Below are 138,857 nucleotides of genomic sequence, written 5' to 3'. Positions count from 1 at the left end.
CGAGCAAGGGCAAGGGAGGAACAGCTTCTTGCCTTCCCATCAGCAGCAGATGCTCCCCATGCTTTAGCAGTGATCTTTGTAAGTGAAGTTACAGGTGATTTAGACACCAGGAGACAAAAATAAATCACCCGCCCCTTCGTTTTTTAAATAGAAGCTACAATGGTTGCAACAAGTGATGAGACTGTTCTCCTGTGAACATCTCATTACATCCCAACTCGGGTGCTGAGGCACCTTTTGGGATGGCTGCAAATTATATAAAAGCCCAGCCTGAGTCACACCAATTAATCTCTGCATCAGCAGCACCACTCACTGCTTTTCCTGCCTCTTCTGCACGTGGTTTTCTAATCAACCCGCTCAGCCTGTTCCCATAGAAACCAAGCAGCACATCACTACAGAGTCACGGCTTCTGGGTTTTTTTAAGTTATCATCAGACCTTTATTCTACCCCTAAGAAAGCCATGCTGATAGCTGGAACTGGGGACGGCCACTCCGCCAGCAGAAAATGAGACTCAGCTGTGAGTGCTCCCATGCACGGCACCTGGGGAGCTCGGGAGGCTGCAAAAAGTTTGCTGTCAATATTTGCATCTCATGAATCTATTCCAGCTGCAGCTTTGTCTTTTGCATCTACTGCCCACAAGCATCCGTTTCTTCTCTGGTTGATGCGTGCTTCTAAATGGGATGTTTTCCTGGCACTGAAACTCACTGCAGCAGCGAGCCCTCACTTTCCTCTGGGGAAGGAGCAGAAACAGTGTTGTGCACTTTGCTGGGCCAGATCTGATGGAAAACAAGGAGCAACTCCAGACCCAACTCTGGCCGTGGGCAGTTGCACAAGGGCTGTGCCTGCGCCCAGCAGTGGGGCTGCACGGCCGTGTCCCATCGCTGCATGGCCGTGTCCCATTGCTGCACAGCTGTGTCCCATCACTGCGTGGCCGTGTCCCATCATTGCATGGCCGTGTCCCATTGCAGCACGGCCATGTCCCATCGCTGCATGGCCGTGTCCCATCATTGCATGGCCGTGTCCCATTGCAGCACGGCTGTGTCCCATCGCTGCATGGCCGTGTCCCATCGCTGCACGGCCATGTCCCATCGTTGCATGGCTGTGTCCCATCACTGCACGGCCATGTCCCATTGCTGCACGGCCATGACCCATCACTGCACGGCTGTGTCCCATCGCTGCATGGCTGTGTCCCATCACTGCACGGCTGTGTCCCATTGCTGCACAGCCATGTCCCATCGCTGCATGTCCGTGTCCCATCGCTGCACGGCCGTGTTCTGTCGCTGCACGGCCATGACCCATCGCTGCACAGCCATGTCCCATCACTGCATGGCCATGTCCCATTGCTGCACGGCCATGTCCCGTCGCAGCATGTCCGTGTCCCATCGCTGCACGGCCGTGTTCTGTCGCTGCATGGCCGTGTCCCATCGCTGTGCGGGCTGGGTGCCAGCAGCACACCAGCATGGCACGGGCTGAGCACCTGCTCCCAGAGCAAGGGAGAGATTGGGGTAATTCAGCTGCTCTGCTGCCCGCCGGGGTGACCCCTCTCCAAAGCCCACCGCTGCTGGGAGTGTCCCTGGGAGGAGGGCTTGGACCAGGTCGCCAGCAGCAGCAGATGCAGTGTCTCCAGTGCTCTACAGCTGCGGGTTTCAAAGGGCTTTGGAGAAAGGAGGCAGTTACCCTTCGCCAAGCCCTTTAGGCAGGGGAAATTGAGTTTAAGGCCTCCGGTTTGGGTGCACGTCCCAGGGCAGGAGCTCTTAGGAGTGAACGTTTTTGAAGATGCTTCTGGAAAAGCTCTCTCCCTGGGTGCCTCGGGCTGGGGTGCCGAGACCCAGGGGGGTCCCAGGGGTCCCAGGGGGGTCCCACCGCAAGGAGCCGGGCAGAGCTGCCTGAGGATCCCACTCCGCTGGGGAGAGCAGCAAGGATAAAGCGAATCTCAGAGCCGCATCCAATGGGAAATCTTAGATGTTTTGCCTGGAGTTTTGTTTTTCCATCAGAAGCTGCTAATGTAAATATTTACTGGCAACTGTTCCTATTCTATTAGGGACAGGGCTTTGTGCAGGCTGTGTTTCTTAGGGAAATACTTTAAAAATGTGCTTGATGTATTCAAATCATCTCCAATGTATTCATTTAATTTGCCTTTTTTTGCAAGAGTGAAACTCCTGCACATATGGCTATGCTTATGCAACTAGTTGATTAGATTTTACATTTCCATGTGTAATTTATGGTAAATTGCCCACAGATTCATTAAAAACCCCCATCCTTTAAATATGTCCTGAATAATCTCTTCCGTGCATTTTATATAGAACAAAAATAGGGTGATTCCGTATTCTAAAGGGACACCTACTGATAAGAACATGTTGCATTTGTAGCAGTTTAAACGCAGAATATAGAAAATGTCTGTCTTGCTGGGATTTTAAAGCCCCACTAAAATGTATTTGGAGGAATCAATCAGTACTGAGTCAATGTACATGAATTGCTTTAATAAATCTAAATAGATGTGTCAGGCTCTAAGTGAATTGCACATTAAATAAAATCCGATTCTTCATCGAATGTATTGATTGTTATCATTAAGAGCATATTTGTTACACTTTCTGAGCAGGGGGCTGATACAAATAACGGCAGCAGACAGCACTGCTGAGCTCGCGGGCTGCAGCAGGCTCTGCGGGGTGGGCCCGCGTGTCCCTGCGAGCCCTGGCAGCTCCTGAAAGCCTTCGTCCCACACCGGAGAAACCTCAGCCCTTAGTGTTTCTGTCGTACGTGCCTTAAATGAGCACAAAGCAGAGAAAGGATATATTTTGTGTGCAACCCTGAGAAATATAAAGGTCATCTCCAAACGCATCTTCCCAGCTCTGGAAGAGAGCGCTGGGGTGCGGCTGAGCGCTCGTCCCCAGGGGTGGGAACGGCTCACGCCTGGGCTCGGGACACACCGCCTTGCCCCGCACCGACCCGAACCGCTCAGACGTGGCCGTGGTGAGTCTTTAGTTCATCGCTTGCACACAGATAACGATCCTGAAAGTTCAGCGGGTTGAACACTGCACTTGGATTCCCATTCTTGATAAATGTTCTTCCATCAACTTCTCTGCTGGGGAACGCACTTGGCTGCTAGCAGCGCGGAGCGGGATGAGAGGCGTAACCGCATGTGTCATGCACCAGCCCTGACCGGAGCGTAACGCTGCTGCGGTCCTACCCGACGGTGCCCAGCAGCAGCACAGCCCAGCAGCATGGCTCCACCGCCGCCGTCCCGGCCGCAGCATCAGAGGTGGTGTGACAGCGCAGAGGTGCTCCCTGCATTGCGAGCGTCCAGCGTCGGCGCGCAAGGTCGTGTTGCGGTGCACAGATCCCAGCCAGCTCCGTGCACAGGCGCTGCAGGGCAATGCCGGCTCCATCAGCAGAAACGCTGCAGCATGGCACAGCGACGCATGCTTTTCCTTCACACCTTTCACTTTCACTTGCCCTTATGTTTTCTTTAACTCTGTTAACCAGTTTGGGACAGATACTCCATAAATATATATTCTCCCCAAAAAGCTGCTTTCCAAGTGTGGATTTGATGTACAATAAGCTGTTCCAATATCTGATTTATAAGGCGTATGAAGTTTCTGACTGAAGAAAAACATGATGAATTTCTCAGGTGTCTCACTGATTTATTGACCATGTGGCAATTTATAAGTCATGTCAACAACTTCATAAGTAACACAATTAATTCTGAAGTTATCCCCGAGTTATCCAAGTCCTGTGTCACTGATGAATACGTGCTGGGTCTGAGTTATGGGTTGGCTCTGAACTATGACTGAATCTGAAATAAGTCACAAAGTTGAGTCATAAATTGCAAGAGATGGATCTGGGTACACTGCTGAGTTGCAAGAGCATCATCGGATCACACACCTCGATTTATGGACCGGTGAGGCGGTGTCTGCATTATCTCATGGTTTGTGAGTAAACGCCGGGGTGTAAATCTGGGATCGTGCTGCCGTCGGGGGCAAGGAGCTAGCGGGCACTGGGAGCCCTTCGCACCCGGCCACGCTGCCCAGGAAAGGACAAATGGAGAAAAAACCACCAGAGAAAGAGATAATACTTGAAGGGGCGACATGCCACTGCTCTGTAAGTCAGCCCGAAGGCAGGCTCCTCCATCGCTGGAGCAGCTCCAGCACAGATTGAGCAGGGCACGAAGCTGCCCAGACGCTGCCCTGACCCAGCGACCGGTGCTGCAAGCGCCTCCGAGACACCCCGCGCTCCCGGAGTTCCCGCTCGCTGCCTGACCTCCGAACGCCAGCAGATTGAATTAATCCGTCATTATCGAAGCTGCTCCGTCAGCCCCGCCAGGAGCGGGCAGGCAGGGGTGACATCAGGCAGGGAGGGCACGAGCACCGCGACGGATACAGCGCTGCCGAGGGGATAGCGCCGGGGTGGGACGGGGACCCCGCCGGCAGGTCTCAAAGGGAGGGATGCGAGTGGAAGGTGACGCCAAGGACAGGCAGTGGCTTGCTCTTCCGCTCAATTAGCAGAAGTGGCTGCTGCACCCACTCCTGCATCCCTCCCGCTTGCCCTTTTGGGGTGGAAAGACGTCTTTGGTCTTTTGTCTGTTATTTATAGGAACTAATCCCAGGCAGCACCGGGCGCTAACAATAAAACCCACCTCTATAGCAGTTGTTCTCAGGAAATCAGCCTGGACATGCAAATGCACCGAGCTTATGACTTTCACTGGGACTTAGTGTTTGCCTAAACAAGAGAGGGTGGCTGGCTGTGTCCTCGGCCGTCACCAGCGGGTGACATCCACGTTTGCCACCAGCGTACGTGCATTTGCTGCTGGCAGCCCCGGCAGCACTCTGCCCTCCCGCAGCAGCATGCACAGGCGCAGCGAGAGCAGCAGCGCAGCCGTGCTGGCCCCATCGCTGGTCTTAATGACACCAGTTAGCAGGAGGGGACGGGAAGGGGGTGCACCCTCCCACCAGCCTGCCCCGCTGCACCTCGCCTGCAGACAGGCAGCACCCGCAGGCAAGAGCTCGGCCCCTCGCCGCGCCGTGCGCGTGTACCAAGGTGTTTGCCATCGTGCTGCTCGTGTTTGCACACACGTGCCCGCAGGGTAGTGCAGGGTAAGTACAGACAGTCTTTTTCTTGCAGATTAATAACTGCAGGTGTGCCTCGTTGCTGTTCTCTCTCTCTCTTCCTGGGGTACTGACTCTATAGCAAGCCTGGCTGGCACTGGCAGATATCGTAGGCTATTAATTAAGATGTCATTTACAGGCCCACTGGGTGACCTTAATTAAACTATAAAATGGCAAACACTAATAAGAAAGATGATATCCCTGTGGGTAGTGAATCAAGTACATTAACCTCCTAGTGGGGAAGCTTTCCTTCATCTGACGGAGACGAGAGATCTCCCAGCTTGCTGCAAGGGCCAAGCCTGGTGGCCCCGGCGTCACCGTTGGCGGCAGTGGCGGGCGGCTCCCCTGCCCGCGGGACACCTTCCCCCTGCACCCGCAGCGTGGTGCGGCCACCATTCCTCCTCCTGAGCCTGACAAGGCGGATAACTCCTGCAGGCTTCACGCTGCCAAAGAGACGGTCCTTGCACCTTTCCTCAGAGCATCAGACACTTCGAAGGACCATCAAGATGGGTTTCCCTTCTCCTTTTGAGGATCTTCTCCCCTTTCTGTTTAGCTGGCGCTTACCACAGGCTGAGATGGAGATCACCAGCAGCGGCACCGGTCCCGAGGACGTATATGGAGCTTTTCTGTTTTTTTTCCTTCCTGTGCATAACTCGGAGGCTGTTACACTAAACACTCATTTCATATTCCCAGGAGGTGAGGGAGATGCCACGGGAGACACATTTACATTTGTAAACTGCAATCAAAACTAATTAAACCCAACACAAATAAATACTGATTAATAGAAGCGGGGACCTGATGCCAAGTCCCATGGCCCCACCCCAAATAACAGTGGCTTATTTTTTAAGAGGCAGATTTGCTTGTTCTCTTTCATTCCCAACATCTGGTGGCACATCGCCAGGCCCTGGCTCCGAGGCAGCCGGGCTGCGTTTGGAAGCGATGCCGGGGAGACCATCTGACAGCCAGAGCTCATTCTGCCTGAAACGCAGCTTTTCTTTAAAAACTCACTGCTGGGACATTACGGTCTGAGGCAAGCTCCATCCCTGGTCTCGTTTTGCACTAGGCCGCTGGTTTCAGTTTATTTCATTAAAGCTGAATTTATTCCAGCAAAGCAGTTAAAATATTCATTACTAGTCCTGCCACCTTTAAGACTCCCCGTTCCCTGCGCACCGTCCCTAATTGCCCGCTCCAGGCGGAGCGCTGGGATGTCAGCTCTCCAGGCGAGGCCTCGAATGGAAAAGGCGCTAACAGAAGGGAGTGAGAGGCGCAGAAATAGCTCACACCAGAGCGAGCTGCCACACCAGCACGTTGTCAGCAACCCAGCGATGAGCGCAAGCAGCAAGAAAAACCTTTTGCATGTGGACTCGGTGAGAAAAACACAAAGCACGTAGCTTGCTAAAGACGTAACTTTGTAAACGGAGCGCTGAGCGGAACCAGAGGGAAATGGTTCTAAGCGGAACAGAAAGCCAGTTTGTTTAAAAAGCAAATTATTGATTACTGTGGAGAGGAAACAAGCAGAACCACTGGATGGGGTATGAGTGATGGACGTTTCTAGGAATATAGATTTGCAAGTGGTAACTGTGGCATCAACCATCAGTTCTGTCCTGGAAGAAATGGACCCACCTGCCTGAGCATCCGCCTGCCTGCGCCAGCACACGGGCACCGGCGACGGGGGCCTCACCCTTCCCACCTAAGGGTGGAAACCAGGGAGCAGCAAACGCAGGGCAGGAGGGGCCGGGCTGGGCGCCGGGAGGCCGTGGGCAGGGGAGCGCAGCGGGGACGGGGTGCAGGAACGGTCCTCAGCGCTCCCCTCCCCATCCCAGGCTGCCGCCACAGACCCTCGGCTCGGTCTGTGCCCACAGGCAGATTTTTCTGCTGTGGCTTCTTATTGCACCCAGATCAGTCAGCACGAGAGGATATTTGGCTGGGATGGACTGCGGACAAGTAATTAATGTCCATGAAGCGACCATTATTACACCAGCTCATCTGGCTTTTCCCTTTGCAATGAGCCTTTACTGGGATGGTGCCTGGCAGTCACTATTTTCAAATCACAGTTTTTTCACAGTAAAAGGCTATTTTCCCCAGGCAGCCAGCAGGGATTTTATTGTTTAAATAGTGTGAAATCCTTCTTTATGAGGCCACTTGCCTTCTGGTCTACAAGAATGGCCTTTTGCAGCATCTAATGTTCCATGTTATCCCAGATGTTATTTGTTAGAGAGACAGCCTGTCCACTCCGGGCCCCGCTGTCCTGCTCTTCAGTTGCTAACCGTTGAGGATTTAAAGCTAAAACGACCGATGCTGCAGGTGAGGACTGCCAGGCACCGCATCCACAGGTGGTTAATCTTCCACTTTCCTGGAAAGGATTTTAACAGCGTTTCCTTGTGGAAATGGGAGGTTTGCTCTGCTTATGCCTCCTGTGCGCTGCTGGGCAAGGTCTCCGATTCAAAGGGAAGGTGGGGGAGCCAAAACCAAATATTAATCAGACACCACAGAGCCGCAATGCCCACGTGCCTTTTCCCGGGAGCACTATCAGCCTGGAGAGAGCCAGAGACAGGGGCTGAAGCGCGAGGGGGGTCTGCCCGGGGTCCCCCCGTGCCAGGGCACTGCAGGGCAAACGCTTGCGTGGGGAAAGCCCCGAGTGCTTCCTCGGCCCCAGCAAACGTCGACCTCTTGAGCGGGGACTAAATTGATGTCGGTCGGGTTCAGGCAAACCGCGTGGCGATGGCACCGGCTCACTTGTCAGTATGACTACACAATGTTGATATTCCACCTTCAGCTCAACTTATTAACCCAATGTTCCTTTCAAACAAAATATCACACTGCTTAATTATTTTTTGGCTAACCGCTTGCAAATGCCATCAATTACTGAAAACATGACACCGTTGCCTTTTGCAAGGCACTGGAATCAGACTCCATGTCACCCTCTGACAGGAGCATCGTAAAACTGCATTAATCAAATTGCATATCAGTCAGAAAAATTGAGGGGTAATTTGTCAAAGTCACAGCCATGCTCAATAACCGTTCGGAGATGACTAAGTAATTAATCAATAATGCATTCTCACCTTTTCATTTCCCTAGGTTTCTGTGACCTGCACAGTGGAATCACTGGAAAATAACAGAGCAAGTTGTCCGGTGACTTTAGAAACAGCGGCTGGCGTTTACCGGGGAGTTAATTCAGCCCAGCCAGGCACCTTCCCTCCTCTCCTACACGCTGGCAGCGTGTTTGCACGGCTCGTGCCTCCGGGCAGCCCAGGCCCGCGGGGCCGCTGCGCTCCCAGCAGTAGCCACGAACGCTCAGAAGCCCGTTTCAGGCCAGGCAGAGCCTGGCAGACGCAGGGAGCTGCACATGAGCAGAGGCACCGTCGAAGGGACGGACAGCATTGCTGAGGGCTTGCGTTCCTCACCAGACACCCGGACGGATCCTGCCCGAACCCTCCGGTGCGGTGGATCACTGTGGATCTGGACGCAAGCTCCAATTCCACTGACCAAAACCAGGCTTTGAGCCTCACCCTGTAATCTAAATAACTGTTTATCAGAGACACTGTTAATTTAGTCTAAATTCTTCTTTCTTAATGTTCTTGAAATAACATCCTCTCTAATGCAATCCAAGAATAACCCATCAGTGTAATGAAAAAATTCCCTGCGAGACCAAGCTGCTACTTCTTGAATGCCCTAAAAGTGATAATTTGATTAATAAAATGGTCAGATTTGCAGTACCGAAGGGCTTTTCAACTGAGAATCAATCACTTTACATCTATTACTCAATGCCGGATTCACTGAACGCATTGTTGAACTCACTGAAAACTGTGTTAGTAATATTAAGTAATTAGTAAGATTAATGCTGTTGCAGAGCTATAACCTGAGCAGAATCCAGATTGATTAGAGTTAATTATCTTCTGCCCGCTTAAATAATTTATACACTGTTTTCCCCACTGTGTAAGAGCAGAAAACACAGAAGAAAGATTCCCTTCCTCCGCATGGTACACGCAGGGCCGAGCCACCAGCGCCGCAAGCGCCCGCCGGCGGATGCTTCAGAAAGACATCCCTAACCGGGGGGTTGCCTCCTCCGCCTCCTCCTCCTCCGCCAGGTCAGTTCATTTTGCACATCCAAACCCCCCGCCAGCACGGGCTGCTCAGCCCAGCACCCATCCCGCTTCCCGGCCGCTCGGGCACCCCCGCGCCTGCTCCTCCTGCAAAGCCAGAACGTTTCCACTGAATTCACCGATTCCGCACGCTGTTTGGCCTGGAGGGCTGATGCAATAACTTATGCATGATCCTGCCTTTCTAATCAAAATTTCATTATTATAAATGATTGCAAAAGTTTTCATATTCTACATTTTGTCTTTGCAGAGAATTTTAAACACTCTCTAATTTTGTCCCTTGGTGCTGCTATGTGTAATAATCCCGCCGATCCATATTCATATCCTCCCAGCCTTGCAGCTCCTGCAAAGATTTCACAACTCATAGAATAATTTTCTTAAAGATCTGAGCATCCACAATAGTTATTGTTATTAATGCAACATGATTTCAGCCCCTTTAATAATCACAGGACATGATTCGCAGTGTATTTAAATAATTGATTGACTTAGAGCTCACTAATATGAACGCATCCACAAGTATTTAATTGGATCGTTACTTGATCCTGGCTCCGTGCAGTGTATCATGGTACCAATAAATCAATTTTGCATCTCTCTGCTCGTGGAATCTCCCTCCTGGTGGCTCAGCAGGAGCAGCCCCGGCCGGGCAGGCTGGGCAGCAGCGTGGAGGGGAGGTGGAGAAGGGGACGGCGAGGACGGTGGCCAGTCCTGCTCCACGGGACTCAAGACGCAGCCGGCTCCCGACACGCGTAGGGAAGCTGGCACCAGAGAAAAGCACATCATTAGAAGGCAATGGAGCATGTTCTAATTTGTCCATGTTTTCAGTTAGCAGGCATTTATTAGGGATGTCTGACTTATTCATATTCAGGTCAACCTGCTAATATTATATTAACCTCTGTTGCCACTGACGTGCACAGGAAAAATTCAAACCACGTTTCGCAGTGATTTTACAAGGCATCTGCTGACCACGCTGGGTGCGTGCCGGCCGGAGGCACCGCTGGCTGCCCGCCGCCGTGCCCGTCAGCCCGGCCGTTGAACGATGCTGAAGCTTCTCCCAGGGCCTGCAGCCCCAGCACGAGGCGCCGTGCGGCCGGAGCGCCCTGGGTGCCCTGCTCAGGTGGGGGGGAACAGCGTTTCCCCAGGACTGCGGCTGCAGCAAGCGGCCAGCGTGAACCAGAGCCTGGCGGCAGAGGATCGGGACCCCAGTGGGACAGGCGGCAGGGGATGCTGAACAGGCCAGGAGAGCAAGTATTAGATCATAGATTGAATGTTCCTGCAAATGTCAACAAAATCATACGCATATTTTCATTTTTACCTATTCGACCTGTTAACTAACTACAAAATTTCTGAGTAATCCCCAGCAGATGAGCATCAAAGAGAAGACCTATGGTCCTAGCTAATCCCTTTATGATGAAGTAATGCTACAGAAATCAAATACCAGCAGTAAATCGGGAGATTAACAACAAGCTGGGAAATGCACAAATTAAATTGCGATCTCCCTTGCTGCTTTGCCCAAGCCAACGGCTCCGTTTCTGCTCTGGCCACTGCAGCCCCCTCAGCAGGAAAACAAGGTTAGAAATCACTTTATAAAAATGAGACTCTACTTTAATCCCTGATGCAGTCAGTAAGCAGAGCCTGCCCAGAACAAGCTGATGCCGGTGCAGCCCTCCCCATCTCTGCGTGCCTGGGGAGGGGAGAGCATCTAGCTTTTCCAAACACGCAGGGATCCAAACCTGGAGATAAAGCTGTGCCAGGGAGAAGAGACGAGGGACAAGTGCTGCCAAGCTGGCGGCATCAGCCATGGCCACGTCTGGGGCTCGGGACTCCTGATTTTCCTGCCAGCCTGGGAGGGGAGTCAGGGACGGGGCTTTGCCTGCAGCGAGGTGGGGCATGGGCATGGCTCACCGGTGCGGTGCCACCTCTGCAGTGGTCCCCAGGCTGTCCCACGTCACCTGCCTAGATACAGGACAAAGGGACAGGCCTTGGGCTGATATCTGGAGCAACCACGGCCTCTGACAAGCCAAAGCCTCCTGCGGGTCTCCCAAAGCCAAGTGCCAAGGACACGCTGGCCACGCTGTGCTGCCAGTGCTCTCCTGGCTCTCACACCTCCAGCCTCTCCTGCTGCCGGCTCCTGCCCGGACCCACCGGGCTGCTACAACAGTCCCGGACCGGGCAGTTGCTCCTGGGGGAGAGCGACCCGATCACAGCTAAAACCACAGGGGCAGATGAGAGATGATGCAAGGAAAACGGGCAGCAGCCCTGTTCAGCACCGATTGCTCCAGGGCCAGACAGAGCAAGGGGCTTCCGCAGGGAGGGCTGTGCCAGAGCCACCGGACACGGCTGGGGTCTCCCGAGCAGGTGGCATCGAGGGCCACCGTCCCCAGGACCCTCCTGGGGCACAGCAGGAGCCAGGCTGCCTGCAGCGGGGCCAGGTCCACAGGTGATCCCCAGCAGCCTGTTTTGTGCCCTGACTCTGCTTTTATCGCACAGTAACATCTGAATGAATATTTTATTCACTCTCTTACGAACATCTCCACAAATGCACATTTTAATAAAACATGAGGACGCATTTTTGAAAGAGCCATCTAATGCTTCAAACAGCCCCATCATAGCTTATTAACCAGAGCAAACACTGTGCAGTTGTATTTTTATCTTGGTGACTCTAATGGAGTCCCACTGCGTGCGAGGCAATGGGGAAGGTGCCCACAGCCCCGTGTCCCCACGGCCCGGCAGCGGGGCCCGACAGCAGCCAGGGCTGCGGCTGCCTCCTGCTTCTGGCCCCCGGTGCCAGTGGGACAGGGCAGCGTGTGTGAACACCGGAGCCATTAACTTCACCCCTGCAGCCCCCTCGGTCAGACAGGGATGTATCTACTTACAAGCATGACACAGGAAAAAAAAAAAAATGTATAGAGTTTCTTAGTGAAAGGTCTTCGCAAACTAGAAAAATACTGAACCACATGCTCATGTGCACACACACACGATTACCAGACCTGCTGCATGCACCTTCCCCCCGTTGGAATCACGTAACCTGAACGAGATGGACTCTGCTTCTCATCTGAGATGCCAGTCTGGGTTTTCTGCATTCCTAAATATGGCACGGGAGCTACATCGTAATTTTTTCCCATAACTGAGGTGATTCTAGCAAAAATCTTGTGGCTTCTGGAAAAGATAACATTTTCTTGTCCTTGTTTGAATTTGTTATAAAAGCAGCAATAAACTAAATGGCCAGAGAGGAGCAAGCCGAGCAACAGCAGTAGGATGGAGGTGGCAGAGGTTACTTCTGCCTCGTCCTGCTACAGGGAAAGGGAGGCAATTAAGTCTGAGAGGAGGAAATTTAAAGCCAGTAAAAGAAAACGTTCCTCCAGCCCTAAACTAGGGCTGTGAGAGGCCACCGAAGGCAAGTCCTCGGCAAGATGACATCAGAGCGACACTGGCAGAAGTCACTAGGGTGGCACTGGTTATAGCAGCAAAACACCAGGGAAAGCAAACCGGAGTTTGGGGAAGGGCACAGACCAGCCCCGGCCAGCAACGCACCGCAGGCCAGGCCGGGAAAGCGGCACCAAGGACTTGGCTCCTGGAGGCATCAGCTTCTTCCAGGGTGACACGCGGCTCACGGTGCGGGTGTGCGCACAGCAGCCCTGGCCCGGCCGGGGCGCGGTCCCCGCCAGCAGCATCCCCCTGAAAGCTCCTGCTCCGGAACAGCTTTGCATTACTGCTGACAGGTAGCACCGATTTATGAAGCAGAAATAAATGAGCCCGCTCTGCAATTTCACCTAATTTTGTCTCCCATTTCAATTTGCCATCTTTCAGCATAATGCTGGGTGGTTAATTATGTTTCCATCTAACTTCTCAGATAATACCCACCTTGTACTGCACATCGTAGCCGCTCAAAGGGTTTCATTTTACCTCCTAGCACAGCTCTAAATTTAGTCAGCTTGTAATTTTTGGGTATTTTATACATTATGTCTTTATTATTGTGAAGTAAAATGGAATTCTTGTCTTTTAATTCAGTCTCTAATAATTCTCCACCAAGACTTAATACAAAAGGCTTTTTTTCTGAAGACTAATTGAATGGGGTGTAATTATAATACCCAGGGAAATGATATTCAAAGTACCTTAACTGTGACAGTTTCCTCTGACTAATCACCCCTTCGGCGACTTACAAATCTTGGCTGTGCAAGCTCCCCATGAGTTACCGCACTGATGTGCCAAGGCTGAGCTTGGGGGGATTTGGGCACGGTGCCGCTCCTGGGCCGGGATCTCGAGGTCCCCAGGCCGCCGATGCGGCTGCAGGGGCTCCTCTGCCCTCCAGGGACCAGCAGCGTGGTCCCACATGGAGAGAAGGGGACGGAGCATCCGAGGCAGCCGGGGGCTGCAGGGGTGGCACCGTCCCGCCAAGGGACCAAAGACACAGGGCATCGCACAAAGTCTTTGCCATGGGAGCAGGCATCCGGCAGCCACAGCGCAGGGACGTTCCCATCTCCATCACCCTCTTCCTTGGCTTAATGCTCCTGCTGGAGATGTTCTGCCTCTTTGGCCAAAGGAAAGCGTTGAAAATACAGAAAGAGAGCGCAAGGGAGGAGTATCAGGAGCCACGGCAGGAGCATCCTTCCCCGGCTCCCTCCGAGAAACGGGAGGTAAAACCAGCACTACCTCAGGCTGCAGCGCTTTCCTCTGAAAAACATTTACCTGCCAGGAGGGGAGCAGCGATTTTCCATATTTGTATACTTTACTGTGATAGTGGTATACAACAGGCGAGGTCAGCACTCAGCAGAGACACCAAGGGGCTATTTCCTCACTAAACCATGTATCGCTGTAAGTGAAAAATAAGCGTTAAGGGTGGCTATTATGCAGACAATAAAATGTTTTTATATCAGCGTAGGTGTCAAGCTCAACACTTCTGCAGAGTGGATCCTTCACATTATGAGCCGTCTACGAATATGCTTAGCCAAGCAGGGATGCTCCCAGCAGCAGCCCAGTGTTTGTTATTAGAAATAACAGACTTCCACTCTGCATTCGACAGCTAGGGCTCTTGGTGGGGACGGTACAAACACAGGCTGGCCCTGGCCCCTGGGGAGGGGTGGCATCTGGGGGGACATCATGCTAGAGCAGCGGGAGCCACCGTGCAAAGGAGAAGGAGCCGGACAGGGGAAGCTCTCAGCAAAGCGTCCTGGAGAAATTAATGCATGTTGCTCTAGGATCACTAGCAGCTAATTAGCCTTTGCTGGCCAGAACAGGCTCTCAGCTCTCCTCCAGAGCCAGGCATTTTCCTTTCTCTCAAGTACACACTCACACAGGCTGCAGTCAATATCAGAGGGAAAGAAGGTATTAAGCCAGAGCTCGCCAGCCTCCAGCCCAGCAATCACTCGAACTGACAGGGATCAGGTCTGCTGGGGCGCACAGATATTTGGGCATTCCCAGGTGCAGCTTATTTGTGGTTAAGCTTCTGTCACCAAAACCGAGTGGATGCAGCAGGGATCTGCTCCTAAAGTGGCATAGCTCAAGCGCCTCTTGCCACCACGCCTGCTGCAGCAGACGCCCACCAGCACGGGTAGCCCCGCACAGCCCCGGGCTGCTCGCCTTCCCACGGCCCGTGCCCCAGGGAGAGGGGTGCTGGCACCCGCACTTTGCACCGGGGCCTAACGAGGAGCTCTGCAGCCTTGACAAGCCCTCGCTGCCACTTTCTAGGTCTGCTCCGGGATCACCCATTTCTGGCATTCTGGTGGTTAAACTTCCCTGGCCAGAATTCACTCACGTACAGACTTGAGAGCAGGAACCGCAGCAAGGAATAACACCAAGGAATAACACCACCAGAGCCCTGGGAGCAGACGGAGGGACGAGAGGCTCTCCCCACGCTGGTGCAGACGGTGAAGTCAGCACCCAACCCGAGGAGCACAATCAATTAAAGCTCCCAGCCCGTTAGCAGTTGTAAAGGGCAGAGCAGGAGCAGAGAGAAGCAGCCCTTGCACACCCCTATGGAGACAGAGGGGAGCAACAGAGTGCCACCTTCCAGCAGCTGTGCTGAGCCCAGGGGCACGGAGAACCCCAACAGGCACACACACCAGTGGGTGTAGGCAGCAGGGAGCCGCTCTCCCCTCTCCTGCAGGAGAGCAGCATGTCCAAGGCACTGAGATACCTCCACTGCCCGGGACACCAGAGAAGGGCACTGCAGAACCCCCCAACAGCCCAGTAAAGGCCAGAACTGGGAAAAGAGAGACACAGGAAAGTTGCTAAGAAAGCACAAAGCAGGAGCATATTCTCAGAGCCATATTGCTCCACCCCAGCCCCAAGAGCAGAAGAACCAGCAGCTGAAGTGCCTGCTGCTCCCCAGCCCAGCACACAGCTGGCAGGAGGGGGGAGCCTCACCCCAGCCCCAGATCGATGCCGGGGACAGCCCAGCTTCTGCATAGAAGTTAAGAGCAGTACCTCCTCCTCCTCCTGCAGCAGCACCCACCACTCCTGTATCCTTTATTTAAGCTCTCCTAGGGCCAGATTGCCTATTGCCCCCAGCTGCCTTTGCATGGCACCCTTTAACCCCTTCCCGTCCCCAGGTCCTGCCCCTTCCCCCCAGCTCACGGGGTGCGTGGTCCCTCTGGCCGCTGGTCCTTCCTCGCCCCGGGGAAAGCAGCAGTTTCTGCTGACAAACCCCATGTTGGGGCTGGAGGCACAAGCCCAGGGGCTCCCCCAGGCCGGTTGTGGCTGAGCGAAACCCCAGGTTTATGCAGCCCAGCCCTGCCTCCTGCACCGGCCCCTGCTCTCTCCAAGCTGTCATCCGAGAGCAGCGGGGTAAATTCATGCTACGGACAACGCTCAATAAATGAGCTTGACCGGCTGTTCGTTCAGCCCAGCAGCCCTGTCCCTCACCCCATGCCCTGGCCCGGAGCGGGGCACAAGGAGCCCTGTCCTGTCCCCCGCCCTCCGCCTCCCTCCTCGCAAGCGCTGCCCCGTGCTCTGGGGACGAGTCCTGCCGTTCCTCGGCAAGGACAGATCCTCTTTTTTTTCAATGCCATGGAAACTCTTGCCAATTATTCTGAATTTGTCTCTTTTTCTCTCCCTCCATTTGCTGTTTTTAACTGATAAGATTTCCCACCAGATATGGCTCTGCATCAGGAGAGGTACAGAAAGCTGACGGTGTTTTGTTCTGTATCGTTTGTCCATCTTAGTCTTTTCTCCCCAGGGAAGGAGGCTCCTGCCGTGCATCCCTTCTCCTGATAACTTGTGGCCCAGGCTAGTCTCACTCCTTTGATGGAGGAAAGCCATCTCAAGGGGTTTTTTCAGTCATTCAGCTGTCCTGGGCCCAGGACAGAAAGCCACCACGCAGCCAGACTGTCCCACCAGGAGCTCAGCGATGTCCTGATGCCAGGAGAGCTTGATGGCCCTGGGTACACGGGCAGCTGCCAGCTCCTCCTCTGCGGGGCTTTGCCCTCTGCAGCTCCTCCAATCATTCCAGCCAGTGCAACGGATAATAACAAAAACCATATCCAAACACTTGACAAAACACAAAAGCCCTTTGCTGCCGAGCCACGCAGGGCCTCTGACAGGACAAATGGTCTGGCAGCACGTCAGCAGTCGTGGCCCCGAGGCACCGCTGCATGCCCACCCCAGCCGGAGAAGGCTGTCGCCAGTCAGATCTCAGTGTGTAGAAACGGAGACACGGGCAGACTCACCCGTGCGGCAACGTCAGCGAAATCGAGACGAAAATCAGCCTGTTGAGCATCGCCTGAACTGTTCCTCTGCGGTTCGGCTAAATGAAAGAGTATGCCTTATTAATGCAACGTGTAATTAGAGAGTGTAAGTCACAGCCAAAAGATTTTATTGAGCCAGAGAATTAGACAGTTGCACGAGTAATGAGAGCGGCTGCTGTTGCACGAGCTGGTTGGGATTGGAACGGCCAGGGCAGAGCCCCCAGCCTCCCTGCCTCGGATCCAGTCGGCAGGAGAAGCACTCCCAAAGCCTCCCTTCGCTGCTGAATGAAAAGATCCTTTGCAGAGATTAAAATGAATTTATTATTTCACAGTCTGGTATTTACATCACATCTGGAGCAGGTATTACGTACCCCGTTACAAAAACGTCTAAATAACGAGTCCCACCGGTGGCAGCCGGAGCACGGAGGCAGGCGGCTGCACGCACACCAGCGTCCCCGGGCAGCGCGCCGTGCTGCCGGCCCCAGCCCCCGGCCCCTCCTGAGCCCGCACGTCCCCCCGCGGGGGTCACGGAGCGGGGCTGGGGTGCCCGCGGAGGCGTTGGCCCCACGCCCCGGCAGCGATGCTCTTGCTCTGGGCCGTGTGCCACCGGCCCCACCAGTGCAGCAGCCCCGGGGTCCCCAGCCCTGCCGATGTCAGGACCACGGGGCTCCTGTCCTCTCCCGCCCGAGCTGCCACGCCAGGGGAAACGGTGCGTCCTGGAGAAGGTCACGAGCTCACGGCCAGGAGATGGTACATTTTTCTTTATTTTGAATAAATGCAATGAAGCCTGGCTCGGTCTGGGTCCCTGGCTGGGCATCTGCACGGTGTCAGGCACACCAGACCCACAGACAGAAGACGGCTTCCCCCGCACATTATTCTGAAATTCAATTGCAAACACAAGCAGTAACTTGGCGCCTGGGACTTGCACGGTAGAGAACAGATATTAAACTCGCAGCCTGATTAATGCAATTACCAAGGAAGGAGAAACCAGCAGCATGCTCCATGGAGACATTTCACCATCTCTAGGGGCTGACGGGGCATCAGGCAGCCCCATCCCCGCTGATGCATCCAGCACACACGGTCGCAGCAACCAGGTCACGGGGCAGGGAAAGCACAACGCTCCGGGGGTCGGAGCAGCCCCGCGGGTGACGCGAGGACAGGCCGGAGCTCAGCGCCTGCTCCTGGGAACCCACCAGGCCAGGAGCCGTGAGCCAAATGGGGCAGGGTTTCACACAACCATTGACTTCCCAATTCCTGACAGCGACCCTGATTCAGCATCTTGGGAGATGGGGAAAGGCGACTCACAGCAATGATTTCAGCTATTTCAGAATAAAGCCCAGTTTGGGGGACCGCTGTCTGTCTCTGTATTGTCAACAGCTCTTACATGATTGCAGTATTTTATTTAAGAGGATGGGAAAATGAGCCCATTTCTTGGTCAGTGAGCGTGTCCACAGGGCAGGAGGGGACTGTGGAGTGACAGGAGTCTTGCAGCTGTGCTGGGGTCCCATACTTGCAGCCTCCGGGGAAGCTGGGGCTCAGCACAGGATGGCAGCCCCGGAGCATCCCGCCTCCGCAGGCACCGCCCGGCCGGACCACGTCCTGCTGCTCACGCTCTGCAGAGCACCGGGGACCCTCGCCGAGGCTGGTCAGCCACCGCCGAGCTGCACGGAGGCTATCGTGTGACCTGCGGACAGAGGAGGAGAGTGGGGCAGGTGCCTGCTAATGGAAACGGTCGATCTGTTTGCAGCAGGTGAGTTACCCAACACATCCAGCTGATTCCCCCGTTCACGAATTGTCAGCGAACAGCCTCAGGAGATGCAAATACGATGTGCTCTTTGCAATCATTTAATGGGGCGGTCGTTCCAAATTTCAGCTTATGGATTGTTTGTGAACTCCGTGCTCTGGCTACAGCTTTGACCGGGGGTCTGTCTGCAGAGGGGACCAGGAGGGGCAAATCCAGCCCTCTTGGCACAGTTCCTAACAGGGCACCCAAAATCCTTTTGAAAACACAGGGAGGCTGCATTTTGGAAATGCAGACCTAGGGGAGGGCAAGGGACCCAAAAGGGGTGCTAGGAGGACGGCCATGGAGGTCGGGGCTGCTGGACAAGGGGGGAGCGCAGAAGCCCTGGGGTCCTGCAGATGGGAACGGTCCCCAGCGAGAGCCCACGTCAGCAAAGCCAGAGCAGAGGCTTTGGGCTAAGTTAGCAGCTGGGGGAAAAATAAACAAACAATATTAAGATGGGAAAAGGACAATGAGCTAAACGTAGTGCTGCAGTTACTGGTCAGTGGTGGGTGCTCAGCGCCAGAGGAACCTTCTTGGATGTCCATAAAAACACTTGAGCATGAAAGTGCTTTCTGTGCACGAAAAATAATAGCAATAATGAAAAAAATCCCAACATTGCTTAATACGATAATTTTATGGCAGGGGCTGTGGGGTGAGAAAAACTAGAGCATAAGGAATAATTACACTCAACAGTATGAACAATGATTACAAAATTATGCAACTGATTAACCATGGCATATATGTAATTACTAATGAGTTTGATAAAATTTTAATTATACCTTGTTCTTTGGGGCATTCAGCAACCCATGAAAATAATAATCATGTAGTGCTCTGTCACAGTTGATTGCCTCAGACGGGGGAGTGGTGACGGATTCAGGGCTGTGCCACTGGGCTGGGACGAGCAACCTACTGCCCCGGAGCAGCGGGGAGATGCTGGGGAGCAGCCAGGACGGCCCAGCAGCCCTGGGCTGGTAGGGAAACGTCCCCAGCACGACCGCTCATGGGCTGAGCCACGCAACGCCCTCCCCACCGAGCCTCCCCGCCGGAGTTATCGATCAGCAAAGCCACGGGACCCACTCGGGGTTTGTGCTACCCCCGCTGGCCCCTCCAGCACTGGTGACAACAGCACAGCCCAGACCCTCTGCTCTGCTTCGGCGCATCTGTAACAAACGGCACGTGCCCTGGAAAAGCTGAGGCTCTCCCCTTCCCCTGCGAACTCCGAGGATGCTTTGCTTGCCCCAGGCTGGGGACAGGCCAGCGAGGCTTCCCCCCCAGCACCCTGCCAGGGGACATACCTTGGTTGTCTTCACTTTGTTGCCGCTACTGCAGCTCCAGCCTGAGAGGTCGGGCAGAACCTTGCACTCCTCCCCGTCGAGGCACGGCTCCATCTGGCACCACCACTTCTGCAGCACGATGGAGGCTGGGGGAGAGGAGGGCGTCAGCGGCCGGGCTGCGGCACGGAGGACCCGGCCCCAGGGCAGCCAGGGCAGGCTGCTCTGGGCTGGCAGCGCCTGGGGGACAGGGTGCCAGCCCTGCCAGCCTTCGGGAGGTGCAGCCCCTCTCTCCGGCACAGCCCATGTTTGCAGCGACCCTGCCGAGGAGCCGCTCATCGGCTGCCCGGCCTCATTTGACCCAACTGCTCCACCTGCCTCCAAAGCACCCTGCTTTCTCTCCCTACCCCAGGTAAAAAGCCTAATGACAGCCCTGTCCTTCCTCCCAACAAGAGCAGGGAGAACAGCGCTGTTCACTAACCTACTGCAGGCTCCTCTCATAGGGGCAAAGGGACCGACTACCTCTACTTGACTGTTAGGCTCTTGTAATTGATGCCTCCAATGTGGGTAAGCAGAGAGGGCTCCCATATCTTTGGGAAGGATGACACACATGAGCTGTTTGGGACAACGAAAGCCTTCCCTGACAATTCATCCTGGCAGTTCTTGGTGTTGCACACAACCACGCTCACAGGACACCAGCTGTCAAGCTAATTGATACCACGCTGGCAGAAGTTGCAGCTGCTCCCGCCAGCTCTTCAGTGACGCCACGTGATGCCATTCGATAAAATATACATGGCCTGAGCTTTGCTTAGTGCTCCTTGCAGGTGATGGTGCTGCATGGCTGGAGTCACGTCCCTGCCTCCGGCTGCAGCGGCGCGGCGAGCAGACGCGCAGGGGTCAATGCTGTGGCGCCTGGCCCCGGTGCAGCGATGCGCTGGAGGAGCTTGAACCACTGGAGCACCGTAACCCACCCACGGCAACACAGCCTGGGGCTGCACGGGGTGGGGTAATGCCGCCACACCAATGGAGAGTGTCCCCAAAACGCTCCCTCTCCCACTCTGCTCTGCTGCAGGAGCTCCTGGGCAGTTCTCCCCTGTAAATCCTGGGGGCACAGAAACTCCGCACCGGCCTCACCGATGGGGAAGACACATTTGGGGGGCTCACGGTACCCGGCTTGTGGCCACGAGGTACTCACCATCCACGCAGGAGGGAGCCGCCCGGGTCGTCCCTGCCACCTGCCCCGGGAAGCAGGAGCATTTCACCGTCTGGGAGCGCTCCTCGATCTTGTTCTTATTGCAGCACCTGTGAGCTGCAATGACTTCGCACGTGCCGGGCTCTACGTGCACTGCGGGAGGAGAAACAGCCGCTGTCACGCGGGGCTGCGCCCCAGAGCCCCCAGGCCACCTCCCGCTCACCGCCCCCGCGCAGCACTGCCGGTGCGTGCCGCGACCGAGGCACCGGGAGAGCCCGGCACGGGCGGTGCTGTCCCGGCCTCTGGCAACGGCCCCAGGGCTGCTGATGACATACACGCGGCTCAACCCAGCATCTCCCCAGCCCAGCCGTAAGGAGAAGCACTGGTCCTGCTCCAGACCTCCCGCACCCAAGCTCTTACTCCTAACAGCCCTCACACCCATCCATCTTACCCAGCAAAATTAATAGCCTTTTGCCGCAGCCAAGCCAAGAGCTTTATTGAAATGAATAAGCACAGTAGTTAATTGCAGCTGATAACGAGATGCATACTTTGCTACAAGAGGGGATGGTGAACGGCATTGCCTTTGGCTTCAAACAGAGCATCACCACCTCCGACCCTAGCTAAAACCAACGCTCCCGTCTCACCATCACACACCATCCTCTGGCTGGAGGAGGGAGGACCAGGACAGCGTCTCCGCCCTGCAGCGACACAGAAATCTCACGGTGTTCACCAGAAATCCGGGCTGCTCTGCTGCCCCCCCTCCCAGTGCCATTAAAATATTAAGGAAGAAAGAAAACTAATGTGCTGGCTTATCACCTCTGGGATCCAGGTTTAGAAGCTAGTTAGCATCGCAAATCAATGACTTTCGCTGGGTAATGGCCCACACAAGCACAATACAAATGAGCCAAACGGGGCTGGATAGACTTCGTTCCCATGACCCGAGAGCAGGTTATCCCTACAGGTCCTGTTTAATGAGCACTGGAGGAGCAAGCGCAGAGCCGCGCACCGAGACATCCCCTGGGTCACCAGGAACAGGCTGTTATTGCTGCAGTGAGCGGGAGCCAGGCTGCGGGGAGGACGGGAAAGCTGCGTTTATGCAGCGTGCCATCCCGAAACACATGCAGACGAGCACGCATCATGCTGTCAGACCTGGCTGCTCCGCACCCTCGGCTCAGGAACGTGCACTCAGCCCCGGGGCGCAGGCAGGAGCCCCGCAGGAGCCCCGCAGGAGCCCTCAGCAGCCACTGGAGGAAAGGCTCGGTAACGGGTGCAAGCGGGACATACAGGGCTGCGGGGAGCGGAGTCGTGTGCTGCTGCTGGTGGAGGTACCCACAAGCACAAGCCCACACTCAGCCCCTTCCCAGCACACGCAGCTCTGGCAGCTGCTCCAAGGCAACCAGTGTTTGCCAGCCTGCCCTCGCCAGCCTGCCTATCCAGCCTCAGCTCCCAGCTCTGCTTCGCCCCCCAGCCACTGCCGGGAGGGTCCTGCTGAGGGTCCCGGGGCCCCATCCACCCCCAGCCCCACGAAGCGAGGCGGCCGGCCCAGGGAGTTCGTGCTGCAGGTTTGTGCTGGTGTCCCCTGCCCAGCTCTGCGGGAACCGGCACGCGAAGGGGACCGGGGCGGCTGACCTGCGTCACGGCACGCGCTCCCGCGGGTCCCCAGGGAGAGGCAGCAGGTACCCATGCTCACCAGCGAACACCGCCTGCCTTCCAGGAGCTTTTGGAAAGCTGCCACTTCACCTTCTCAAATGAAAGCTCAGGGAAATGGGATCTCTCCCCAGGCACCGGGGGAAATCCCTCTGCCTCGCAGCCACATTTTCACATCCCTGCTAGGAAACACTGATCCAAGTGCAATCTCCTGGCTTGTGCCGGCCAGGCACAGCCGTGCCAGCTTCCAGCTGTGCCAGCTTCCAGCCAAAGCAGTCCTTGCCCCTCTCCTGTTCCCACTGTGTCCAAGCACCAGCCAAGAGATGAAAAGGGAGGACGGGAGGAGCCGCCCCGGGACTCGCTTTCCAGTGATGCCACCAGCCTGGGGCCAGGGCAGAGAGACAGTCCCTGCTGTGCAGAAAGGCCGTGTCCTAACACGAACGCGGGCAGCGACAGCACCGCTCGTCCCTCGCCGCCTGCTCCGCTGGGGAGCCGCAGCCAGGAGCCACACACCCCTGCGCCCGCCGGCACACGGGCGGGATGGGCCATGCAATTACCACGGCTTTAATTTGGCTTTATTTATTGTTATTTCATGGTCATTTTCTTTTAATGAACCATCACCTTCCTTTCTGCCGATAATAATTACACAATTACCTATCATGGAAGGATTTTTAAATAGCATCTCTGGCCATAAATTTTATCCTCCCTTTTAAATGCCATCATAATTCAGCTTTAGTGATAATTTCCATTCTTTCTGTGTGCAGAAATGGTAGACTTTGGTGAAAGCAAGAGGGAAAGCAACTCATTACAGAACAAACGTGACTGTTTTGCCCCGCTTTTATGGTTAATGAGATTTTCCAAATAATCTCGTGAATAAGCAGAGGTCCTTGGCTTTGGCTGACTATGAACCCACATTCCTACCACGTCTGGTCCAGGACCACGAGGAGTCACTCACCCACCCTGCGCACCCCAACACAGCCCCCACCCCCCCCAACAGGGGATTTTTATACCCTCCAACTTCAGTGTTCACACATAGTTGTGGTTTTGACTTGTTTTTATAGAAGCCTTCCTGCAAAGCTCCATTAGCAGAGCTCTTCCCAGGAGGAAGGGCCAGATGACCCCTCTGCTCCCTCTCACTTCTGCTCTCCGGCTTCTCATTTTCAGCTAATTTAAAAAGGTTCAGCAGAGGGAGAGCCAGGCAGAACTGAGAAATCGCTCATTACAGCCATGCAATAAGAGTTTGCTAACACACCAAAGCCCTTTTAATTCACTCAAAAAGGTGCAGCACAGAGATAAAGAAAAATTTGTCTCTCCTCTGCCTTACTGCAGCTGGCTGAGCATGGCAGCAGCACGGTGCTGGACCCGCAGCCTCGGAGCCCGTCCTGCCCCGGCAGAAGCCCGTGGGCACCCACCGTGTCCCTGCCAGTCACACCAAGGAACCCTGGCCGTCCCGGCAGGCTGCAGGTGTACAGACACAAGGAAGGCACTCCCATCAGGACAGACAGACACAGTCCAGCTCGCACCTTGCCCCCAGCCCTCCAGGCAGGCCACCCAGGGAAGGCAAAACCCATGGCAGGCGACAGATGCTCTCAAACCCACGGAGACAAGAGATGCTCTCGCTGATAAGATGGTGCTTTGTGCTCCAGCCCTGCCAGACCCAGCCTGGGACTGCGATTAGCCAAGCTGTACCGGGGTACAGGTCTGCTGTTGTGCAGGGAGCACGGAGGGCAGCTGCGAGCCTCAGAAGAGAAAGGTTCAGAAAGGCTTTGATTTCCCTCAAAAGCGTGCAGCTTTCCTTTGAGCCAGTCAGAGCCCAGGCAGCTGCTGCTAACGGGGTCAGGCAGCAAACGGCAGTGCCGGGAGCAGCCGCCTCTGCCCCGGGAAGAGCTGCCTACAAGGAGCACCGTGCACGGGGCGGATACCCCATCGCCCGCAGCCAGGCTGGTCCCAGCTCACCAGCCTGCTTCTGCTCCAGGATTCAAATCGTGAACAGCTCAAAGCCAAACCGAGGCACCGTGAAGGTCAGGCAGCCTCCTGGCACCAGCAGCCCTGCAGCAAGGGCTCTGCTGATGGCAGAGCTGGGGGAGCAGCACACAACCCCATGACCAGGCCCTCTCTCATGCCGTGAAATACTTTCACCTGCCTAAAGATCTTGTGAGCATCCGATATCCCGCCCTGGGACACAATTACACTGGACACTTGCCCCAGGCACTTCTCTCCAGTGCAGACCCCTCCAGGCGCCAGCCCCAGCGGCAGGCAGGGCAGCAGGGCACGGTGCGGCCCCTCCGTAAGCGCCTGCTCGCAGCAGAGCTGCGGGCTGCGTCTGAGCAGGAGGGATGGCTCCACATGGAACAGGGGAAGAGCCACCCCGCCTGGTGCAAAGCATCTCAGCTCCCTACACACCAGATTCACCCACTTCCCTGCCCCTCGACTGCAGGCAGCACAGACCACACCAGACGCGAGTGCCACGGACCCTGACATCCGAGCGAGCTCAGGAGCTTGGGGGGTTGTAACTGGACGCAAACAAATCCCTCAGCATCAGATACGGTGATTCCCAGGCTGTCAGCAAGAGACTTTGCTGCTTCCTTGTTGCAGAAGAGATGAGCAGCCCCGTGCCAAGGGGTGCCCGCAGGGGAGCGGTGCCGAGGGGCTACCTGGCCGCTCCCTGCCATGCCGGCCTTTTACATCACACGCCTGGGAAAAGCCAGGAGAGAGCTGGAGCCCAAGCGTAGGGAGAGCAGTGGGCTCCTCCGGAGCTCCCTGCGGGTGCTTCTCCTTTTACTGAGCTGCAGGAAACTTCGAACCAGATAGGACTGAAAATGCAAATCAGATGGATGGTGTGTTTAACACCAAGAGCAGGAAAGCCCCAGAAAGCCTGGGATAAGTTCCAGAGCTTCTGGCACGCTTCTCTCTCCCATTTAACCGGTATTTCCCCACTGGAACCCTTTCTAAAAAAAAAAAAAATAAAAAAATCTTACCTTATGGAACCATAAAAGCAGTGTAAGAGCACAAGGCTTTTGAATCCTGCATGCAAAAATAAAATAAAAACGCTGTCCTACTCTGGCTGAGCTTTAAGTGAGCGGCAGAACATGGTTTTTGATGGCATAACCTGAAATGACACATTTTGTGTGTCTCAGGGAGGCGTGGGCACTGCTCCGCATGTTCAGTGCAAAATATCGCTCTGCTTGCTGGTGGAGAGGTGTAAAATGAAGAGAAGTTGAATGCATGTAACTGCCGGGCAATGCCCAAACCCTCTGCATCAAACCCCCTTCCTCCTGGGCCCTGCAATGCCGTTAAACGGGTCCAGATGCCCTGAGGAGGCTGAGCAGCACAGCAGGGACCGGCAGCAGCGGGGAGGGAGGCAGAGGTCCAGGCCCCGGCGGGGAGCACAGCCCCGGGGAGCGAGCAGCTCGCGGGCAGCCGGTGGCATGAGCCATCTGTGCTCCGTGCCCTGCAACAACTCTACTACTAATATTCACTAAATAATTAAAGTCTTAAAATCACTACTGTCTTAGATGCATGTATTATTTAAGAGGGTTTTGGAGAGAAGCAGGCTTGGTTTTATTACTCATTATCACTGCATGTCAGTTGGGATTTTTTACTACCTTGTCACCTCAAGACTCCACATCATGCTCTGTCCCCCTTCGTTGCACGTGCGAGTGTGTGCACATCCACGAACTGCTTGTGCAAATCCCCTCACTTCACACTCGCAAGCAGAAAAACAAATGCCTGGACTGCTTCGAGAACAGCCGAAAGCGTTCTGCCGTCGTGGGACAGATGAACCTGCACGGGCACCCTGTGGCTAGAGGATACAGCTGCCGACACACAACCTGCCTTCCTCCGCGGCACCGAGCGGTGCTTCCCACACGCCCAGCACAGCTTCTGCCTCATCTAGAGAGGGTGGCTGAGGAAAATAGTCCATCCCGCTTTAAAGGCTGCACGTGATGGAGAAACCAACGCTTCCCCCAGGTGAGAGCGAATCTTGCAGAAGCATCTCACAAATAAACGCCATAGAGCTGCCGTCTTCACCCCGAGCAGCGATGCGCTGACCAGTAAATCTCACTTACAAGATAATCAGAAATCAGTGCTCTCCATTCACTCAGAGAACCTCATTTCCCAAAAGCAAATCCCAGCTGACTAAATGCCTTTACTTCTGCTCCGGATTGAGTGATGAATGTGAACAAAGGCAAAGATGACACTTTGATTATCAGCATCAGAGTTTATCTGAAGATGCTGGGGCCACCTTTGCGGGAGCTGTATCCAGACAAGCAAGCCTTGTTCATCACGTAGAGCTCACCACGTTATACAGGGGATTAAATTGCTGGTGAATCATTCTTCACCGAGAAGTCTCCTATTCCATTTCCAAATGACTTAATCTCCCTGCACTTGATTCATGTGGCTATTTAAATCCAACCACATACCCCAGGAAGCACCGCTCTGCTTGGACGCATTAGCATTCCCCACGTGCTGGGTGAGCACGAGCGATTAGATCTTATTTCTGCAGCCAGATGTTGAAGTGCGGTGTTTCGCTGGACGGCTAACAGAGGGTCTGCACGTGGGATCTCTGGTCAAGAAATTCAGGAGCTCGGGGGCTCTGAAAGCTTGTGGCAACACTGGCACAATTAAAGATCTTCCTCTGCTATTGCTCATTTTTAGGTGCCACACCTGGTTTTAACTGGGAATAAATGCAATGCTCTGCACGGCTGAAAGCTCTGGATGTGCCTGTCCTTTCGTGCACACACTCCATCAGCAGCTCTGACTCCGGGGGTCGCGGGCAGGCAGCAGCAGCACAGCTGTCCCCGTTCCCACCTCCAGATCAACTCCACACGCAGAAATGTATGTCATAGGCTTCCTATGACAAAAAAAGTCATTGCAACTGAGAACGCAACCTTATGAAAGTGTGTTTCAAACATAACCTTTAACAAAAACTGTCCCAAATGAAGGAAAAGCAGGGGGCAGACAACACGAAAACAAAGCCCATGAACTCAGCAAGCAGGCTAAGAATTCCTGGTTTGAGCCCATGGAAACCCAGCCCGGGAGAGGAGGCAGCCGCCAGCGCAGCCACGCAAAATTCTTACAGTGCCAGGACACCAGGACGTGCAGAGAGAAACCGTGTTAATACAGACACAGAGCAGGGTCAGACTTTTAAGTATTTGCTCCTGGTGTGCCCTCTTTGCTGTGGGTTACAATTTGCTTGAATAAAAAGCGTAAGATTTGGTCCACTGTGGATAAGTCTGCATGAGCGAAAAATCCCCGGCTCTCTGCCTGCGAGCACGTGAATGCATGAGCCTGTCTCCTCATGGATGAAGTGAGATTTATACATAATTCACACCCCACGAAGACATTTGGGCATTTGCACGTTAAACCTAGGTGAGTCGCTGCTTTATTAATGCCAGGTCTGACTCTTCCCCGAAGAAGCAGCTCCCTGCAAACGGCTCCTGCCTGAGTCCTGAGCTGGTGCCAAAAAGTCACCCCAGAAACGACTGAGGAGTTTTATCTTCTCACACAGCTGCTACAGGTTAGAAAGAGGGTAAGGCAGGTAACTGCTGACTAGCTGGTTGAGGGAGTCACTCTGGAAGATACGCTTTGGTTTTAAGCAACGAGGATGGGGATTACGGGATTAGAATAGCTTTAACTGTCAGGCAAAAACTACAGAAATAGGACAGGGTTAGGTGTGGGGTCAGGCAATAGCATGAACAATTTCAAATTAACCCTTAAATACCTTCTTTTCCAAACACAGGCATAAAAGGCAGACAGCACGTGCCCCAGGATCGCTCCGTACTCCAAGCACTCGCCTCTGCCGCCCTGCTGCAGAGCTCTGCCCGCGCACCGGTAACGGCAGCTCCCACCCAGCCCCGCCATCCTCCCACCACGCAGCGAGGAGAGGAGCCCCCAGCCTGGGCCACCAGATCCCCCCTCTGGCACGGCCCGTTGGGCTCCTGCGCCAGGCAGGACGGCACGAAGGGCTGAGCACCACTTCTCAGCTGCTTCTCTTCTCCAGACACAAACTGCAACCGTGGGTTCACGTAGCCCTTCCAAAAAAAAAATCACGTCGATCGCACAAAACAGCATTCCAACATACAGGCGCAGAGGGGGATCTCGAAGCCACCGCTGGGAATAACAAATTAACACCCCAGAGCCAAGGCTATGCTTTCCAGCAAGACTTTCAGTTCTACATCAGTTTATACTTGTTTCACGTTTCAAGATGATCTTTACAGCCAGAGGACTGAAAATTTGTATTTCTAACGAAAGCCTAAAGTGGAGAATGCCCATCGCATAACAAGTGTGGTTTGTGACACTCATTGCAACTTAGATGGAAAGAGTTATGTCTCACTGCTCACAGATCAAGAACTACCTCGCTAATAACCTGAATACATAGATGTGTCTCAGATTTTGCTACAGACATGAAGAAATTCGCTTTTCAGCTCCTCAGACCAGCTAGGCTCACCAAGCAAGAGTTTTTAAATGTCCCAATATTGAGTATTTACAAGTTATAACTCCAAGGAACAGCTTCACTGCTGTATGGCTCCAGGTTCCCGCCTGTCTCCGAGAAGCAGCCCAGGGAGTTTCCTGCACGCACGGACACTCGAAGTGCAAATCCCGCAGCCGTCACAGCAGCACCAGAGAGAAAATGTTGGTGCCTCTCAACATCCATTTGCTGGATTCTGCCCCACGCCTTCGGCACACTCTTCCTCACCGCCCAGACCCCAGTGACGGGGCCGGACACCGAGGTCCCCCGGGTTGTCAGCCTCTGGTCCCCAAAGAGACGCCCGCCCGCTCCCGCAGCCAGTGCGTGCCATGACCCGAAACCCCCTGCGCTCGTCCTCCCACCCAGGAATGAGGGACAGACCCTCACCAAACATCTCTGCCCCACGTAACCCCCATCCCAGGCATCCCACGGAGACCCCAAGGTACCACCGGTGTCACGGAGGCCCAGGGCGATTGCACAGGAGCACGACGCACGTAGCGAGGACATCGCTTCCCCTACCTGAATGGCTTCTGTGATGGGTGGAGGCCAGCGTCAGTCTTCCCCACAGCGTGGTAAGGCAGAGAGTGAGCACGAAAACCCATTTGCTCAGGCTTTGTATGTCTCTCTCACTCATTCTACCAAAAACAAGAAGAGATGCACGGAGGAAGAGGGGCTGAGGAGGGTTGGGAGGTGCAGCCCCCCCACACCGCTGCTGCTGCATGCAGTGGTGTGGCCCCCAAACACGCATGGCCATGGGGACTGGGGTGGTCTGGCTGTGGGGACACGGCCCTGGGAGGCAGGGCACGCACCCAGGATTCACCCACTGCCCTTGGACAGCCTTGGACTTCTTCAGCAGCACGGGCCATTGCACCAGGACAGAAAGAAACCACACCAGCAACAGCACAGCCGAGCGATAGTTACCTCTTACTGGGGTTTCACGCTAACACCTGCGCGTCTGCCAACCTTGGGTAGGTCGGGTCTTTGCAAGGGGCAGACATCAGTGCATCTGAAAGGAGAAAGAGAAATATGGGTAGCAATACCTGCTGTACGGTACCTGCGGGGTGCGAACTGCCGTGTCCCCCAGGAGTGGCTCGGCTGGCCCCACACTGGCACACACCCCCCCACTGCACGCACCAAAACCTCCCCGGGAACTCAGCCCATAACCCTGCTCGCCCCCTTTAACACCAGCGTGCCTCCCTCTGCTTCAGAGGAGCTGCTCCTGACTTTTACTGCTGAGAGCACAAAATCGGGCCCATTATACTATGTTCTTAATGCAGATCACAAATACTAAATACAGACCCAGGGTGTGTGGGAAGAGCCAGAGTGGATCAGCAGGGAGTCATTCCAGGTATCACCTTTTCCGTGTGCAGTTACGCGTTGTCATCGCCCTCGCGTCACCGAGGTCCCTTGCCGTGATGCCCAAGGTTTGGCTCTCATGGCCTGGGCACTTTGAAAACCATTCACCAACGGACGGACAGACTGACCACACCAGCTGTCCCAGGGTCCAGCTGCCCTCCTGTTCAGCAGGGCCAGCGCTGCACGGGGCGCTGAGGAATGGGGTAGCCAACGCCTGGACGGACACCCAGAGCCCACAGCAGCGCCGTGACGCGCACCCTGGTGTCCCAGGGCAATGCCTTGTTCTGGGGCTGCTTCTCCTCTCGGTACGTCTGCAAAGTTCATAAAACCACACAGACACACAACTGCGTCCACTGCCTTTGAACACACCTGGCCCCCAGTAACCTCTCTTGGCACCTCTGGGCACACCGGGGCCAGGTGCCGTCGCTGCTGCCCGCTGGCACCGTGCTGGCACCCCCTCCCACGCCACGCAGGACATGCTGGGAAGGAGCAGAGTTTTACATCATCTGGAGTCCCTAAGGAAAAATTTAAATCCCCAAAAACGCAGTGTTTTACCATCAACTGCTTTAAATATGTTCCCTGTACTATTTATCTGCCACAGCCCTGCAGGTGGAAATGGCTCTGGGGCTCTGCAGGCAGCAGCAGGAGCAATAACAGCTTTGACAGCAACGGCTGCACTGAGCATCTGCCAGGTGAAGTGACAACCTCCCGGCCTCGTTTATCGCCTGCTGAGATCTAACCGGGTCCAGGGCAAATAACCGCCTTCCCCATAAAACTTCAGTACCGGATCGTAATTTATTAATGAGAGGCCATGAAGACAAGTGGGAATGACGCCGAGGCCCGGGAGCGCTGCCAGGACCAGGCAGCGGGTGCCTGGGCTGCCCCTGCCCTGTGCAAGGCTCGTGCCCGCGGTCCCCTCCCCGGGAAGCTTCGCTGCACCGGCCCCCGCTGCCCGCGCCCACCGGGGCCGATGCAGGCAGCAAGGGCAGCGCAGGATGCCGGCCGGGCATCGGACAAACCCGGGCTGCTGGGAGAAGAAATCTTTAATTTTCAACCATCTTCTAAATTTCTATCTGCTCTGGACCAGGCTGAGACAGTGAAACATACTCATATAATGAAGTGCCAGAACAGAAAACGCTGACATTTTTAATCAAAACAAAGTGATTTGAGGTGGTAAAAGGGCATTTCTTGTTTTGAAGCATTTCAAAATGAATTGTTCCGTTTTAAACTGACATTTCAAAATGAAAAATGTTTCATTCCAAAATGCTGATTTAAAATGCAATTTTCCATTTTGATTCTCCCAGCTGGGGAAAAAAAAAAAAAAAAAATCAGAAAATGTCACCAAAAACTTTGACATTTGCCCAGGAAAAAAAAAGAAAGGTAGCTTGACAAAAACACATATTTTATACTAGAATTTAGAGGTAAGAAAATACTCCTAATTAACACTGCGAGAAAGTCAGCTTGGCCAGGAGCAGACAGAAGCGTGGCTGGGGAGGGCACAGACACGCAGGCATCCCGCTCTCCTTCCTGGCTCCATCCCTGCCCAGCGGGTGACAAGGGACTGATCCTGCTCCAGCACAACCCGACTCAGGCTACACCCGGTGCTGCGGGGACCGGAGGAGCTGTGCAGACCCGCACCGCTGCCCCGGGCCGAGGCGGCCCCGAGCCCTCCCCGAGCCACCGCGTTGCCAGAACGAACCTGAGATGGCTTAACGTGCCAGAAAACCATTGCTGCTTGAAGCGGGCATGAGCTGATGTGACAAGACTGCGCCGACTCCCTCGTGCAAAGCCGTATTTAGGCAATCTCCGGCGCTCCGGCGGGGCTGTCGGCAGAATCTGCTCTGCAAGAGGCTTCCTCAGAGGGGGGATTTTCACACAACAGCCTGCACCATCGGAGTCCCTTCAGAGATGTCACAGCCCATCATGTAAATATTGATGCCAGCTTAAAACGTGTGCTATTTCCTCAATGGAAAAGTAAACAGCTCTCGGAGCTGCTCAGTCCTTTGTGTAAATCCAGGGGCAGTGCATCAGCACGATGCCCTCCTGTACCGCGCACACACACCATCCTGGCCACGCTGGACCGGGGAGCCAGGGCGGAGCTGTGCCCCAGCTGGGCTGGGACGTGTGCCACAGCACACATCTGTCCTGTCCCACAAAGGGGCACATCTGGCAGCCCAGATGTGAAGACAGCAGACACGAGGCTGTCACCAGCCTCTGTATTTCTCGCAGCAGTGAGCCCCCGACACCGACGCACACCCCGTGCAGCTTCCAGCAGAGCAGCCAGGCCCCCACGGGAGGCCAGCCCGCACCGAGAGTCCCTGGTCTCCTGGCTGCTGCTCCGGCTCCCCCTCCACGCGGGACATGCGGGGAGCACAGCCGAGCTCCCAGGCACAAGCACCGAGCCCCACAGCATGCACCAGAGCCCCTCCAGAGGAGCCCGGTCCCAGCTCCTGCCTCTGGGACCCTCTGGGCCATGTGAGGTTTCCAGGAGCCAGCCCTGAACGTCTTGGCTGGACCAAAAAGCAAGCGCACCGCTGGCCGCCTCCATCCCACACAGGACAGGGACACGCTCCCAGTGCAAACTATATTTAGCTCAGAAAGGCTGAGCTGTTTGCTCTAGCCAAGGAAGCATAAATAAATCACAGAGTTATCAATAATGCAGCCCGCGCTGTCCACGCTGCTCTCGAAAGGGAAGGCACCGCGCCGAGCAGCAGGAGCCAAGCTGGCGGCCGGGGAGAGCACGCGGGGTCCGGAGGAGCACGAGGCCGAGAGGCGCCATCCCCGGCAGCGGCCATGGGAGCGAGGCTCCCCGTCGCAGCCACACCGGCACAGGCACTCGGGGCTCCCGCTCGTGCACAAACTCCCATCAGAAAACACAGCTTTGCAGAAATTGCTATTTTGACAGTTATCAACCTCCATCGTTGTGAGACTCCAACTACAAATGTTTGGTCTGACTTGAAATTTTTCAGCCTGGAATGTCATTTTGAAATGAAGAGTGCTGTTCTGGCATGTCAAAGCACTTAATTCTGATTGAAAATATCAGTATTCTCTCTTCTGTTATGTTCTGTTTGGCATTTTGTGGAATTCTTCATGAACAATTTTCTTAGCTGCTTTCCGCTTTTCAGGTCTGAGCTGGGACCTGAAGTAACTGCAAAGTGCCCAAATCTCTCCGAAGATAAATCTTGGTCGTAGCTGGCGTGGCAGAGACGACTGTTCCTCTCCATGGGCCCATGTCCTTCCCCACGGGCACGAGCCATCGCCCACGTGGGAGCCTCCCGAGGCTCCCCCGGCACACAGACACACGGGCACACCGGGAACAGCTCCGCGCTGCCCTCCCAGACCCCGGCCGCTCTGCCGCTCATAGGAGCTACAGACTTTTTCCTCCTCCTTCATTAAAGCCACACGTAGAACTGTGACCCTCCAGCCAGGACTGCTCCGTCGCAGCTCGGCTGGAACACAGCCCGGCGCCCCACGGTGCTAATGAGGGACTCTCTGTCATGCCAAATTACACTCCAAGTCCTGCGGGTCTGAAGCATTGTTTGCAAAGGTCCGTGCGAGCTGGATCATTATAGTTAGCAGAATTCCACCCAAAAAAGAAACAGAGAGGTGGGGGAGGCTGGCACATCGGCTGGTTTTCTGTGCCGAGTGACACAAGCCCTCCCCGCTGCAGCTCCAGCACTGTCAGCCTTCGTGCACATCTGGCCCTACATTTCTGCCAGTTTTCCAAAAGCTATTTTCGCACTCCTGCTGTTTCAGCACTTCTTGGAACCTGGGCACCTTCGTTTGGTGCGAGAAGAGGTGCCGGCTTTGGTGCAATGATCCAGGGGTGCCACGACCACCCTGCGCATCCCTGCTGTGCCGCACAAACCTCATGACAGCAGTGGCTGAGCTGACCCCCCCCCATACAAGAGGGAGGGCTGAACCCCCAGACCACCCTGCCTGCTCCGTGCCCGCAGGCACTGCCCGGAGGGAAGGTGTCCTCCCCTCACCCCAAAGCACAGCTCCGTGGGCTGCACAATAGGCGACGGCAGCAGCACGGAGAGGCTGCTGAGCCTCCTGAGAAGCTGACGCCTCCTTGAAAGATCCTGACAAGCAAGGAGACACCCCCACAGTCCCCCGGGAAGGCACAGCACAGGCACAGCACAGGCTCCGGCACGGCTCTGCCTCCAGCAGCCAAAGAGAGGGCAAAAGCAGCAGGGCAGGCTTGGCAGAGGGCATCTCCCTTCCTCCCCAAGGCTGGAAAACCAGCTGAGCACTGGATCCTCCACCCGGGGCAGGCGAGGAAATGCTCAGACACGCACAGGCTGTGAGGTTTGGGCCCAGGACCTCCAAGACTCTGCTGCTGCCCATCCTGGGAACAAGCTGCGAGTGCTGAACGTGGCCGGGGATCCCTGGGGAGGCTGGTCAGCAAGGTGCTGCCATCCTCCGAGTACAGACTGAACACAGCAGCAACCTCCATACCCCCAGCTTCAGGTTCACCAGTGCAGGCCAGCAGACTGGCTACATCCTAGCTCCCTCCACAGCGCTGAGGATGCTCAACTACAGGCAAAGCTGGGAAGTCGGAGCTACCGCGGCCGCAGAGCCGGGGGCAGTGCCGGGAGGCTGGCATGCCCCCTTGGAGCTGCACGCAGTAACTCCTGCACCCTCCCACGCTCCGTGCTGCCCCGAACACTGTACTGCTCCTCCCCAAAGGGAAACCCCACCGCAGAGGAGCCCGGCCCAAGCCCCAGAGCTCCAGGTTGAGCTGAGTCCTTTTGCACACTTCATTTTAGCTCTGATTCTGGGTACACTTACAGTGGTCCAGCCCCACAGATGTGCCAACGAGGGCAGCATGAGGCATGTGCCCTCCAACCTGGCAAAGAGGTGGCAGGGAACACACAGAAACGTAGAGGACTCCTTCCCCCGAGCCTGCTCTCTCCTCCTCTCCTCTGTGCTGATTTATTTCCAGCTCCTTGCTCATTCCTCCAGCGTCTGCAGCATTTCCTTCCCAGCCAAGGTGAGCAGGAGAGTTTTTAACTCTAATTCTGCCCAAGCATGGGCCTGTTCCTGCTCCCTCACCCAGTGAATCCCACCACCCCACTGCCACTGGCATTTTGAAGGTCGGCTCTGCTGACAGCTCGAACCTCAGACTCATCCAGTGCCAGGAACCTCTCTGGCAGAGCGCGGCCACTTATCAGAGGCATTGAAACCCAAGGTCAACAGCAGCTCAGTCAGCCTTGTCAGTGGAGGAAAACAGAGGACTTGACAGCTCAAATTGTTTTCCCAGGAGGTACAACATCTCACCTGTGCAGGTTCTTTGCTGGGGTGTGGGTGCCCCAGCACAGACGAGCTCTCCCAGGGCAAGGGCGCCTGCACACTGAATAGCCCCCCAAGCCTCACACTGCATCAAAAGGGATGGCTAACCAGCAGGAGGAGGGGACTCCTGCTCCCTGCCCAACACCATGGCACGGATCCGCTCCTGCCGGTCTCCAGAACGGGACTGGTACAACTGATGCTCTCCTCTGGACCACTGAGCCTCCCCTCGCGGGTGCGGGGGACACCCAGCCCGTGCAAGCTGCTCCCTGTCCCGCACCCCTCGAGCCACCCCGCGAGGCAGCAGGACGCCAGCGCCCCGTCCCACTCCAGCCTGGCATCGACCCGAAGCAAATCCACCCCAGCCGAAGGAGTTAGAGCAGAGAGGAACAAAGTAGATGATGACTGAAGCCCGCGTCCCATCCTGTCCTGCCTGAAGCTTCGGCTGCAGAGGCAGCTCGCACCAAAGGAAAGCGACGTTTGGTCTTGATTTCCCCTTCCAGGGTGAAGAAGCATTTTTGGCTGCTGTAACCTCGGAGCTCTCCCGCAGTGCTTTACCTCCCAAAACTGCAAGTGGCTTCCCAGGGCTGGCGGAATCGTTTCACCAGGGATAAACCGCACCCCTGGCCAGAACTCACCCCCGCAGCAGGACCCGGCCAGACCCAGGCCCCGCTCGGGGCCAGCACCCCCTTCCGCGGGCACTGTGCCCCCCGTCGCAGGGCGGACAGGGGCCGGAGGTGACCTCGTCTTTTGGAGGCACCTGTAACCGCGCACACCGCAGGAGCCGGCTCGGAGAAACTTAGTGCGAAGCCCAGCCCGAGCCCCCCGCTCCCCGCACCGGGCCGCCGAGGGGGCCCGGGGAGCCTCGCCCCGCCCCGGGGCGCGATGCGGGACCGGGACACGCTGCAGCCCAGCGGCGACGTGCGGCGGCCGGGCCGGGCCGGGCCGGGCCAGGAGCGCACCCCGCTGCGGAGCCCCGGCCCCGTGCCCCCGGGGGCTCCCCCCGCCCCGGCTCCGCGGCCGGTAACGGCCCTACCCCCGGCGGGGCTCAGCCCGCAGCGGGACGGGCGCGGCGGCCGGGGACCGGGCAGGGACGCGGGGCCCCGACGGCGCTGCCGCTGCGCCGCGCTCGGCACCGGGGGTCCCGTCCCGTCCCACCGCTCCCGCCCCAAACTTTCCGTCCGGGCCGCGCGTACCTGCCGCTGCCGTCCGTGCGGGCCGGGGCCGCCGCTGCCCATGGCCGCCGTCCCCCCGCTCCGCCCGGTCAGCGCCGCCTCCGCGGGCCGCTGCGGCCGGGGGCCGCTGGCATCGCCGGGCGGCGGCGGCGCCGGCAGCGCTCGGCTCGGCTCGGTGCGGGGCTGGGCGGGGGCGGCGGGCGCGGAGCCGAGCGGCCCCGGTGCCCGCGAAGGGGCGCAGCGCCGCCTGCCGCCCGCCGCCACCCCGGCACCGGCACCGGCACCGGCGGTCCCCGGCTCCGCACCCGGCTCCGCACCGACCCAGCCCCCCGCCGGGCCCTCCGGGAGGAGCGCTGCCCCGCCCCGGTGCCCCTTAACGTGGCCAGGAGGGAGGACTGGCCAGAGCTGATTTACCTGGAAACCAATTTTCCTCCCCCAAAAAACCGTGCGATGGCCCCGGTGGGCAAGTGGTTGTAGCAGTATGGTACACATAGTACATATGGAGTACCTGTATGGTGTGGGGACAGACGGACAGACTTCCCAGCCCCACTCCTGCAGCGCTCTCCTTCTCAAAATAAGCCGGGCTTCAGTGTCAACCCACCAAAACTCGTAGTTTTCCTGGAGCCAAGAACTGCCAAAATACCAGTACCGGCCTGGACCCAGCTCTGCAGGAGACCCTGAAGCCTGACGCGGGGGACCCAGACCCCAGCCCGGGGTTGGTTGTTTCCCCAGAGCAGCTTCTATACTGGCCCAACAAACCCCTGCTGGGGCACCCCAGGACGCAGCTCCGCATGTGCTGCTGGCAGCAGGAGGCTGTAAAATGGCAACAGCAAAAGCAAGCGTTGAATTTTCACAATTGCTGCCATCGGTGTGTAGCACAGAGAAGGTCCAGGAGTTAGTCCCACAGCCTCAGGACAGCTGAGATGAGAGGCTAGAATTACATAGAACTCATTTTCTTCGCTTTACTGAAAACCGTTTGCATATCGATGAAAGCCTTTGTTTTTTGAAGACATCTCACAGTTTATTCCTGGGCCTTCCAAGCCACGTCTCAGCTGGAAGCACTGAATGATTTCCAAGACCAGCCCGAGTTACAGATAGATGGCAGCTGTTCAGAGAAACCACACGTGGGCAGTTTGCAAATCTCACACCAATTTTCCTTCCATGAGATCACCGAAGCCTTTGTGCTCCCCCTCTCCCCACCTGGGCACCCGCCCTGGGAAAGGGCTCTGCTGGAAGCCCCAGCAAAGCGCCGCCCTGGGGCCGTCCTCCCCAGGCACCCGCTGGCCCCCAGGTCTGTACAAGCCCTGCAGCCCCGGAGCGCGGCCGGAGCAGCAGCTCGTTGCCTGCACGCCCAGCGACATCGCAGGTCACCACCAAGCCGAGCTCCTTGCCGTCACCCAGCACCCTCGCCTGTGGCTTTGGTGTGCACCAGGTCCCAGCCCATCCCGCTTCCCAGAGCCGGGGCTCCTGCTCCTCTGGCTCCCCGTGCCTCTGGCAAGCCTCATCATCTGGCCTGTTTTCCTTCCCCTGATCCAAGCGGATTTCTGCAGCCACTTGGAGCAAACCACAGCCTCTCAGTGCCTCTGCAGCACCTGACATCAGGTGTTTCCATTTTTTTTCTGGAAAAGGATGCAGGGTAGAGACAGGTTCCCCCACCAAGGAAGGCTTCTCCCCCCTTTGTGCATCCACAGCAGAAGCCCAGACTTCTCCCTCTTTAATCCTGGTTTGATTTAGGACATCTCTAGTTTGGAGCAGTAAAACCAATTAGCGCTGGTGAAAGCAGAGAGCAGGGCTCAGCCAGCATCGTCCCCCCCAGCTCCTGGGGGACCTGAGCCCTCGGCCTCTTCCCTGGGGGAAGAGTCATCCCAAAATGCACATAGGCAGCCAGTGGAAGGTACTCCCAGTTTTAAGAGGCCCATGATAAGAATAGGTTTCTTTGCTATTTTATCTAAGGGAACTGAGTTCATCTTCCTCCGCTTTTTAGAGTTAAAATTGCCTTATGTTAAATTCCAATTAACAAGACTTGGTTGCTCAAAAGAGAAGGTAAAAGCTCTACAAGATTAACCCAAACCCCAGTAATAAGATATTACAGAAATACAAGCATCTCATTCTTCAGATCAGAGGGTTTTACTAATAATGGCAAAAATCAATGTGAAACTAAATTAAATCTGGTGTTTATATTCATCAGGTAATTTGACAGAGAGCCTGCCAATTCAGGTCTCTACTGCTATGATAAGTAAATACAAACATTACTTTTCAGATCACAAAGTTTTAATGGAAATGATCAAGAGCAAATGCAATCAAAACTACCTTTCACACCAACCAAATTCCAATTAAATTAGGCCAGATTATTCAATAAGGAAGCCTACAAAAAAAAAAATCAAACTCTTTATTGATGTAATGGTACAGAAACACAAACTTGCTGCTTTCCAGATCACAGCATTTCGATGCAGGGGAAGAATTAAGACTTCAATAAAACTGTTTTCATTTAAATTTCGCTGGAAGTGAACACGGTAATTCCTCCTCCCCCCGACTTCTTGTTCGGCTGTCCCGCAGCAGCCTTCAGCATCGCTCTCCTCCCTGGCTGCGACTCTTCAAGAAGCTCATTATTATACTGTGGGGGAAAAAAGTTCTTAGTATCCATAAGAAGACAAGTTTGGCAAGGAAAGGAACCACATTGGGGGGAAAAAAAAAACCGTAGTGATGAACACTGCTGCTACCATGTAAGAAATCATGGCTGGATGGCTGCCGACGCACCTGGAACCCTCTGCGCTCTCCAGGTGACCGACCCGCTTCGTCCCCAGGAGGAAAACTCAGGGTTTACGGCAAGGGCTTGGGTTAGATGGTTCCACCGAGACAGATGGGCACACCAGAAGACTTTAAATCCTCAGTGCGATCAACTTACCTGCAGCTGCTAATAGGCAGAGGTATACAAAATATTTTATTAAAGCTGGAAAAAGCAGAACTCCTGACATTTTATTCCTGGGGAAGATTTGTCACGTCCCGTTTTCTGTGGGTCACTGCATGAAGATTCAAGCTTATTTATCCACTTCCTCCGATGAGGCACCGGCGTCTCCAGGCTGTCTCAGCACAGAGTACCCAGCCCTGAGAATTTTGTTCTCTTTTTAGAAGACTTTGCTGACACCAGGGAATTTCAGTGCGGATTCCCAGGCTGACAATACAGCGGTGCAGGAGGGAGGCTCTCCGGGGAGCCTGGGCACCCGCCACGCAGGCGGGGATGAGTCCCGCTCCAGCAGGTCCCTGCATCCTCTGGGATGGGGGTCTGAGCTTCCAAACTGAAACATAAAATCCCCAAAGGCTCCATAAATGCCAATTAGCCTTGTTATCACACAATTTATTACTGTCCTCCTGTATTTCTACTGTCAGGTGATGTTATATGAGAACAGGAGACTCACGAAGCCTTTGAGAGCAGAATTTAGGATGAAGGTCCCTCAGGCGCTGTGAAGGGGATAAGGCAGATTTGGCAGAGGGGGAAAAGCCGAGTGACCCAAGGCGGTGAAGCTGCTGACCCCCGCTCCGCAGCAGGGAGAGGCGAGGGTAAAAGCCTGCAGGAAATCTGCACCAAGCCCAGGTTATCTGGTCTGCAAAACACTGCCTGCAACAACCTGCAGAAAGGTCACATACCCCGAGCTGCAGCACTCCAAAAGCACTTCAGCAGGAACAGACAAGGAATAAAGATGTGTGGTTGCAATCAAATTATCCCTTAAAAGAAATAACAGTAAATTCTGAACTTCCCAATTACAGGGGACAGGCAAACCTTGGAAACCATTAAGAGCTGCTGCTTCTGTTGATGAATTATCCAGAGTGCACAGAGCTATTTGCTGAGCTTCACTGTATTACACTAATTATAAATTAATATATTGCTCATTACACAGTGAAGCTGTGCAGCCAGCTAATGCACTGCTGCAAAGAGCCTATTTCAAAACATCCTCTGGTACTTTTATGATCTAGGTGTTTAATTTACTTCTGTTCTGGCTTAAATGCCACCAACATGTCATTCTTTCACAAAGAAATATCCCTGGCTTCATCCTACCTCCTTTGGGGCCCAGCAACATAGCCGAATGACGAAACTTAGAAAGGCTTTTTTTAATGCTAAGCAGTTGCACAAGAAAGTAAGCAAAATAGCATAATTTAAGCCTGATTCCTGTGTTACTAGTTTTTAAATCGGTGTTTATCATGGTGGCGGGCTGGCCCCACTGCTCCCCATGCACAGCCCCTTCTTCCTCAGGCACACGTGGTGCTGCCCTGGTGAGCGCAGCTCCTCTTGCCCTGCGCAGAGACAGGTAGGACCAGCAAAAGGGCTGCTCTTCTCAAAGAAAAATGGTGGTGTTTGGGGTTTTTTTGTTTGTTTGTTTGTTTTTAAGGAATTAAATCTCCACTCCTTTGAAACAAAGCTTTTAATTTAAAAAGGGCTTTGGAAAATTGATCCCCAGTCGCCCCCTAGAAATTAAAAGGAATCATTTTCATTACCATTTTCACATAGCTTTGTTCAGAAACAGAAAAGATGTCATAACCTTACATCCCCTCTATTCTGCACAGGCAAACCCTCGGGGATTGGGGAGGGAGGGGAGGACCTGAGAGTTTATCCTCTCCCTGGAGCTGTGGGCCCAGAGGCACCCAGCTGAAGAAGTGAAGGAAACACCAGTGTCCAGGTCCAGCAGAAACCCTCAAATGATGCTGAGCTACAGAGAAACCTTGGGTTTGGATCAGCCTGAGCAATCCCAACAGCTCTGGAGGCTGCAGGAGAAAGTCCGCCCCACTGGAGGGCAGTTACTGCCATTTCATTTTGCTAAAAAGAGCTCCGTGCAGCCTGGGGGTGGAGAAGCATCTCCAGAGTTGAGTTTGGAAGCAGAAAGCTGGTGGCTTTGGTAGGAATCACACAGGGCAGCAGGTCTGCCAGTAAAGCATCGAAGGCTCACCTGAAGCCATTCCCACGGAGGGCGAGTGCCTGGTCCTGCGCTCAGGCAGGGAGGGACGCACGCCTTGGGTGAGATGGAGGGGCAGGGACGGTACGGGCGTACCAGCCAGGAAGGGTGGGGAGGGCAGAGGGCAGAGCCCGTCATCTGCAGTGGCCATTTACTGGCATTCGCCTCCCCAGGCTGACAGTCTGACTCAGTCCATAACCGCGTCCCCAGGCCCGCGCACAGGTCTCACGCCGGGCAGCCTCGCGGAGGGGAACACCAGGCCCGCAGACTTCACACCGAACTGGCAGGCAGGATGAATAGGAGGAAATGCAGCCCTCGTTCTTGGAAAACAGTTATTAGCATTGCATTGTTTCAGGGAGCCTTCTTGCAGAGTGTTTTTATGTCAGACCATTCTTTCTGTACAGTGCTTAGCGTAACGGAAACAACAAATATGAAACAGGATCAGCCTTACCCAGAAGTCATTTTGGAAACTGCCGTTTCGTTCTTTCTGAGGAAAGCATCCTGGTGACTCAGCAGTATGGGGCAGATTGGCAGCCCTACAGAGGAGAGAAACATTCCCCAGGGAATCCGGTGATTTTCAACCTTAATAACACAAAGGATATTGCAGTCATAATGTTTGAGACCCCCCTGCGTGACCAGCAGCAGGACAGAGATGCCATAAGGAGGAAGGCATCTGGAGTGAAGGACCCCGGGCTGCTGGAGAGGGACTGGAGGGGTGCTGGCCTCCAGGCTGGCATGGGTGCTCCCAGTGGGCCCCAGCCCACTGCTCCCCTGCCCACCACAGCTCCTGGCCATGCTGGGGCAGCCCCAAGGCTCCCAGTTGCCCTGGCCCTTCGGGGGTCCCAGCTGCCAGAGCATGCACACACAGCCAGAAGGCACTGGAGGGCTGCGGGGAAAAAGATAGGGAGCCAGCGCCAGAAATACATGAAGCTGCGTAACCTGTACGCAAACCAGGGCTGCAAACCCAGCCAAACCACGGGGCTCCCTGGCCCCTGACTGTGATAAACCCAGAGCAGCTCAGCTGCACCAAGCTGAAAGAACCAGGGAATTGCAAAGTAATTGGTGCGTGACTATTTCCGAGGCAGCTGGGCTTCCCCCCCCCGCTGCCCCTCCCAGGAGAGGCCACTGTCGGTCGGCCCCCCGCAGCCCGCTCCCCGCCCGCGTCCTCACCCGGGGGCCCGGGCGCAGGCGGCGGCGGGACGCGCCCTCGGGGCGGGCCGGGCTCCCGGGGCCGTAGCACAGCCTGTGTCGCCATCCAGCGCCTCCTCGGCTCCCTGCAGCCCCCCCCGCTGTCCCCTGGCCGCCTCCTGGCCACCTCCCGGCCCCCCAGGCCGCCCTCCTGCCGCGGGGGGAGCGGCCGCTGCGCACCCCCGGGCAGAGCCTGGCCCCAGGACCAAGGGGTGGCGGAGCGCGGCGGTGCTGGAGGAGCAGCGAGGGGCTGGGGGCGGCTGTGGCCCACCCCGAGGTACAAGAACACAGAGCTCCTGCTGGGGAAGGGGGCACAGGTCCTGTGAGGAGGCAGAGGAACAAAAGCTCCAAGCAGGGGGATGATCTTACCTGGGCAGCTCGGTGCTGGCAGCACAGCAACTCATAGGGGAGCTCAGGGATTACTACAATCAATGATAAGATGCTATGATAAAATCTGACCCGCTAATACAAGATGCAATAAAGAAACATACATAAATCTGCTAACAAACCTGCCTACATTTTATTTAGGTTTCTAATGCAAAGAGCTACAGGTCAGAGCTTCTTCCAGCCCTCTCTCAGTCTTGTAGCACCTATAATGGGGGAGCAGGGCCATATTTATCAGGGAACACTTTAATTGGAGCCGAGCAACAGCTGGGGCACCCAGGTGAGCAGTGGGTGCAAAGCAAGGCAGGACATGAAGCAGCAGCTTCAAATAGGGGTGTGTGAGCAGAAAGCAGAGTGGGAAAGGGGATGTGGGAGTGTAAGGATCTTAAAAAGTCAGGCTGTTGAATAGCTTAAAGGTAGGGATTAGAAGGTGAGAATATAGGGGGTACAGAATAACTTCTATAAAGTGATCTGAATAGTCCGGTGCAGTTAAAAGAGCTCTGCCTGAGGAAGGTGGCAGCTAAAGTGTGGAGGCTTTACAGAGCTGGCAGCGAGAGCCCTGCTTCTGCTCTGACCTTGCAGCCCAGAAGCCGTGCCTGGAAAGGAGTGAATGGTTCCTCTGGGGAGCTGAGAGCACTGAGGCACACAAGGCTGAGGAAATAGCCTCAATTTTGCTTTACAGTAGGCGAATACTGTGTTTATTCAGCAGTTTTTTTGTTGTCATAGGAACTCGGAGGCAGGGAGGTGCTGAGGTCGGGCTGTGCGAGCGATGCTGTTTAAACCGCCAGATCTTCCTCTCCCAGCCCGTGGGAATGTGTTGTTCTGGGTCAGCTAAATCCGCATCCTGAGCAGTGCTGGGGTACAGCAGCCGGGGTGGAAGGGAGAGATCCGGCTCTCAGTCCTCTCTCCTTAACTCCTTGCTCCTCCGCTGCCTGGCTCTTTATTAATAGCCCGGCATGGCCGCGGGTGGGTTGGGTTTCACCGATGAGCGCAGGGAGAGTGACAAAGCGCCTGACACTGGAAGGGGATGTCGCATCGGAGTAGGTGGCTCTGCTGGAGCCCTGGGAAGACCCAGCCAGGACACCCATCTGCCGGCAAAGCACAGGACGGGGAAGAGCCACGCGTGGGCAGGGCGAGCCTGTCTCTCCCACAGCCCCATCTCGCCGCTGCCCCTCTGCCTCCCGCAGCCGGTAAAAGACTTTCCCAGGGCGGCTTCTCTCGGGCCGCCGCGCTGCGCGGCTCCGGCTCAGCCCCCGGGGCCGGGCTGGCAGCTCCCGCCGCGTTTCGGGTGACTCCCCGCGGAGGGGGGGGCTCTCCCTGGGCCGGGAGACACCGGGAGCCGTCCCGCCTCGCCGACCGAGCACCCGCGGGGCGATGCGCTGAGCGGCGGCTCCCTCCCCGCCGGGGCGGGCCGCGGGGCGGGGCGGCGGGCACGGCCGGGCTGGGCTGGGCTCGGCTGGGCTCGGCTCAGCTGAGCCGGGCTCGGCATGCTGCTGCGGGTGCGCGCCGCCGTGGCGCAGCTGGTGGCGGGGCTGGGGGCGGGGGGGCAGCCCCCCGCGGAGCCCCGCGGCGGGGACGAGGGGGCGGCGGCGGCCACCTCCTTCTGCCGGCCGGCCTTCCTCCAGCTGACACCCGAGGAGCTCCGCCGAGCCGACGACCACGCCGGCCGGGCGGTGCAGAGCCCCCGCGACGGCCGCCGCCGCCTGCCCTGGAGCACGGGCTACGCCGAGTGAGCGGGGCCGGGGCCGGCAGCGGGGTCTGGGGTGCCCCCGGGGCCGGGAGCGGGGTCTGGGGCCGGCAGCGGGGTCTGGGGTGCCCCCGGGGCCGGGAGCGGGGTCTGGGGCCGGCAGCGGGGTCTGGGGTGCCCCCGGGGCCGGGAGCGGGCCCCGGGGCCGGGAGCGGGGTCTGGGGCCGGCAGCGGGGCCGGGAGCGGGGTCTGGGGCCGGCAGCGGGGCCGGGGGCGCCCCCGGGGCCGGGAGCGGGGTCTGGGGCGCCCCCGGGGCCGGGGTTCCCCGCAGCTGGACGCGCTCCGGTCGGGGGCTTTGCAGCCCGGGGAGGGTGGGACTGGCAGCGCTCGGCCCCGGAGCAGGATCCTTCGGGACTAAAGTGGGTCGCAGCCAGCCGGTTTCTTCCGAAGTAGCAGATGGGAAGCTTGCTCTTTAAATGCCTGCTGATGGGAAAGCCGTCAGCGTGGGTTTATGCTCTTACCCGTCCCCGAGGCTTTCAAGCTCTCCTGTCTTTTTTGTTTTCTGCGTTTATCTGCTCGGCACCCGCTGTCACTGATGGGGAACTGACACCGGGGGGTGAAGGAACTGCTGCGGCTCTGCAGGACTCGGGGGGAGGAGGGAATTGAAGCTGTCTTGGGAGTGGGACCTGATTTCGACTTCCCCTTCAAGGGCCTGATTCTCTTCTCCTTTTACTCGCTGCCAGTTTCACCCTTAACTGAAGGCAGGTGGGGAAGGTCAGGCTTTGCAGGCCACCCTTGCTGCTCAGTGCTGTCAGTCTGCCCCCCCATCCCTTGCTCAAGGTGATCTTCCTATGTCCTAGGGAGATTTTTGAGATGTTAATTTGCTCCAGGAGATACTGAGGTAGGAGTACGCAGAGCAAAAACCACCCTCTGCTCAGCAGCAAGACTTCTCTTCTATCTCCCGAAACGTCTTTCTGCAAACCACTTGAGAAGTCTGTGCCCAAAGAGCTCATCCTGTTGTACATATTTACTGCTTCCTCCTGTAGGCAGGTTTTGCAATCTAGACCTGCAATCTGCTTTGCCAGCATAGGTTGTGAAAAGTTAGTCTGAATCTTTTTGCAAAAGTTCTGCTGGTTTCATCTTCATCACCTTCTCTCCTCCTTCCCTGCGGCATCTGCTCCCTCTGAGAGGTGCTGGGTGTGATGGGACATGGATGAGGCTGTAATCTCTTTGCTGAGTGTCCATGAGTCCTGGCTGGCGGGGCTGGGGGGGGGGGATGTTGAGGCTGGTGCAGGTTTTCAGGCAGTTGCTGTGCTTGGGGCAGTGCTAGGGACCTGCAGCAAAAAACCCAGCTTTTTCTGGTCGCCTCCTTCGGTGGATGCCTGGATGGCTGCTCTCCCCTGGACCCAGCTGTGCTGGTGGGAGGGAGTACTGCCGCTGGCCCCAGATCAGCGCCTGCAACTGGTCTGGGACGTCTCCTTGCCTGGCTGCTGCTGCCCCAGACAAGGCAGGAGCACTGCGGAGAGCATCCCCGGGGACCTGGGGGTCGGGGGGGGGGGGGGGATGAGGTGCTGCGGGGTGGAGCATGGTGTGAAAGAAAGAGCCTTTATACCTTGTTTCCTCCTGGCAGGGTGATAAATGCGGGGAAGAGCCAGCACAACGAGGACCAGGCGTGCTGCGAGGTGGTGTTTGTGGAGAGGAGGCCCAGCCCGAGGGGCCGGCTGCCGTCCAGGGAAGATGGCGGGGAGCTGGACGGGGTGAGAGCCGGGGCGGCGTGCGCAGGCAGGGACACGACAGGGAGGGTGCCCAGCGGCAGGGCGCGAGATGGGGCACGTGGCGGTGCGTGCGCACCGGGGATTCCCTCGGGTCCCAGACCAGCTGCCCCTGCTCCCTGCCAGCTCCTGCCATCATCCTCACCGGCCCGCGCCAGGGCTCACTGGCCTGGGGAGGCCGCTGGCCCGCGTGCCCCAGTGGGCTGTAGAGGTGGCTGCCATGCTGGCCCTGTCATGCCTCCCCTTCGGAGGAGCCGGCTGCCGGAGACGCGCTGCTGGCAGCACGAGGTTTCTGACGCAGGGCTGGGCTCGAGCCAGGGACCGGCTGTGTCCAGACACCCTTGATCAACTGCCCGCATCGCTCCTGCCCGCGCTGGCCTGGGACCTGCGAGCCGGAGGCAAAGCCCCGTGTCGCTGTCCTCAGCTGGTGACCCCAGCTGCTCCAAATTCCCTGTCCCATCTGCTTCCTCACAGGCTCGCTAAACCTTCCTGTCTCTCCCTGCAGGGCAGGAAGGGTTTTTATTTCCACTACTGGGCCTTGTTTGATGGGCATGCAGGCAGCGGTGCTGCTGTCATGGCATCCAAGAGGCTTCACCTGCACATCTGTGAGCAGCTCCGGGACCTCGTGGACATCCTGCAGGACCCCTCTCCGCCTCCCATCTGCCTCCCGCACGACGCGAGGGCCAGCCCTGTGGAGCCGGGCCGGGTGCCCCTCGCAGAGGACAACGGGGAGGTCCCCAACGATGCTGTGCCGCGGTTTCACCTGGAGAAAGCCGTCTCTCATGAGAGCCTGGTGATCGGTGCCATCGAGAACGCCTTTAAGCACATGGTGAGTTTGCCCCCGCCTGCAGGGATGCCCAGGTATCCCCCGGGAGCATCTCTGTCTGTGTCAGCATTGGCTTGTCCCCTCTGGCAAAAGGCAGCTCTGCAGCAAGGAGGGGGCTGCAGCGAGGGCTCCTAGCAGGATGGTCTTGGAGAGGGTGCTGCGATGCTCTCCCATATTTGGGGGGTTCAGGACACAGAGGCTTTGGGCTCTGGCCCCATGTGGGTGCAGAGGGCTTCGTTGCACTTCATTCCAGCAGTCCCAGCTGCTCCCCTCCTGTCTTGCTCTTTCCTGCCCTCTCCACCGCCCCAGTGAAGCCGTGTCAGCTGCCCCGCAGGACCCCTCTGCCCCCCCAGCCCTGCAGCTGCCCCTGGGCTGCGTGGGGGAAGGTGCCTGGGCCCCGGCTGGCTGCTGCTCCTCACCTGGAGCGGGGTCTCAGCTTGGCCAGCAGCCGAGGTGCTGCTGGAGCAGCCAGGCGCTATTTTGGGCTGCTTGCAGCTTTGCTTGCTGGCACGGGGCCGCCTGCCTGACCTGCCTGGAGCCGCTCTCTGTCTCCACAGGACGACCAGATCGAGCGGGAGCGAGCGTCCCAGCGCCTGTCCGGGGGCTGCTGCGCCCTGGCTGCCGTCTACCTCATGGGCAAGTTCTACGTGGCCAATGCCGGTGACAGCAGGTACAGCCCCACCGGGCAGCCCCCACCTTTCGCCCGGTAATCGGGGAGCACCCCGGTAGAGCAGGGCCGTGCTGGAGGCATGGCTGGCGAGGAGCACCCAGCTCCATCCCTGAAGCTGGGCTGTTTTGGAGAGGGCAGAGGCAGCAGGACCAGGCAGAGCCACCCCCTGCCTGCCCGCACGCCCCGGGGACAGCGTGCCCTGCCGTGATCTCTGTGTTTGCCCGGTGCACAGAGCGGGCTGCAGAATCACCTCCCAGAGTCTGGGACTTGCTCCCTGCCTTCCCGGCAGTGTCCCGTCTGCTTCCCAGATGGCTCTGGATCACACCGCAGCCCTTGGTGCCAGCGCTGCCCTGGGCTGTGAGTTGGGGAGTGAAAATTGCCCTCAGCAAAGCTTTCAGAAATGTGCAAGACGTCATTTTAGGGCACACTTCATACCAGTAAACTTTTTCAGAAGGAGGACATGCAAATCTGTGTGCAGACAAGTCCCACAGGAGCTTGGAGCCCAAGGATTTTGACCGATACCTGCATTTCCTTGGGTGCGTTACTGTAATTGCGCCTGGGTGTGTTCGCACCCCCCAAGCAATGGCAGGAAGGCAAGTCTACCGTATGCTGAGGGTGAAGCTGGTTTGAGTTGCCCTGTATTTGCTGCAGGGTTAGCTTGTCCTCAGCAGTGTCAGGCCAGCAAATACAGGCTCTGGTAAATTGTCTGAGGCTGGAGGACGTGCTTCCAGCTCTGAGACAGAGGAGGAGGAGACTCTTCATGCCTCCACTTTTGGGTGCGGGGCCCCTCCATGGCAGCAGCGGCCAGGCACCAGCTGTGCAGGATGGCAGCGTGCGCAGGGTCCCGAGGCTGTAACCATGCCTCTGAGCAAGGGTCTGTGTTCCCTCCTCTGGCATCAGATGCTGCCAGAGTTTGGCCCAGCCAGGTCCTGCATCCCTGGAGGAGACCCGCGGCCCTAGGCAGGACAGCAGGTGGGACAGCTGGGCCACCAGCGTTGGAGATCCTCAGTTCCCCCCATGACATCCAGAAACATCTCATAATCAGACTTTTACTTTTTTTTAACACATCAAACAATCGGACCGGTCCCAGCAGCGACCCGCAGTGCTGGTGTGGGCCGGGCACTTGCACCCATGTCCTGCTGCTGGCGATTTCTGCCCGTCTCGTGCGTGGCTCCCCTCTAAAGGAGAGTTCGCCACCTTTGTGCTGCTCCTTTTCTAAGCATATCCTATCCTTTGGTTTGCTCTGCTTCATTCCCCTCTGCCCCATGCTTCTCTTCCATTTTCTCTTCCTCCCTGCCCCTGTCCTGCGGAGGAGGGAGGCCTGCCCTGCCCGCCCCGGGGGCGGTGGGGCCAGGGGGGCTTAGCTGCAGCGGAGCCAGCAAGCAGCCCCCGGCTCGGGGCTGGGAAGAGGGCAGGCAGCAGAGGGGAAGGGGCTGCACCGCCTGGGCAGCCGTGCAGGGAACCAGCCCCGAGAGCCAGGCTTAGCTCCCCTGCCACGTCTCCTCTCCTCCTCTCTAATCTCATCCTTCCATGTTTCATTGCAGGGCCATTATCATCCGTAATGGGGAAATCATTCCAATGTCCAGGGAGTTTACTCCAGAGACAGAGAGGCAGAGGCTGCAGTTTTTAGTAAGAAAGACCTTTCTTCTAACCTCATTCCTGCTGAACCACCTCCCAGCCCCTTCCCAGCCCCCCCCCGCTGCCTGCCAGGCTGCCTTCTTGGCAGGGTCCTCGGGGATGAGGGCAGCCCCACAGCTGGGACCTGCTGATGGCACTTGTCCATCCCAGTCAGCTCGCTGGGTTGGGGAGAGGCGCTGGGATGCGGGGAGCTGCCCTGGCTCACTGGTGTGGGGGCATCTCGTGGCTGGTGGAGCCCTGGTTTGCTGCGGGGTCAGCGTGAGGGGCCGTGCCTGCGAGCCTGGCCCGGCCAGCACCTGGGGATCCCAGGCTCTCGGCACGGGGCCGGTTTGGCACGGTTGCATGGAGCCAATCCGGTCCATCTTGTCCTGCTCCTGCCTGGGGAAAGGGGAGCATCGCCTGCCCGGGGTGGGCGCCCGCCTGCCGCTGCTGCAGGAGCACTGGGCTGGCTTGCGCAGTGACCGGGAGGAGCGCGGCTCTGCTCCCTCCACGCGTCGTGCTCCCTGGCACGGTCGAAGGAGCTGCAGCCCTTGCGCCGAGTCCTAGTTTCTTCCCCGGCTGCTCCCTGGGGAGGCAGGGAGCTGACGTGTGCCAGCGGGTTTGTAGCTTTCTTCCTGAAAGCTCCCTCTCCTGCCTGGCCTGGACAAACCCCCATGTGCCACACAGGGAGGCTTTTTAAGGTTATAAAGACCTCTCTGACAGCAGCAGAGAGGAGGAGGCGTTTGTGTTGGAGGAGGTCTTGCTGGATGTGATTTCCCGGCTTGCAATGTGCTTGGAAAAACACTGAGGCATTTTTGCCTGAATCTATTTTTGAATGACCGAGAGGAGGAAACCGCTGTGAGTGGGATCCTCTCCAGCCGGCTGCGATGGGCAGGGCGCAGGCAGGGGGCCAGGCACACACTTGCTCCCCTGCACCGTGTCCAGACCGTGGTCAGGCCCCCCCCCCCCAGAGCGGGACGGGGCTCTCCATGCCTCTGCACCAAACTCCCATGTTCCCAAGGGCTCTCCTCCTTTCTTTCAGCTCTTTCTTCCTCCATCTGCATTTTTCCAGTGCTGTCCCTATTCCTGGTCCCCTGCATGCTGTGCTCCAGGAGGCCCTGGGGCTGTCATGCTGCCCCGGGCAGGGGCCCTGTGCTGCTTCTCATCCCTCATCACGGCCGCTGTCGGGACACAGTTTCTGAAAAGACCCATCGGCTCTTTTCCTCGGGCGAGTGCTGTGCCCTGTGCTGAGCCTGGGGTCCTGGGAAGTTTGTGGCTCTGACTCCTCCTGGGCAAATTCCAGCTTCTCCTGGAATTTGTTGGGTTTTGATCCCTTTTGGAGATCCTTATTTCCCAAAACTCTCCATGCAAAAGCTTCACGTGCTTGCTGGGTGTTAGCATGGCTGTCCCCAGCTCTTGTCTCCCCTCTGGGTGTAGCACAGATGGGTGATTTGAAGCTGCTTTACCACCAGCAGTTTGAGTTGCAGCAGAGCAGCTTGATGTTATCCCCACCACAAAACACCACAGCCGGGGTCCCGGCAGGCTGGTGGGTCGCGGTGGTGGTGCCCGGCGAGGTGCTGCAGGCGGTGCTGGCCGGCGGGACAGGCGATGCTGTATGGTTCCTGCTCTCCCGGCCCCGCAGCTGAGCCACCGCTTCATCCCGCAGGCGTTCCTGAGGCCCGAGCTGCTGGGGAAGGAGTTCACCCACCTCGAGTTCCCCCGCAGGATCCAGCCCAAGGAGCTGGGGAAGAAGATGCTGTACAGAGACCAAAACATGAACGGCTGGTAACCCCCCAACCCATGGGAGGCTCCGTGCCAAGAGGCGGTGCTGGGGTCCCGCTGCACGTGGCCGCCCGGCTCCAGCATCCCTTCTGCGGGACGGGGGCTGTGGCACGCTGGGTACCCGGGTCTCAAAGGGGCCTCATCCTGGGGGATGCTGTGTCCCAAGCGGGGAGGGGAGGTGCTGGAAGCCTTCACCTGCTGACACGTTGTCTCTGGCTTATTTTAACCAGGGCTTACAAAAAGATAGAAGAGGATGACCTGAAGTTCCCGCTTATTTATGGGGAAGGCAAAAAGGTGAAGTGCTGTGGCAGGAACTGTGCGGGCTCGCTTCCCGCCAGCCCTCGCTGAATCGGGGGTTTCCAGCCTGTTTTTGCTCATGCTGTTGCTGCTGCAATGCCACCAATTCTCAGCTGGGAATGGAAGTGGAGATGAAGTGGCTTAAAGTTTTCTTTTGGTTTTGTCATTCCCCAGGCTCGGGTGATGGCTACGATTGGGGTCACGCGGGGCCTGGGAGACCATGACCTCAAGGTGTTCAGCTCCAACATCCACATCAAGCCTTTCCTGTCCTGCTTCCCAGAGGTGAGCCTGGCTGCCGGCCACTCCGTGCCCAGGGGTTTCTGCAACGGCCGAAGATGGTCAGGGTGACCAGATCCCCGGTGTGCCCAGCACAGCGGCTCAGGGCAGTGCCAGTGCTCGCCTGGGCTCTCTGGGAGCCTCCTCTGCCTCTCTGCCCCTCACCCTTGCATCTTGCCCCATTGCTTGCCAGGTCAGGGTTTACGACCTCACGCAGTACGAGCACTGCCCTGATGACGTTCTGGTCTTGGGCACCGACGGGCTCTGGGATGTCACCAACGACAAGGAGGTGGCTGGCGTGGTGATGGAGGTGCTGACGAGTTATGAGCCCAATGACCCATGCAGGTGAGCTGAGTGGGCAGCGGGACGAGCGTGTCCTGCTCTAACATCTTCCTTGCTCCTTGGAGCAGCGTTGTGGCCACCCGTCCCTCTGGCCTTGGGACTGGTGCTGTCGTTCCGCAGCAGGCAATGCTCCCGTGGATGTGCATGTCTGAGCTCTGATCTCTCCTCTCCAAAGGACTCTCCTGCTCCTCCAGGTTCTTCCTTGCCAGGGGCTGCAGTGTGTTGCATCAGGGAGTCTGTGGGCTCTGGGGTTGCTGCTGAGCTGCTGTGCTTTGCCCCCAGGTACACCATGGTGGCCCAGGAGCTGGTGGTGCGGTCCAGAGGGGTGCTGAAGGAGCGGGGCTGGCGGCTGGCCAACGACAGGCTGGGCTCTGGCGATGACATTTCTGTCTTTGTGATCCCTCTGGGCGGCCCAGGCAACTACACATGATGCCTAAAGACCCCAGGGCGGAGGGGCTCACCTTGCCTGGATGGAGAGGAGCAGGACACGGGTGCTGCCTTGGGCCACCTCTCCCCTGAGCACTTGTTTCCTGAGCCGACCGCAAGAAGAGTAAGAAACCCGGAGCTTCTGTCTGTGCCCCTGCCCAGAGCATCCCCCTCCACCTGCTGCATCCCAGCCCTGGGTGGAGATGGAAGGGCCTCGGACAGAGAGCAGGGACTGGGGTCAAGGGATGTTTTTTCATGCTGCCACTTCCTTGATTGCTGTGAAAAGCCTAAATCCTCCCTGGCTTCTCGGTGCGTCCTTTGCACCTGGGCCTGGGTGCGCTGGTTCCAGCAGCGTGCGACGGCCGTCGGGCTGGTGGGGCACTTGTACCTGGAGAAGCGTGTGCTTGCTGCTGCAATCATCTCCTCTCCCCCCACCCTGTGACACTTGCACTGGTGACACCGAAGCTGCTGTTGGGGCTGGGCGCTGGGGCCGGGGCGGGCTGTGGCCTGGGGTGAAGCCCTGCCGGCAGCTGGGCGATGCTCAGCCCGGTAGAAGTCTGGTTGTGGGTGGTGTGGTGGTGGGCAAGCCCCACGACTGACATCCCAGCTTTGTGCTTGCCCTCTCCGGCCCCTCACGCCTTCGTCCCAGCCACGTACCTTGTCTTAGTCTCCGGTTTGGGAGGATGGGGCGGCACTGGGTCACTGCGGCGCGCCGAGAGCCCCTGGGAAGGAATGGGCTATTGCACTTGCACTGGCTGTGCCATGGGTTCTGCCCCCACCCCTCTTCATGCCTTGGATCACTGCTGTGTTTCTGGAGCCAATTATTTGTTATTAACTGGGGAGCTGAGCTGGAAAATGTCTAAATCCTTTCTTGTTGTAGGGAGTCTGTATGAATATACGTCTGTATTTTTGAGTGGTTTTAAGTTGGCCACTGCTGAGCAGCAGTTGCGCACAGAGCAGCCCTATTCAGCCAAGCTTAACAGCTTAAGCGTGCTGCATGGATCTGCTTAGCTGAGGGCTGGAAACCCCCAAGGAAAGCAGCTTGGTTGTGACTGGAGGCGGGGGAAGACAACTCCCTCCTTTTTCTTAATAATCTCAGAGTTGGTGCTAAGCAGAGCTGTAGCAGCAGTTGATCTCTGCACAGTATCTTATTTTGCACCGCGCGTACCTCTGACCTGGAGGATGCGTTTCCTGGACCTCTGCAGAGCATTGCATCCTCCCAAAACGTGAGGGATGATCCTGTCCTGGCAGCGTGGTGATGGGGAAAGCTGGGCTGCGGTCCCGTGTTTTGGAAAGGCTCTGTGGCAGCGGGGGTTTGTGTCCTGCTGTTGCTGGGTGCAGCCAGCTCTTGTCAGGTGTCGCCTCTGGTGAATGTTGTTTGTCTCGTGTAATCAGTGAGATGTAAATAAACTGGATGCACTTAATGGGAAGTGAAAGTTATCCAGCAAGATTTTAACCTGTTGACATCTTCCGTGCTGAAGGGAGCAGGGAGTGGTACTGGGGCCGGGACCCTGTCCTGGCGTAGCACTCTGTGTTTAAATAAAGGTTTTGCCACTTGCAATCCCATTTCAAAGTCTTTCTTGGCAGAGCTCCTGCAAAGAAGACTTACCCAAAAGCCAATTAGCTCTGACTAATTTATGTAATTAATGGGAGCAAACAGGCCCAGAGTGAGCCATGTGAGCTGCTGTCCCTCTGCCCTTGGCGCTGGCCAGACCTTGTGGAGCATCCCTCCGGTGCCCACGGGGAGTGGGAACCGCTGCTGTGCGGCCCGTCTCTGCGCGGGGGCTGCTGGCTGGGTTTGCCCGGGGCTGGCGCAGGGGCACGGCGCTCTGGGGCGGGCAGTGGCCAGCCTGGCAGGGACAGGGCTGTGGGGTGGGTCATAACCCAAAACAGGACCCGGCTGGTAAGTGCTGGATGAGGATGGGCTTGGGTGAGGATGGAAAACCAGCAGGCAGCAGCCTGGGCTGCCCTCCCTGCCTGCTCCCCGCTGCAGGCAGCATCAGGACGCAGACGGGGAGTGGAGGGGAGGAAAGGCTGATGGTTTCCCTGCTCGTGGGGTCGGGTCCCTCCTTCAGGGAGTGGGGTGGGCTGTGGATGGCGGCACAGCTCTGCAGGCTGTAGCTTCCAGGGCTGTGGCTGTGCCGGAGAGGCAGGACATCTCTCTGGGAGCTCAGGCAAGCCAGCAGCAGCTCCCCCCTGCCTCTAGGGTGGGCTGCCAGCTGTCACACGTCCCCTGACTGCCACCGTTCCCCCCGGTGCTCCTGATGCTCACACACGTTGTCCCCACATCCCACAACTTGTTTGCGCAGCCCTGTTGCCCCAGCGCAGTGCTCTTCATGCCGGTGGCTGAGAACCGGTTCTGCTTTTCCAGGTCACTGCCTGGGAGCTGCTGGGTAAGGCAAGGAGGCAGAGGCTGCATTTAAAGCTTCCTCTGTGGTTCCCTTTTTTACTAAGGAAACATTTCCTTTGGAACCAGCTCCTGGCCTGGGGCTTGATAAATTGAGAAAAATTGTCTCCGAGTCCTTAAAATAGCAGCAGTTTATGAGCCTGGGTCTGGGCCAGGACCCTGGGGCCGCCTTTCCCTGGCTGAGCGGCTGCAACTCAGCCCTGCAGCTGGGGCGGCGCAGGGGGGAGCAGCCCGGTCCTCCCTTGCTGGCGGCCCGCTGCGGGCGAGGGGAGCCTGAGCCCCCGCCTGCAGCTCTGGGGTCGTCTCGGTGCGGGGCCTGATGCATCACGGCCCCTCTGCCAGTGCCCCTGCGGAGGGGACCGGGGATCCTGGGGACAGGGCATGTCCCTCGCGTCCCCGCTGTGGCTGTTATGGTGGGAAACAGGGCCTTCCCCAAGGAGCGAGCAGCCAACTGGGCAGCACATGGGGGATGCAGGAGGGGTGCGATGGGGTTCGGCTGCTGGCCCCTGCTGGGATCTGCCTTCCCTGGCAGAGCTCGCCTCTCGCTGCCGGTGGCTCTTGGCGCTGCCATAAATAATGGCTCACGGGGGGAAAGGCGTCTCCTCGAGAGGTGCTGCGATGGTGGCGGGCTCCTGGTTAGGGGGCAAAGCGCGGGGTGGTCTGTGCTATTGGTCCTACCTGGAAGGGGAGTTTGGGAGCAGCAGCTCGGCCCTTCCCGGCAGCGCCGGGATCGCCCCTCTCCCGGCCTGGCGTCAGCGACCTAAAACGGGAAAAAACCCCGCGGGAGCCCAGGGGCTGGGGCTGCGGGCACCCCCCTGCCCCGCGGCGTGCGGCCAACGCGGGGACGGGGCCCGGGTGTCCGCGCAGCCGGGCTGGGGGCTGCGCTGTGGGGAAGGGACACGGCCCCGGCACCGCCCTGCGGCTCGGCTCAGTTCGGCTCGGCTCAGTTCGGCTCGGCTTAGCGGAGCGCGGCTCGGAGCGCTGCCGCCCCGCCCTCCGCGGGCGGCCCCCGGACGGGGCGGTGCCGCCCGAGCTGCGCTGCGGGGCCGGGGCCGGAGCCGGGAGCGGGGCAGCGGCGAGAGAGGTGCGGGTTGGGCTGGGGGTGCGGGGGGCTGGGGGAGCTGAGCGGCGGGGGACTGCGGGCCGTGGGGTCAGTGCTGGGCTGGGGGGGGGGCGGGGGACTGTGGCCGGTGGTCAGTGCTGGTGTTGGTGCAACTGGGGTGTGGGGTTACTGGTGGGATGGGGGGTTGCTGGTACTGGTAAGGTGTGGGGTTACTGGTGGGTCTGGGGGAACTGGGGTCTGGGGTTACTGGTGGGGTGTGAGGTTACTGGTGGGGTCTGGGGGAACTACGGTGTGGGGTTACTAGTGGGGTCTGGGGGAGCTGGGGTCTGGGGTTACTGGTGGGGTGTGGGGTCTGGGGCACTGCCGGGGGAGCCGGGCAGGGGGGTTGGATGCCCCAGCCAGGCTGGGTGGGGTGCAGCAGGACGGGATGGGATGGGTGTGCCCGGGACGGGGTGGGCGTCCCTGGGTGTGGGGCAGGGATGGGTCAGTGGCAGTTTGGCCGCCATGGGTTGTCCCTCAAGGGCGGCCCTGGGCTGTGGGTCCCAACCTGCGGGTCCCGCCCAGATGGGGCTCCCCGCTGCCCCCCAACCAGTGACTGACCCAGGCCGGGCTGGGGCAAGAGCCTGGGGGCTGCTGTCCTGTCCCACCATCCCTCCTCACATCCCCCCGCTCCAGCAGCGTCCCTGCGTGCGGCCTTGCTCGCAGAGCAGCTGCTCTGTGTTTTCTTCAGAAAAAGGAAAAAAGTTCCCTTTGCTTACTGCTGAGCTCATTTTTAAACATTTATATTAGGGGGGCTTGCAGGGGAGGAGAAAACAATTGTGTAATGTCGTAGGAGCAAGGGAGCATTCCAAAACCATGACTGCGCGGCCCTTTCCAGCACTAACAATCTGGCAGCCAAGTTTTCCCAGTGGCCGCCAAACCCCCTAAATCCAGCCTCAGCCTCTCGACACCCCGGTGAAAGCGGCAGCGCGCTCCCCGGGTTGCTTCGCGGGGCGCAGCAGGGGTGGCTGGCAGCGGGGACCCGCTGGGCCACCGGGGCCGGGCAGCAGCACTGCCGCATCCCCGGCAAAGCGTTCAGGTTGTGAAACGGGAGATGGGGAGGTAGCACCTTTGGCCGTCTGTATTTCACTGAGACCAGTTGCCTTTTATTTTCATTTTTCCAAGTGCTTTCTGGTGTCCAAACAGTTTCAATTTATGTTCAGCTCCTCCTTCTCAGCTACAAGTAGTATAGCTAAAGGCTGTGTGGGATTTTACAGACCTTAAATTGAATCCATGTTCCTGACAGCTACAGCTTCTCTAGGGAAACGTTTTTTTAAGTAGAAAATAAGCCAAGTCACTATCTTCCAACAGGTTATCGGGAGCATATAACCAGGCTCACCTCCTAACTTGCTGTTTACACTGGAGAGGCGTATTGACATGAAAAGTAAGGAATGTATTAGCAAATATTGATTGGCCCTGGGGCAGCGGCAGTCAGGCATTGCACGAGCACAGGCATCTGCTGAGGTTGTGGCATGGTATTTGAAGCTTTCAGCAAGACACTCGTACCGCCGTGAGTCTGGGAAGGCTGGCACTTCCACGGGAGGTAAAATAAGAACATGGCATGATGTCCTTTGGAAAAGGAGGTAAGGGTAGGCAGCGTTTTCCCACAAAGCACAAGCACTTGTGGTTCAAGCTTTGTTTAGGCTTTAAAATTCTTCTGTTCCAAGTCCCTTTCTCTGTTTTGCTTGTGGATGTTTTTGTGGGATTTAGCAATGAAAACAAGCCAGCCTGGCCGCTCTGCTCCGGGTCTGGGTCTGGGCAGTTGCCCTTTGCTGCTGCGCTGGAGCGTGCTGTAAGCCCGGGCTGCCTGATCTTGCCTAAAGAATAGCTCACAACTTTAGAAAAAAATGTATAAGATCTAAAACTTAAGCACTGAGTTTGAGCTCCTGTTTTGATGGTCGCTCGTCATTTGGATATGGCAGGTCTAGGTCTTAAGAAAGAGCTTCAGGCAGCTTTCCCGGGGCTAAATAACGACGCTTTCCTCGGTGCTGGGTGCCGGGGAGTTTTGGCAGCGGTGGCAGGCGGGACGGGGAGGCTCCGAGCAGCGGGAGCTGGTGGGTGTGGGCGATGGTGGCTGGCGCGAGCGAGGGCTGGAGGCTGGTCTCCTCTGTGCTACACAGAAACGCACAGCTTGGCCTGCCCAGGGGCTACGTGAGCCCGAAATTGCAGATGCGGCTGTGCCAAAACCAGCACCGCTTTGATCCTCTTGAAGCTGAGATCCGCCCGGGAGCTCGGAGCCCGGGTTCCGCCCTGGCCGCTGCGTTTCCTTTGGCGTTGCTCTTCGCTTCAAGCCCTTTTTGGAACTTTTTTGTGCTTCTGTGTAAGAGTCCCTCTGATACCCGAGGCACGTGCCAGGTACCTTGTCCTGTGCTACCTTGGCCGTGATTTAGATGTCTTGGCAAATTAAATTCCCCTCGATGGGCATACCTGTCAGATTTTAATTTGGAAGTTTACTTTCTTTTTCATTGCACCAGCTGTGCCAGCAAGTCCTACCAGCTAAAACCGTTTCTGTTGTGAAGCACCACTGCGGGGCTTTCTGCTGGCAATGCATGCAAATGACCCGCGTACCTCTGCCATTCTGTCCCCAAACACCTTCAGTCCCCTTCCCGCTAATTTGGGGGCAGCTGCTGCCTTGGCACCCACTTTTGGGGGGCTCCCTGCTTGTGCTGATGGGAGCTGGGAGCTGTTGGTGGGGCAGGAGGAGAGCTGCTCCCGGGGGGCTCCGGAGGGAGGCACCCCCCGTGTCCCCGGCCCCTCGGGCTCTGGCAGGGCCAGTGGTGGCCTGGGGCTGACCAAAGCGGCTCTAGTTTGCCCGGTGGCGCCTCTCCGGGGTCCTGTCCTGAGGTGCCCTCGCTTGGCGCGCTCGGGCGGTGGCAGCAGCCCTGTGCACACACACGGCCATGTTTAGAAGTGGAGACAGCTTGTCCTTGGCTGCACTGGTTAGAAAACATTTTCTGTGTTCCCTGCTAGTGTTTCGTGCTCTCTGGATGCTGCGAGCTCCCTTAGGTCTTGTCTGCATTACAGGTTGCGCAGTTTGAGCTGAAGGCGTGTGTTTTGGGGTTTTTGAAACGCAGTTACGTGCCTCGTGGCGGTTCTAGCCTTGAGCCCGGTCTGTGTTGCATTAGCCCAGCTCCTTCCCAAACGAATTAAATCAAAACAGTCCAACCGAGCACTTGGATGCTTTGGTTTGTTAAACCATTGAAAAGTTTAGCAGAGCTGAAGACGCAGCAATGCCAGGAAGATCTCGATCTGTTCGAAGAGGTGGTTTTCCTTTTGTGGTTGTGTCGGGGGGTCCGGGCGGGTGCCTGGGCTGTGGGGTGACGGGTCTCCGTGCACCGGGCTGGCTGTTCCCTGAGCCTCCAGCCCGAGGGGAGCGACCAGAGAGCTGCCAGGGCAGAGGAAGATTTTCTGCTCATCCGACAGGCAGCCTGCGAGGAGATGCTTGGTGGCAGCTCTGCAAGGCAGGAACACGAGCCCCAGGTTTGTTCTCCCATCTTTGGCCAAGATCATCACCGGGGCAATGCTGGGGGCTGTGCGAGCGCTGCCTGGAGGCTTGACCCTCCTCCTTGTTCTGCTCTCCTCTGCTCGATCAGGGTGAGGAGGTTTTGTTCAGAGTGGGATATCTGTTGTCCCCAGGGGCGGTGGAGAGCTGGCCCTGCCGCGCTGGCAGTGCTGGGGGTGTCCCCATGAAAGGGCTGCTCCCAGCACGGCTCCATCCCTGCCAGCCCTGCCCTGCCCAGGCTTCAGGGTTGTGCCTCCGGCCAGGGCTGTGGGCAGAACAGAAAATCTGCTGGTTTTGCTGATAGGTGGTGTGACAGGTCCGGCCGGGGTGCGGCCGGCAGCAGCAGCGCTTGGGAACTTCTGCTTTAGAACAAAACCCCTCTGTCGGCTCGGGGAGCTCGAGTTTCGCCAAGGAGGTTTGTTGAAAGATTTCTGTCCCTAGTGCAATTCCTTCTTGAAAGCGTTAACATCTTTCTCTGCCGTTTCCTGAGATCCCGTAGCAGACGCTGGATGACGGACGCATCCTGCTGCCAGAGGAATTCCCTGTTTCCTGCCCAGCAGGAACTTCACATTTTGAGGCACGAAGCTGGGAGAGGCCAATAATGGAAGGGCTGTCCTGGAGCCCTGGCTGGTTTTATGGTGATGGCTTTAGAATAGCTGCTTGGAAAGCAGAGCAGAGCAATTTGGTTCCATTTTGCAATTTCTTGGCATGCCGAAGGAGCTGCCTGCTCAGGGTTAGGCTGGTGCTGGCAGCGCGGCACTGCCGGCAGCGGTGGCATGGATTAAACCCGCGGCCATCCCAGTGTCACCCCAGCCTGCCGCAGCAGCGGGCGCAGGGCCGGGCGCGGGAGCCCTGCGGGGTTTGGCGGTGCCGCTCCGCGGGAGGTGCCGGCACAAGGTTGCTGCTCCCTTTCGTTATCTCTGTGAATGAGCAGGAGGCATCTCTGGTGAGGCACCCAAAGTGCTGCTCACGCCCAAAAACCGCGGTTGCTGTATGGGCTGGGTTGGATTGCCGACATGGCTGGGCACCCTTTGCTGTAACTCAGGGTGGTTAATGCTCGGCAGAGTTTAAAATCTGAATTTCCATGTCTGGTGTGGGTGACCGTGTCCTTTTAATCATTTGGCCTGCCGGCAGTTGTAGTAAAGCTATCCTCCTCAAATTGTCTCCACGTTTTCTACTCTCTTTTACCCGCCCACAATCTGGGAACAGCGCAAGGTCCTTGGCATCGGGCAGCCCTGTCCCAGGGACTGGCCGCGTCCTGCTGAGTGACAGAGCATCCCTGGCAGCGGAGCTCATCTCTGCCCAAGCAGAGTGCCACCAGCATCTGGCATTGGTGTCGTGTTGGTTGGCTCACGGGGCGAGGGCACGGTCGGGGGCAGCCCAGCCGGCTGCTGCGGAGCGTGGTGCTCGCAGCCTCCTCACCCCCCTCGCCTTTGCACGCCGGCTCCGGATTAGTAATGGGCTATTTCTGGGCCACTCTCTGAGTAATGGAAAAAATTGTGCTGAGATTTTGGGTGGGGACAGTGCCTCTGCCTGCTGAGTCACCACTTGGCATCACGCCGGACTCGGGAGCTGCCGGGGGCCCGGAGCCGTCCCAGGTCAGGGTGGACACCGGAGGCTGTGGGAAGGAGCTCTGAGTACGGCGACTCTTCTTGGTTTGGAGCATCTCTGGTTCCTCCTGCCTCGTCCCAGCCTGGCTGCCTCTGCAGCAGGAGTCCGGGCAGCTGCCGCCCTCCTTGCCGGGACGGCGTGCGGGCAGGGGAGCGGCGGAGGGGAGCCGGCAGCCGTGCGGGGCTGGCTGCAGCACCGTGGGTTTGTTTTAGGCGTGATGTCTGGCAGGCTGGGCACGGGCAGGTCTCGATGTCTGTCTGGGAGCGGGTGTTTGTCTCCCCAGGCACCCGCTGTTCCTTGCGCTGCAGATGTGTCTCCTTCTGTGTTCTGTGGATTAGATAGCAGTGCGTCCCGCACCGCCTTTCTTCCTCTGTTTGTCTTTGAGATGCGGAGTCGCAAAGCAGCAAGTCACATCTTGCTGTGGGCAAAGGAACTTTCTGTCTAAGTAAATAGACTTTTTTATCTGTGAGCTCGCCTTTTTCCGTGCTGTGGAGATGATGGCTGGAGAGAGGATGAGCCTTTGATCAGACGAGAAAGATGGTTTGCAACAGGGGTGATGCATTTCTTGCGTCCCACGCTGTCTTCGAGAGCTTTCCCTCCTTGATTGGGCAGCAGGCTCCTCCAGCCCTTTTATCTGGCTCCGTAATACAAACATTGTGCCTCCTCGGGGTGAGCTTCCCTGCGTGGGGCTGCGGGTGCCCCTGGCCCAGCTGGGCCAGGCGGGAGCAGGAGGGCACGAGGAAAGGGACGGGAGCCTTGCGGGGGTTTCCCCGCCGTGCTCAGCCCCCGGTAGTGGGACCCTTTGAGCACTTTAGGTTTTTTTCCTCAACTTCAGTGTTGCACAAATGTGCTCGCCCTCTGTATAGACACGGTGCTCCACTGGGATGTGTGCTTAACGCCGAGGCTCGTGATTGAGGAGTGCTGGATCCTGCTGGATGGGGCCCTTCGTCCTCACTCTTCTCACCTTACAAGTGCCAGGTTACTATTTTTATTAATGGCTTCACAGCACTCAGCAGCCACGAACCGTTTCTGCTTCGGCTTGTAAGCCAAAGCGCTTGTAACCTGCAAAGATCTGGGGCTATGGCAGGATCTGGCCCCGGTCTGGGTGAAACCTTTCTCTCTTCTGCCCCAACCACGCGGTCAGTTGGGCAGTTTAGTTTGTGAGAGCTGGGGTGGTCCCCGAGACTTCCCAGGGGTTTGTGCGACGGCCCTGGGGAGGTTTTCTCCAGGCAGGAGCTTAGCGGTGACCTGCTAAGTATGCAGAGGAGAGGAGCTCTCTTCAGGCTGCTTTTGAAATGCAAGTCAGCCACTGAGTCTAATTTCTTAATCCTTCACTTGCAGCTAATTACGATGCAGCCTTACTCGGGTTTTTCTCTCTTCCTCCCGTTTCTGTCGGCGCAGGGCGCGGGTGCGATCACCCCAGGAGGGGACAGGCGCCAGGCCTTCGTTAGGGCTCGGTGTCGGTGCCCTGGCTAAATGCAAAGCTTGCGATGGCTGGGCCTTCCCAGCGTGATCCGCTCCCAGCGCTTGCAGCTCGGTGCATTAGCATAGGTGTGCGCATCCTCCCCTTCCCGCAGGGTTATTCCTGCTGAGCCTCCCCAAGGCTCCAAGCGCAACCTGCCCCTTCCAGTCCTGCTGCCCCGGGCAGAGGGGGTTCGGAGAGGGGCAGGGCTGGCTGGAGGACGTGGAGCGTCCCTGCCTTCGTGAGCAGTTTTCTGGTCGCCTGTAATTTCCCCCAGCCCGCAGAGCAGTGCGCACCTTAAACCCTGCGCTGTCAGTGTGTCTTGCCCGGGATTTCTGCGGGGACAGAGAGCTGGTGATGTGCTGCGGCTGCGTGTGGAGCGGGTCGGGCTCTTTGGACTGAAGCATCTGGGAAGTTGGGGATGGGCAAGAGATTTTGGGCTCGAGGTCGGAAAGGGATGTGAACCCACCATGGCTGATTTTCTCGTGCCTCCTTCAGATGCCACAGCAGGTGTTTTGTGGCATTCGTCCCGGGCGATTCCCAGGCTCAGCTGTAATCTCCTTTTGAAACTCAAGGATGTGAAGGCATAGTTTTACTTGCAGGACAGCATCCTTTTTTCTTGGGGCAGAAAGCAGCCCGCTTTACTGCGGGATTTTAGCTCTGTTTGCTGAGTGATGGCTGGCAGCTTCTCCTGCTGCTGGTGCCAGCGTTGGCTCTTGGCGGGTCTGTGGCAAAGACTCCTTTGTCAAACGGGCTGGGATGGGGCCAGCCCGGCGCCGGGTGCCAGGCACGCAGGTCGCGCTCGCCCGGACCTCCGAGAGCTCAGCTTGGTGCATTCCAGCTGCTGAGCGGATTATTTGGGAGCCAGCAAGCATGCCCGGGTGAAACCCGGAGTACAGGTTCTGCCCTGAAGAATTTATAATCTAAAATAAAAACAGCGTGTGCGCGCGCGACTCTGAGGTTGTCAAAAATCCCCTTTGCCTGGGGTGGTGGCACAGCGAGAAAGCCCAGCGCGGGAGGGATTGGATGGCGGGGCGGGAGCCTTGCTGCCGGTGGGGTGGGTAAGGCAGAGCGGTTCATCGTCTCGCACGAGGTCCCTGCGTGCAGCCACCGGCGCTTGCCGGGCCATCGGTGTGACGGTTCTGGCTGCGGTGATGGATGTAAGTGGTTCCAGTTGGGCTGGTTCTTGCAGTGCCTGTGAGCCGGTGCCCGTGCGGGCTGTGTGCGGGAGCTGGAGGTGCGCCCGGCGGGAGGCCGGGAGAGCCTGTGTCCCGGCAGTCACCGGCTGCTCGTGCTGGGGCGTGCCCAGGTGCCCGTGTCTGGTACCCTCCCGGGCAGTTGTGCCAGAGACTTTGGGGCACAGGGAGCCAGGAGGGGCTGGGAGCGTGGGCTGCCCACGGCTGCTCTGTCCCACTCACCCGCTCTTGTCCCTGCAGCGATGGCGGCCATCAGAAAGAAGCTGGTGATTGTGGGAGACGGTGCCTGCGGAAAGACGTGTCTGCTGATCGTGTTCAGCAAGGACCAGTTCCCCGAGGTCTACGTACCGACTGTGTTCGAGAACTACATCGCCGACATAGAGGTAGACGGGAAGCAGGTAGGGACCGTCGCGGGATGCTGGAGCTGTTCCCGTCCCCTCGCTCCCACGTTCCCGCGCTGGCCGTGCCACCGCCCGGCACTGCCGCATGGGTTGGTCCGTGCGGCTCGGATGCACCCGCAGCACTCGGGCTGCCCCACAGCTCCCGTGTTTCTGGGTCACCCTGAACCTGTCCCAGTTTGAGGAAGACCGTAGCTATAACTGAGGAAGATAAACCTGCTCGCTCCTGGCCTGCTGAGCCGTCTGCGAGCTGCTGAGCCACGTCCCTCTCCCCTCCCAGGTGGAGCTGGCCCTGTGGGACACGGCGGGACAGGAGGACTATGACAGGCTGCGGCCCCTCTCGTACCCGGACACGGACGTTATCCTCATGTGCTTTTCTATCGACAGCCCGGACAGCCTCGGTAGGGACCAGGGAGCGAGGGGGCACCTGGGGCTCCTGCAGGACTGGGTGCTGCTGCTAAACCCCCTGGGGTCTGGGAAGCCCCCGTGCCACCCCTCTGGGGGATGCCAGTCCCTCCCCTCCATCCGCTGGCTTTGCATGCGCTCCAGGAAAATGCTGGGAACTTGCGGGCTTGGCGGAGGTGGTGGGCGAGGAGGATGCCATGGGGCAAGCTCCCCCCTTCCCGTGGGAAAAGCCCGGTGCCGGTTCCCGTGGCGGAGAGGAGGCTGGGGGGGGGCAGCCCCTCGGCTCAGGGGGGTCCACATGTGCTTGTTGCAGAGAACATTCCCGAGAAGTGGACGCCGGAGGTGAAGCATTTCTGCCCCAACGTGCCCATCATCCTGGTGGGGAACAAGAAGGACCTGCGGAACGACGAGCACACGCGGCGGGAGCTGGCGAAGATGAAGCAGGTAGGGGCAGCCCCGGGTCCCGCTGCCTCGGCCAGCGACCCGCCTCTCCCCGTGCTGCCTCGCCGGGGCTCCCCTTTGCTGTGCCGGATCCTGGCGCTAAGGGCTGGATGCCCACTGTGCTTTTGCTGCTGTTTTCTGGCGATGCTCCTGAACCCCCTTTTTAATGCTTTCTAGGAGCCGGTGAAGCCAGAGGAGGGGAGGGACATGGCCAACAGGATCAATGCCTTCGGCTACCTCGAGTGCTCGGCCAAGACGAAGGAGGGCGTGCGGGAGGTCTTCGAGATGGCCACCCGCGCAGGCCTGCAGGTGCGGAAGAACAAGAAGCGCAGAGGCTGCCCGCTGCTGTGAGCAGCCCGGTGGGCCAGGAGGCAGCTGCCTGCGCCAGCACCCGGCTGCCCTGCGCCGCGCGGGGAGGGAGCGCTGGCAGACGGCTGAAGTGGGACCTCATGGTGCCGGTACCTGCCCCGAACCCTCTGCATGAGAGCTGCCACCCAAGCCTGTGGGGTGTCCCTGCGCGACCCCGGGGCCGTGAGGGGCCAATGCCTTCAGTCCTCACTGCTCTCTATGGGCTGGGCATTTGCGTAGCTCTCGGTGTCGCCCCGTTTTGTACTGATCTCCTTGGTTTCACCTCTCCTGTCGGGATTGCCGTGGTGTTCGCTCTCCCTCTCCAGCTCCGGGCAGGTGCCGCAGAAGCGGGAGGTGCCGCACACCAGCGTTTTATACAGACTTGCCCAGAGCAGCTTTCGGCCCCGTCTGTGTGCAGAGCCGTGCTCGGCCGGTGCCAGAAGCACTCCGCTCCCGGGACCCGCGCTGGGGCAGCGCCTCTGCCCAGCTCTGCCAGTAACGCCTTCTTCAGGTCTGCATTGGTTGTGGACTTAGCACCGGTAAACTGAACTGCGTAATTGGGAGAATAAATGCAAACTGGTATTTCTGTAATTGTAACTCTGCTTGTGTGGCATCCTTCTGGCTGTCCGTCGTGCCCCCGCGCTGGTCCGTGTGGCTGCCTCTGGGCTACGTGCTGCAGGGTAGGGGCCTTGCTTGGCCCCCAGCCCCTCTTGCTTCAGCCGCTGGCGCAGGATCAGGGCTCATCGGGGCAAGACCCTGGGAGCAGCTTATGTGGGAAGAGCCGGGCGGGAGCTCCCCAGCCGTACCCAGTCCCGACAGGCGCTGTGGTCATCGCTGGAGCCATGCCTCCTCTGTCACCGTCCTGGGGCAGGGCTGCAACAAGCCTGTCCCTGCTCCAGCAGCCCCAGCTGTGGTGGCAGGGCCCAGGACTTGACATCAATACACCATTTTTCCTCTAAAAATGTATTCCAAGGAAACAAAGCGAAGTGTGCCTGCGCGGCCGTGCCAGCTCTCGGGCCAGGCAGCTGCCTGGCCGGGTCCCTGCCTGCTGCCTGCAGCCCAGTCACCCGCTGCGGGCACTGAGCTCCCCTGCACACCCAGTGATGCTCTTTGGGGGCTGGACTCTTGCTTAGGCCATTTATTGAACGGTGAGACCAGTTGTGACATCCCACCTGGGGGAAGGGGAGGGTGACTATGATTTGCAAATCCTCTCGGTGGGGATGAAGGTGGGCCAACACTCAAGGTCTGTAGACAAACACCAGTTTTAATAGAAAGCTTCCATAGAGACAAACATTGAGTACAAATATTCGATACCTGCAAGCCCTCTCACGATTGTATCTACCCCAGCTATGCAGCTAAGCTATGTCGCTTTAGGAAAAATCGAGGGAGGCTGTGCAGTGCTTTACTACAATTTAACAACTTTTTTAACAACTTGACCTTAGAAGAAGTGAAAGGGGGGGGGTGGAGAGAAAGAGGGAAGAAGAGGAGAATCACCAGTCCTGGATCCAGTGTTGGACCTGCCAACGGGGGTATTTGGTGGAGGGAGCCCCCGAGAGAGAGCGAGAGTCCCTATTTCTAGCTTTCAGTCTCTGGACTTCTGGAACCTTCTTTCATCCCAGTTCCAGGTGTTAAGGGAGCAGCAGCCGCCTGAGCGTTCACACACCACTCGGGGAGTCGCACGCACCCCACCCGAGCCTTTAACTGCTCGGACCGCGGTCCCTTCGCAGCGGGCAGCCCCGCTGAGCCGACGGGTGCCCCTTTTCGACTCCTCGCTCACACACACGCTCACCCTCGGGCGCTTTCTCTCCCCTCAGGCTCGACCCTAGGTCTCCCCGAAGCAGAGTCTCCGACATGATGTACGCTGGGCGAATTTATCGAGTGGTGCAGCGGTGCAGAGCAGCTCGAGCTGGGTGCCTCCGGAGAGGGACCCCCCCGATCCCGGGGCAATTGTACCCTTACAGTTTAAGTTCCCCTCCCCTCGGGCGACGGTTCGGTCCAACAGCGATATTTGGGTCTGGGGTCTTCTTGTTCCTCGTTGGATCCTTTCCCTGTCTCCAGGCAGGACGTTCCTTCTCTTATCTTGAATAGCTGCAGCTTCTGCCGATGGTTGTAGCTGCTTTATCTTTCTGGTTTGCCCCGGTTTCAGGGCCTTCCTTCATCCAGCTAAGTAAGAGTTCAGCATACGGTCGGCGCATCTAAGTGAAAGTTCACAGCTTGCAGTCTAAGGCTTCGACAGGTCTTTGGATCCTTATTTGAGCTAAAAAGTGACTTCTACAACACCAGGAGTGGTAGAGATACCAGCCGAATTAAGAGGGGTGACCAGCCGAATTAAGAGGGGTGACCAGTCGAACCAAGAGGAGTGGTACCAGGACCCTCCCCCAGGCAGGACGTGTGTGGGGAAAATGGAGAGCGGTCCCAGCCCAGCGCCAGCGCGGTCCCGGTCTGCGAGGGGAGGTGTCTGCTCCAGGCTGCCCTGCAGCCTGTGCTGGGGCTCTTGGCTGGTAGGGAAGGCTGGCAGGACCCCGCTGGCTGGCGGGCTCAGCTCTGGCGATGCTGCCCGGGGCTGGCCAGGGCTCTCACCTGCCCCGAAACTCCTGGTCGTAGATGCTTCGCAGCGTTTCCCGCCGGTTCTCCTACTCCCGGCCCGTGTCCCGCAGGAGCTGCACGAACCGATCCCCCCACCGCCTGGCCTCCGCCACGCTGAGCCGCGGCATGGCTGAACCGAGCTGTGCCGTGCCAAGGTGCTCCGAGCTGTGCCATGCCGTGCTGGGCTGGCCTGGGCTGGGCCAGGGCTGGCCCCAAAAGGAGAAGCAAAAGCGAAAGGGGCCGTGCACCCTGCAGGCCCACCCGTCCGTGGCTGGGGGCTGGGGGGCGGCTCCTGCCCGCAGGCTCTGGCCCCGCAGCCCCGTAGCATCGCCCCGTGCCCGGTTACAGGAGAGCCTCGCTCGGGGTCCCGCATCCCATGGAGGGTCCCGGCTGCGGGATCCACATGGTGGTGGGAATTGCCCTGGCTGTGTGCGGAGGGGCTGGGGCAGGGGCTGGCCCAGCCTAGGACCCGGCACCCCGAGGGGTGCATCCCCCCCTCGCTGGGCTGCCCCAGAAGGGACAGACCCGTGCCCGAACCGGGCTGTGGTTGCGGGGCTGGAGGGAGCCGAGCTGTTGAGTGCCAAAGGTCTGGCTGGTTGCCACCCCCTGGCCACAGCCCTGGCAGTAGCTGCCCCCAGGGAGGGAGGGCAGAGGCTGCCAGCTCCCATCCGTGCTGCTGTCGGGGCAGGAGAGTGCCCAGGTGCGTTGCATCGCTGGACCTGATGATGCAGGGCAAGAGCTCCCACAGCTGCTCTATAAATAGGGCAGCAGCAGCAGCAAGAGCTGCTTTCCTCTGCTTTCAGCCTCCAGCCTGCCTAGCGAGGGTGGTGATCCCTGGCTTGCTTCTGTAAAACAGCTCAAGACCCTGGGACTGCTCTGGGTGCTGCTTTTGCCTCGTCTGTGGCCCAGGGATGTTGGGGTGAGTCTGCTGGTTTCCCCACCTTAGCTCGGGTGGGTTTTCTCTGACCCAGGCTCTGCTAATGACCTGCCCTTGTCTGGAGGTGGCTGACAGACTGTGATGGTGTAGGGCCCCTCGCAGGCTGCGGGAGGGCTCTCAGGCTGGCAAAAATGGGGGTGTTGCCTTTGGAGAAGTTGCTTCTAAGTCTTTCTGTTAAGCGTTGCAGGCAGAATCCTGGAGCTTTAAGCTTTGATCTTGCAAACAGATGGAAAGCTCTTTCCATGGGGGGCAGCTGGGTCGCCCCGCTGCTCTCTGGGCTGGCAGGACCCATCCTGCAGCGCTGGGCTGGCTTTGCCTTTCCCGGCTCAGGCAAGCTGCGGTGCCTACTCACTCTGACTCATCTGCAGTCAGGCTTTGACTTCCCAACAGAGCCAGCCCAGGATATACCTCGCTCTGGAGCCAGCCTCCGTCTCTGCTGAAGCCTCTGGTCTCCAGCAGTCAATAGCCGCTGGCTTTAAGGATTAGAATGCCTGTGTCACCAGGTCTTGCTTTTCCAAGGAAGAAATAGCTGGGAAGAGGCTAGGACTGGGACAGCTGAGCTGTAGAGAAGGCTGGTGGGGAAAAAGGGCCAGGAGGCAGGCAGGGAATGAGCTGGCCTAAAGGATGATTAGCTAAAGATTTGGAGAAGGATAGAGAGATAGAAAGAACAAGCGGCAGTGAACTACTTGCAGTGTAACGAACCCAGAGCAGGGAAAGACTAGCCTTGAGGCAGATAAAAGCTCTGTTGTGTGCACAGCCTTATCTTGGGCCCCGCTTCAGCTTCACATTCTTGGAATTGCTGCGGTGCTTGTCTGGGTTGGACCACGGCCACAGACCACAGCACCTTACGGTGCTTGCCCACATAACCTTTCATCTCCTCTAGGCGCTGTGGGCAGGGAGGAAATCCTTTCTACAAACACCCGCAGGCAGCACTGTCCTCGTGTCGCTCTTTGCACAGCGGCGTGCAAATCCTCCAGCAGACAGCCCTGCTTTGCACAGCGCATCCAGCTGTTTGTTTCGCAAGCAGAGCAGGAGAGGCGAGGTAGGTGTTACAGTAAGACACAGATGATGAGCGGAATAACCTTGTCCGCTGTGTTTTTCCCAGGGTGAAGTGCTTCATTAGAGCTGAGTAGCTGGTTTTTGCTTAATTTCAAAGTTCTTAGACCTCCAGTTCCCTGGTCTGCGTACCGGGATGGGAGCATCGCCTGGGGGTCTGCCAGCAGTACCACCCCTGCTTTCAGGCTCTTCCTCCTTCATCAGGAGCTAACAGAAGTGAGACCGTGAAAGAACAGACACAAATGGCTTTAAAACAAAGACGGGTGTATTTCTACTAGATTATTTGATACAGAGGATGCCTGTAGGATGAATGGTCAGTCTCAACAGCAAATACAAATATATTTTATTTAGACAAAACTTCTCACAAAGGATAGACACACTTATTTTGTGGTACTACTGCGCAAAACCCGAGGTGTAATGCACAGGCAGTCCCATCCCTATCTTCCCACGCCCTTTTTTTGTGTACTTAAAAACAGGAAGACGCTAGCCAGTTTAAAAAGCCGAACCTAGAGGAAGGCTCAGCGATAACCAAGTGCAAACAAAGCAAAGGGAGTTCACCAAAGGGGGCTGATTTTGCAGTGAATCCATGTTCCGAGTTCTGACTGAGAAAGGCGTACGCGTGCCCCTTCAATTTCCCCTTAAGAGAAACTGGTAGGACTGCTATTTTTGATTTTTACAGAAGAACAAAGTAACATAGAGCAAGCATTTAGAGAGCGATGAAGAGATTAACTCCAAAATCCCCTTTAAGTATGACAAGAAACTGGCCACAATGGAGACAAAATGGAAAGGTTTTTTCTCTCACTTTGGTGCAAGTTTATTTATTTTGTACACTATCCATCCATACACCTGTGATACAAATTCTATGAACCTGCCACAAAGCATTAAAGCACAACATACCTATTATTCTGTAGACATTTGCATCTTTAGTCGCTATCCAGCTTACACGGATCAGCAGTGATTCAACACAGGAACCTGTAGTTCTGTAAAAATGCAGATGTCCGATAACCGTACATACATGAGGGGAGGGGAGAGCAAAATTGTTCGCTTTTAGGGAACGTGGCTCAAATCTTCAGATTAAAAAAAAAAAAAAAAAAGTTACGTCCCTGGAAGAGCTGTCTGCGTAGGGCTTTCTGTAAAGGATCTTGTAAACTCATTTTATATAGTAAAATCTAAGCCTGCAGGCTTTTTGCTGTGTGGAGGTCAGTAATAAGGATACATGAGGACTTACTGCCTTTTGCATTTATTGTATCTTGCAGCATAGCGCCTTGAGCTGTTGGCAGATTTGACAAACTTACTGGAGTACCTGGAGTGCTGTATACGGGTGAAGGGAATGCTCTGCACCCTCAGCTGTATTCCTAATAGGGCTTTTCCAGCTAGGAAGTTTTCCAACCAGTACAATCAGTGATTGAAAACAGCTATACTTCTGAACCATGAATGTGGCTTAATTAAAATAACCTATCAGTAAACGCAGTCACAATAGGAAGTTTATGCGGCAGGAAACACAAAACACAAAGACAACGCTATTTGTTCCACAGTTCTCTCTGAGGCTAGAAAACCTGTTAACTTCGAAAGCCCTAGAAAAACGGTGCACTGGTTTAGAAACCACCTACTTGGCATAGGACCACATTTGTTTTTTGCACACAAACATTTCAGAAATCTCCTTATTTCCGCATTAAGCATTCTGCATTTCTTTGCCAATCTTGTAGCTGAGGATTTTGTTCCAGTCGATCTTGGTGCGGGTGACGGGTAGCTGCCGGCGTAGGGCTTTGAAAGTGGTGTCCGACATAGTCTGGTAGTTTTCACTGATTGCTGTCTGCAAGGGCAGGGAGATTCAGTTAGGGCAGTAACAAGACACTCTGAAGACGCATGACTCGGTGTTAAAGCCACAAAACCCTTTCTACAAGGCGAAGGCACGCTATTAACTAAATTCATAACGCAGTCACCAGCGTGTGTGCAAGTAAAAGGGTTTCTGTTAAACTCCCCTGTGAAGGTAGCAGTGTCTCCTTAGGTGTTTCACTGACTTATCTGTGTCGAGTCTCCTTGCACACAGGCTGGGACAACGTAAAAAGCTGTCACACACATTTCCTCTTCAGTATTTTTAACTGTCACAGAGGAAAACAGACTCACCCACGCCCCTTCCATGCTTGTTCCAGGCATCATTTGTAACCCTTTAAAATAACTATACAGCAGACTTGATTATTAATTACACACAGCTTTACAACTATATTATTTAAACAAATACTACTGCCCTTTCCTAAGTTATTCTTACAGTCAATACCAGACTCAGCCAGAAACAGAATTAGAGGTCAATTTTCCATGTTTCCATTAACTGTCCATGGAGACTGATATGATTCCATCATATTTCTTTAACAACCACTGATCTTACCTGGTACTCGTTTTCTGCATTTTCTATTATCTTAATAAATTCCTTAGCTGTCTGGACATCACTCTGCAAAGGAGAAAAATAATTTTTTATATGTTTAACAGGAACTTACAAAAGCCACACAACAGATTTCTTCTCAAACGACAGGCTCAGTACAGATGAAGTGGATAACGTCAGCAGCTTCCGCCTCACGTTTGGGGCTGGGTTCCCTTCCCTCACTGCGGGTGTCTCAAGTCATGCTCAAGATAGAGGTATGTACTGGCTGGAGCTTGTGCTCCAAGCTGAAACAGGACTGCACCCTAGTGAGCAAAAGGGAAGTAGACCTTCATGGTATTGAGATTTTGTGACTGTTGCTCCCTCTACTGTACAACAGGACTTCTTATCTTCCCTTAGTACTGCTCTTACTGTTTGTTTCCCTTGCATATAGATAGAAACGCATATTCTGCCCTCTTTAACTGAGACACATAAGATAAGCTTTCCAATCGAGACTGTACTTTCTAGTACAGTCTAATGTTAAGCAACTGAGAATCTGGGTTTCCCATATAACTCTAAACACCACATCTACACTGACTAGTCACCCTAAAATTACATTACTTTAAAGTCAAGAGAATGTAGTCATAGAAGTGTATGCTTCATGAGATGTTTAAGAAATAAAATAGTGGCTTTATCATAAAAAAATCTTTTAGCATACTTACTGAAACCTGTACGGAGTCCTGGATATCTTTATGACTAACCAGCTGAACATTGCCATCTTCATAATAATGCACCTGAACCAAGAGACAAAATGCAGGTTATCATTAACACTCGTGATAATCCCTAGAGCCCCCAAATGCTACCAGAATGGCACAACAGCACTGTTGTGCCAGTCTTCTCTGCTTACGTGGAGGCTAAAAGCAGGATGGATTTTCTAAAAGGTTTCATTCTTTGTCAAGACTGTTCAAGATTATGTTAATGCAGTAAACGCCTAGAGTTGAAATAAGAGCAATTATAAAAGAATTCATCGTATAGGTTTTAGCCCTATAAAGTGAAGCAGACTTGGAGGCATACAGGGTAGTGCTATATAATAAACCACATGCCAGATTGTAGACGATGTCCAAAACACTACTTCTAAAATTAATTTCTTCAATTGTATAGTTTAATAGCATCTTGAGTTGAGAAGGACATCTCGGCTGTAGTTCAGCATCTCATTCTAAGTAGAATGCATTACTGTAGGAGAAGCACAAGGCAGCTTCTCCCGTTATTGCCAGAAAAAGTAACTCACCTGGATCTTGAGCACTGCGGCCACTTGAGCTGTTGGTGGTGTGATGGTAAACTTCCATTCTGATCTCCAACGACCATTCCTGAAAACAATCAAAGCATGAAAACTCTATTTCCTAAAAGCTCTAACAACAAAAAGAACCAAATTAACAAGAGCAAGTTGTTTTTCCTGTCATCTTACAACCCATATTACACTGAATTAAATTTCTGAAGCACAGCTGAATACAATGCTGCTTCAGTACAGACTAGCTCCAGTGTACTTGTGCTCTGGAATATGTAAGGGGGTATCTATCTAGCTCTGCTTTTCTCTCTGGATAGGTCACTGAGCCAGACTGAAGGCTTTAGGGGAGTGCCAAGGGGGCTGCAAGGAAAACAGACTATGGAATGAGCAGCAGAACTTCTTGGGAAGCCCAAGACTACTTGCCCTTCGGACTGTGTCAGAAGACAGAGAGGATGGGTTTGTTTGAGGACTAGTAAAGGAAGAAAATACACTATGTTGAAAGAGTCTTACCAGAAGTTTTTGGGCTGGAACTGGTGGCTCTCAATACAGGCAATAATTGTCTGCTGCCCATCTATAGATTTACCATAAACCTGTATGTAGAAAAAGAGTTAAAAAGGCCCAAGAGCTGAGGAAAAGCCATTCTTAATTTCTGCTCTTGGCAGCATTGCGGAGGCTTGCTATTGTGGTATCTCACTGGGAACACGTACCACTAATTACATTGTCCAATACCTCCATTTGCGCATATGTGCACATAATGCCTCCTTTTTATTAACTGCAGGTGTTAAGGGGCTTGGCAGTCACGACTATGAAAAATGAGGCTAGTACATCTTTACCGCTGTGTGCATACCAAGATATTTGCACCCTCTTTGGAACTTGTTATTCCAAAGTTAGCAAAAATGCTAGTGAGGATGGAGAATTCAAACAGCACTGCCCAGCACAAAGTCCGCTCAAGGTACTGACTGACACGGAGCAATGAAGTTGCAGTGAAACAAGATGGATACTCAACAGTACAGAAGCCATTGGGGTAATGATCTTTCACATAAGCTCTCAATGCACTGTCACAGGCATCTCTCCATTGTTTTAAAGCTGATTCTGTGTCCTCAGGCTGGGGGTCACTTGCTTCTTTCCTTAAATGATCAAACTTAAATGAAAGTTTGTTTCTTGGGTCTAAAAATCTGCCATTGCCCAGATCACCATGTTCTGTGATTAAGACCTGTAAAAGAAGTTGAAATTAAGATACACTTATGCTGCTGTAAATGTGCTGTTTTGCAATTTTCCCTGACTATTTGAATAGATATCAATGTTTCAACAGATTTTTTTCATTGAGCTATAATATCTCATAAAGAAACAAGGATTTTCAGTAACAATTTCAACTAAGAGTAGTTGTAGTGAGGCTGTAGGTAAACTCTCTGCTCTTCACAGTAATACTGCACTTAGTCTTGTGACCCAGAAATGGCTGTATTATAATAATGTATATATTTAGCTTAAAGGTGAGCATCCTTACAATATAAACAGGTGGTTTTGCTTTTAAAGTTATTTTTACTGTTTTCCTTCCCCATTTCTAAAGGAAACAAAGAATTTTGCTGTGGAATTTACCATTTGTTGTCATGTTCCATGTTGCAATAGGTCCCCTTCTGGTCAAGAAGGGTATATAGAAGTGGCTACTTCTAAGATGCACAAACTAAAGTACACAGCAAAGCAGCACTGTACCTTCCCTCTCCTTTGTCTTATTCACCATAATTCTCTGGCTTCCCAAACATTGACTTTATTTATTTTTTTTTTTAATGCAGATTGTACTGTAACTTTCTCTTGTCAAAGCTATTTCTATGGACAGCCCTCTTAAAAATACCTGCCTCCTATGAACGTATCTGGGACACCAGAAAAGCTAGGTCAGTACTTGGCTCAGAGAATAGAACAGATGTTCAGGCCAGCTTTCTTTGCTGGCACAGGCTGAATGTTATTAGTTTGGTATAATCAAAGATACAATATGGTTTTTAGCGTAGCTGGGAACGGATTAAAAATGCAGAAAATGAAAAAAAAATACTATTAAGAATCTACTACTGATTGTCATTAGGAACTGTAAGCAGGTAGCAACATAAGAATTTGTACGTGAGCTTTAAATAAACAGTAATCTTTAATCATTCATACTCTAAGTAGAATTCCAGTGACTTCAGCATGGAGCTCTACTTAAGGAACACTGAATTAGAGTTACTAGGTGGGATCAGACAATACTTTAAGAGAAAATTTCACCTATGCTTCTTCTATAAGAACACAAGTTTGGTAATAGAATGATGTGTGGGGGAAGGAGGAGAGGTGATAACTTGTGAGCAGAATGAAACTAGTCAACATCTTGATGAAATAATGTTTTAATTGTTTTTGCACAGTGTAGTAATACAAACCTCAAGTGTAAAACGTTTTCTCTTACCTGATCATCATACCCTTCTATCTTCACCGGAGTGAACTGATCCATGTTATACTGTGCAAATGCACTGTTAAGAATGAAAAGAACGTGAACTTTAGCTGTACGTGCACATTTATTTTGACTCAAGAATAAGTACCTGGTGTGATTTGTATTACAGAAAATTTCAACTTGATTTGGCAAATAATACACATGAGCACTCTTTAAGGATTTTTCAATACCTTTTATTGACAATAGCTATAAAAACTCAGGTCTAAAGCCAGGTTTATTTAGTGATGACCAGGAAAGTACAGAGTTCAAAAGCAGAACAGCAGGCAGCCTGGGGGAATATGAGCAAGCCAAGGCAAAACAGGAACACCCCAGCTACAATTCAGAGAGCAGCAAGGTAAACAAATGAGTAGAGTAATATTTACAGCAATTTTCTGATTTAAAGACCTGCTGACTGACATGCCACCTAGCTTGAAGTAAAATCTTCGCATCAAAAAGCTTGTATGCGTAACCTTTAAGCACCTTCTGATGAGACTGTGCAAGTAAACAAGATATTCTGAAAGCTTTGTTTTTGAGGGCAGTTCTTTTTCTAAACTTTGGCTAGGGATTACTCAGTATTTCAGGCTTCACTTGCTTTACAAATCACGCTTCAACAAGATCAGACATTCCTGCTGCTGCAGAGTTAAACTTTTTGGCAGAGTGCCTTCCTGTCAGTTTTATATGGCCTCTACAGCACAAATTCCAATTCAGGCCTTTTAAAAAGAATCATCCATGCCTTCCATTACGTATTTTGTTGGGGGGATAAGGAATTACAGATTTCTCTCAATGCAACAAATGGCTTTCTTTGTCACAGAATGATGGGTGTAAGAAAACATGCATCTCTGATGGTAATTTGACTTGTGTTTGCAATATTAGTACTTACTGTGCTGCTCCCTCCCTGAGAAGATTGTCATTGTTAAGCAATAACCGGACATCTGGAGAAGAGAGTGGTAGGTTATTATATTTTTTGATCACATGTTTCTCTTTATGCATTTCAATTTCAACTGTACAAATGCAAACATTAAAATGATGAAATCATTTCATTAAACATATGTAGTCACAGAATGACAGCACGCTTTTCCCTCACCACTTCTTAACCTTAAAAGCAGTATACTGTGACACAGCCTTATAATAGATGAAATCATTTTTTCTTATTTACTTACCATTGAATACTTCATTGAATTCTCCAGGGGGTGCATGAGTGATGAATTTTGCAGCTATACGCACCTACAATGAAGCAGAAGAGTAATTAAACTGAAGACAAAAGATAATTTACTGAGTTCATACATACTGCAGCCTACACTGAAGCAATTCAAGAACAAAACCAATTCTGACAGTGATAGGAAGTGCCAGATTTAGAGAGAAGTCTAAGCATGCATTGTCAAAATGGAAATAGTCTTGGAAGACCAGATTTTTTTCAGTGTAACTGAGCAGAAGAATTTCAAATGTACTCAGGAAGAATTGCAAACTTCACGTGGGCACCTGTAAAAATGTGAACAGTTCAACCTGCGTATTACTAACCTATTTAAAGAATATGAACGCTGGCTAGCCACTCTTCTTGGTGACATTCTTAAACAATGTCTTTTCCTGATCCTTGCTAGTAATCAGAAACCTAAATGCCAAGGTATAAAAAGAATAAGAAACCACTGCGGTAAAAGTGACACTATAACTAGATGGTAACCTACAGAACAACCATATAGCTAAGGAGTGTCTGACATATATTGCAAGACGCTGTGACTCCCTGTGATGCAACTTGTTTGCTGCTGATGACTGGCTGAAGGAGGTGCCACCGCTTCAGAGCAACCAGCGTGTGAAGGATGAGAGGTTGATCCCTCTAGAAATGGAGCAGTAAATCAATTACATCAGCCGCCATGGGACTGCTTCCAGAGTTAATTATGCCTCACGGACTTTGAAAAGCCACTGATGTGCTCAGAGTGCAGAAGAGGTATGGAGATACAAAGTAAAAAGCTGGGAACTGACAGAAATGGGGGAGGTGATGGAAAGTGCCAAAACGTACCCGAGAAGTCAGACAGAGCCTCTAAATGAAAACATCCAAATTTCAGCAGGTGAATTTTTTTTTTTTTTTCTTCCCCTTGATCCTCTAATGCTGCCCTGGTCCCTCCTAACCCTGAGCAGCAGACACATCACCTGTGCCATCCCGTGGCATGTCACTCCTCTTATCTTGAAGTAGTATTTTATTGGAAACCGTACCGTAGTCCAGACATGAAGTGTCACAGCAGTAGAAGAACTAAGGCATGTGGAACTGTGAGTGATACAATAAATAACTGAAAAGGGCAACTGTAAGGGAAACACCTGAATGTCTGCAAACTTTGAAGCTAGAAAAGAAAAACCCATTATCTTCTAAAAAGTAATAAAACTGCACTGTGTTCCAAAATCCAATATATGTGTCTTGGATTGTTAGAATTTAAGTGGTCTAGGTATTGATTCTGTTGAAATTAGTGAGAGTTTATGGTTTTCATAATCAAATCTTTTATGGTTTTTACAGGACCAAAGGGAATAGAATCATCTTGGAAGACTTGAAACAGGAAATGCCACAAAATTAGACCTCTCCCTTAAAATAATAATGTCACATTTCTTCCAATAAGCACAGCTAACAAAGCCGTGCAATAAGCCTTTCTTGCTCAACCAGACATTTATTGAAGATGACTGCAGAACAGTGCTCATTACAACTCTGAGTACTTTTTCTGCTTTTCATTTTGAGCAGTACAACAAAGGAGTGTGTATATATCAAACTACTTCAGCTGAATTATTGCCAGAGCTGGAAATAACTTGCTCTTCTCAACAGTCTTCCTTGTTTTAATTAGAAATTCTTGTTTGTATTTTTTGTCGCATAATGATTTAAAGCAAGCCATGAAAGGAAATAAACACCTTTCCAAACCAAGGGTATTCTCCCTTATTCCAACAGTATCAAGTAACAGCTCTCCCTTAACTGGACTGAGTTTCAGATAAAAATAGATCATTTTCCAAACTAGCATCTATTTTAAAAAAATATATATACACATTCTTTATGCCTTAAATAATTATGCAATATAAATGAAAAACGAAGAAGTCTGTAACTTGTGTAATTGATACAATACAGAAGGTCAAACCATTTTCTCCTAATTTTTTGCTTTTTAGATAAGGTTGGTAAGTATACAGCAATGCCAAAAATGTAGCTCTGTCTGAAAATTTTCACTATTTGAAGAACTGTAATTAGGACACATTGCTGCCATAATCTTGTTAGATTTCACTATCAGAAACTTGGATGGTGATGAGGACAACCTAGCAGTAATTAAGAGGGACACTGCTGCTTTATATCCTCTGTGGACTTTGCTGAGAGCCAGCCCTAAATGGCTGAAAGACTTCTGAAATAACACCGTGTGCTTTTCTAAGAAAGCGCAAGTGTAAGCACTAGTACAGGCACATCAGACTGTGCTAAAGCGTTTATAAACATGTACCACTTCATGCCATAATGCCTTTCAGTGGGAGGATTGCACTAGAAAACATCCTGCAAATTAACTCCCCAGATGAACAGATTCCCTTTTATAAGGTGCTTCAACATGTGGAAAAATAAGGTTCTTAAAAAGCCATAAAATTTAGCGTCTTATAAATTTATGCAACAATGTTGTGGCTGCAGAATTGTACTGTACATGGAACCCTCATAAAAGGGACCACTGTTTTAGTAAGTTGACTTTTAGATCAACAGATTCTCATAAACAGATCCTTGTGAAAAAAAGATATTACAGGAGAGATTTTTACAGTCTTCCATGAATTCTTCCACTTGGAAGGACGTATAAAATGAAATCAACACAGAAAGGACTCTGCATTTCAATCCAATGTTATCACAAAACCAGCCATAAACAAAGCAAACACTGCAAGTGAAAGTGTTCACTTTTATAAAGTGTCCCTAGCCCTGCCTCTCTTGTGGAGCAATAAAATACACAGCATTTAAGTCAAACTATTGAAATCAGGAGCGAAGTGCAGGAAACAGGCTGCAGAGTAATTAATTCTAAATGTCAAGCATTTGAATCGTTGTTCGTTTTTAGAGTTGACTTGCTTCAAAGCGCTTACAACACGGCGGCAGGATGTTCATTTGCAGAAGCACGAAAATAAGACTTTCTGCAAGCTGACCTACTTCCTGGCCACCATTGCCATTTCAGGTAGCTCGCAGCGCGCTAAGCAAAACGAACTTCCCGTTTCTAAAATGGGGAAAGCGTCTGAGAGGGAAGCTGCTCAACCATTATTTTAAGCTGGCAAAATGCCCGCAGAATGAACTTAAGTAGACAATAAGGTGTGTTGCAGTAGACCTTAAACTAAAATGAATGCCGTGGCTTACCTAAAATATGCCTATAGAGAATAAAGAAGTAAGGCTTGGGGGGGATGAAATGAATTAATTTTGTTACTCTATTACTTTTTTGTTTCTTTATTTTATTTTAATCCACCGGTAAACTCATATTTAAAAAAGGAAACATATATAAAAGTTCTAGACCTATCCGAATGGTTATAACATGGATACTATAGTAAGTCTTTGCCGCGTGTTTCTTTTTCAGATCCTCACTTAAGATTATCCTTTTCTACCTGTGCTAAGCATGGAGCTACTTCAAACTGAATCGTGGTTGCCTGAGCCGGGACATGAAGTAGAACGTAGGCTCCAATTTCAAGCAAAATCCCATCTACTCCGCCAAACAAAGTACTTGGGCACACATTGTTCTGAAGGGCCTCTTCTCGAAGGACAAATCTTCCCCACAAGTGCTTTGGAAGAACTGGAGACTTCAGGTAAATGCAGTGGGAGGGGGAGAAAACCACCCAGTGACCCCAGGTTCTTGCAACGCTGACTCTCACCCCCAGACTAAATGGCTAGCCTAGGTGTAGCCTACAAGCAGGGACTCCAGTTCTCCTTCCAGCTCTCTTAAGGACTTGCTAGATTACCAAGGGCAATTTACTTCACCTCCTTCGCCCTCAAACCTCTACCACCATAACCCGCAACATGATAAAGCTTTACTTTTGTTTTAATTTTCACATCAAATGTTACAACGCCTTTGATTTTTAAGAGTTCAAATGAAATTCAGCCAAATGACAGAGTAAAACATTTTATACAGAATTGGATAGATTTCAGTAACGTGCTAAAGAGCATATGAATTCTGTTCTGGAATACTCATTTCAAACCATGCTCATGTGATCTAAAATATTAACTAAAGGGTGAATTGCACCTTTAAAGCTCTATCTGCTTGTTTCACAATGAATGTCACTGTAATGAAGCTGAAATTGGCAGTTTAAGGGAAAAATGAAAGCAGGCTCCAAACCCTAGGATCCTTGAAGATCTATGAGCCTTAATGCCCCACTTCGGAACGTTAAAAAACAAAGCAAAAAGCTATGTGTAATATTTTTATGATGTGAGGAGCAGCGGTGGATTTTTCAAGTACCGTTTGTAGGTAACCAGTGTCTACAGACTTGCAGAAAAGGCTGCATGTTAGTTTGTGACATGAAACTCAGTGCTGCTTGTAAGACACTCATTTTTCCGCATTCCTAGGCAAGAGGAAGTCTGCTCATTTCTCCATTTCTCCTAAAATAAACATTGCTCTATTTGCTCCTGCTTAGTCCCTTCCACCCAGTATGATTTGTAGGATCTACATCAAAGTTACTGTCGCCAGCGGGGGCAAGCAAAAAACGTGAAAACACGCTCTGAAGGTGTTTTGGAACTGAACAGGTTTCACAGCACCTTTTAAAGACGCTGCTAACTCTGTCGGCCTGGGAAAAGAAAGCCGAAAAGCAGAACATATATTTTCAGGCACAGAGAGGCGCCGAGGCACCTCAGCTGCACCCAGGCAATAAGGAAATCGAAATGCAAAGCGTTGCGCTGATAAGTAAGCGCTGATCCCTGGCCGGCCGGCCTCTCACCCGAGCAGCGGCGGCCCGGCCGGTCTCGGCGGCCCGCCCGCCCCGAGGCAGAGGGAGGCCGGGCCGCAGGCCGGCCCGCCGGCACCGGGTGAGCCTCCCCGCCACCCCCCGCCCGCTGCCCTCCCGCGGGTGCTGCAGGGGCGGCGGCGCCGGCCCGCCGCGGAGGGGCGGCCCCCTCCCTACCTTCTCCTCATCCGACACCCGGTCCTCGAAGTCGGCCATTTTGGCAGCTCTGGGCCCGGCCCGGCCCCGCGCGGAGCATGACGGGAGCGGCGGACCGGGCGCCGCCGCCGGGCTGGGCCGGAAGCGCCGCCAGCGCCATGTTGGCTGCGGGCAGACGCCGTGTGGCGGCCATTGTAGGAGCGGGCGGGCCCGCCCGGGACGGGGAGGACCGCGCCGGTGGGGCCGCAGCGACCGGGGGTGATGCCGGGGCCTTCGGGGCTCCCCGGGCGCGGCGTGGCGGGGGACGCTGGGGGCAGCGCCCCGCCGGCGGGGGAGCGGTGATGGGCTCAGGGAGTGAGGCCCCAGAGCCGGCGGAGCCCCCCGGGCCCCGCCCCGCCGCGCTGCCCGCCCCTCTCCCGGCGTCCCCCGGCGGCGGCCATGGCGGACGGCGGCGGGAGCGGCCGAGGGCCGCCGTGCCCCGGGGCGGCCGCGGCGCTGCGGCGCTGGGAGCAGCTGCGGCGGCGGGCGGCGGCGGCGGCGCCGTGGGCCCGCGGGGTCCTGGCCGTGGCCGCCGGGCTCGGCCTCTTCTACCTGGTGCTGCGGGTGCCGCTGCGGCTCCGGGACAGCCTGGCGGCCGGTGAGACGCGGCGGGCCGCGCCGGGGGGCTGAGGGCTCTGGAGGCGGCCGGGCCGGGCTCCTCTGGAGGGCTGCGGGGCCGCCGGTGCGGGCCGGGCCGGGCACGACAGGGCAGGGCCGGCCCCCCCGGCAGTGCCCGCGGGCCGGTCCCGCGTCCCGGGCCTCCCGCAGCGACACACCGAGCGCATCCACCCGGCCCCGGGGCTCCCGCGGTGCCGCCACCTCCGGGTCTGGGGACACCCCGGTGTCCGCGGCTGCAACCCGGGCCTCGACAGCCCCGTGGCGGCGCCGGGGCAGCTGGAGGCGTCCGAGGCGGCCTCCTGGTGCGGCTCCCCGCCGCTGTTGCCAGGCCGGTGCCCCGGCTGCGTCCCCGGCCCGCACCCTGTCGCTTCGCCTCCGGCCGGGTGTCACAGCAGGCACCCGCTCCCCGCCCCGGGGGTCCCTCGTCAGGCCGGAGCCCTGGACTGGGGGTGAGCCTGCGGCATCGGGCTCGCCGGCACCCCCAGGCCGGGCCTGGCCCTCCGGCCGGGCTGCCCAGTGCCACCAGCGTCCCGCCCGTGGTCCCTCCGGCCCGGGCTGACAAAGCTGACGTGCAGTTCGGGTCAAAACCACGGTCAGAGTAGCACTAGAAAACTGCCTTCTCTGCCTTGTGCTGTAAATACCAGGAAGGAGAAGTCTGTGGAAAATGTAGGTTCTTAAGACTGAGTAGAAACTTGCATCAAAACAGTATGTTTGCATTTCAGATTAATGTGAAATAATACATTAAGTTGGCTTGTTGCTGTCCACCAGCCGTGAGGTAGTTGAAACCACAGGCTGCTTTGTCTGAGAACTTACACTGAATTTTTTAGATTGGGTATATAACCTAATTCACTGTCACAGATGGTTACAAACAGAAAATAATATACGGAAAGAGTTCTCTAACAAAGTAACATTATCTCTAAAGCTACTAGGACTATATTGTATTATATATTTACATAACATTTCGTTTGGCATTGTTTAATAAAAAGCTTTGTGTTTTTTAGTTCTGCTTGTTAAGTGTTTGTTTTTGTGTCTCTTAACAGTGACTGTGTTCTTAAGCACTTTGACTCCAAAATTCTACTTTGCCCTTACAGTGACTTCGTCTTTTATATCCGGACTGATATTTGTAAGTAGTCCACTTTTATTTTTTTAAACAACTTCAGCATCTCTAGGATGCTTTCATTAGGGGTAAATGCAGTAGGCTTTTTTTTTTGTCAGACTCTAGAGGGTGCCTTTGTACTAGGAAGGAACTTGTTATTCAGTAGCTTTTCTGATACATACGTACTCTTTTGCTATGTGTGTTGTACACTGGGGTGAGTCTAAGGAAAATAAATTGTCCCTGTTTTAGAAACTCAGGGTTGTTTTAAGGAGGTACGTGTCCCCATGTCCACGTACATATATGTGTGTATATACATAGATACATAAAAAGTGCAAAATACACTTCCAGACTCTGTAGACCTCTCTGTGTAAAGAAAATACTGAGATTTTTATCTTTTTTAAACTAGGTAGTTAAGAGTTTAGCTTCCCACAGTAATTGTTGGGAGGTTTTTATGCATGTGTCATCATGTAACTTAACGACTTTGGTGTGAAAATGAGCCAATAATTCAGCTCATCTTCAGATGACAGTGGGCACAGATGTGGCTGACTGCATGAAATGAATGGGGCGCACTTACATGGTCAGTTCTGCTCACGCAGCTGTTTCTGCAGTGCTATCATCTGACCCTGATGCAGACTGTGGTACTATCTACAAATCTTTTGGGTTAATCTTTATTTTCAGTATTAAAAGCTAAAGGAAATAGCTTGTCAATTAAACCTATTTAGCAGAATGTGCAAAATGTATTTCATAAGTGATTTTTTGTAGCCAATATGAAAAAAAAAGTGTCTCGTGGCAGAAACAACTTTGCTCTAAGTAATATTGCTTGGGTTTTGATTGAAGGATTTGAGGAAAGTCATATAAGGAGAGAGATTCTGCTTGTGATAGGTCTTTTATGTAGGTTTGCTCTTAAGAGAAAAAAGTGGTTATTGGTCAGCCACTATTTATAGTAATGCTTCTTAACAAAGAATGCAGTTTGTCTAAACATCGCTTTTTTCTGCGTGCTAATGAAAATGCTCAGATAAGTTGGTCCAGGGCTGACAGTATGGTATAGTGCTTGAGGACTGTGATACACAGGTTTTCTTAATAGTTTCAAAGTGAGAGAGAGAAATACTTTTGACCCAAAATTTCTGGTAAGTGAACTTGATTGCTGTTAATTCAGCCTTTCCTCTTTGGGCTTTTCTGACTGGCAGAACATGTCAGTTTAACTCTCCATTTTGTGCTTTATTCTTTTAGATTATTTTTGTAAAATGAAAAAACTACACCCATCTTGCAATTCTTGCCTCTATGCACAGTTTCCCTATACAGGCCCTTTCTGAAAGGGTTCAGAACTTATCCTAATGATTTGGGGAGGGAGGAATGTATGTTTGACTAAAATGTTACTGGTTTTTTTTCAGTCTTTTTCATGTTATGTGGGTGATCCTGTGTGACAAGATGGGCCAAATCAGATAATTAGTGTTAATTTGTATGTAGATAAGTTCTGTCTATGGTCATTGGCAAGGCAATGTCCTGGCTGTGAACAACTGGCTCTTCATCTCTGACATTTATGTTGGAAGGGCGTTGCCTAAGGAAACTTCTGGTGCTTTTTTCTCCTGTGACAGGTGTTTGAGTGGTGGCATTTCCGAAAATACGGCACGTCTTTCATTGAGCAGGTTTCTGTGAGTCATTTGAGGCCCCTCATTGGTGGTGTAGAAAACAGCCCTCCAGCACCAGCAGCTTTCTCAGCTGGAGAGAATGAGACAAGCAGGCAGAATATGCCAGGTGATTGTTAATGTTTCTCAGCAGTTTTCCCTGAGCTTCAAGGCAGCTGGTTCACGTGAACTGGCTTTTAAATGGCTTTGACTCTAGTGTTTGTAGTAACTGGAGAAAGGCCTACATCTTACAATGTGTTGTTTTAATAATGGTAAAGATAAGTAATAATGTATCTTTGGTCTAAAACATTCATTATTAAAAACGTTTTAGAAAATATATTACACACTTAGCTAGAACTGTTTCAGTAACATTAGATATGGACTGTTCTGAATATGTGCAAGATAAACATTGCATGGGTGTAAATGGCAGTGTTTAATCTTTCCACCGTATGCTTTTGTGCTCCAGCAATGTTGGGGAGCAAAAATGTTTGTGGGATAGCAGAAGTTAGATAGAAGAAGAAGATTGTATGATCATGCTCAGGTTGTATAACAATAAAATTAAAGCAGCTTTTGAAAGTAGAACTGCATTTGCATTACTGCATTTTAAAGTCAAGGTACTATTTCCTGTGCTCTTAATTCCAAAAGTTGTTTGGTTTTTTTTGTTTGTTTTTTTTTCCCCCAGAGTGCAAAGTGTGGCGAAACCCTCTCAATCTTTTCAGAGGGGCAGAGTATAGCAGGTATTAATTATCTTACTTTCCATTGCATATTTTTAAAATTAATCGGGGGCATACACATGACTTCTTCACAGAGCTTGCATTAGTAATATCAGGAGACAGCTGAGACCTGTAAGATTATAGGGGTGATTGATGCCAATCCTGTGTTTAAAAGGCATCTGTCCGAGCTTTGGCAGTTTCAATGTTAAGAATGCAAATACTACTGTAACATCATCAGGTTTTTTTGAGAGTAAAGTAGGAGAAAAACTTTATTCAGAGGTTGAGACAGTGATTCTGAATCTAAATTCTCTTTTATTAAACTGATGGCTGTGTTGTAAGTTTCCTTGTGTTATTTCATAGGAAAAGCTGCTTCCTAGGAAGCCAGTTCCCAAGTTGTTTAGAACTTGAGGATCAAAAAGACTTTTTTTTTCGCCTCTGAAGGAAGCCTTCTGGCAACCTGTACAGATTATGGAACAGTAATACTTGAAAACTTCTGGTTGGTAGCTCCAGTCTTTTATTAATAAAAATTTTCTGCGCTAGCTTCAGTTGTTAGGCACATCAGATATCCCCCTCGGTATCAGCATTACTATTTACTAGGAGTGCCTCTTACTGACATTTCTCCCGTTAAAGATATATGTGGGTGACTGGGAAGGAGCCTCTTACATACTATGACATGAATTTGTCTGCTCAAGATCATCAGAACTTTTTCACGTGTGATACAGATGCCCTTCGGCCTTCAGATACAGGTACCAATGTCGTATGCATAAGGTATATAACTGTGGAGAGTGTAAAGTGGGTATTTTTAATATACTTCGAGGTAGCGCAAGCTATTGTGTCAAATATTTGTGAAATGATAGCCTTTCTCAACAACTAAGGAGGTTTGATAGATGTATTTAGTGAAAAAGATGGTTTTTTTACCTTGTGCTTGCTCCACTGACTTTAATACTGTCAGGATCCTGACATATTTTAAGATCTCGCACTTTTCAAATAATTAACAAACCAATATTGAAAACCTGGATTGTATTCTCAGCAGCCAAAGATGTGGTCTCATTTAAACCTTGCTAATGAATAGTGCAGTCTCCAGAACTTTTTCGTTGTGTTCCACATGTTCAGTGCAGAAAATGTTCTCTACCTGGTTATTGTCAGGCGGGGTGCAAACTATTATCAATTTGTCAAGTTCCGGAAGTGTTACTTGTCAGCTGGCTGTGACATGCTTGATATGAACGACGTGTTTTTGTTTCACAAATGGAGTGTATTGTCTCGCTTACTAAGCCAAGACTAATATTTTGTTTCCAAAAGAAAACTCAAACATTTTTCCAGTTATTCTTGCTGGACAGCAGAGGGTTTTGTTCCAAAAGAAACATGTATAGATTCTTCAGTTTTCTTATCGTACTTGAGATAGGCCAGATATGTAACTTCACAAACGTAAGGTTTTGGAGTTCTTTCAGAACTGTTATTTAGTGTGAAAGCTATTAGTTCTGCCTAGAAAATGGTAGCTCCAAGTACGTTGTTTTTCTTTTGCTAGAAGTTGGTTTTCAGTTTGGGATTTCCATTTTTCCCTAATGGAAGCGCGGTGGGGAGGGGTTTAGAGTCATTGAATTGAACTTTTGTTTGCTCCTTATCAGGCTGTAATTTTGAATTCAAGTTGTAATTCAAATGACCCTTTTGAATAGATAGATTTCACCCTTTTTAGTTGTTTCCTGGAACACTTTCTAATAAGGTGATAAGTTATTATAGTATATCTTGAATTGTCTTTGCCATGTTAGGACATTCAAATATGCTTTGTAAATATAAAAAGAAATTGTTTAACCCTTTATGATCTGGTAGTTGTCTAAATACTTAAGTATGAATCTATACCTGTGCAAGACCCAGCTTACTCTATCACTGTTTTCTTTGAAGTTCTGTTTGAAAGCTTAAATTAAAATTCTGTGCAGGTCTGTGCAAGAGCCTGTGTTTAACAATTGCTCCTGCCAAGCTTTCAACAAATCTTGGGAAATGTTTCCAAAAATCTGTAGCAATTTAGAAATTGTACATCTGCCTGGTTATGTAAGCTGTCTTTGCTTTTCAGTGTAGGAGTTCTTAAATGGTCAGTGAATAATCTTCCTGGTGGTGTTGCTTTCTTAAATTAAATTTGGGGCGTAATGAGAAGTTGCAAGGTTCTGGTGCTTGTGGTAGAAACTCATGCTGGAATTAAAACACTTGTTTACTCTTCCCTCTAACAATTTTATAGCAAACAGGAATTTGCAAAATGGAAGTGAATGTGAATGTAGAGCTGAGGCATAAGCGCCAGCATTGCCCCCCTTGGCTCCCAGGTCTTTCTCCGGTGTCTCTGTCCCTCACCAGCCTTTCCGTGTTTTTGCAACAGTTATGCAGAAAGCATGGCGAGAGAGAAACCCTCAAGCCCGGATTAAAGCAGCATATCAAGCTTTAGAGTTGAACAATGAGTAAGTTTAGAATATAAGTTCAATTGCTGTATTTCTAATGTGAAAGATGAAGCGGAGTGGTATTGAGCACACTGTCAGTTTCTTGTTCTAATAATTTACTTTTAGCAAGGTTCTGAATAGCTTAAGGGGGACTTCTGTGACTATGAGAATTGCACACGGGGTTGTCAGCTGCACTGAAGTATTGAACTGGTCTATAAAAAAATAGCTTTTGTTCTCCCTTTTTCTTGGGAAAGATTTTAAAGCAAATCTTCATATCAGTAGCAGTAACAAATGAGAAATCTTCTTCAGATGTGGAACAGTCTAAATTGAATATGAGATCGTATGTGTTTCAGAGATGGCATTGTGGTAATGCTGTGTTTGGAGTTCACAGATGCCGCTCCTGTAAGGGATTTAAAAATACTCTTAAAACACAAACCAAAGAATTTCATGCACTTCTGTCATCGGTTTTGTTATGTAGTCTCGTTATTTTTGTGCAAAATGCCTACCTCCTGGTTTTAAAAAAACCAAACCCAAAAAAACCTCTCCAGACAATTACCAGAGCATTTTTAATATTTCAAGGAAAATAATTTGACTTGCTGTTACAATTCTTGCTTTTGTTCTTTCTTCAAATGTGTGTGTTTTCTGCAAAATGGAAAAGGTTTCTATTTTCCTGACACCGTTTAAATTCAAGTAAATATTTTGGTACTTTAATATTGTCAATGCTTAGATATTAAACATAAGTGAAAACTGCCCATTTCTAATGCTTTTAACACTTATTCAAAAAATACTGAACTTTGTCCCTCAGAATAATTAGTGGGTTTTTCCTTATTACAGTTGTGCCACTGCATATGTCCTCTTGGCTGAGGAAGAAGCGACAACGATTGTAGATGCTGAGAAGTATTTCAAGCAGGCTCTGAAAGCAGGAGAAATGATTTACAGAAAGTCTCAGAACTGCCATTCCCAAAGTCCCCAGCACGAAGCACAGCTGCGTAAGCACTTTTGAACCACATAAACTCTTGTTTTTGTGTGAGCAGAAATGTAAAACTTGTATTATAATTGGTGATTCTAGTTTGATTCCCAATTCAGCGAGGCAGTTCCTACTATTTTAGCTATGTTTGTGCATGGTGTGCTGTGTGATCTTTTGTACTACCAAAATGAAACTTAGGAAGTAGCAGTTACGTCGTGTATTCATCGTGGGTTGTCTTGCTGAGGCTCGGTACATTATTGCTCTGGAAAGCTGGATGGGTAGAGCAGACTAATGAAGCAAATAGTGTGTGTCAGTAGCACCTTCTCTTATTCCACCCAACATTTTGGAAAAAAACAGGATTTTTTGTTATTTAACCTAGTTAAATTTACTGGCATTGTTCTGGGTAGGCCTTGGTTGGGACAGCAGTAGTAATTATTTTATGCTTTTACATGTGGTTAGGAAAAAGGTTGTGGAGTTTTTGGTGTGGGTTTTTTTTTTTGAGGGAGAGAGCGAAGGAGAGGTAAGGATTGAAACTGATAGACTAATTTTTTTTTCTTTGTAATCAGGAAGAGACACCAATGTATTGGTATATGTGAAAAGGAGACTAGCTATGTGTGCAAGAAAACTTGGAAGAATACGAGAAGCAGTAAAAATGATGAGAGATGTAAGTGAAAATAAAAAAAATGAGCAACTGTTATTTTCAGTCACATTGTCCAAATTGATGGTTTAAAGTTTCTTTCTGGGCGTCATAATGAATCTAACTGAATTATTTTCCAATGAGATTTGCACATCATGATTCATGACTTTTTTTGAGAACAGTTCTTTTGGTTCTTACATGTAGGTTTAAAATTTTTGTATTATGTACTGTCATATGCTTACAGTTCTGTTATCCAGTTTGCCTCATGCTTGACTCAGTGACTAACTTGTCAAAATAGCCAACTTTAGACTTCATCGTCATTTTTCTTTCACTTGCCCGAGATGTATCATAAGTTCTTTTTTCACAGGAAAATATTACTGACCCAACGAACTCACTGTGGGAGTTGTGCAGATTTGCACTGAGAGCGTGTTGTATGAACCTCAGTATACTTATTTTCCAGTAGGTGAATATAGGAAAAAAGTAAGGCAGAAACGATGTGATTATCTTCATGCTGCTTATGTGTCAGTTTCTAACACTGTGAAAGAACAGAACATTGAAAAAAATTAAGTTATGGTGCTGAGTTCTATTAAGTATTTCAGGGATTCGGGTGCAATTCTATATGTGCTTAATTTATTTCTCTTTACGGATTTGCAGTTGATGAAAGAGTTTCCACTTCTCAGCATGCTGAATATTCATGAAAACCTCCTGGAGGCACTACTGGAGTTACAGGCTTATGCAGATGTCCAGGCAGTTTTAGCAAAGTATGATGGTAAGTGATGCCTGTTGGGAAATATTGGTGTTTTCCTGTAAGAGTATAGGTGAGGTGGGCAAGGTGTGCCTGTCCAAAAGCAGATGTCTACCCATGATCTCAGCTAGTTGGCTAGATTCCCTTCATCAGCAACAAATAGGCACTTCCAGAATGCAAGTCAAGGTTTGTTTTTTCTTTTTTTTCCCTCCTTTTGAATGATAAGGTCAAATTTAGGCAAGCTAAATTGCATACAAATTACTTTTTATGTTTTTAAGTTACTTCTAATCTGTAAAGAAATCTTGGAGCTCATTTAGCTTCAATTCAAGGATTATTTTAATTTTTTAATCTCTTCTACATCCCTAGTTATGCCTAAATTCATCAGCCTTTTTCAGTCAGCGCATAGCCCCCTACGTAACTGGTGTAAATAAGATGGAAAAGGTAGTTTTCTCTTCTGTCATCTTCCAGGCTTGGCCTCGTGATTCTGTAACACTGCAGTTGCTCGCCAGAGATTAGCAACGTGCAAGCATACTGCTTGCCAGAGATTAGTGGTATGCAAGCTTTGGTCCGTTAAATGGCGATAGTTTGCTTTCACTTTCCATCTCAACTAATACGTTTCAGGTGTTGTGCAAGTCTAGATAAAGCTTAATAAAATATATACTTTCTTATTGTCCTCAGAGTTTTGCCACCTAGATAATGCCCACATCATTAGTGTACAAAGTGCTGCTGTCAAAGCTGTCCCTTAAATCATCTTCAGAATGGAGGGACATAGAAGCAGTATTTTGTGGCAATCGTTCCCTGCCCTTGAGAAGTCGGTATGTTCTCTCTTGTGTCTCTGTTCCTTATTTCTTCAGGGAATCAAAAGTACAATATTCTTGCCCAAATCCTGTGCCCCTTGTGCGTGGCCACCCTAGCAGCCTGCTCCTCTTACTGGACCATCCATGTTCTTCTGTGTGGATTCTTATTAATTTAACAAAACCTTTTGCTCTTTTCCTGGTGCTTCTTTATGTTAACATCAGGAATTACGACACTTTCTTAAGAAAGGGTTGCTGATTTTTTTTCTAAGCATCTGGAAAAATGAGTATGAGCTTCAAACTCTCTGTAGCGCCCCTGTGTTTTGCTTGACACGACAGCCAGACTTCTAGTAAGTGATGGACAAGCCCAGGATGGGATTTACAAAAAAAGCAAGAGCCATCTGACTATACACAACATGGTACTTGGGAATTAGACCCCAGACTTTGTCTGCTTTTAAAGTAAACTTGTACTGTGGAGTGCTAACCTTCTAATCTGTAATTGTCAGCTCAAACTTGGCCTCAGATATTCTACAAAACCTACAACTAATAGAATTTTTCCCCATGGAACTGGAAAAGAATGGAAATTGCATTTTCATTAAAATTTGTCTGTCTGTAATGTAATTTTTTTGGTCAGCTTCTAGTCAGTCTCTCAGTATTATGTAAAACTGTGTTAACGTACAGTTGCAAAATTAGGTAAAGGTTAGAAGCTTATTTTAAACCTTTGTGGGTTAATACAGGACAAGTACACTGTTCTTAAGTGTGTATTTATACATGCATTTCTCTTTGAATTCAGTTTCACTGTCTTGGTACATTTAGAAGAAAACATTACTCTTTACCACCTAACTACAACTCTGAGTTTTTAATCTGAGGCTGACAAGTGACCAGAAAGAAGACTGTGCAAAGAAATTCAAAGTTTCTAATCATAGCTGAAATGTTCCAGATGTTACGTTCATTGTCTGCCCAAGTAAAAATCTTTAAGCTCAAATTATGTGGGTTTAAAACGTTTGTCTTGCCTTAGAATCTTACAGCTTAATTATTTTATTGTAGATATCAGTCTTCCAAAATCGGCAGCAATATGTTACACAGCAGCCCTGTTAAAAGCCAGAGCCGTTTCAGAAAGGTAAGCAAGCACATTTGTGAAAACAGTGGTTTATTGCTTATCTTGGGTTATGCTGTAAAATATGAACTAAAAAGGTCTAAATCTAGTATGTAGCAGTTACATTTCTAAGAGCAAGTTAAGCGTATTTATGTATATGTATGCATGTGTCATTAAACGTAATTTAAAGTTTCTTTTAAGCATCCATAAAGTTAATACAGGTGAAGATGTTTTTCAAGAGCCCATATATGCGCATGTGCTTTTGTATAAATTTTGTTTTCTGTGTTGTGCTTGTGGCGTTTGGCAGTTCTTTGTCCTGTGGATTGGGTAGGTGCAGGATATTTGTGGTAGTTCATGTTGACAATTCACTTTCGTTCTGGTGTATTTGCACAGCTGATTCTAGCTTTACCTCCCAGCTGGCGGTGTTGCAACAATCTTATGAAAGACTGGGTACTCAATTACCTTACGTGATTGACATGAAGTTTCAAAAAGTCAAACATAACTTTGTCATATGGGCATGGATGACAGTGAAGATACCTAAATTAACATGAACATTTGTCTCCTAGAAGGGTTTGTTTATCTTTCTTGGTAAATCAGTCAATTTTTAATGAACTCCAAGCTTACAATGCAAATAAACACCTGGTTAGCATTTATTATTTACTTTTGCTCAGCATAGGTTTTTCCCTTCAGGTTCTCCCCAGAAACTGCCTCCAAAAGAGGGCTCAGTACAGCAGAAATTAATGCTGTGGAAGCAATTCACAGAGCTGTGGAATTTAACCCTCATGTTCCAAAGGTAAGGGTATTTTTATTTCCTATTGGACCACTTTTTATTGTCTTCTGAAAGAAGTCATGTTACATTATCATCTTGTTATTTGAGCCTTTCTAGCCCCATGTTTTCTTGAAGGTGGTTGTAACTCCAGCCATTGTTGTTAAACACACTGGTATTTGTATCGTAAATGTTTGGTGGCCAGAATTAGTTGTTTGCAATAGATGATGTTTAAACTGGGCTTTTTGCAAAGAATTTAAACTCAAAATTCTCTAACTCATTGGAAAATCCCGTAATGTATTAATGAAGGCTGTTTGTTGGGTAAGGATAAGCATTAATAAATATAAATTTAGATATTTAAAATCCCTGAAGCCAAATTAAGTTCTCCAAACAATAACCACTCATAGTATTTGCGTGTGAACCTCATGAGGTTCAACAAGGACAAGTGCAGGGTCCTGCACTTGCGTCGGGGTAATCCCCGGTATCAGTACAGGCTGGGGGATGAAGGGATTGTGTGCAGCCCTGCCGAGAAGGACTTGGGGGTGCTGATAGATGAAAAGCTGGATGTGAGCCAGCAATGTGCTCTCGCAGCCCAGAAGGCCAACTGTAGCCTGGGCTACATCAAAAGCAGTGTGGCCAGCAGGTCGAGGGAGGTGATTCTGCCCCTCTGCTCTGCTCTGGTGAGACTCCATCTGGAGCACGGTGTCCAGCTCTGGGGTCCTCAGTACAAGAAGGACATGGACCTGTTGGAGAGGGTCCAGAGGAGGGCCGCAAAAATGATCCGAGGGATGGAGCACCTCTCCTATGAGGAAAGGCTGAAAGAGCTGGGGCTGTTCAGCCTGGAGAAGAGAAGGCTGCGGGGTGACCTTGTTGCAGCCTTTCAGTTCTTAAAGGGGGCTTATAAGAAAGATGGGGAGGGATTTTTTAGCAGGGCCAGTAGTGATAAGACAAGGGGTAATGGTTTTAAACTAAAAGAGGGAAGATTCAGACTGGATATAAGGAAGAAATTTTTTACAATGACGGTAGTGAAGCACTGGAAGAGGTTGCCCAGAGAGGTGGTAGATGCCCCATCCTTGGAAACATTCAAGGCCAGGCTGGACGGGGCTCTGAGCAACCTGATCTGGTGGTTGATGTCCCTGCCAATCGCAGGGGGGATGGACTAGATGACCTTTAAAGGTCCCTTCCATCCCAAAGCATTCTATGATTCTATTTCAAAGTACTTTTTTCTGCTGTGCTTCCATGTGTGGCTTCAGAACTCAGGTTATTGAAAGATCTACAGTCACTTATTTTCTTCATCCACGTGTAAACAAGATTAAGAGTCAGTATTACTACGGGCTGTAATTTAATGTCTGGCATTACTTGAAGCGGCCAAGATACGGATTCCACTGAGCATTGGGTGAAAATAAAATCTTACGTTGCTTTTTACTGTACTAGTGTTGTAATGCATTCAGTTTGAAACCTTGAATGCAGAAGGTTGGCTTAGTCCTGGACCTAATCCTCTGCAAATGATCATGGAGTCCGAATGACTATTCCTGTGAAGGCTCGAATTATCCAGCCGCTCTATTCTGTCTGCCTGTCCAATCTAATAGAATGTGCACTGAGAAAGCTAATTGCTGGGAGAAATTGCTGCTTGTTTGCATGACTGATCAAGAGCGTAGCAAGTTCATTTCAGACAGTCTCAGACAGATTTTTCTTTAGCCTCTGCCTTTAGGGGAAGAAGATTATAACGCATTATCATTATCTAAAAGTTCTTTTATTTTGTATATCCTTCAGTTGTTTCAGGAGCCTTATGTACCTTTTTAAAGAAGTTAGATATCATTTCAAACAGGCTGTTTGCAAAATATGTTTCATAGTTCTACAGACAATCATGGAAACTGATTCCAGGTTTCAGTAATTTGATCTTCTCTTCTAATTGTATGCCTATCCAGTCGTCTTCATGATTTTTTTTTTATTACAATTTTGCCTTGAAACAGCAATTTAATAGATGTCAGGGCAGGATTTTATTGGTGCTGGCTACCTAGAGCTCCAAAATGCCCGTAGTCAAAGCAAACAAGTGAAGTAACTTGCCCAATGGGTTACAGTGGACTAGTGGGGAAGAAAATCTGGGTTTTGAATTTGCAGTCTGTTCTGTCCCATGGACTAAGAAGAAATGCGTATGTAAAGTAGAAATCCCTTTGTTCTCGCATCTGATGAAAGTGGTTGTCTTTGCACATAACATCATTTTGCATAAGGAAAATAAAATAATGTTTGTTTCTCTTTGTTCTGAGTTATGCTTTTACAAGGATGGGTTTTGTTTGGAAAGTTAGGAAGGCATTTTACAGTGCTAGAAAACCGGTACTCTTAAGCCATTTCAGATTAGAGATCTGTAACTACATTTCAGTAATGCATGAAACAATCTTTTCCAGTCACCATCTGAATACCTTACAAATTTTTATTGCGTAGAAAGACTTTCTTAAATCTGCAAACCCCAAGATATTTCAGTACTGATACCTTGCCTGTCTTATGGTTAAACACGGACATGAAAACCTACCATGAAAACCTGTGGAATTTTTCTGTGTATGTAGTAACATGGGCGCAGAGACAGCCCAAGTGTGGAGTTCAGCGTTGGCACGTTGTAGCAGCGCTTGCAGCGGGGCTTCATCGTCACAACTGCGTTGACGTTCCCTTGCTCTCTGCGCAGTTAGTACAATGGAAGAGTGGGCACTGCGGAGAGCGTGAGGAGTCAGGTCAGGGGTCAGATATTTGAGACCATTTTCCCACAGCAGCCCTGTGTGAGTGATCCTTTACTGTGTTAAAAAAAAAAATAAAAATAAAAAAAAAAAAAAATTGAAGAGGATTAGAGGGGATTAGCAAGAATATTACCCTCCGGAGTGTAGGCCCAAGGCACTAAGAGAAGAACCTAGCCAGGCAGTAAATGTGCTTTATTTGGCCGGGGCACAACCCCTCCTACATTCCTTCAAGAATCTGAATGGGAAAAGTTAAGTCCTCAAACTGGATTAGTAAATAATCTCATAGTTTGTGGCATCTGCTGAAATAAATCGGCGAGTTAGCTGCATTCTTACACTTTGGGAGACAGTCAAAGGAATTGCCAGCTACATTGATCAAAGATGTGGATTAACTTTGGCTGTTATTGGATGAGACACTATATGCTAGGAGAGAACAACTCGCAGGTAAATACTAGAGCTGAAACTGTCATTTCGTTCTTGTAAAAATTACTCATCTGTTTTTAAAAGCTGAGTTCAAATGAATACCTGTCTTTTTTTAATGTACCATCAGAAAACAAAATTGCGTGTCCTGTGTTTCAAGGGAAATGGAAAATGATTAATCCTTGTGTTCTTTGACCCTTCCGGCCATCAGATACTCTGCTGATGTAGGGAGAAAGCTGAAATTGAAAAAATCTGAAAGTAGAGATACTTTGTGGTAGTCTAGGAAAACCACATTGAAACAAGATTTTCCTGGGGTTGGTTTATTATTCTTCCTTTGGTTAGCGTACTGACACTTTCTGGTTTGCTACTCATACTTGAGAGCTAACAAGTACTTAGCCTCCTACATTGAAACTTTCAGCGATTAAATGATGAGCAAAACAAACCAGTTTGTTGTTTTTGTTTGGTTTTTTTTATTAGCCGACAAGTGTAGCTCATTGATGTTGCACCTGTGACATTATACTTTCCATATATTCCACAAGAATGTATTTTTACTTTGCCTTACTGAAGATGGATTATTTTTTTTTTTTGTCCTGATATGTTGCATGTGAAAACCCCGATTTAAGAGTCTTGTACACGGACGTGTGCTTTGCTGCTTTTCACTTCCCATGCGAGTGCAGGCTGCATGCGCTGTGTCAGGACTGGGCTGTTTCTGTAACAGGTAGAAGTTGGCCCCTGTGTGATATGCTTAGTTATACCTCAAATGATCATTTATGTTTCACAATTAAAGATTTTTGGAATATTCCATGTCACCAAGTGTGCTTTCCATTTTTACTTTCAGTATTTACTAGAAATGAAAAGCTTAGTGCTACCTCCAGAGCATATTCTGAAACGAGGGGACAGTGAGGCAGTAGCATATGCTTTTTTCCACCTCCAGCACTGGAAGAGGATAGAAGGGGCTCTAAATCTGCTACACTGTACATGGGAAGGCAGTAAGTATCTCTCCTTGTTTTATTTTTTTTCTGTACAGTAGACTAATCTCTCTGCCTTTATTCACCTCAAACACGATTGGTTCTCTTTGTGAGAAGCTGGTCGCTTGGTTTAGATACAGATCTAATGTCACTCACTCTTTTTTCAGCATTTAGGATGATCCCATACCCGTTAGAGAAAGGTCATCTTTTCTATCCCTATCCGAGCTGCACAGAAACAGCAGACAGAGAACTGTTGCCAAGTAAGTGGTTTCTAAGCAGTAATGATAATAAAACATAAGCTTAGGACATGTTCAGTTTGTGGTATTCTGTATTTACCTTACTGTGATTTTTTTTTTTAGTTTGAGCTTCCTGTGAAAGGGATTCAGCTATTTGTTGATGTCCCTCCCAAACGATCCTGAAGCACTTGTCATGCGTGTGTGGTAAATGTTAGCTTGATTCTGTAATAGCATAAGTCCTTCAGAGACAAAGTCTGTGTGTGGTACATTCAGACTAAGTTTAGCCAACTTTGAGAGCAACAAAATGGACCAGTTCTTTAAATTACTTTTAAAAGAAGCCATGGATTTGACTACTGTTGTAGAGGAGCTGTTTCCTTTTAGCAAGGAATAAATGCATGGTTCCAGTCCTGCATTCAGGTATCTAGCAGAACCTGTCTGTGATCTTACGGAGAATCCTTGGGTAATCTATAGCTTCACAGAATATGTCTTGCTTTCTGTCATTAATTCATCGGTACATATTTGTCTGCTGGATGGTATGCTTCCTGGAACTTCTTGTCCATGTGGGTATTTTTATGGATTTATACTAACACTTGATGCTGAAAAGCAAGTCTTCTCCAGCAGCCCATTACTTCAAGATTAGTTTACGCAATTATGAGTCTACATTTTTTTTTTTCTTTAGGTAAGGCAAACAAACTAAATCATTAGGGCCTGTGCTCATCATATTTAGGAAAATAGCATTAGTTTAGATTAGAATTGTACTGTTAATTGTACATGTTAATAGAATTCCTTTGGGGAAGAACTTCTACATCATGAAGAAATGCAAGTCCCACGGGACTGGAAAGGGCTACTGCAAAAGCACCAGCAGACCCACTGAGACCACAGCTGTGGAAAGGAAAACTACACATACGTGTTTCTATTTAAAAGCCTGAAGTTATATTTAAAATGTGTAATTTAAATTTGCCCCCAGACTGCTTTAAATTACTCATTTCTCACTTATGCAGGATATTGCACAAGGAATTCCTTGGTTAGCAACTAACCCTAAATTGTAGACTTCCCAGCATAATTAAACACCAACACATGCAGATATTTCAACACGATCACTCACGCATTCCTGTTATGTTTTAAATATAAAACTACCCATAAATAAAATCATCTTAACACTTTTATTGCAGTACTTCCTCGACAAATCTTGACACTTAATTTTTTTAAATTTATCTATTTAAAATAATGTTGACCAAATTAATGGGTCAAAAATCCTGTCTTGGTCTGACTAGTAACAATTCTCAAATGACTGTGAACATATAGAATTATCTTTACTTGTCCTTATCTATTTTGGATTTGATTTTAATTTCTCAATGTAGGGAAAAACTAGTGCAAAAAGAATCCTTTCTGTTTAGGTTTTTTTTTTAAACTTTCCTAACTTATGTTGGGACCTTTCCTAAATTATATTGCTCCATGTTTTAAAAATCAGGTGAGTTTCTACATAGTATGAGAGCATAGCAGTGTTCCATAGTAGACAAGTGGTTTCTTTGGTTGCTCAGCAGAGAGAAGTGTGTTACTCTTATACTGTGTCATGGCCTGGCAGGGCTGATCGCGTGTTAGGAAGGTAAACCGATGATCTCTGGGATAACGTTAAACATCTCTGATGGGCGTTAGACATGGAACTCCAAATGTTCTACTTGTGCTCCAAAATCATATACTTAAAAGCAAAAAAAAAACCCAAACGCTTTGCCATTAGTTGCAACAGCACAAGCCACTTTTGCTGGGCTTGCTCTTATGTGCTTTCATGTGCCAGCATTCAGAAACGGTAACTGGGAGGGTAAAGTGCCTTTTTCCTCCATAGACCTCAGTTCAAAAATGAATACAATTGTATTTTCTTGTTTTACGAAAAGTCTTACTTAAATTTTGAGGCTTTTGTTAGATTTTAAAAACGGCTTGTCAAGAAGCGTGCAGCCCTTTCATAATTACTTATGTCTATAGAAACTATTTTTTTTCTTCATTTGAAAACCCTTTAAAATCATTGGATAAAAGTCAGAGCTGCAGGTACTCAGAGCCAGTAAGTAATTGCAAATTCACCAAACAGGTCCTCGGCTAGTAACAGTAGTAGTGTCTTGAGTGCTGAAAGCCTCATACGCCAGCCCTTAGCCTGTCTAATCACCTTCTTTTGATTTTGTTACCATAGATTGGAAACTGCAAGGAGCTGCTATGTACAGAATTTATAACCTAGTCCTGGTACTGTTTTCTTTGAGGTCTACTCTGTCAACTGCTCTGGAAAGATTTACTGTGGCCTACCAGCCAGAAATCTTTGAAAAGTATTAAGGAGCCACCTTGCATGTATATATAACGTGATGGTTGTTTTGTACTTGCTGAGCTTCTTATAGGATGGGAAGATGTGCTGTTCTCTTCAGGTAACAGGATTAGTGCTTCAGGGCGTTGGAAACACCTCAATTGTTTAAATTGGTCTAGGTAATTTTGACAGCTTGTGAATTTTACAGTTCTTCCCTCTGTCCTGTTAAAAGAGTAGGTACCAAGAACGAAGCCTGATGAAATGCTTCAAAAATAAAGCCCATGCAAGTGAAAAAGAAGATTGGGAAGAGAAAGATGTAATGACTGTTAATAATGAAGACAAGCGTCTAATGTAGGGGAAAAATTTTTGAGAAGTTTTAAGTACTGGGACCTAACATGTGCTGCACAGTAGTCTTGAGTCCACGCTTACTCCTTCTGAATGTCTAGAACTGAGTTACAAGACTGTGTAAATAATTCAGAAAACTGTCCTCGATTATCAAATGGCAATATTCTTCATTTTTTCCTTTCAGCATTTCACGAAGTCTCCGTTTACCCACAGAAGGAACTTCCCTTTTTCATCCATTTCACAGCAGGCCTATGTTCCTTTTCGGCAATGCTCGCCCTCCTCACGCACCAGTTCCCTGAGCTGATGGTCATTTTTGCTAAAGCTGTAAGTATTGCCTCTGTCATGGGGCTTCCTTAGGTAACTTGTGGGATCTTTGGGAGTTTTGAGGTCCATGGTGAAGTAGGCTCTCGTCAGTCTCATGCTTGTGGGCCGTGAATTATTTTATCTCCTTTTGTATGAATCTAGTTAGTGACAAACACTTGTTGAAATTTGGGCAAAATGTCTATTTTGACAAGAAGGTGAACTGTTAGTGTAACGTACCATGGCCTTAATTTGCGCTCTTATGGTGAGAGAGCAGCATTTCAGCACCAGAGAAATTTTGCCACAGAGCGCTGTGTTGAGTATGGATTTTATTCTCATGGAAATGGAAGACTGGAGTGCGAGAGCCTCAAAAAATAAATTTGTTGACTGGAGATTTTGAGAAGTGAGTAAAAGGCAGGCTGGACTGCAGGAAAAACAGGTCTCTTGCTGAGCATTGGAAACTAGTAGCATGATGTGAATAAAACGGACGACAACAGAGATAAAGTAACTGTTAACTTCCAAGCTAGGTTCTGTAGTTAGCTGTCAAGTACTTTTGGGAATTAGAGCAATGGTTTTATATCTCATCTGGTTCCAGTTACTAGATGGAGAACGTGTTCAGCGACCACAGTTCTGTCACTCGAGTGCCTGTTCAAGGATAGAAATTGGACTTGGCAATGACAAACAGGCTTGTAGCTAGATACGTTTCTAAATTGTGCTGCTTTAAATATATCTAAATATGTCTGCTGTTGAGTCATTTGTTCTTTTGGGTGCCTTCTGTGTCCATCTCCTTTCTCCTTCTCTCTGCCCTGCTCTCTTTAGGGTTTCTTTTCCTTGCTTCTCTGTTAATATTGCTGCTGGCTGTAACCTTGTCGTCTTTCCCTGGATGCTGAAGCTGTGCTGTCTTACTTTGGCAGAGGGAGAAACTGCATAGGCAGCTTCCCCTCCCCACTTCTCAACTAAGCCGTGCAGTATATTTGGCCTTTCTTGAACTGTGGATCTCACGCGGTAGAGCGGAGTGGCAAATGAAGAGCTCTGAACTCTCAATGAATCATTTATTCTAGCTTTGCTAGTCAAAATAGAGGGTGAAAGGTGTTAGGCTTTCTTGCTGTTTCAATGCAGCAGGTAATGGAGACCCGGGAGGTAAGCTTTTCTCCTTAAGAATACTTTGTTCCTAAAAGCGTTGGCTTTGCTAGCAATTCTAGTCTACAGCATCCAATGCAGGTCTGAGAGTGAGGCCCCATTTCCACACAGTTCTGTTATCTTTATGTTGGAAAATGTAGTTGGATATGCCAGTGACAAATTTCAGTGCTGCTCATAATTGGCTGGGTTCATAGTAACTAGGGTCTAACTATCTGCTTGGTTAATTCTGTAAGGACTGCATTAGCAAAGTTGTACGATTTCCAAAGAGATACGAGGTCAAATGTTACGCTAACAAAGAATTGCTTGGTGAAGTTCTCTGCTGGGTTTCTTGAACCAAAAAAAGATTTTGTATGAGTTAGTTGGCTTTGCGTAATGGCATTTTGAATGTCAAGTGACATGTCCAAACGCAGGGAAAAAACTCCCAGGGTTTGGTCATTTGGCAGCATGTTTATTTTGCTTATTTTCTGTAAGAAAGGATGGATAGTGTCTGTTCCGCTGAAAAGGTGATCAAGAAGCATGCATATTGCCGCATCGTTCCACCAACCAAGTCACGGTGGTGGCAGACACGGACAAAGGGGTTCTTGCCACTCACTCTGCTAGCTTAATACTGGCAAAAGTGGAAACTGGGTATTGAGATAAACAGACAAGAAGTGAATTCTGTATTAATCTCTTGAGATTGACAGCTGAGAAGGAAATACCATCTTCCAGTATTCTGCTATTTTAGATAGAGTTAATGTTAACTCCCAGTCATACTCTAATGACCTAATATTCTTCCTTATTTTAATTATTAGATTATTGTACTCTTGATCCCTTTCCTGATGTTTTTAGAAGCATTCAGAAAACTTGCAAGAAACAATGATATTCAATATCAAACTAACACTTCCAATTTTATTCAGAGATTGCTTCAGTATTTTAACTATAGATAATGCTGTGATGGCTGCTGACACTTTATGAAGCATTATCTCGTGTCTGGAGGGATGTGGCAGTAGCATCTAGTTGAATTTTCATACTGAAAATGGAAGTTTACCTTCTCTTTAATGACACCCGCCTCTCCACCCAAGAATACTGTAATAAAACAATTATTATTTGCTGTATCTAGTGTTATGTCCGCAGGTAATTCCAGTGCTTTAAGCTTTCTAAATGAAAAAAATTTTCCTGTGTATTTCATTATTTCAAGTATTTTTTCATGATGCTGTGTTTTAACTTACAGTAATTTGAGATAATAAATTTCTAGACAGTAGATACCTGGAGTGCTTTGGCCTTAGTGAAAAAGTGATACAAAATATATTTCCAACAAATTGTTGAATTTCCAGCAAATCTAGAACACAGTTTTAGGAAAGACAATTGGAGAGTATCGTGTATATGGAATTTTTCACTATAAATCTGTAAGTGACTTGAATATGACTACTTAGATTGCATTTCAGTTGCTTCTTAATCAAACTGTTGTTTCCAGCAATTGGATCTACAGCGAACTGCATGCCTCTAAAGGGTTTTAAGAAGTCGAATACCTTTCTATTGACTTGAAAAGTCAGAGTTTACATATTTTCATTTGTTAGTGCTTGAGTTTGTTTCCTCCATAATAAATCACAGGGTAAACCTTGGCAAATTGCTAAAAATATTCCAAGTGGCCAAAAATCACAATGAAGCATTTACTAGTTCCAATGTATACAGTGTAATACACCATCAACAGAGACTGGAGCGCTGGCACCGGCTGCGAGCCGGCTGCGGTCCTGCCTCCGCGCTCCCTGGCCCTGGGACCAGGCGCCAGAGGGATTTTCGTTGTCTTGCACAGGTGGAAGGGTTTGCAGGCACTAGGGACTGGTGCTGGCAGAAGTGCTTAGCATTTACGGATCCAGTTAGAGCCAACTGTGGCTTACTAGTTCTCTTGAACTCGGACTTTTAATATCCTTTGACTAAGGGAAGATGTGCCATGTGAGCCAGTGCAGGTGAGGCCAGTGGCATAGGCTCCGTATGGCCTGCGGTATGAGTGCAAGTGCTCTCGGTGGGTAAGAGCTCAGCCTTGCTGTTGGTTTCAGCTAGATTTCTGATCTCTTGGAGAATCACTCTGTTCTTGATCATCAGAGACAGCTCTGTTTCTTAAGTAGTTGCTGTTCGGAATTGTCTCGGTAAGTGACAGAAGGGAGGAGGTATGCAAAAGGGATGACGGTAATCTATACAGTTCACTGAGCAAGCTGAAAAATACTCCGTTACATAAAACAACTTACTGTTGAAACTGCAGACAAAAGGGTCTGATTATTTTTCCATTCAGTATGAATTTTTAGTTTTTAATAATTACATAGGCGGAGAACTAGGTAGCTATGTATCATCTTGCAAAAGTGATGTTGCACAATTCCTTCTATAATATCTTATAAAGATACCAACAAGTCTGCCTTCAAGAAAACAAGAGATGCAGAGTGACAGCAAGGACTGTAAATAGTCTTCTCAGAAGCTCCTGAAAACAACCAACATGCTTACCTGCCAAATCAATCCCATTTTTTAAGACCGAACCTTATGCTACTGGAATAGACGAGTATTAGTTAATATTAAAGTATTGAAAAAATATTGCAGCAGTGTTTCTGCTGAATCCTACTGAAAACAACTTCCTTGTTCAGGGAATTGGACAAAATCCTAAGACAGTCCATGTTCCAAAGACTTTTGATATGGATTGCTTGATATTTTCACAACAATGAAAGAAGTCATGGGACTTAAATTAAAAATTGGCTAATTTTTATGATTGCGAGATTAGGAGAAAACATTTCTCATCCTGGTTGCTCCGTAGCTCCCCATTAGAGGATGCCTTGCCATTTTGCTGATAGCAGCCATCTAGAGACAGAAAATAGGACTAAACAGAGCCCCGTCTGGCAAGTCCTGCTTTCTGCGACACTCTGCTTTACTTCTGAACAAATCCCCCTACCACTTTCCCCAAAGCTCATTAAGTGAGACTGGAGAATTAACTTTTTAGCCAGCTGCTGAACTTTTCATATTTATAAACACTTGAGTCTTTTGCTTATCTAAGAGAAAATGTGTATAGTTTGGAGATGTGCACTTCCCTGCCAATGTGTAATGAGTGGTTCTACACTTGATAGAAAAAAAAAGCCTGAAGTTTCCTGTCACAGCTGAGTGTCGATGCCAAGGGCAAAGGTTTCTTGCCTTGCTAATCTACATCTTAACTCATGCACTTAATGTGAAGGTGCCACACGCAAACAGGCAGGGAAGAAGCTGGCTGCCATGAAAAGCTCCTGCACTGCTGTGAATGTTATGTTTTAAAAGCCTTTTTAATGTAATATTTGAGGTTATGATATAAGCCAGGAGGGCCAAAGTAAAACCCTCAAAGTAAATGAGTCCTGTCATTGCTGCCTCGTGAAAAGAGGGTTTGTATGAGGATAACACAAGTCCCAGCGGAATACTTGGGGGATGGGTTGAGAAGGTGCAGGGGAGTTTGCACCATTTGTTTTAGCCTAATCTTTATTTCTGGAACTGTTTAGATGGCATCTAGAATATGGATCCTGTCTGGAAGCACGGGCCGGTCTCGGTGGATTGTCTGTTGGGTTTTCACACGTTTGAGTCGAGAAAATACGCTACCCTCCTCCCCAGTCTGTTCAACACTGAAGGCGCAGTGCTCAGAGCAGCTGGAAGAGTTGTAGCACAGAGAAACGCCGTCCTAACCCGTCCTCCTTCTGCCTAGGTGCTGCGGGTGCTGTGGCCTGTGAGTGCTCCCAGCGTTCTGGCCTCCAGCTGAGTGGACCGCGCCGGGGACGCAGGGGGTGAGTGGACAAGGCTGGAGCCGTGGCTTCCCAGAGGGTTTTTTCTTCTTTTGTGTGTCTTGGCTAATATTTAATGATTACTACAAGCCTATTTCGTGGTGTCAGCATTGAGGGGATCATAGCTCTGTTGCCTTGAGGGAAGGATACTGGGTGGTTTTTTGTTCATACCTTGAGCCTGTAAAAGAACGTTGGTTTTGAAATTGAACTAATTTGTTGTTTTTGTTGCGTTCTGTTTCTTCCAGCACTTTGGGAATCTTCTTTCACCCTTCAGCTTCGTTATGGAAAACATCGAGGTCCTCCTGCTGTCCAGTCTCTGGCATCAGCCAACTCCAGTGTGACTGGAGCGTGCTTTCCACGATGGTTCGATGTCGTTGTTCTCACGAGCCTCACCCCCGGTGGTTAGCTGACCCCTAGACATGAGGAGCAAGGAAGAAAGCTGTGCTATTCAAACTGGTATCTTTGACAGGCTTCCATGTTGGTAATGGTGCTTAACGTATGAATTTCTTCTTTGGCCTTAGTCTGTAATCATCTAAGAAAATAGTTTTTGTTGAGCAATACCTTATTGCTCTCTTAATCACTTGTACAACTGGAAGCTAATACTTCCTCTGTAAGAAAGGAGAGGACACAAACTGAGCAGATGTTTGGAGTATTGACACTTCCTTCTCAGCTGCAGATGCACCAGATAGTTGGCTTAGATTTAATTTTATAAGCCTTTTTCAAAATATTTGTTAACAGCAAAGTATGGTTCTGCTTTCTTTATTAAAAGATTGCTTCTTAACACATTGAATTTGTTGACTTCTTAAGTGTCTGTTTAATACAGATTATAGTGTGCAAACAAAGATTTGTTTCTTCTGTATCCTGTAAGCTTGCATTACGCAAGGAAATTGTAGTATAAACTCCTCTATTTCATATTGCTACTTTAGATTTAATTGTGCAACTTTTGTCTTTCAAACCGCTTTGCCTTGAAGAACAGGATGGTTTCTGAAACTGCCAAAAGTGGTTGTGATATCTGCATGGGAGTCTTTTGGGGAGACCTGAACTTTGAGGTGTTAGTCCAAAGTACTGTCGTTGTTGATATCAAGACTTGAGGAGAACTTAGATGTGGAGCACTCTTCAAAGGAGTTGCTTCATATGTGGACCAGCCACAAGGGTTTGTTTACTGCAAAGGTGAAAAGATGGCTGTGGCAGCCAAGTGGTTTGAGGTAATTGGTGTGACCTCCATTTCCACTCCCCCCCGTTAGAGAAAATGTCTGCTTTTTCACATTCGGGTCTGCTGCTCGGTATTGAGGAAGCAGAGTCATGTTAGCCAAAGCTTCTTGAAAGTGGAAATGATAAAAATAGCACAGGCTTGGGGATAAATGCTAATTCTGAGCACCTGAAAAGTTGTCCATCATCTTACATTTTACAGATAAACACACATACTTACCCACAATAACTAGGGAGATTTTACATGTTTAATCTTCGCTGATCTTTGTGAAGGATTGATGTAAACCGTGACGTTGATGGCTTCTTTCATAGGTGTTGTAAATCATTCTAGTTGCTGAATCCTGGATGGAAGAAGCTTGCTGTAGCCTACTCTATTCTCTGAATAATACCTAAATCAATCAATTACAGGTCAGTTTGAATTGACTTAGAGTCTATCTTGACTCAGAAGACTGATTGTTTGTTTGTTTGTTTGTGTTTTGTTTTCCCCAAATCCTTCTTTACCTTGTAAACAAAGTAGTATGCAGTGGACCTACGCATCTCATATAGCGTAGCTTATTTGTAACTCTGGCTGAGAGGAAACACACGTGTTTAGGTAGAAATGCCATTGTTGCTCTCCACTGTATATTTCTATTGACTGGGCTTTAATCCAAGTTAAATACTTGAATTCATTGAGGAGTCAAGAGGGGAGCCCTACAGAAAGGTACTACCAAATTTTTTTGAGTTGCCTAACTACTAGTAGGTAATTTTCTCAACTTTCTTTCCAGTTGAACGCATGCCATTGGGGCTGTTTCTCACTGTGGAATCATTGTGGTGATTAATAGATATGTTGTGTTCATGTAATTTCACTTCTTGGTCCGCAGGGGCCCATAAGGTAACCAACCTAATGCTTTTTAAAGTTGAACATTTTCCAGCGTTTGCGTGGGGTTATAAATGAAGCACTGCCTCCCATGTATCATCCCAAGAGCTGCTTTCTTTCACTGTCCTCCCCTGACATAACAGTAACAGAAAGGGGATGGGCTTATGCTGAAAGTATAGCTGGCAACAGCCTATGTAATGAAAATCTTCCTGTCTCTCTAGAAGTGCCATAATTCTTGAGGAAGGAGGAGCGCCCCGTATGATTGTTCATGCTTTATAGGAACATTCATTTGCCACTTAGGAGCCGGGACTTGCCACCTGATCCATACCATAGTAATACCATATCAGTCCACATGCAATTAAGTTGCATGCGTGTGTGTGTACATGTATGTATAAAATGACTCAGGACAGATAAGCACTGATGGTTGCCGTTTCCCTGAAACATGCACCATGGTGACCGTAGAGCCATTGGGATGGCAAAAGCCTTTCCACGAGGCTGTATGTGATGTTGGTAGAAGTCCCAAATTTTCGTTTCGTTCAGAGTAGCCAGTGAAAGTCAAGCAACTTGAAAATCAGCATTTATTTATATACCTGGTGCTAATATGTGTGTTTGTAAAACAGGGTGATTATAGTCTCTTGGATTCATTTGGGCAGGATTTGAGTCTGGGGCGGGTTTGGTTGGTTGGGTTTTTTTGTTGCTCGCAGTGTCTCGCCATGTCACGACAGATTGGGTTTTGATCAGAGTGTCTGGGAGGAGGAATGCTGCTTTTCTTCCTGCCAACCTCCTACTTTTCCAGAAGTAATCTCCAAAAAGGCCAGGAAGGGAAGGAAAGGGGGACGTGTTACCACGGGTAATAAAGCTATTGTGTGAGGCAATTAGGCAACTAAATTCTTGTGTGAATTTGCCCTATCTTACCACTGATTTTCATGAAAAGCATCTAAAGATCTTTGTGAATCAGGACTTCTGCATGTGCATCTGCAGAGATCACACAACCATCATTTGTTACCTTGTTATTGAAACAACTTTCTCTTTAAATGAAGTATTTGGAAGTTAATAACTAAATGCTATTGGCTATTTGATGTCATTTAGACACACTAATCCTTTCAGCCTGACAATGTCCGTCAGGTGTACTATTCCTCTATACCTACTTTATCTGAGGAATTAATCCGTTTGGAAGAGCAACTGCCACAGCTTCAGCCTGGAACTGGCCCCTTCGTACAAGGAGGAGCGTGTCCTGACGGCACGGCGGGGGCTACCAGAGGTCTGTGGTGGCCGGTACCAGCGGCCCAGGGAAGGGTGCGAGAGCTAGCCAAGCATGTGCCTGTCGCCGGAGCGCTCTCCGGCCGCTGGTGTTGCAGGGTCGGCTCCTCCAGAGGTGATGACTTTGTACTGAACGGCTTTCAAGGCGTCAAACTATCCACTGGCGCTATTATAATAATAAAACTCTTAAAGCAGCGGTGAGGCAGTTTAGATGAATAAATATTTCTGGGTAATGGGGTCTGCTTGAGGCAACTCCAGTTCACGTGGGCTTATAAACCACATCAGAATTATCCTCCAGGGAATGAGGCCTCTTGCAGTTACTTACCATGCTGCGAGCCCTCCGTTCTTTGAAACTGGGGATAGATGCGTGCGTTACTCGCTTTTATGCATGTATATACGTGGCAACAGGACTTCCCGTGCTGTCAGAAACCCTGGTCGCTGAGGTTATGTTGACAAATTCGTAGTGGAGATGGTCACCTCTTGGCCCTGGCTGCTGCGCTGGGGCGGGTCTCGGTCCGGGTTTGTCGCAGGCCTGTTCCCTTCCCGCATCTCCTCCGGTGCGGGCCAGGGTTGTTTATTCCCTGCTCCTCGTCCTGGAATTGTTGTGAGGGTGCCAAGGCTCGTAGATCCATGACTCTGAACAAGGCAGGGTTTAAAGGTCATAGTCAAGACCATTAATAACAAGGTGCAAACGGCTGGTTTATATGTAATGTGAAGCTTTTTACTTATTTCATTTTTGCACTTTGGGGGCTCTGTTTGCTTATGGAGCACTTGGTGTCTGGTACCTATTTAGGCTGAGAGCAGGCAATTGGGTTCCTTCAGGCCTTCAGAGGAATGCAGAAAATTGTTCTCTGGTGTTGTAATTCTGCTGGGATAACTGGAGCTTATTTGTCTCACTGCTTATTAAATGCATACTTGTCTTGAGGTCCTCTTTTTTTCTGAGAAACATTGGGTGAATCCCAAGGACCACAAGCGAGAGGAAGATTCCAGGGGGAGGGGGAGAGTGAAGTGCCTGCACCTCTCTACAAACTGCATCATCCGCCTCCGGTGCCAGCAGGATGAAGAGGTTAAATATGAGAGCAAACTCCCGTAGAGAAAAGGAGACGTACGTATGGGGCTCGTACGGACATAAATTAATTTTGCCCTTCCCCCTGCCCAGAGATGACACGCTGAGGGGAGATGCACCTCCCAAACTACTAACGGATGGGGTGTGTGGTTGGGAGCCACGTGAGGCTGCGCTGAGATTTCGGAATGGGACCAGCTGTGGAGGTAGGGAGCAGATGTGCGCAGACGCTGAATTAGCAGAGGACAGTGTTGGTAGCGAGGGCAGAGAGAGCAGAGGGGGTTCATGCCCTACCAGCCTCTGAGAGTACCCGGCTTGCCCTGTGTTGCTGTTAAAAAGGACAGACGGACTCCTCCCTTCTCTCTTCTGCAGTTCAGGCTGTATGGCCGCATGGGTGACGTGCGAGCTATTCTGATCTGCTTACAGGTCAAAAATCTCTTCTAAACATCAGGTCACATTGACAGTAGCAATCACAGTGGGCTTCTGTGTTCAGTCTTCTGTTGTCTGAATTCACCTAATTTTTAATGAAGGTGGATAGAGAGGAAAGGCAGCTTCAGTTTCCAGCTCTGGCTCCTGGCTCCCTCCTCCCTTGCTTGAGCCTCCGAAGCGGGGCGTGCTCGGCGTGCCCCAGCCCTTAGCGCTGGAGGAGGAAGACAGTGATCAGGGATGCTGCTCATGTGCTTGGAATTTTCCTCATTTCCAGCTTCGATTGCTGTGTTGTGCTTTTTGGTAGGCCCTTCGGTGAGTCTGGTCATTGGGGAAAGCTAGATAACACACCCACACTTACTGCATCAGTAAGGGTGCATCCATGGAGATGAATATGTTTCTCCATTGGGGATCTTCTTGCTTTGGTTCTTTCTGGCCAGTGACATTTTCCTTTTACTCTGGATGCCTTGAATTGTGCAATCATACCGTGGCCTCATCGGCTCGGACCCTTCTCTTAAGAACCTCTTGATTTCTTTTCTAATTTGGCTGTAGGCTATCATCAGTTATAAAACAGTGTGACACAGTATGTGACTATTGCATTCTCCTGTATTGACTCATCAGCTGAGATTCCAGAGCAGTAACCCCCTGCTGCTAGCTGGAGCAGCCCTCCGTGACGCGGCTGCAGTAAGAAGGGATGTGAAAGCTCCCACACAGAGCTTGACAGGTTATGCAAATGTTAGTCAAAATGCCCAGTAAATCTGTCCCGGAGAGCTGGACCTCTTACAGCAGATGACCCCCCCAGAGCACGCTGGCGCAGGCACACGAGCAAAGCCTTTTGTGTAAGCGTGAACGTGACGGTGAGCAGAAAGGGCCCACGGCAGCGACGAGGGGGTTTCGGGACTGGGGTGTAGCTGAGCAGTGTATACGCTCTGCATGGCTGGGGGTCAAAAACTTAACCGATCTTATCGCTACATCCATCCAGAAGAACGGTGGTGTCACCTGGGCTAAGGCACGCTCTCACTCGCACGTGGTTTAGTGGAGAGAATTCCCCGAGTTTGCGTGGATCCCGTGTTTCCAATGCCTTCTGCCTCCTCCCGTGTGTCCTGTCCAGCTTCTTCAGAGAAGGTAATTTATTCAGAAGCTCATTAAGCAATTAATTCTGCTCCTTGTCCTTGAGTTCAGACATGCTTTTGACTGGAGGATAATCAGAAGATGATCTTGCATAAAAGGCTCCCTGCACGTTTTAGGCAGATTACTTAAGAGGGGCTTGTGAGAGGAGCTGAGTGTTCCCTGACGAGACTGCAGCCTTCGTAAATGTTTAGAGATGGAAAACATCTGCTTGCTGAGGATGAGTGTGCCGAAGGGGACCTGCGGCAGGGCTCACCTGCGGGAAGGCGTAGACCGCTCTGAATTTCCTTCAGCCCGCGATGGGACGTCGTCTTGCACAAGCACTGGGAGTTAGCTCGAGCTGACCAGTCTATTCCTGATTCCCAGGCACTGCGCTTTTGCTAATTGCTTGTTAATAAACAAGAAGCAAATGTAGCCTGGCGTAGCCCTTTGCAGAAGAAACACTCACCTCTTCTGTCGGGTGGACTCGAGCTCGCGCTGTCTCCGACTGCTCCTCCGGGTGCTTCTGTAATACTGGTACCTGCTTCCAAGTATTTTTACTGCTCCGATTGACTGCCGTGCTGGGACAGGGGAAGGCAGCTGGGCAGGGCGTCCCACCGCGCCGGTGCACCCGGCAGGGCTACGCAGGGTTGCCTTCTCAGCTGTGGTTATTCTACAAAGTGCTGAAGGCATCCCGTTTTAGTATCCCGGTGATGATATGGGAAGGGAGGAAGCCAGTAAACCCAAGACAACCTGTCCTCGCGAGTTTTCTCCTTTGTTTTAAAATGCTGAACATCCGCATCCAAAGGGAAGCCGTATTTTGGCAGCAGCCATTGATTAAGGCGTCATTCATCAGGTGGGCCTACAGATCTGCTACGGAGCAGTATTTCTGCTGGAAGACACCTCCCAGGGGTCCTCTGGAGAGGAAGAAAGGTTTATTGGCGGCCGACCCCGGCTCCCAGCCCGGGGAGCGTGTCCCGCTCTGGGAGCAGGAGGGAGGGAGGCTCGGATTGATTGCCGAGGGGGCAGCATTTTTTTTAAAGTCTGTCGTAAATTGATGGTAGGTGGAGCAGTAATGAAGATAAATGAGGGAGCTCTTCCCGGTAGATTAGCCTGCGTGCTGACGGACGCTGTGCTACAGCAGGCTCGAAATGCCTTTGGCCTGGCTCAGACCTCCCGCTCACCTGCCAGCATTCCTCGGCACAGCCGAGACGCAGCAAATCTTCAGGACAATTGCCTCCCCTTGAAATTCGGAGGGCTTCGAAGGGCCCGGGGCGAGACCCGGGAGCCTCCCAGGTGAACACCAGCTCGAGTGCACGTTCTGCAAGAGCAGAGAGGGCGAAAGGTGCTGCTCAGCCCTCTCGTGCTGTCAGCATGGGATTCAAAGGGGAGATGGTTTAATTCTATAAGAAACGGGTTAGGCAGCGGGGAGGTGGGATTCCTGCGACTGTTTTAAGAGCTCTGTTAAAACAGCACCTTTTTGCTTGTCCGTGGCTCTAAAGCAGCTCTGCTGAAGGTCCTTTTTCTGCGCGAGCAATCTCGGTGGTCTGGCACAGATCTAATCTGGCCCATGGCAGACTCTTTAAATTCCTTGAGCCGTTCCCATCAAACAGTTTTCAAAGTGGTTTTCTCTCACCACTTAAACTAATATTTCCTAGGGCCATTGGGTAAAATCCCCATTCAGAGATGCTCTTCGTGCAGTAGCCGATGGGTGGCTTAGGACCAGAATAATCTTCTTTGCCTTAATCCCATCCTGCTACTTTGACCTTCCTTCAGCCACTGCACAGCCTGCTCAGCTCCCGCTGCCCACACATCTCGCTGCGGCCAGGAGAAAACCCCGGCTCCTCGGGGAGCTTCGACAGCCCCGCTAGCAGCAATGGCAGCGTGAAAGCAGACCCCGGTTAAAAATATTTACAGATGAATGTTACTGTCGACTTGTCCTTTCCCGTTGTTGATGTAAACTTACAACTTCCATGAAAACTTGCTTTGAGTGTGTGAAACCTCCCTACCTGCTCATCAGCACCAGGATGATCAACATTAGGAAAACAAACATTTTTCCTGGGTGAGGGAGAAAGCACAGCCTGCCCGGGGCAACGGGCAGCCGAGCTCTGGGAGGGAAGTGTAGAAGCATCCCTATCAGCTTCAGCACATGCTCAGGAACTGCAAAGATTAAGGTAATTTTTTATTTATTTTTTTTTTTTTTACCTGAGCCAATTTAGTTTGCAGGTTCAACTGCCTTACTTGTACATTAAGTCTGTTTGTGTGGATCGGTACCTTTTGACCAGACTTTATAAAATATCTGTACACTAAATAAAGCATCTTTGTAATCACTGCTTGCCCAAGTTGGGGGGAAAAAGAAATTTCTATAGATGAGAGCTATTGATCTCTGTAGCCCATCTACTGGCAGCTCTGCAGCTGCCTGCCCCTCCTCTCATCAGCTTCGATTTTAGTTGATAGTTTAAGTTTTGGGTGTTTGGTTTGGTTTTTTTTATGGGAAAGGTTTGGAAGCTAGTCTAGCATCTCCTGCTCAACCCCACGCTATGTCATCAGATGTCCTGGAGCGTGCTGCTGCCTACGAAGGACTCCCCTGGGGCTTTGCACGCTGGATGCCACGGCTCTGCTTTGTGGGAAACAACGGATGGCTCCCGGGGCGGGAGGTCTGCGCTTTGGGACCGCGGGAGCTGCAGGCAAGCAGGCAGAAGAAACGCTGCGGGCTGATTCCCGCGCCGGGGGAAATGCCCAACTGAGTGTGCAGGAATTCAAAAAGCAAAGAACATAATTTTCTGATATAGGTTTATAATGAATTTTGACTTAAAATAATAAGCAGTATACACAACATACAAGTGAGTTTTACAGAGACGCTCTTGTATCTGTTGACTTCAGAACCTACCAGTAAGTTCACAGATTTTTGTTTGCTTTCTCTAGCCCTCTGTGTCTGCCAGCATCTAGGGCTGGCCCTCGTCTTCACGCGGTCATTCAGGCTTCAGTTCCAATTTCCAGCTCCGCTTGTCGCCTTCGCTGGGGAGACGGGGAGAAGCCTCGTGCAGAGGTTGCTCTTGTTCAGCGGGGTCAGCGGTGCGGCCGGGGGCGGCGTGCCGGTCTGCTCGAGGGAAAGGCAGGGGTCACGGAACTGTCTTACGGATTTGCAACACCCTTCCTCTGGCCTTGCAAAAAAGTACAAGCAAGAATGCTTTCTGCAAGAGTGGATTATTCTGAACTAGTGTTTTTTCGCTGGTGAAACTTTACTGCAACGTAAATTCTCTGGGGAGGCGCAGGTTTCCGCAGCCATCGCATCCCGACGATCGGTCCTCCAAGTCCCTCTCGGTTGCACCGTCCCTTTGCAAAGAGAACAACGGGCAACGGCAGTTTCACAGTTTAAGCAGGGATTGCAGACTCCTCCTAGGTCGGGGATTAGTTTTGCTGAGCAAATGGAAGGGTCCACAGTACCTCCTGGGAAATGTAGTCCTTTCTTTAGTGCTTTGCAGAATTAATTAAATAAAAGCCATGCAGTTGAACTACAGCTCCCAGAATGTCACGGCCCTCAGGCCACAGGGTTTTAAAAAATTGCAAGGGGGGGTGGCAGTGGATTCTTCCCTCTGTGCTCCCATCGCCTCAGGTCTGGTCCAACCACTCGGCCCGTTTCGGTGCTTTACACGTGTGCACGTCCACAGTGTCCTCGCACTCCTTGCAGCGCACAGCGCAGCACCAGTGGAACTTGCACTCGCACTTGGTGACGCGAGTGACGCGCGTGGTGTCGTACCCCCGCCCGCAGCACATCACCTCGCAGCCGTCTGTCCCGCGGGACATCTTGTTGCACACGCGACCGGCCGTGCCCAGGGAGCCTGGAGAAGGAAACGAGAGCGGGTCAGGGTGTTCCTCCTCCCCCTTGTTCAAATGCTTCCTCCCACCCCGCAGCTGTTGGCAGCGGTAACATTGGGTATCTACCATCTGCAATGGAGACCTCGGATATGACTGCCTTAGCAGTGGCGAAATCTCGGTGTTTCTGTCACAGCGCGTGCCGCAGCGTGGCCTCCAAAGGCTGGGCGCGGGCTGCGGGAAGAGGTTGCGGAGCCCGTGCTTGCTTTGGTAAGGGCAGGGGTTGCAGCGCGGGTAGCGAGCCCGGCCAGGGATGCAGCGTTGGTGACCCTCTGCATGGCCGCGTCCCCGCAGCCGCTGCTGGAGCCTGCACCCGCTGCTGCCCAGAGCGCAAGAGCAGGGGGGACGGGGACGGGCTCTGTGCAGCCCCCCTGTGCCCGGGGGGCCCTGGAGCAGTGCATGCCTGCCGAGCCGGGCTCTGCAGCTGGCAAAGCTAGAAATGTCTCCTCTGCTCGGGCTACAGGCTCACTGAAGGGTGGTGGGAGCATGTGCTGCGTTCCCCACCGAGCCCCCACAGCCACTGCAAACCCCCAGCCCAGGGATGCTCCAGGCTGGGAAACCACTGACGATCTCTGCAGGAGCCGAGCAGCCCTGACGCCGCCTTCCCCGCTCTCAGCCCAGGCTCGGGCTGTGTTCAGAGGAGAAGGCGGCAGCCTGCTGCACCAAACGGGCTCTTTATTGCCTGTTTAAAGGGAGCTTTGCTCTGCAGGAGAAACGCTCTGAGGAAGCACTGCGCTACATTCACTACAAGGGGCCTGATGGGTTTGGATCTTTGGTGTAAAGCCAGGGGATTTTGGACAAACCCAGTCCTGTCTGTGCAGGTGTGAGGTGCTGTGGGGACCCAGCGCTCCAGCGAGCACCGACATCTGCTGAGGGCCTGGGCGACCCCGCGGTGCAACCCCCCACCGGGGAGCGGGGTTCGGTGGGGGAGCTGACGTCCCAGAGCAGCCCTGCCAGGCTGGGCTGGGTGCGAGCCGCTAGCCTGTCAGGAGGGGAAGAAGAGCTGCTTTTGGGCAACGACTGGAGCTTTGGTTTTTACCTGCTGACTTGTCCATCACGCAGTAATCAGGTGAGTTCTCAAAATACACCAGATCTGTTTTCGTGGGCTTCCTGAAGTTCTTGTTGGCCACCGTGAAGCCAGTGCCGTCCTGGTTCATTGTCACCTGGATGGCCCCGTTGTATTTCTTCCTTAGGTAATCCCCCGTTTTTCGAAAATCTGACATTGCCAGCCAACAAGTCCTTAGTGTGCAGGAGCCGCTGACCCCGTGGCATTTGCACTCCAGCTTCAGGAAACGCTTCACAGCCTGCGGGAAGAGGGATGCCGTGAGGACCGCCGCTCACCCTGGCCGTCCGACCTCGCGCCTGGATCCGCTTGTCCCTGGTGCAGCTTATCCTGCACAGGCGAGGGCGGATGGGGCTCCTAATGGGAGAGGGGTGCTGCGTACAGGGACGCATTCCCATGGTCACCGATGCCAGCATCAGCGAGGACACGTGCTGCGGGCAAAGGTAAGCAGGGTCCTGCCGTCCCCACAGGGCTGTTCCCCGGGCAGAGCGTGCCGGGGGGCACTGGGAAGGCAGGGCAGCGTCCTGCCCCCGTCTGCAGCAGGACCGGCCCTCCGTGGCCACCCAGGGTCCCGCTCCTATGCCCGAGCTGCTCCCGCTGCCCATTCCCCTACCAGGATGGCTGGCCGGGCACGGGGCTCAGCTGCGGGGGCTGCACTCACCATCCTCCCACAGCGGTTGTTGTGCAGGTTCATCAGCGCCCGGGCGTCCTTCACTTTCTTCTCCTTGGCGTCCACGAAGGCTTTGGCAAACCGGATCCCGTAGTTGATGTTGTCGCTGCAGCCGCCCCAGTCGAACTCCCCGCGCTCGTCCTTGGAGCGGCCCCTCTTGAGCGGGTCGCAGCTGCAGGCCTTCAGGTCCCCTTGGCTGCACGCCCGCGTGATGGCGTAGACCACTCCAGCCGAGGAGATGGCGTAGACAAAGGCGGCCTCCCTGCTGCCTGCCGTGGGGAGAGAAACAGGGATGGCGAGTGAGTGTGCCGGGCTGTGCCAGGCATCCACAGCCCACCAAGGAGCAGGGCACCGTGTTGCAGCACCTTCGCGGTTGGGGGCGAGACCATCCCGCGCGCAGGTAAGCCAAGTCCAGCCATCTCTTCTGGCCACCAAGTCCAGTCTCTGCTTCCTTGGCACCTCTCAGACTAAGGGGAATTTGATGTCGAGCCTCAGGGCTCAGCAGCTCGGGGTGTTGGGCTGCTCTCGGGGCTGCCTGACCCACTGACCTGCGGCTCGGGGGCCGCGTGGGTGCCCATCGGTGCTGAGACCGCAGGACCAGCCAGCACCCTTCGGCCGGGGCTGCCTCCCTCCGGGGGTGATGCTGAGCGCGGGAGCTGGCGGCAGCTCTGGCCGGGCTCGGCTTTCCCCGCGCGGCACAGTGTGCCGCCTGCTATTTTATGTCTCTGGTTCGAGTTCGCAGCTGGTTTTATAATGCTGTAAAAGAAGCTGCAAATCAAAACCATCCTCGTCTTGATTTTGAGAGCCTTTGAAAGCAACTTCAAAGGGAGCAGAGCTCTCTTTGGGCCTCGCAGGATGGGGCTGTGGCAAGGAGCTTTCATCATTCCCCGTCCTTTGCAGGAGAGGATGCAGGTGGGAGTAAAGGTGCGGTCATGGGGATGGAGAGGCTGAGACGGGCAGGCTGCAGCGTGGCAGGGCGAGTGCTGCGTCCCGGCACTTGCAGCCCCCTTCCCTCCAGGCGGCTCCCCTCCGGGGGTCTGGCTTGCAGGCGCTGCTGCTCGTCCGCCCCGCCGGGGAGCTGCCCCATCCCCCCGCCAGCTGGGAGCAAGCCCCCCACTCCCCGGCTCCCTCCACGGGTGCCCACATGTCCTCCATATGAGCCGCTCCTGGCGAGTGGAAAGGCTCTTCCCAGCCGCCTTTGATTTGGAGGCCGCGTGGCTGGATGCGCCCCGGCACGTCACGGGGCACAGCAGCATCTGTCCCGCGGCGCCGCTGCCTGCGCCGCGACTCATGCCGGCTCCCGGGGTCCACTCAGTGCCGGAGCCCTCCCGGGAGCAGCTGGAGCCCATGATGCTGCTCCTGCTCTGGAACCACCCCTCTCCCCATCACACCTTTCCTCTTCACTCCTTGGGTACATCCCTGCTTGTGTCGTATCCATCCCTCACCTGGAGCGGGAAGGTCCCTCCCGGGCAGGGTCTGTGCCCAGCCGTTCGCGCAGGGCTGGCGTCTGCCCCGTAGCCGTGGTCCTGCTCCACCTTGGAGCCTGAAGTGAGGACTGGAGCCGCGGCTCTGCCTCGCCTCCCTTGCCACGCGAGGGAACAGCCAGTTCCGACGTGAACTGCTGAGTCCTGGCCAACCCTGCTCTCCAAATATTTATATATCCCATTACTGTTTACATATGAGCCTGTTCTCTGGAGGTGTCTCCTCCTTCCCCCTTCTGCCCCAGTGCTCCCCCTGCTCCATCTCATCTGGTGCAGCTATTCCAAACGCAGTGCTCTGCTCCCATTACTGCTTGATTAATTTACAGGGAAAAGCAAAGCTCTCCTAAGGGAGTAATCCAAGCCACCGGGCACGGCAGCCCAGCGAGAGGAGAGACTCTCCCAGGGAGACAAGGCACATGGCGGTGGGAAGGGGTTGGGGCAGAACCTACTTCGCAGCATGACCCGGCCGAAGACGGTGTGGTCCCGGTCCAGGGTGCTGCAGTTCCAGCGGTGGTGCCGGAACTGGTGCTGGCACTCCCGGATCCACTCCTTGGCTCCCTCCCCGACCGACTGCATGATGTCGGGGTACCTCTGGCACAGCTGCCGCTGCTTGTTCACCAGCCCGGGGATGTTATCGCAGATCACCCTCGCACCCAGCGCCCCGATGTACCTGCGAGAGAGAACGGTGCCGCGTTACCACGCTGCCCGCGGAGGGGGAAGGTGCAGGGCTCTGGCTCCCTGGATCCTCACCCTGCTGGGGGGGGGGCTTGTATTGAAGCCCACTTTTCCCTCTTTTCTTTCTAGCTGTGTCACAGCTGCTCTGGGCTCTGCCGAGGGCGTCCCCCCGCAGCAGCGTGCCCTCCTTGCAGCGTCCCCTCGGCGTGGGCGAGCCGGGGAAGCTGCAGACCACGCCGCTTGGCTGCGCAGCGAGCCCGGCCCGGTGCTGTGGTTCAGACAGGCAGGAGGCAGGGACAGGGCTCCACTGAGCCATCACAGCCGCTGGGCTTTGGTCTTTAACAAAATAATCCTGAGCTGCACCAGCCTGGGGCAGGCAAAGCTCTGCTCTGTGCATGCATCGCTGCAGCAGGGAGCAGGGGGCCCTGTGGAGCCCACCTCCCCCAGGAGACAGCCAGCTATGGGTGCTGCAAGTCGGGGGGCCCGTGCCCCTGAGAGCCTGGGCTCTCTGTGAGCTCCTGGGGTGGCAGTGGAGAAACTTGCTGATGTGCAAAACCTGCCTCCCACCCTCTTCCCTACATCCCAGCCCCGCTCTGCAGCCCGGCCCTGCTGAGCGCAGCAGGATGGAGCCCAGCTGAGACCAGCGCGCCCGGTGCTGGTGCAGGCTCTGCAGTTCCTCCTGCCCGCACGCTGGCTGGGGCACGCCGCGGGGACAGCGCTCCATGGCACGGGCACCTGTGTGATGCTCGGGTCGGGGAGAAAGAGGAGCAGGCTTCCCCTCTTGCTGCTGCAGTCCTCCTTCACACTGTTATCCCCCGGCTCTCTAGCCCTCTCTGCGTATCTCTTGCACTGGCGAACGTTTATGATCATGTCCTGAAGCTGGATAACTGGGAGAACTGTGCTGCGTCTCCTGTCCTGCCTGTACCCTGCCTGTATCCCGGTCCCCTCCCGGCAGCGGTGGGGAGAGGGCGGGAGCTCGGAGCAGGAGGACAATGCGCAAACAACGGTCTGGTAGAGCCTGGCTGAGCCCCACGGGCAGCTTTCCACGGCCACGGGGGAGGGACCCCGAGCTCTGCCCCGCACCAGCCCGGACAATGGCGGCAACGTGGAATTTTCCATCCTGGTCAGCCCCTGCCCGCGCCGCCCGCTCGCCCCAGCCAGGCAGCGGCTGCTCGTGCCGGAGGGTGATGTTTGCCACAGAGCGCAGAGCTGTGATCCTGGCTGGAAGGGATGAGGTTTGGGTGGGATTCAGATTTTTCAAACCCCCCCAAACTGGAAGTAAGAACCTCCCTTTAATAATAACAAAAAGCAATAAGCTTGGGCAATATTTCATTGTCTCTCCCTGGCCATGTTCTATCACTTCTATCAGCCCCAGAGAGAGCTCGCAGGCTCAGGAAAGCCCTGCGAGCACAGAAAGCAATGGGATCTGTTCCCTCTTTTAAAATATTTTGTTTAAATGCTGGCAGAAGCACAAGGTCATCTCAGGCTGGAGCTGAGGATAATAAACCCGGCTCCCCATGGCTTTGCAAGCCCCAAGTCTGAGGGCCAGTGAGGATTACTTTTGCAGCCTTGCTCGTCAGCCTTTCATCCTGCAGCAGGGGAGCAAGGGAGATGGTGGAAGCCGTTTAGGAAAGAAAAGCCATCAGGAGCTCATTGAGCAATGCCGACTGCGGGCGTTTAATTGCCTCGCTCGTGGTGGGCTGCGAGAGCGGCTGGTTCCTTCCCGTGGTGAGCAGGGCGGAGGAGCATCCCGCCAGCTGGATGATGGCACAGGCCAGTGGTCTCAGGTACCCTGGCCCTGAATTCCCAGTCTGCCCGGTCCCAGTAAGGATGGGGACAGCTGATGTGTCCCTGCCTGCGCTGCCAAGAGCTGGGATGAGGCTGCTGGGAGGCAGCGGTGTTGCAGGATGGAGGTTGCAGCAGTAGTCAAAGCTCCTCTTCGCTGGAGGAAAGAGATGCTGGGAAAGGTGAAACGGTCTTTGATGGGCCACGTCACCAGGGACCTCGCGGGGACCCCATCCCCGTCCACCTCCAGCGCTGGTGAGCTGTGGCACTGGTCTTTGGTAACGGCAGTGGGCTGTAAGCAGGGCTGGCTTCGGAGAGACCTGCTGGCAGAGGAGCTGCCTCCGCGACGGGAGAGCCGGCAGATAAAGCACTGACTAACACCATCCCCCGGGAGACTGAGATCAAGGAAAACCCTCCAGACAAGATAAACACCAGGCGCTCCCTTTTTCACACTGGGAGCTAATTACTTCTCGTTAATTCTCCTGCCAAATACCCAGATCAGAGCAAACATTATCAGCAGGAGAAAGTGGAAGGAGAGCAGGGTGAAGGGCACCGACCGCCGAGGGAGCACCTCACCGTGCAGGGTCCCGGACCCCGCCAGGGTCGGTGGCTGCATCTCCCTCTGCTTGTGGCTGCAAACAAGCAGCGTATTTGCTGCAGTACCTACAGGCCTCCATCGGAGACTGGGTACCGAAACCTGTCCCACCATTGCTGCGGTGTTGGAGAGCGGCATGGCACAAGGGGGGAAATTTTGTCATGTGTCTTGGAAAGGCTGCGGTTATCTCGGCGAGACCGAGCTCTTCCATTTTGTGAGAAATGCTCCAGTTGGGTTCAGTTACTCTGAAATGGAGCGAGACGGGGAACATCAGAAAATTCTGCCAAGCAGAATTTTGGGAGGGAAAAAACCCAAACATTTGTTTTGGATTGATTAAAGCATCCCCTCCGATTTTATTTCTAAAAATCTGTGACATTTTAAAAACACTGGAATAGGAAAGACAATAGATGTTCTGAGAAGTCCCCAGCTGCCTTATCAGAACTTCATTTTTAAAAAATGAAGTTGTGCTGGAAGTGGCAAACTTCTGTGAAATGCTGTACTCTTGGGGAATCTGCATTTTTACAGGGGAAAAAAAAAAACAAAAAAACAAAAAAACCAACAAACCCAAGCCCTGAGGTCAGAAAAGTCTGTGAGAGGGAACTGCTCCTCATGCTGGAGGCTGCCCAGGCCTGGACTTCTGCATGGTCAGGAGAGAGGCAGGAGCAGCCTGGGAAGGAGGGAGGGAGTTAATAATTAAGTGCATGTGGGGATAACGATCCCCCGCCCTGCCAAATGGGGTTCCATGGGATGCTGCCTCCTGTGAGGTCCTCGCATGGTGCCTGTGGAGCCCTTGCATCGCCCTCTGGCCAAGGGCAGAGCTGTTTGCTCAGGCAGAGGGGCTGGCACTGATCCCTCCGACAGCCTTCTGCTGCGTGATGCTGCATCCGTTACTTTTTGCAAATCGGCGTGCAATATTATTTCCCATTTGCTCCTAGAGTTCAAGCTGCCAGGAGGCGGGTGTGAGCTGCAGCGCTGCGGGAAATGCTGTGCCACCGTGCGTGGTACTGGACCTCCGCCTTCCCTTCCCCGTTCCCCGCAAGGAGCATCTTGTACAGCAGCAGAGACCAGAGGCGTCATGTTCCAAAGGCAAGTGCTTTCAGAGCCTGCAAGGTAATGAGGTAAAGCGCTCCTCGCTCCCCGCTAGCCTTCCTCCTCTCTGCAAGTACTCTGCTGCACAGACACATCCACCGGTGCAGCTGAAGTGAGCTCATTCCCGACAGCCCGGGAGCGCTGGCGGCTCCGATGCATTGGGGGAACAGGAGACAACTGTCACATGTTGGCTCCCAGTTGTTTTTCTTGTTCTAAGAGTCTGCTGACTTCGACTCTTGTAAACAAGGAGAAACCTAAATTGCTTCTAAGATAAACATGCAAATCAGAGGCAGACGCATCTATTTACTTGGCAGCATGTATTTTGTGCTAACCCCCTTCCATGGCTTGCCTCCGGGCTGTACGTGTCCTGCTCCCGCGCTTCCCAGGAGAGCCTGCCCGGCTTCCCAAAGGACTTGCAGACTGCTCAGGGTGCTCTCGCAGAACCGTGTGGCCCATGTCATGTCTCTGCCCTCAGCTCAGGCTGCTCTAGGGAAAGTCTCAACAGCTCACAGCTTTCCTATCCACAGCGGCTCTCTTCCCTGTACGTGCAATTCCCTGCGGGTTAGGAGGGGATCCCCCCAGTTGCATGTGGGCTGCAAGTTCTGGGATCCGCTGCATCTTGTCCCAAGGGTCGGATCCCAGTATGCCTCACTCCTTCTCCATCTTCACCATGCTGGAATCTTTTTCTGGATCAATAAACTGTGCTTTTGGCACCGACACAGTGTATGCAGCTTCCCAGTTGCTGAGTTCTTTAGTAGGAAAGACCAAAAGGCTCAGGAAAAGCCCCCTACCCCAGGTGCAGCAGTGAGGAGATCAGGAGCGTGGCCAGAGTCTAAGGCACCTTAGCAATAGGCAGATGGGAGCTTCTACTGCTGGAGAAAGGAGACCCCTCCAGCAGCCTGGGCCAGCCTGCCCCGAACGTGTCAGCATAAGCCCGGCCAGCTGAGCAAGCCGGCTGTGGCTGCTGAGGGGTTTCTCCAGCTCCCAGGAGCACCAGGCTGCGTCTACGGGGGCTTGGGGGCCGCTCTGCAAAACCAGCGGTCAGGAGGAACCAGATCTCTAAAGATCAAAGTAGGAAGATGCTGCAAAGGGGAATTACGTTTCCCTTTCACTATAAATAACCAGCCCCCTGCAATATAGACCTGGGCACCTCCAGATTTCTTTCTTTTCTAACTCAGAGCTGTTGGCCATAATTTTTGCTAAAACCCTGCTGGCTGACCCAGAGGTTTGTGGAGCAGCTCTCCAGTCCTGAAGATGCAATGGCAGCGAAGCCCCTATGTGCTCCCGGCTCCGACCTTCACCAGCCACCTGCGAAACGGCGTTTCTCTGGGCAGTCGGTAAGTCAGCCTGGCAGAGGCGACCTCGTATCTCTGCGGCGTGCCTGGCTGCCGCTTGCTTTGCGTAGGGCTGGGGCGAGCGTTGCAAGGAAACACCAGCCATTGCGGGGCTGGGGTTGTTGCGGTGGCTGGGGAAAGCTCTGGTGGTATCACAGCGTGGTATCGCAGCCTTGTTGTGTGGTGTCGGCCTTGGCCAAGGCGCGTTGGTGCGGGGTGCTCTGGTTACGGCACCGACCACGTGCCCTGGTTTTGCAGAAAGGCTGCCTTGGCTGCCTCCCGCATCGCGATGACCCGGCGAGATCCAAGACCCCTGAGCTGGGGTCATGCCACTGTTCGGGGCTCGCTAGTAGATATCGGATGGAAAATGCCTCTTGGAAAATGAGGTTTTGAAGAAAGGAAAGCATTTTGTGGGAATGGGTAAAATTAAGTGGAATTGGAACTTGCTCTCGTTCGTTGCTCTTCTGTAATGCCAAGGTGGTGTTGAGAAATATGTTACTGTGCTCATTCAGTTTCTAATGAAAGTTATACTAGGCACGCTGCTGTATCTAATATTTCATTTTACACTTTAAATGGCATGGAAAAAACCTATTTGAGCATTACTTTCCTTCAAAAGGGAAATTTTTGGAATTGCCCTTCTCAGGCAAATCTCAGTATTTTAGTTTTTTGTGCTCTGCTTTAGAATTAAAACAGCTGCTGAAATGTTGGACATTCGCACTGTGGGGAAATCGGGGTTGCACCACTACCATTAAAGGCACAATTTTAAATTAGATTAATACAAAATGAGCTTAACTAAAATCACTGTCGTAGGCTGGGAGAAGGCTGTCCATGCAAGCAGCTAGGATGATGCGGTAAGCCGGACTCCAGGCATGGGGAAGCTCGGCTGGGGCAGCTCTGGGTGCCACGCAGAGAGCCGAGGCACGGGGCTTCGTCATTGTCACTTGTTAATGCGGAGAGAGTTAATGGCTGAAAACCGATGGCAGGTTAACAGTTCTCCTTCCTGCAGCTTCTCTCTTCCCGAGGATCCCAAAAACATTTTGGAAACTGTTTGTAACTCCTTGCTTGGCGGCAGAGCAAGGGGGGGATGCAGCGGCCGGGGCAGGCAGGAGGGGCCCTGGCCAGACACAGCACCGTCAACCCTGTCAGCTTGATGGAGGAGCATCTCCCGATGATTTCAAAGCTGACCTGGAGCCAGGTCTCAGCACAGGCGGCAGGCTCGGCTCTGACATCCCAGCTAACAGGGTTTCAGCTTGAGAATTTGCCTTTTCTGATCCTGCCTCTCCCCATCAAGTCCAGGGTGCTCTCAACTTGCTTGAGGCAATCTGGACAGCTCAAATCCCTGGACCCCCGGCCGCGTCAGCTGCTCCCGGGGGTTCCCCCCAGGCTCTCTTTTGTTACTGGCAGTAAAGAGGTGCAGGCAGCCTTGCAATGTGTGGTGCTGTGCAGAGCAGCACCCGGGGGCTCTGAACTTGACCAAACCACATTTAAAACAACAAAACAAAACAAAAAAGCAAACAAGCAAGGTAGCGCCAAGGTGTTGTTCCTGGCCACGTTAAGCGTGCCTCTCAACTCGATATCCTCTGATGGCCACCGCCTGCCTGTCACATGTAACTCTCCCACCTAATATTGCTCAGGCAAGTAACCTCAGCACCGTTTGGAAGAAATGCTGAGCTTCGAGCCCCTCCACAGCTCCAGTCGGTGCCATCAGATGCCCGTGAGCCAAGCTGTAACTGGGGCTCAGTCCCAGCTCGGGCTGTTTCCCTCGGCACCAGTTCTGCTCTCACCCCTGAGCGTGCCGTGCCATGGTCACCACGAACGCTGCCTGCTCCCGAAAACAGCCCTGGGAGGGGTGGCATGGCACTGGTTTAGGCTCCACCATCACTTACGCTGAGTGCTGTGAAACCCCCGGAGTTCCCCTCGTCCATGCCCGGGTGAAGCATGGTCCAGCTCTGCCTTTCCAACCCGATGTGTGCCCAAGCGCCGTGCCCGTGATGACTTCTCCAGCCTCTTCTCCCGGATCAGCGCTGGGGAGAGGCAGTGCTGCCCCGCAGCTGCCGGAGCCCGCTCCCCGTCTCCTCGGGCGGGAGATGCTCAGCCTCTTGTGCAATCCGTCCCACAGGCTGGGGCTGTGAGCTTGTTTTGCATAGAGCCTCCTCGCTGCTGGCTTCTGCTCCAAGAGCTCTGCTGTTGAGGTTGAGATGAGAGTGTGGTCTGGCTTCTTGGTGGTACCAGCGGCTGCTGGAGTCCTTCCCCTGGGAAAACTGATTCACCGTCCCGTTGCTCTCGCAATGGCTTTGATAGTCCTGAAAGATCAACTTGGGAGCCAAACTATCTTGGCTTCAGTTCTCTTCCCATCCCATTGAATCAACACGAAATCTGTATTTTGGTGGGAGCCTGGAAAGCCCTAGGCAGCTATTGGAGACACCTCATTCAGATAGGATCAAATCCAACATCCCTGCCTCTTTGCCTGATAAAGAGCAAATTCCAACGCGCCTGGCAGCATTTCACCTCCTCGAGTTCTTTGCATACTTCCCAAGGATGCTGCGCTTTCCTTCCTCTGCTCTCCCTGGCTGTGGGCAGACAATTTATAGCCAACTGCAAAGCACTTCGGGTTGCAAGGTGCTATAGACATTTGAGATATTATTTTATTATTATAAACCCTGAGTATTTTATTAAGCCCCACTGGGAACAGGGCCATCCTGGACTGCTGGAATTGTTAACGCCTTGGAATGATTAATAGTCCTAATTTCCTCACTTAGAGCCACTACTCTGTATGTTGAGAGTGTTAGTCTCACTTGAATAATTTTTAATATCATAATGCTGAGCCACTACCAGTGCCATTCAAGGTACATACTTTTCATTTTCTGCACTACGATCTTTTTTTCTTTTCCCTTCTGTGTCACCCTTTCTCCAGTTGTGTGCCTTTGGTTCCTTGCCGGAGTCCCCTCTCTGCGGTTCCCCTGCACCCACGGGCAGTCAGTGGGATGCTGTTTCTGTGGGAAGGACCGAAATGTCCGGGAAACGCTGCAGTCCCGGGGAGCTGGACCGAAATAAGCGCCCTGCCCCGCCGTCCCCTCGGCTGACGCGGGAGGGTTCGCTGTTGGCATCTTGTATCGAGAGTGACTTGGAAATCGAGGTCTGTTCTGCTTGCTGTGGTATAAAGGCGAGGCAGGGTGTGCGCAGAACGTGCACCGGGTGAGAGCAAAGCCCCCGAGTGCTCGGGCCGCTGCAGAGCCCGAGGAGGGGTGCAGGTGGGAGGTTATAAAAGCACAGGGAGAAAAGGACTCTGATGCCTTCTGCAACAGTGGATAATACCTCGCTCAGCTCTGGGTTTGAAAGCTATTCCCCGGAGGCGCTGTTGGCGATGTATGAATACAATACAAATTGCTCATCAAAAATACGCTTTATCTTCTAAGTATCAATTTTTTTGCTCCCAAAATCTCAAAGCACTTTGCTAAGGGGTCTAAGTAAGACTGTCTCTGGGGGTGAAGTAGGATGGATGATTCTTCTCTTGTCTTCTCTTGTGCGTGGGGTGCGAGCTGCTCAGAGCAGAGGCTGCGTGTTTCTGCAGGACCTAGCCCAGCACAGACCTCCTCACGGTGGGCTGCAGGCACTGCTGAAATCGGTATTAGTAATAGCAAAAGCTAATGAGTTTGGAAGAGCAGAAGGATTTTTTTCTTCTGCATTTTTTTGTAAGAAAGATTTCCTATAGGTGAAAGTGACCCTAATGAAAAATGAACTAAGAAACACAATTAGGATTATTATAACGGCGCAGAACGACTGAGAGAACCCATCTGTTCAATACACCCCAACCAAGAACACCAGGGCTGCTGCAAAGGCCACAGGGTTCATTCTCCATCAGTCTGACATTACTTTAAAACTTATTTTTCAAAGCGCGGCTGCCTGGACAGCCGGAGCTGTGGAGCGCCTCGGGATAAAGACTTCCTGGTCGCTGACCTCCTGCTTTTATTGCCGTGCAAAGCGCTCTGCAACAACAAACGTACAGCCGGTGCGAACCCCCGGAGCTCCCCCGTGCCCCGAGCGCTGCCGCGCCGCACGCCACCTCCCCTTTGAGATGGCGAGTCCCGCTGGTACCTCGCCTGCGACAGCCCTGGCGCCGAGACCGGGGGGATGAGGAGCTGCTCTGCAGCGGGGGCACGCACGGAGGAGGGAAACAGTTTGTCCGCGGCGCAGGATGGCATCGGGAGCTACGGACACGCGGTCCTCGGAGCCGCCACGTAAGCTGCTAGAGCCTCTGCTAGCGAAGCCCTCCTGGAGCTGCTGTGGGTCTGCCCTTCTGCGACTGGCACGGAGGGGAGGCAGCGACACCCCCGCGCGCCCCAAAGGGTTACACCGGCTGGCGGTGGAGTTCCTCCATGCAGCTGTCTTTCCCTTGGCTTAATTTCAAACATTCCTATTGATGCTATTTCCCCTCCCACACACCTCAGCGTGATGCCTGTTTAAATGAGCCCCTCTCTCCTATATCCACGCATACGTGTGGCTCGATTTTTCCATCACTCTTTGTGCCCATCCACTGCATCTGGACCAGGACCCGGCACTGGTGTCACGACAGAAACGCACGGCAAACCCCGGAGAGGCACGGCTGCGGGAGCACTGCTCCTTCCCACCCATCGTGGTGGGAACATCCCCGTCTCCACCCGCACCGGGGGTGTCCTTGCCAAGCCCGCAGGCAGGGCTTGACACCAGCTCCCGGGGTTGCTCTACCACGGAGGGTGCGATGGGCGCTCTTGCTTCACCATCTGCCCTTGGTGCGTTTTCCCTGCCCATGAACACAGCCCTGCTTCCCTGGCCAAGGAAGGGAGCTGGAGCATGGTGGCTAGAGCATCCCTAAGAGCGCCCATCCGGGCATCGTGCCCCGGGTGCAGCAGCTCCCCCAGGAGCCCCCGTAACCCACCGATGCCTTGAGGAGCCCCACGTGGCCGCCAGACTCCTGCACGCTCCCCGACCCGTGCCCAAGCTTGCGTTAGTCTTCCTTCCACAGATTTGTTTTATCTCTTTGGGAGCCTGATGCCTCCCATCTGTTCCAATGCCAGATGAAATTAAATATTTGTAGTTTCCAAGGGCTGTGGTTAGCAATAAACAAGTTAGCTAACGAGGATTTGGTGGGGCTGGGGGGGTTCATGTGGGCTTGCAGGCAAGCGGGTATGTGTGAGGGTGGGGTGCAGGGGGGTGTGCGCATACAGCTTTGTGTACATTTTTCTTTAACCAAACCTTCAATTTAAAATGGCTTTCCACACCAGAGCAGCTAGCGGGGCTCTCAATAGCGAGTAAACTCTACTTAGTTATTTACACCAAGTTTGTTTATTGCACAGTTTATGTTTATGAGCAACATTTGTCTAATCTTCCAAATCTTTCGGAAGGAATTTCAGAGGCCGCTTTCGGGGCCCGATGTCCTCTCGCAGCGCGCGCGGGGCACAGCCCTGCCAGACGGGCGCCCGCCCGGGGAGAGCCACCGTACCCCGGCCGATGCCGTCCTCCCTACCCGACTGCACTCAAGTGTAAACGGGATTTAGGGATCTTTCCCGTTGCATTCCTTCTTAATTTCCATCTGTGTTTCAGCTGGTATTTTGTTGCTAAGTAACACTTTACAGTTTGGGAGCATTTCTGCATGGATGCTGCTCCCCACAGCCACGGCCATCCCGCTGCCGCTGTTAGTCACGGCGGCTCGGAGCCCGGGCAGCGCCGCCGGCCGCAACCACGCCGGCCCGTGCCCGTGCCCGTCCCCTCTGCCCGCGCCAATGCTGTTCTCGCCGCTACGTGCGCCGAGCAATGCGCACACACGCACGCACCCACGGACGCTTTTTTGAGTGCCAAAGTTCACCAATTCCTGGCGTTTTTGTGAGGCGGCGCGGGCCGTGCCTGACGTCACTGAAAATTAATAATTTGCAGTTGTTTAGAAGAAACATTTGGTTGATATTTCCTTTCCATGTACTGTGATCAGAACTGACCCTGTTTTTTCTATTAATCTACTTTAAAAAATCAACTCTGAAAATGAGAAGCATTTCCTCTATTTCCACAAGTTTATTGTGTGTGAATCCCTAGAAGAATTTGGCAATAATAGTAAAAATAAGGAATGATGATGCACCACCAAATGTATTTACTGTAATATCAGTAGTGCTAAAGATGTACTTGGAAACCTATGTAAATCACTGAATAACTTTTTCCCAAACCACAGCTGGTTGAAACCATTTTCAGTAAAACACAATTTCATCTAAACATGCTATTTTATCAGAACTGACACGTCCAGCAGAACAATGCTCACTTCAGTGAAGGCTTTCCTTAGGAATGTTCTGGTCTACAGAAGAGAAAGTACAATTGAAAATGCGAACTTTCGAGTTTAACGTATTTGGTTTCTAATTTTTTTTTTTTTTTAAAAAGTCACGTACTTAAGGTCCCTAAGACCAATTTTGCTTGCCAAAAGCATTCAAAGCAATCGCGCCCCGCTGTGCCAGGGCTGAGGAGCCGGCCGGCTGCGCAGGGGAGCTGCCCGGCCCCGGCCGCCCCGGGGGCTGCCCCCGCGCCCCCTTCTCCCTCGAACGCGTCGGTCTGCAAGCTGAGAACACAAGCTGCTGCGGGAGCTACATCTAGTTTCCTCCAAATAACCCACAGCTACCGAGGCTTAAAATGTGGTTGGTTTTTCTCCTGCTTGTTGGGAAGAGGTGTGCGCTTGGGATTAGGGCAGACACCGCGGTGGAGTCGTTGTGGGGAGAAGTGGGATACAACAGCAAGGAAAATAGGTGTTTTTCACACTCCTCCTAAAGAAAGAATTCTCACCCTTCAGCCAGCATTCAAGCGCGTTACCAGAACTGCCCAGCTCTGGGCAGATGTTGCTGTGGCTACTCCATACCTCCTCTTCTTCCAGCTACTTTGCCCTATGCACCCACTCCTCAGCTCTAACGAGCCTCCCCTTCTCTTGCCTCCTCGATAACGAAGTGAAATAATCCAACTTCTCCGCTGCCCTAAGACTCTTCCCTCCTTCCTCGGCTTTTAGCCTACCAGCAACATCACCTTCCGCGCAAATGCTGTCCTGCCTTCGCCTGCCCCGATGGGTGGGGGCAGATCTGGCGGCTGGAAGCCAGGCCAGCGCTTGTATCAACCTGATACTCGCCGATGGTGACTCATTTTCTCGCCCAGTGATTTCAGTTCCCCATGGGCTGATCGGGCTGCAGGGGATCTCCCCTGGGCATGGCCGGGAGCGGCATCGGTCTTGCTAGTTTGCATTATACGTGCCTGGTGCCACCTCTTGTGCCTGGCTGGAACCCGCTGCCCGAGCAGCACATCCCCGGGGCTCCCCGCTCCCTCCCCGCCCCGCAGCTTTCCCGTTCGCCTTCCTCACCCTGGGATCACTCTCCCAGGGATGCCAGCGTGGCCACGACTGCCACACGCCCAGACCTGCTCTCAGACCCTAGGAATACTTGTGTTATCGGCATGACTATTAAGTGCTCCAGGGCCCTGGCAACATGCTCCACGGTAGTTGAGGAATTCCAGAAACCACCGTTCTCTTCTGGTGGCAGATGTGTTGAATTTGATTAAGTTCTGCTTCATCCACTGCGATGTGCTAATGATGATGAGATTGGCGTGGAAAACTGTTTTCCACAAGATTTGAGAGGACTATTCAGAGGGTGGGGGACACTGAGAACTTTTCTGCAGCAAACTGTTTTTTTCTCCAGTGTTAGTGAACTACTGAGGCAGCACAGGGCTGCTTGGAAAACTTCACCGTCCTTGTTTGCCGAATTACTCTCATTCTACATGCATGAATTTTCATTGTTAGAGGAATCGGGACTGGAGGAGATTAATTTCTAGAAGGCTGGTATTTTCTGTAGCATCATTTCGATCTGTTACAGAGCCTCATCTTATCCAAATGAGGGAGAACAACTTCTTAGCTTCCCAGAAGCTATAATACAAGTGCGCGGGGCGATACCGCAGCCCGTAGGGATCTGGGAGCTCCAGCGCGATCTCCGGATTGCAGAGGGGGGATCAGGGGAGCTGCTCGCTGCTGCCGCTTCCCAGCTCTAAACCGTACCGAGGGGCTAATCCTGCTCCCCGCCGCTGCCCGGCGAGGGACGGCTTTCGGGGGGGCACGGCAGATGCGGCGGGAGCCGGGGGGTCCCCGCGGCGAGTCCCGGCCCCAGGGGCAAACGAGCGGCGACGGCGCTTTGGGGGCGCGGGGTGCCCGGGGACCCCGCGGCGGCTGCGCCCGGGGGAAGCCCCGGCCCCGGGGCAGGTGGGGGCGCGGGCGGTTCCCCCTCCGCCCGCTGCGGAGCCGGGGCCGCCGCAGGTGGCGGCGGGGGGAGCCCCGAGGCTCACAGCCGGGACCGGGTCCCGCGACGCGCCCGGCGGAGGGGGGGGAGCCCGCCCAGCCCCGGCCGCTCCCCGCCGGCTCCCGCTGCCCCGCCGCGGGGCTCCCCCGGCCGCGCGTCGGGCGCTGGGCTCCGGCACGGCGGGGCCCGCTGCGCTCCCGCCGGCGCTGCCCCAGCCCCCGGCCGGGCTTCCCCATCCCCATCCCCATCCCCATCCCCGTCCCCGTCCCGCGGCCGAGCCCCGCGCAGCTCCCGCCGGCGGCAGCCCGGGGACCGTCGGGGCGGCGGACCCGTCGCGGGGACTCACCACCACGAGGAGTCGGCGCGGGGCGTCAGGGCGAGCAGGAGGAGGACGAGGGGCAGGCAAAGCCGCGGGGCCGCGCCCGCCGGCCGAGGGAAGGCTCCGCACTCCGCACGCCCGGGGGCCAAGGCAATCCCAGGAGACGCTTCCAGGCGGTTTGGGCTGAGCATATCTCTCCGGGGCGGGGTCCAGACGGAGAAATGACCGGGGAGGGGGGTCCTGCCCGCGCTCCCCCGGAGGGCACTGCCCGTCACGGCCCCGCGGCGCGGCTGCCGGCTCCGCGCTGCTGAGCGAGCCCCGGCTGGGCCCCCGCTCCCAGGCGCATGCTGCTGCGCGGGGGGCGGCGGGGCAGGGCCGGGCCGGGCCGGGCCGGGCGGCGGGGCTCCCCGAGGGGTCCGGGCCGGCGCGGTTCAGCGGGGCCGGCGCCCCCCGAGCGGCGCGGGGCCGGGCCGGGCCATGGAGGTCCTAGCGCGGAGGGCGAGCAGGCACTGGGGATGGGAGCGCGGGGGCCGCGGCCAAATATTGACAGCGCCCGCCGTGCTCCGGGCTCTCATTGGGCAGAGTCAGAGGCGCGGAGCCGCCGCTCCGGCCGGACCGACCCCCACCTCCCCAAGGGCACGTCGGACAGCCCCCTCCGGGCTCCTGCCCACCGCCGGCGGGGCTGCCCCTGCCCCCGCCGCCGCTCCCACCGCCGCGCCCGCACCCGCGGGGGACGCGGCCCGCAGCCGCCGGCCGCGGCCGCCCCGTCGGGCTCCGCCCGGGGAAGGGGCGCAGCGGGATGCTCGGGGCCGGGGCCGCCGCCGGCTCCTCCCGCCCTCGCCCCCGCCAGGTGTCACTGCAGGGTGGGGAACCGCCGGCCGCGCTCCGCGGGGCTCCGCGGGGCTCCGCGCCCCGCCCGGGGGGCCGCCGGCCGCGCTGTGCCTGCCGCCCCCGCCGCGCTCCGCGGGCCCCTCCGGCGCGGTGCCGGGCGGGAGTCGGGGCCGGGGCAGAGCCGCAGCTGCGCGGGGACCTGCAGGCAGCGGCCTGGGGGACGGGGGACGCAGGGGCTGTGCTTAGGACACGCACTCCTTGGGGCAGCGATGTCCCCAGCCAGGGCCACCGCCTTCCTCCGCGGGGACAGCCGGTGTCTTTGTGCCACTTCGGCGTGGTCTCCCACCTCTGCCGTGCCTCTGCCGTCTGTGGCTGTGGGACGGGGAGAGCTGGTGGACGAGCTGCCCTTGGCTGCGAGTTCTCCTTCCTCCAGCGCCCTAAAACTGTGGGCTGGTAGCTGGTGAAGGCCAGCCTTACCTGGGAGCTCCCTCTTCCCCGTGTGGTCCCTGGCTGGCTGGTCCTTCCACAGCCTGCAGGTGAGCAGGCATTAGGCTGCAATGGGTAACCTCTCATTGCTGGCACTTCCCAATATGCCTAATTATTTACTGGGATTGCAAACCTCGTTATCCACCAAAGCCCTTTTCGCCTTGCCGGAGCCCTCAGCCGCCCCCTCCCCTCCGCCCAGCTCAGCTCATTCTGCTCTTTCCTTCCCATTCCTGTTGTCACAGATCAGAGAGTGACTTCCCCGGCCCAAGAGAAACTGGGACTAGAAACTCGCAGTTGGTTATAATCCAATTATACTTCTGAAAACTGCAGCAGCAGAAAGCTGGTGCTGGTAGGGTGCTGTCCTTTTGTCTGAGAGCCCAAATGGAATACTGCATTACAGCTTATTCATAAAGCGATTGCACTGAAAAGGCTGATATTTATAGACTCGCGTGGAAGGCTGTGCATTTGTTTAGCAGACCCCTCGCAGTGGATAGTGTGCTGGGGTCTCCACTGTTGCTGGGGGTTTTCTCTGTTACTGGATTGTTTTCATTCAAAGAGAGGCGGCCGAGTGCTCTGTATCCTGCGCTTAGGGGAAAGGGAGAAGGTGACAAGGGCCACGTTCCTGGGTGTTCAGCCGGGTGTGCAGGTCTCGGCTGTGACGTGGTGCTGGGCAGGAGACCCCTGGGTCGGGCTGTAACTGGCTCCAGGATGAGGGCAAGAGGCAGGCGGTGCAGGCAGCGGTGCAGGCAGCAGCGTAGGCAGTGGTGCCAGCCCTGGGAGGGTGGTGGGTGTCTGCAGGGGAGGGGTCGCAGCTGAATTTAGGTGTTGAAGTGACACACTTGGGCCGGGTTTCACAGAGCTTTGCACCCAGCGTGCTGAATTTCTCTGTCAACCTGCTTGCTTGTTTTGATGCTCTCCTCCCCAAGACCCGACTGACAGCCCACGCACTGTCCCCTGGGCTTCCCTGGCTGTGTGTCAGGCTCTCCCTTGCCTGCCTGCATCCAGCAGCGGCTCCCAGCGGAGCGGGGGGAGGCCGGGGCAGCGCTCGCTCCTCCAACTGCGGCTCAGCCGGGCAGAGACTCGCATTTGATCTTTCATTCAAATTAGCAGTGGGCTCAGGATGTCTGGGTGCTTCGTCCACATGAGCTGCGGTGAGTAAATAAACAAGGCTTTGCTTTCAAAGGCTTTCACGATTCATTAACTTCAAAGGAACGAGCTCTCTATTTTCTTAGCAGGTCGGTCACTCTGGAGACTCGCCCTGGGTGCTGAAGGTGGTGGCTGCTCACGCCGGGCAGCCGGGGCAGCCGCTGCAAGGCCCGGTGTCACGCCTCGCGCAGCACGGAGCTGCGGCGAGGGGCAGAGGGACAGCCCACGGTTCCTGTTACCCCTGGGAGGAATGCAGGGTAAGGAAATGCACAGGCGAGGATGGTCTGTGGCGTTCCCTGCCCCAAAGAGCTGCCCCGTAGGTGGCACCCAGCCCGCAGTGTGCTCAGGGCACTGTCGGGCAGGGTTTGCAAGCCAGGGACGTGTACCAGATCCGCGCCTGCGTTGCAGAAGTCTCCCCATCTTTTCACGGAGGCGAAGGCGGCGTGGTCTTGCCTGCCCGTGCCGTCTTCCCGTGGGTGAGGGTGCTCTGCCCCGTGAGCAGGGCTTGCTCTGGCGGCGCGAGCGGGGAGGTCGCTCTCCCTCCCCAGCTGTCTTCCCCGCCGCGGCGCTGGATTCCTGCTTTGATTGTGCAGGCACAGGTGCTGGGGCTGTGCCAGGAGCGCGCGGAGCTAGCGGAGATTGCAGAGGGATTGCTGCACCTCCAAATGCCTGCCTCGGCACAGCTAGGAAGCTAACCTTTCATGTGGCAGCCCCAGGAATAACTCGGAGCCTTGCATAATCGCAGCCGCCTGGAGCTCCAAGGTGAAAAAAATCACTGTCCTGGGGTAACCCTCGGTGCCAGGCCTGCTGACCTCATGGGAAACCTATTTTCTGAGGCAACAAAGCCCCATTCTAAACATATTTATGGGGAACTTATTTGGGGATGGACACTGCAGCCCAAGCAAGCTCCTGAACTTGTGCAAAAGGGACCACAAAGGGGCCGTGTGCTGGCAGGGGCCGCGCGCCAGGCAAAGCCTCCACCGTGCTCGTCTCCTCGCCGGCCACAGCACAGCAGGGCCTGGGCGCCGCGGGGACACGGTGCTGGACATCGTCACTGCCCGGCACAGCGGCACCAGCGGAGCCCCAGGCGAGAGCTGTGCTCATGGCAGCACGTCCTGCTCCGTGCTGGGGGCTCCGCTGTCGGCACAGCGGGCCCCGGGCGCCCGCGTCCCCTGGCTTGCACCAAGGAGGATGCTCGGGGAGAAGCAGCCCCAGGCTGGCTGGAGGCAGGTAAGGGGTTCCTTGCTGGGGGGCAGCACTGGGACACAATGGCCACGAGAGCCGAGTGCTCTCTGCAAGCCGAGTCTGTCTGGGTCAGTAAAGGAGATGGTGTGGTTAGTGCTGAGCCGCAGCCTCGGGTGCGCCGAGCCCTGGCGACTTCAGTACTTGGTTATGAAAGGAAGGCCTTTTATCCCCCAAAAGAACAACATCTCCCAATGGCCGAGCAGTCCCCAGTTAGCCGCCGGCTATCTCTCCGAGGTCTGAGAGGCTAAGAATACATTTTGGATAGCTACAAATAGCCAGAACGATGAATTGACCCTTCATAACGGCCTCCACCACCATAGAAACAGGAGCCAAACAAACAGGCACGAGCCAGCCCTTTTAGGAGAGCGATGGCACATGCTTTGTTAGTCTGTCCCCTGGTTCCCCTGTTAATTCTTTGTTCCTTCTCAGATTAATTGATGAATTGCTGTGTGGACACGCAGCGCCTGGCTTTGCAGCCACGTGGTGTTGGTAACCCTTTGGTCTCCATTGCAATCTGGGCGCACACAACGTGGGGACAGTCTCCCCTCCCGTGCGTGCCCACCGGTGCTCAGCCAGAGGTGGGCAACTCCTGCCTGGTAAATGTGGGACGGCGTTTGGGCAGCGGGGTCCAACTGCAAGCACAGGCAAAGGTTGAATAGTGAAATTAAAACCCTGCTTGATGTCAGACCCGGGTTTCCACCCAGGAGGTTTTGTGCCTTCCCGGAGGCGTTTGCCGGGTGCGGTGCCCTGGGAAGAGCTCATTTCCCATTGCGGGACCCATCCTGCACCATGGCATCGGCTCGGGCCTGGCTCCATCCCCCCCTTCCCCGCCTGCCAGCCCGACGGGCTCCTCTCGGCCAGCGAAAGGCGGCTCGGTGTGCACGAGCGACCAGGTTCAGATTGATTGCCGCAAATCCAGCTGCGTTAGTCATAAAAGTCACCAAAGGCCAGAAATGGCGCAATAACACCTAAAAATACCCGTGCCGCGCCAAGCAGCCCCGGTTTCTGTCATCCTCCAGAGGCATCTGTCTATTGTGTGTGCAGCGGGGAGCGCGGGAGAGCATGCCGGGGAGAAACCGGCCATAAATCCTGCCGGCCTCCGCTCTCGGCTTCTCCCTCCCACCGACCGCGGCCGTCCCGGTGCTGTCTGGCAGGCGCAAGCCCCGGCTGTCATCGGCAGATCAGACAGGGCTGAAATTTGACAGGCCTGTGGAAAAACACGGGGTGACATCATGCAGAGACACCAGCCCACTGATTAATCTCCGAGGTCAGTGGCTGCTTTATTTATAACCAGGCAAGGGTTTGAGGTGGGTTTTCACGGGAGCGGAGCGGCGTGGGGTGTCTGTCCCACGTCCCCAGGGCGGCCGCCTTCCCGCACCGGCGGGGATGCCTCCACCTCCTCCGGACACTGCTGGAGAGGCTGAAACAGGGCTTGGGAGCGCCAAAGCCAAGCCTAAACCAGTGCAGGAGCACCGGAGCC

General features: G+C 52.9%; 6 protein-coding genes across 10 annotated transcripts; 3 read left to right on the top strand and 3 right to left on the bottom strand.

Annotated features, from left to right (window-relative positions):
• Positions 1-18,553: 18,553 nt before the first annotated feature.
• Positions 18,554-29,877, bottom strand: TAFA3 (TAFA chemokine like family member 3; the record flags this gene model as incomplete). Its single annotated transcript, XM_082329929.1, has 4 exons — positions 18,554-18,565; positions 19,960-20,084; positions 21,131-21,280; positions 29,763-29,877. The coding sequence occupies 4 exons, from the start codon at positions 29,875-29,877 to the stop codon at positions 18,554-18,556; spliced, it is 402 nt and encodes a 133-aa protein (XP_082186055.1).
• Positions 29,878-45,071: 15,194 nt separating this feature from the next.
• On the top strand, positions 45,072-54,713 carry PPM1J (protein phosphatase, Mg2+/Mn2+ dependent 1J; the record flags this gene model as incomplete). Its single annotated transcript, XM_082330123.1, has 10 exons — positions 45,072-45,313; positions 46,902-47,028; positions 47,549-47,872; positions 48,427-48,539; positions 50,084-50,168; positions 51,823-51,941; positions 52,169-52,232; positions 52,410-52,517; positions 52,705-52,856; positions 53,136-54,713. 10 exons carry the CDS (start codon positions 45,072-45,074, stop codon positions 53,281-53,283), a joined length of 1,482 nt encoding a protein of 493 aa, XP_082186249.1. The 3' UTR covers positions 53,284-54,713.
• A 2,018-nt stretch (positions 54,714-56,731) lies between these two features.
• Positions 56,732-66,685, top strand: RHOC (ras homolog family member C). Of its 2 annotated transcripts, XM_082330442.1 has the most exons (6): positions 56,732-56,770; positions 58,100-58,172; positions 64,800-64,957; positions 65,238-65,358; positions 65,676-65,806; positions 65,981-66,685. In XM_082330442.1, exons 2-6 carry the CDS (start codon positions 58,166-58,168, stop codon positions 66,152-66,154), a joined length of 591 nt encoding a protein of 196 aa, XP_082186568.1. In that variant the 5' UTR covers positions 56,732-56,770; positions 58,100-58,165; the 3' UTR covers positions 66,155-66,685. The 2 variants fall into 2 exon arrangements, with proteins under 2 accessions (XP_082186568.1, XP_082186569.1); XM_082330443.1 differs by lacking the exon at positions 58,100-58,172 and having other exon boundaries at positions 56,751-56,770.
• Positions 66,686-71,102: 4,417 nt separating this feature from the next.
• On the bottom strand, positions 71,103-82,968 carry CAPZA1 (capping actin protein of muscle Z-line subunit alpha 1). The gene is made up of 10 exons (XM_082330027.1): positions 82,899-82,968; positions 77,981-78,044; positions 77,701-77,752; positions 76,797-76,860; positions 75,378-75,584; positions 74,882-74,961; positions 74,375-74,453; positions 73,809-73,880; positions 73,117-73,179; positions 71,103-72,543 (listed from the first exon to the last, which is right to left on the bottom strand). Exons 1-10 carry the CDS (start codon positions 82,935-82,937, stop codon positions 72,403-72,405), a joined length of 861 nt encoding a protein of 286 aa, XP_082186153.1. The 5' UTR covers positions 82,938-82,968; the 3' UTR covers positions 71,103-72,402.
• A 332-nt stretch (positions 82,969-83,300) lies between these two features.
• ST7L (suppression of tumorigenicity 7 like) lies at positions 83,301-107,354 on the top strand. Of its 4 annotated transcripts, XM_082330019.1 has the most exons (16): positions 83,301-83,514; positions 84,575-84,657; positions 86,226-86,385; positions 86,938-86,992; positions 87,599-87,714; positions 89,334-89,412; positions 90,226-90,380; positions 90,925-91,022; positions 91,650-91,764; positions 93,582-93,654; positions 94,321-94,423; positions 98,381-98,531; positions 98,678-98,770; positions 101,563-101,702; positions 106,504-106,582; positions 106,825-107,354. In XM_082330019.1, the coding sequence occupies exons 1-15, from the start codon at positions 83,316-83,318 to the stop codon at positions 106,555-106,557; spliced, it is 1,674 nt and encodes a 557-aa protein (XP_082186145.1). In that variant the 5' UTR covers positions 83,301-83,315; the 3' UTR covers positions 106,558-106,582; positions 106,825-107,354. The 4 variants fall into 4 exon arrangements, 3 of the variants coding, with proteins under 3 accessions (XP_082186145.1, XP_082186146.1, XP_082186144.1); XR_014230158.1 differs by lacking the exons at positions 106,504-106,582; positions 106,825-107,354 and adding an exon at positions 98,870-98,950 and having other exon boundaries at positions 101,563-101,692; XM_082330020.1 differs by lacking the exon at positions 106,504-106,582.
• Positions 107,355-116,112: 8,758 nt separating this feature from the next.
• Positions 116,113-133,860, bottom strand: WNT2B (Wnt family member 2B; the record flags this gene model as incomplete). The annotated part of the gene is made up of 5 exons (XM_082330005.1): positions 116,113-116,342; positions 117,416-117,680; positions 118,101-118,378; positions 120,040-120,260; positions 133,697-133,860. The coding sequence occupies 5 exons, from the start codon at positions 133,858-133,860 to the stop codon at positions 116,113-116,115; spliced, it is 1,158 nt and encodes a 385-aa protein (XP_082186131.1).
• Positions 133,861-138,857: the final 4,997 nt, after the last annotated feature.

The sequence above is a fragment of the Platalea leucorodia genome, assembly GCF_965183815.1.
Source record: "Platalea leucorodia genome assembly, chromosome: 19".
Classification (NCBI taxonomy): domain Eukaryota; kingdom Metazoa; phylum Chordata; class Aves; order Pelecaniformes; family Threskiornithidae; genus Platalea; species Platalea leucorodia.
Note: the sequence above shows the minus strand (reverse complement) of the source record. Positions and strands in the feature narration are given on the sequence as shown.

Coding starts and splice junctions, on each gene's coding strand:
- RHOC (XM_082330442.1), top strand. Junction 65,359..65,675: donor CGACAGCCCGGACAGCCTCG/GTAGGGACCAGG, acceptor TGCTTGTTGCAG/AGAACATTCCCGAGAAGTGG. Junction 65,807..65,980: donor AGCTGGCGAAGATGAAGCAG/GTAGGGGCAGCC, acceptor AATGCTTTCTAG/GAGCCGGTGAAGCCAGAGGA.
- CAPZA1 (XM_082330027.1), bottom strand. CDS start 82,937: ATGGCCGACTTCGAGGACCGGGTGTCGGATGAGGAGAAG. Junction 78,045..82,898: donor GGGTGTCGGATGAGGAGAAG/GTAGGGAGGGGG, acceptor GCTTCATTGTAG/GTGCGTATAGCTGCAAAATT. Junction 73,180..73,808: donor AGGACTCCGTACAGGTTTCA/GTAAGTATGCTA, acceptor TCTCCTTTGCAG/AGTGATGTCCAGACAGCTAA.
- ST7L (XM_082330018.1), top strand. CDS start 83,316: ATGGCGGACGGCGGCGGGAGCGGCCGAGGGCCGCCGTGCCCCGGGGCG. Junction 94,424..98,380: donor TTAACCCTCATGTTCCAAAG/GTAAGGGTATTT, acceptor TTTTACTTTCAG/TATTTACTAGAAATGAAAAG. Junction 98,532..98,677: donor ACACTGTACATGGGAAGGCA/GTAAGTATCTCT, acceptor CTCTTTTTTCAG/CATTTAGGATGATCCCATAC.